The 141,451-nt window shown below is 39.6% G+C and overlaps 3 protein-coding genes across 6 annotated transcripts in view; all 3 read right to left on the reverse strand.

The window, feature by feature from the left end:
• Nucleotides 1–1,000: 1,000 nt before the first annotated feature.
• On the reverse strand, nucleotides 1,001–99,762 carry kcnn3 (potassium intermediate/small conductance calcium-activated channel, subfamily N, member 3). Of its 2 annotated transcripts, XM_017495446.3 has the most exons (11): nucleotides 99,616–99,762; nucleotides 99,165–99,325; nucleotides 97,427–98,485; nucleotides 60,568–60,663; nucleotides 32,833–33,129; nucleotides 29,588–29,709; nucleotides 24,274–24,415; nucleotides 20,682–20,792; nucleotides 10,017–10,144; nucleotides 7,865–7,934; nucleotides 1,001–2,770 (listed from the first exon to the last, which is right to left on the reverse strand). In XM_017495446.3, exons 3-11 carry the CDS (start codon nucleotides 98,435–98,437, stop codon nucleotides 2,477–2,479), a joined length of 2,271 nt encoding a protein of 756 aa, XP_017350935.1. In that variant the 5' UTR covers nucleotides 98,438–98,485; nucleotides 99,165–99,325; nucleotides 99,616–99,762; the 3' UTR covers nucleotides 1,001–2,476. The 2 variants fall into 2 exon arrangements, with proteins under 2 accessions (XP_017350935.1, XP_017350854.1); XM_017495365.3 differs by having other exon boundaries at nucleotides 99,165–99,762.
• Nucleotides 99,763–119,914: 20,152 nt separating this feature from the next.
• Nucleotides 119,915–138,868, reverse strand: adar (adenosine deaminase RNA specific). 3 transcript variants are annotated; one of them, XM_017467991.3, is made up of 15 exons: nucleotides 138,773–138,868; nucleotides 130,322–132,460; nucleotides 129,910–130,111; nucleotides 129,641–129,789; nucleotides 127,087–127,222; nucleotides 125,030–125,268; nucleotides 124,411–124,564; nucleotides 124,129–124,300; nucleotides 123,503–123,596; nucleotides 123,114–123,233; nucleotides 122,858–122,988; nucleotides 122,320–122,502; nucleotides 122,095–122,207; nucleotides 121,826–121,953; nucleotides 119,915–121,614 (listed from the first exon to the last, which is right to left on the reverse strand). In XM_017467991.3, exons 2-15 carry the CDS (start codon nucleotides 132,331–132,333, stop codon nucleotides 121,347–121,349), a joined length of 4,101 nt encoding a protein of 1,366 aa, XP_017323480.1. In that variant the 5' UTR covers nucleotides 132,334–132,460; nucleotides 138,773–138,868; the 3' UTR covers nucleotides 119,915–121,346. The 3 variants fall into 3 exon arrangements, with proteins under 3 accessions (XP_017323480.1, XP_017323471.1, XP_017323463.1); XM_017467982.3 differs by having other exon boundaries at nucleotides 138,769–138,866; XM_017467974.3 differs by lacking the exon at nucleotides 138,773–138,868 and adding an exon at nucleotides 133,964–134,368.
• Nucleotides 138,869–139,960: 1,092 nt separating this feature from the next.
• snx27b (sorting nexin 27b) overlaps nucleotides 139,961–141,451 on the reverse strand; it is a 34,768-nt gene continuing 33,277 nt past the window's right edge. The window contains exon 15 of the transcript XR_008396420.1: nucleotides 139,961–141,451. This exon is cut by the window's right edge and continues 75 nt beyond it. The gene's annotated coding sequence lies outside the window, so the exon portion shown is untranslated.

The following is a 141,451-nucleotide window of genomic DNA, read 5'->3' on the forward strand; positions in this document are numbered from 1 at the left end:
CAATGCACAAGTGTACACTGAAATTTTGGACACACTTCTCATTCCATAAGTAGAAAATAGGTTTGGTGATGAACATCTGGTAGAGTGTACATCTTTTTTCTCTCTTTAGATTTAGATTCTGTCCAAATGGAGAAAGGTTGGAACTGTAGTCAGTCCTCCCAGGCGTGGACACCCTCCCAAAATCTCTCAAGAGCTAGGCGTAAAATCATTCAGGAAATGACAAAGAACCCAAGAACAATATCTAAAGAACTGCAGGCCTCTTTTGCTTCAGTTAAGGTCAGTGTTCATGATTAATCAATCAGAAAAATACACTGGGCAAGAATGGGATCCATTGGAAGAATAGCATGGTGGAAACCATTGCTAGCCAAGAAGAATATAAATGCTTGTCTCAAATTCATCAGTAAACACGTAGATGATCCATGAGTTCTGGAATAATGTATCATGGGCAGATGAATCTAAAGTGGAGCTTTTACGCTGAAATGGGCCCCATTATATCTAGCGAGAACCTCGCAACAACTGTGAAGCTTGATGGTGGTAGTGTGATGGCTTGTGGTCAAACTTTTGAAATGGCCTAGTCAAAGTCCATTCCTAAACCCTATTAAATTGTTGTGGCAGGACCTGAAAAGCGCAGTTCGTTCTCAAAGGCCTACAAATGTCACTGAGCTGAGGCATTTCTGCAAGGAAGAGTGGGTCAAACTTTCTCCAAAGGTGTTGCAAGTCACTATCAACTACAGAAAGCATTTGTTTGCACTTATTGCTGCTAAGGGTGGTACCAGCTATTGAAAGGAAGGGGGCAATCACTTTTTCATACATGTGGATTGGGTGTTATAAATACATAAAATGTCTATCACGTTCCCTTCTATGCATTATTAGGATTTGGTTAAAGATGTAATGTCATTCAGTGTTTGAAATTCAGGAATTCAGACAGGGGGCAAACACTTTCACCGCACTGTAAGAACATACAGCTAGTAACACTCGTAATAATGGCAGAAGAGAAAGTGCAACATAGCCACTGAGACGTTATAAAGATATATACTTTATTAATTCTCTCTGGTAAAATAAAATTACAAAATAATTTCAACCTCAAACCGAAAATCCCTTAGCAATAGTTAATATTATTAAAGTCAGTATTAATACAGTGACCATTAACTGTCATGATGAATGAGAAGGATGCCATAGTATATTAGTAGTAAATATTCGCTATAACTGTGTTAGTAATCGTTAATGGTAAAAAATAAATAAATAAACAATAAATAATTAAATTCATTAATTTAAAAAAAAAAAAAAAAAAAAAAAAAAAAAACAGCTATACAAAGCTAGTTTTAGTTAACAGCATCATTTTCAATAATTCCAAGCAGATGTAATTCAGTATTCCGGCCACAGGATGTCACTATGAGACAGTTTTCAGAAAGAATGGTCTCTGTAGAAATGAGGGTCAGCAGGAAAGAGTCTCTTATTCCCAACATATACCATTAGCACAGGATCAGTTACACTCACAGAAAGACTAATTCTCAACTCTACAGTTTATTCCCTTGTGAGCAGCTGTTAAGTTGCGTGCGTGTGTGTGTGTGTGTGTGTGTGTGTGTATTGACTGGCTTCGGTTTCCCCTCGCTGCAAATGGCTGTCTCATCTTTCAGGTGGATAAAGACGCCGTTTGGATTCTAAAATGATTTCTGCTTTCCCCCATGGTAACATTGAGGTTTTGAGGACTTTTGTATATGTATACCTCTGACCACATCCTTTGTTCCTGTTGCCTTATAGACAGCACTTTGGTAGCAGATATTGAGAGAAAGTATGTTTGTGTGTGCAAGACAGAGATTAAGAGCAAAAGAGTGCATGAGTTTTCAAATGCAGACATTCATGATAACAGTGTGAATAGGCTTTCGTGTTTATTCCACGAAATATGGCAGTTCTCATTCCGTGCAGAAGTGAGCGAATCGTCCTTGAAAAACGGTCCAACTGGCAGTGTTCAGTGGTGAGGATTTAGTGCATTGTTGTGTGTGTGTGTGTGTGTGTGTGTGTGTGTGTGTGTGTGTCTCTGACACAGTGTTTGCGCTGGGTCTGAATTCCATGTCCTGTGAATAGATCGTAAGGGCAGGCCTGGCATGTGTCTCTGTGTTTATGTCTTGCCTTTAGTCTTGGAATTGACTAGAGTTCTTGTTAAAGGGATGCTTGTTAATTTGTGGTTAGCAGTCAGGTAGAAAATGTGTCCTAAGCCATGGTGATTCATTTCCTGATGGAGGGAGAGACACTTTTTTCCTCCAATTAGTGCAGATTCCATTAAAGTATTTTGCTTTTCATTTAATTACTCTCTCTTATCTCGCTCACACTCCCCTCCTCCCTCATCATCAGCTTCATATCTGTGTGCAACTCGTTACTTTATTCCCAAACTGACTTCACACCGTTGAACCTGATTCCTCCCAGTCTTTCAGTCTCCACACCATTCCTTTTCCAGCTTTGGCAAAGCCTCCGGTTCTCAGCAGTTGGATGTACTGGTGTTGGGGCTTTCGTCTGAGGCCTGGTTGTTGGCACTGGGCGTGGGAGTGATGAGGGCGGGCACGCTTGGGCTGGGGGTCTTGGCATCTCGCTCCTGCAGCAAGCGGATGAGTGCAGTGTGCTGCGCGTTTAGTGTGGCTGAGAGGTGAGCAGGCAGAGCGCTGAAACCTGCCGTGAGCTGCTCTACTCGCTGCTCCAAGCTCAACATCTGGCGCTCCAGATCCTCACTGCGGTCATTCAGCTCAGACATGAGCTCATACATCACGCTCTGCATCTACTCTTCCCCCAGAGAGAGACAAATAGAAAGACGTTGGCAAATGGAACGGGAGATGATGGGCGGGGGGACAGGCAAAGAAAGAGAAAGCGGGACAGAGGTAGACGTGGAGAAGATGACAGAAATAGGTAACGATAGAGAAAGACAGACAGAAGAGTAAGAACCTCAAGAAGAGAGGGAGAGATGGTTCAGGGGGGAAAAAACAAGATGAGAGACAGGCAAAAAAATCAACCCAGGAACAGATAAAATGGACAAATATGAAGAAATGAAAAGAGGGAGAAACAGAGAGTTATGAAGAGAGGAGAAGACAGGCCAGAGAGATGGGCAAGAAAAATGAGGCGAGAGAATGGCAACAGAAAAAGAACAACCATTAGAGTATACAAGAGAGGGATTGGGAGAGGACACCAAAGAGAAAGACGGAAAATGAGAAAGAGACAGAGAGTAAGAGATAGTCAGAGACAGGAAGAGAAAGTGTGAAAGAAAAACGGTGGGAGCAGAGAAGCAATGAAGAGAATAAATGATAGTGAACATGCAGAGGGAAACATTTATGTAGGCCACAACGTGTCAAAGATTCAGAAAGGGAATGTGATAGAAAGGGAATGAGGATGAAAAGACGTAACTGTGAGGTCATGAGGATTACTAAAAGAAAGAATAAGACAGATGTTTAGATAATGTTGTTAATAGTAATAATAATAACTTTCTTTCGTATAGCGCCTATAAAAGTTGCTTTCTCAAAGCGCTTTACAAGAACACAAAAAAATGTAGACATTCGAAACTATCAGTTTAAAAAATTTTCTATGAAGACACACAGGCACACACACAAAAAGCAAAACGAAAAAAGAATTACGAATGACTATACATAACAAGAAAACAATTAGAAGTCAGTGTAAGGATTTTAAAATCAACTCGGTACGTGACAGAGCCAGTGCAAGGACTCTAGAATAAGGGTTATGTAATCACACACCCAGGTACCAGTCAGGATGGTATCTGCCGTATTTTGCAAATATTGCAGTTCATTGAGTGCGGATTTAGAAACTCTGATGAGAAGTGCATTACAGTAGTCGAAGTTGGGGGGGGGGGGGGGGGGGGGGACACGACAGCATCGACTGTAAGCACGCAATATTTCTGAGATAGACAAAGGAAGTTGTGACAGTGTTCTACACATGAGGGTCAAATGTCAGACTGGCATTTACTTTGAAACTTTGACATATTTTGTTACCTATATAATTTTTTTTTATCTCAGAAATACAATTCGAAAGGAAGAAAACATCCACATGTTGACCTGGGTAAAAGTGATGGGTAAGGCCGAGTGATCTTAAAAGCTGACCAAGTGGAAAAATATAAATGCTAAAACGTAAGGGGGGAAAGAACCGAGCCCTGAGGGACACCAGTGTGAACAGGCCCAATGTCAGACTTGTGACCACTCATAGATATGAACTGACTGCGATCAATAAAGTACGATATTAATCACTTATTTCTGTGTAATATGCGATAAAATGGTCTGACTGTGTAACCCAGCGGGTTCCTGAGGTGAGCCAGGTAGAAGAGCTACTTAAAGTTCTAGCTAAAGTGTTCTGTTGTAATCATGACTGTTTTGGATAATTACTGTATCTTGAGGCCAGATCTTTTGGGATGGTGGTGTTTCATGCTGTGTTTTGGAATTAGAAGGCTGCTGGTGGCAAGCACGCTTTCTTACATGAATGTGTTATGAATGTTAGATGTTAACCTTTCTTGCATAGTGTTCACACTTCTGAACAGCCAATTTAGACAAAAAAAAAAAAAAAACTTTCCAAAATGAAATTCTCTATAATACAATTATAATATTTCTATAACAGAAAAGAACATTTCTGTAATACTTTCTCTTCTCTAATTTAGTCTTCAACTTTAAATATTTTAGACCTGAATGGTAACTTTTTTTTTCTACAAAGGCATTTAAAGATTTTTTAAAATTATTGTTATGTTGTTGTTTTTTCCCAGGTATAATGTTTAATGGTTAAGGTTTTTTGCTCATAGCATACCTACACATACGACTACGACTTTTTAATATGTGATATTTAGGCAAAATAAAAATTCATATATTATGTGAATTTTTAAGTAATAATAATGAAGTGAATATGCTCATAATCAGTTTTTGCATGAAAGGGTTAAAGAGTTTCATAGCAGGTGAGATTTGTCATATTCTCTATATTTATTGATCAAGTGCATCTGCTATTTTCAATTTAGTAATAAAACTGAATTTTCTCAGTATCTTAATTCCAGACATTGATTTGTAGCACTGACCTTCTTTTGTTAACTTTTGTTTGCCTTTGTTAAAAACCAATATGGACAGTGGTGCTTGAAAGTTTGTGAACCCTTTAGAATTATCTTTATTTCTGCATAAATATGACCTAAAACATCATCCGATTTTCTAGGTCATATTTACAAAGTCCTTAAAGTAGACATTAATTGGTCATTTATTTATTGAGGAAAATGATACAATATTACTCTACATAGCTGCGAGTGGTAAAAGTATGTGAAGCTCTAAGCTTTAAGCAGTTAATTTGAAGGTGAATTTAAAGTCAGGTGTTTTCAATCAATGGGATGACATTCAGGTGTGAGTGAGCGCCCTGTTTTATTTAACACATGTTTGAGGGAGTGTATCATGGCAGGAATAAAGGAGATTTCTGAAAACTTTAGAAAAAGAGTTGTTGAAGCTCATCAGGCTGGAAAAGGTTATAAAACCATCTCTAAAGAGCTTGGACTCCACCAATCCACAATCAGACAGATTGTGTACAAATGAAGAAAATTTAAGACCATTGTTACCCACCCCAGGAGTGCTCGACCAACAAAGATCACTCCAACAGCAAGATGTGGAGTAGTCTGAGAGGTCACAAAGGAAACCAACTTCTAAGCAACTAAAGGCCTGTCTCACATGGGCTAATGTTAATATAGTTAGCATAAGAACACTACCCCATCTGTGAAACATGCTGGTGGTAATCTCATGGTTTGGGCCTGTTTTGCTGCATCTGGGCCAGAACGACTTGCCATCATTGATGGAACAATGAATTCCGAATCATACCAGCAAATTCTAAAGTAAAATGTCAGGACATCTGTCTTTGAACTGAATAACAAAGAGAAAGTGGGTCATGCAGCAAGTCAATGGCCCTAAGCCCACAACCTGACCTTAATCCAATAGAAATATTGTAGAAGAACCTGAAGCAAGCAGTTCATGTGCGGAAACTCACCAACATCCCAACAGAACAGTTGAAGCTGTTCTGTACTAAGGAATGGGATAAATTTCCTCCAAGCCGATGTGCAGGTCTGATCAACAGTTACCGGAAACATTTAGCTGCAGTTATTGAAGAGGGTCACACCAGATACTGAAAGCATAGGTTCACATACTTTTGCCGATCACAGATATCTAATATTGGATCATTTTCCTCAATAAATAAATCACCAAGTATAATATTTTTGTCTTATTTGTTTAATTGTGTTCTCTTTTCCTACTTTTAGGACTTGTGTGAAAATCTGATGATGTTTTAGGTCCTATTTATGCAGAAATAGAGAAAAACTTTCAAGCACCACTGTAAGTTAATTTCAACCTAATTTCTAGTATGATCTTGGACCAGAACCTCAAAACATTTTCCTGTACTCTCAGCAGTGCGGTGCTGAGGTTTTTTTTTTTTTTTTTACATTGCTTGAATACCATTAATAAATTATTAAATAGTCAGTGGAGCTCAAATTAAACAACAGGCATGAGTTACTGGTATAAATGGGCTAGCAGGATTAAGTCTGACTTTTAAAGATACTCCGCTAATGGTACATTTAGTGTTTTTTGGTTTTAATGAACGAGTTATTAATTGTTACCCTGTTTGGTATTAGGAGAAACCACTGCATTAACGTAGCTGCCTATCTGCCTTTACGTGTGTGTGTGTGTGTGTGTGTGTGTGTGTAATAGTTTGCCCCACAACCTCCTTATTATTCCATTGATAAAACATGGATACAGTACATTGCTCAGCCCTAATCAATTCATTGTCACGTGACTGAAAGATATTAGATTGAGACTTCCCGTCTAATATCATGACCAGCCGTCACTGGTAACAGGTCTAGATTTTGATTTGCATTATGTATTTGAAATGATGGAATTCCGTAACTGTTCTTATACCCTCAGGTTTTCCATTCTTTTCTCAGTATTCTCAGGAAAATTCTTGTATGTGCTAATCGCACGTATGTTACAGCTGAATAAAGTGGACTGTTTCTGAACAGCAGTGCCACATTTGTCCTCCGATATTATTTTTAACACTTCTGTTTTCCCTCACTACATGGAAATAACACCTACATCACACAAATGGCTACTTACAGTATAAACAGATTATGTCATTTATTAGATTTTATTTCACGTATAGATGTATGAGTACATGAATGCTTAAAACCCATTCTGGGTATTAGCAAACCAAAATTGTTTACACCATTTTTGCTGTCTTGAAAAAGCCAAATATCTGGGTTCTGTTCCTGAAGTTGACAGCTATAACCTAACAAAGACCTAACAAAGCATAGGAACAGCCCTTAAGATGGCGATGATGGGGATTCCCCGAAGGAAAACAAGTGAGTGGAATTCAACAAAGGCATTTAGAGCACGCTAAGTGATACACAGTCACACAGAACACTTGTTTTCCGTCTCAGACACATGTATACATACAGCCTAAGATTCGCACTCTCTCTGTCTCTCTCCTCTCCTAGTGTCTGAAACTCACACACACTATGAACTTGTTGTATTAAAACTGGTTCGTTCTCTCTCCATGTCTCTCCACAAACTCCCACTGACATCCCTGCTTTAACAGTGGTTCTGGTTGCTAGGAGACGCAAAGCTACAGAAACAAGCAGGTCAACATGGAAACAGAATTACTGAGATATATTTGGGCAGGCAGAGCTGTGTGTGTGTGTGTGTGTGTGTGTGTCACTTTGGAGGTGATAACAGGAGGTAATGATGCTTGTGCGCATGTTGAGTTGTACAGAATCAGAGTACTTGGGTTAACGCCCCAATTTCTCAATAGATGTCGGTTTGTAAAAATGCATGTGTGTGGTGAATGGTAAAGTGGTTAGGTGTGCTCTCACCTTTGAGAGGTCCACTAGTGTATTGGCCTGGTCACTCAGTTTTCTTTGCTCCATTTTTACACTTCGCAGTCTGAAAACACAGACACGGAGACACACAATGCATTATTGCAGTAATTCATGACAGTATCCTGGCCAACATCACCAAATTGTTCTTAGCATTGCTTGCAGTTTAAAACATAAAAAAAAGGTGAATGATATAATTCACAAATTATAACACCATAGCTTCCATCGAACATGACTGAGTAAGCACGCTAACGTCAAAGCAATCATGCCTTTCCCAAATAAAATACAATTTTATCAGATTTACTTCAATTGTTGGGGTCATTACATTCCAGAAAGTTTAGAAAGGTTAGCTGGACACGACATCACAATGTGGTATAAAGCTGAGACTCAATGTATAGTGCTGCTGCAAGTCAAAATGGACGAATCCTTTAAGCAGCAATTTATTATAATGCCCGTATCATATTCTGAGTCAATTTTTTAAAAAATAATAATGGAGAAAATGATTTAGGAATGATGGAAAAATATGTATAATAAGCATACAAACTATTGCTATATTTGTTTTTTTACCATTTTTGTTTTTCAAAGTTTATGTTAGCCATTTTGGCACAAATCTCTAGTGTGGGCGGGGCTTAACAGCAATTTATTCTCACTAGCTAGTAGAGAGACACTTCAGTGGTGTGAATTTTGAATTTTGTCATTTCTGAATGCGGTTCTCTGTATAGTAATAGTGTTTGTACTTTGTGGTGGAAATTACTTCCTGACTTACTTAGTCAGAATATTAGTTCATAATTACTATTCGAAGTTTGGATAGTCTCATACTCTCATACTGGTATTTTTTGGAGATTATGTCTCAGGAGCAGCACGGAGTGTCGTCGTCATTATCATCCTCCTCCTCAGCTGGACACTCCAACCGTCGATCCTAATCTACAGCCGTCAATCCAAATCTCACTAACCAATGAGAGTAAAACGCTGTAAAGTCCCGCCCACACGAGAGGTTTGTGCCAGAATGGCGAATGTAAACTTGTGGAGCATAAATGAAAACTTTTAAAGCATAAACGAAAACTCTGGCAGCGCATTCAGCGAAAACAAAGCTTAGAAAAATGTTAACAAAGAAAAGCTGTTATTTGAAACCATGTTAAATTTTTGCCCCTGAGCTCACTGATTTCAGTTTCAAAGTGTTTTTCTTCTTTCTCATTGTATATTTTTGTCCGTTTCTTGAAAACGGTCAATACTTTTGGCAATTTACTTCTATAAGGGAATAAATGAACATACAGTAATTGTAGACTTTACGAAAAGAACATCTTTTTGACTTTGTTCAACCTGGGTTTTATGTAGCCAACTGCACCATCTTCACTTGAAAGCTCACTTCATTACCTCACTTTGAAAGCTAGTTAACAAGCCGGTTAGTTAACAAGCCAGCTGGTTAAAAAATGTAGGGAGTTATCAAACTGAAATGACTGAAATGAGTAAAATTTATTTGTACTTGGTTTTGAAAGTAATCAACAGTAGTCAAATTAGTGTTGCTTACTTTGAGCTTGCTTGCAGGAGCTACACACTACTTTTCATGTACTGTACTGCAAGAGGCCACTCACGTGACTTAGGTGATATGCACTTCCACAAGCTGATAAAAGCATGATACAGACTACTGAAATGCAGTATCTCATACCTAATGGGACATATCTGATCCAGAAGATCAATTTAGCTCATTAGAGTATTCAGGAGTGTTGGCAGTTGAGTTGGAACTGACCTTTTCAGGTATGTAGATCTCCAGGAATTGGGATCAATCCTACTGTTAGGTCAGGCAGGCTAACTGCTGCTAAAGTACTCCAAACATAACTGTTAGTGAAGCCAAAATGCACTTCACATGCTCTTTGGATCTTCTGCAATCCAGCTGGCTGCAACTAAAGCTCCTGTTATTATACCAGTGTGAAAATGCCAAACTATGCCATAAACAATGAGTAGGCAATGGAGATCATCTGCCTGCTTAGTCTAATTTGAAAGTATATTATGTGCTTATTATTGTTTGGGTACATGTGAACATCATATGGGAATCAATACCAAGTGTGATGCTTGGAAATCGATTCTCAAGGAGTGTCTGAGAATGAATAAAGGAGGCTGGACTGAGTGTGTATGCATTTGTTTTTCTCACTGGTGGATGGCTTGCAGGAATTTCCTCTGGTGCTTGCGCACACGCGAGTGATCGATCTTCTTCATCAACTTGGTGTGTTTGTAGATCAGCCATGTTTCCCGAAGAACGTTGGCTGCTGCATTCTTTATCTGTAAGGACACAATGCCATAACAACTCCTTTAGCAACAGCTCGCACCCAAGAAGCAGATCTCAAGAGAGAAGTCCAAGTAAGCATGCTCCTGAAGCATACGCATGCAAAACCAAAACACTTCTCATCTTGGCAGAAAGAGTGTTTCAAGAAAAGATTTGCTCATATCATGTTAAAGTGCACCTATTATGCCTTTTAAATGTGTCTAATTTTGTTTTAAAAGTCTCATACAATAGGTTTACATGCATCCAAGGTCAAAACACACTTTAATTTTCTCATAATGTACATTGCAGCGTTACCTTTTTTCCCAGTGTCACGAACGATCCGTTCAAGGATCCGTTCATTCTAAACTCCTCCTTTCAGAGAACCTACTCTGCTCTGATTGGTCAGATGTCCCAGTCTGTTGTGATCGGTCTACCGCTTACAGCGCGTGTCGGAAAGGAAACGCCGTTTTTTAAAACCGTGATAATGTCGGTTTCACCGTAGCAATTTGAGCCCGAGTCTGATAGTGATGCATCGGACGATCAACCCGAACCACCATCGCAAGTACGACGAGAACAGGACATTTCTCAGTGGTAAGTTTATATGTAGTTTGACAATCATGTGAGTTAGCCGGTTGTTAGACAGCTGTGCACTGTCTGTACATGTACACAGCACAAAACCATGTATTTAGAACACTCTGTAGAAAATATATACATAAATAATTAATCATACTTACAGGTTGTCCAAATAAAGTGGGTACAGCCGCATCTTTAATGAATAATCGTTTCGCAAATCCCACGTTGACTTCAGCTAGATTTGAGAAGCAGTCGTCAATTAACTGCTGTGGTATCGTTTTAAAATGAATTCTAACCACTGATGCTTTATATCCTCATCCTTTGGGAGTCCATGCAAAGTGGTTTTGTTTTTGCAACACAGAAAACGATGTCTTCTAGACACGAACCTAACTATTTCAGGACGCAACCGGAACTGTAGTGTTTGAGGGCGGGTCAAAGTACACGTTACTTGCGAGCAGCCAATGAAGACCAGAGGTGGGTTTTTTTGTTACAAACCTACATAGGTTCATACAGGAAGTAAGTCTGGGATTACTAACGACTCGTTTCAGCTGTTTAGAATCGGTTCTTTCTTTTGGGAGTCAATAACTCCATTTGTCGTGCACTGTGATTTTTGAAAAGTTGCAGACTTTTTTACATTCACAAACAGCTATATCTCCTCTCAACACTCCTTGCCCAGAAATAAGACAGACGGTGTAGTGCCCCCCACCGGCAGTCTCTCTGGGCTTCCAGATCCAGACTCAAGTGGTACACACAGGTGTAACAGCCTTGACGGATTTGAAAGTTGCCCAGCAGTGACAAAACTAACTAGTCTGGGGGTGCCATTTGTTGACCAGCACTCTGGTTCCTCCGCATGCCAGCAAGGTGGCTGTATCATTGACCTTTTCTGTATCAGAAAAAGGATTCATCTGTTACAAGACCAACATCAGACGCCCTGCTACCGACCTCCTTATTGGATGCAGTTTAACATCATGTCCAGGACCAAAACAGCTATATAATGCAGTTATATAAACAGCTATATAACACACTACATGAAAGGTAATATATGAAAAAGCATAATAGGTGCACTTTAAGTACGAATCTTTATAGGTCTGCTTTTTTTCTTTTCCACCATATAAGATCGAGACAAAATTATCAGAGGGACATGTCTGTTACAGCTGTAATATCCATTATGGTGGTTTCATTTGCCATTTTAAAGATCCACTCATGATTCCAGTTAAATCGGAATCTTGTTTCTGTACAGTAGGTTAGTGCCACTGACATATCATACTGCCAATGATTAATTAACTAAAGAGAAATTGGTTAAGGGAAAATGATTGAGGAGACTTTGCAAGGGTGGTGCAGGGAAGACAGAAGCTTCCCATATTTAATAGCATCCTGATTTGGCGGTGTTCCTCTGGCCACTGGATGGCATGGGGGCATGCTTTTTTAGCTTCAGATTTAGTATGACAGTGCTTTGATTAAATAGCAGAGGTCAGTGTTTTTAATTATACAAGTGTTAACCTTCAGCCATTACCGCACAGGTTTAATCTGATAGAGAGAGAAAGATATGTGGGAGTCATCAGGTCCATACTAATACACAGGAAAGGTACTGATTGTCACAGCCTAATACACACCAATATAGACTCATGAATTAAGGGCATAATGGTATGCCAAATCTGATTGGTCAGAAGTTGTGAATTATTTCTGTATAACGGCACGGCTCGGACCCGAGTTCGATGAACATGAATGCCAGGATTATATTAATGTGCTGGTTCCAAGTCACAATCCAAGTCTAATAATAATAGATAATAACGTGTAAAAAATAAATAAATTTTAAAAAACTATAAGCAAGCAACTTACTATCAGAGAGGGAGTTGTGTAGGACTCAGGAGCGTGCTCCAGTTTGGATAAGGCTGAAAGTTTGTTTTGATTTTTTTTTTTTTAATTTGTGTTTTTTCTATGAATAAAATAATTTAAGGTTAAAATGCCATTTACACTCACCATCCACTTTAACAGGAACACCTGTACACCTGCTAATTTATGCACTTGTCCAATCATTCAACCATGCGGCAGCAGCGCAATGCATAAAATCATGCAGATACAGGTCAGTATCTGCGTGGTTTTATGCGTGAACATTAATGGCCGTTAATGTTCTCATCAAACATCAGAATGGTGAAAAATATGATCTCTGTAACTTTAACCATGGCGTGGATGTTGTACCAGAAAGGCTGTTTTGAGTATTTCAGAAACTGCTGATCTTCTGAAAATTTCACACACAACAGTCTCAAGAATTTATAAAGAATGGTGCTAAAAACAAAAAAACATGGAGTGAGCGATAATTCTGTGGGTGGAAATGCCTTGTTGATAAAAGAGGTCAGAGGGAATTGGACAGATTGGTTCGAGCTGCCAGGAAGGATACAGTAACTCATTAATCACTATTTACAACTGTGGCGAGCAGAAAAGCATCTCAGAAGGAAAAAAAACATCAAAACTTTAGGTGGGTGGGCTACAACAGCAGAAGACCACATTGGGTTCCACTCCTGTCAGTCAAGAACAGGAATCTGAGGCTATCATGGGTATGGGCTCATCGAAACTGAGTAGAGCAAGATCTTGGGGGAGGGAGGGGTGTGGAACCTGATGTGGTCTTCTGCCTTTGAAGCCCGCCCACCTCATTAACAAGGTGTTTCAGCCTGCAGACCCTCAGCTCACAGGATGCTTTTTATTTTTCGCACCATTCTGTATAAACTCTAGAGACTCTTGTGTGTGAAAGTCCCAGGAGATCAGCAGTTTCTGAAATACTCAAAACCAGCCCATCTGGTACCAACAACTATACCATGGGTAAAGTCACAGAGATCACATTTTCGATTGATATGAACATTAACTAAAGCTCTTGACCTGTATCTGCATGATATGCATTTATGCATTGTGCTGCCGCCACATGATTGGTTGACTGGATAACTGCATAAATGAGCAGGTGTACAGGTGTTCCTGTTAAAGTGGATGGTGAGTGTAGACATTAAAAGGAGCCATAACTGTACCAACATTCCTTAATTATAAAGTAAAAAAGTAAAATTATAGCATTTTAACATCTGATTACCCCAAAAGTAAAAAAAAAAGGAAAATTGTATTTAAAGATTTTATTCCCATTTCCTCTGAAAGACAACAATGCACCGATTTTCTAAAATCAACTGCTATTTATTGATTTCATTTGCGTTTAATTTAATATGTAATACATTAAATATATAGGCTAAATAATGAATGTGACAAAAAAAAATAAGTCTAGGTTATCCACAGCCTACAGACTAATAGGCTCATCTTATTTTCTGTAAAAGAGCAAATAGCCTTCATAAATTAGTCAAATTCGTTATATTTACATTTAACATTTTATAATAAATATCGAGCCTCCAGTTACTCCTCATTTGTCATCTCCATGTTATCTCAGATAGAATTATCTTGACCTAATTTAATATTATCCTGAGATTTTAGTCTATAGAAATTGAATGAATTTTTAACAATAGTTTTTTAAATATTCAACTGCTGTTGCCACATTGCTTGGCTGTCAGTTAGGTTTCAATCACAGTAACATTTCATAAAGCCAACAGTCTATCAAACATTTGTTATGCTATATTTAGATAGATGGTAATGATCCTGTCAGTACTGCATAAGACATATAATTTGAAACAAAGTATTGTGAGAAGTGATGTTTTTCATTCTGCTGCTATTTATAAAGGATGCAAGACAAAACAGTTGTTTTATCACAAAGCTCCTCTGCAAGAAAAAAAAAAAAAGGCTCCCAGCAGGGGTTCTTCCATTCTTCTAAGAGAGTCAGACTAACAGGAAATTATTATGACTGTGAAAGGAAAACATGTCATTTGCATAGCACTAGGTGTGAGAGATATGTCGATTTTAGATCATGAATGATTAAAATGTCTCCACAATCTGTTTTTACATTGAGATCACGTGTACCGTGATACTAAACACATTTTGTCCGTTGCGCTGAAAACGCTCAGACATGGCATCCCAAGTTGTCATCAGCATTTAACATCAGTTATGTGGAACTGCTGGATTTTACACAACAGACACAGTGTCAATAATGGTTGTTCACAAAATATGCAAAGGTATAGCTCATCAAGGAAACACGCCAAATGTGTGCCGAAAGCCACACATGGAAAGCACATGAGTGTAACAGCACCGTGGCCAGAAACAGTGCTAGAGTAAGGAAATGCCTCATGGCACTACTTCTAAGTGCTAGAAAGATTTCACTGATGCCATGACATTTTACCTGTCAAAGGATATAATACCAATCAAAATAGTCGAAAATGAGGGGTTGGGGGGAAAAAAATCACCTGGTCTTTTTCCAGTCTGCAACTGTCCAGTTTCAGTGAGTCTGTGCCCATGATAGCCTCAGATTCTTGTTCTTGGCTGACAGGAGTGGAACCTTATGTGGTCTTCTGCCTTTCAAGACGACCCACCTCAAAGTTTGAGTTGAAGTTTAAAATGCCATTTACACTCACCATCCACTTTAATAGGAGCACCTGTACACCTGATAATTTTTGCACTTATCCAATCATTCTACCATGCGGCAGCAGCGCAATGCATAAAATCATGCAGATACAGGTCAGTATCTGCATGGTTTTATGCGTGAACATTAACGGCCATTAATGTTCACATCAAACATCAGAATGGTGAAAAATATGATCTCTGTAACTTTAATCATGGTGTGGATGTTGTACCAGAAAGGCTGGTTTGAGTATTTCAGAAACTGCTGATCTCCTGAAAATTTCACACACAACAGTCTCAAGAATTTATACAGACTGATGTGAAAAACAAAAAACATGGAGTGAGCGATAGTTCTGTGGGTGGAAATGCCTTGTTGATAAAAGAGGTCAGAGGGAATTGGACAGCATGGTTCGAGCTATAGTAACTCATTAATCACTATTTACAACTGTGGCGAGCAGAAAAGCATCTCAGCATGCAAAAAACATCAAAACTTAACGTGGGTGGGCTACAACAGCAGAAGACCGCATTGGGTTCCACTCCTGTCAGTCAAGAACAGGAATCTGAGGCTATCATGGGCATGGGCTCATCGAAACTGAGTAGAGCAAGATCTGGGGGAAAAAAACTGGTCTTTTTCCAGTCTTTAAGTGTCCTGTTTCAGTGAGTCTGAGCCCATGATAGCTTCAGATTCTTCTTCTTGGCTGACAGGAGTGGAACCTGATGTGGTCTTCTGCCTTTGAAGCCCACCCACCTCAACATGGTTGTAAAAAGTGCTTATTTGAGTTACTATAGCTGACTTCCTGTCAGCTCAGACCAGTCTGGTCATTCTCCTCCGATCTCTCTCATCAACAAGGTGTTTCAGCCTGCAGACCCTCCGCTCACAGGATGTTTTTTATTTTTCGCACCATTCTGTATAAACTCTAGAGACTCTTGTGTGTGAAAATCCCAGAAAATCAGCAGTGTCTGAGATCACACACACACCCCCCCCCCCCCCCCCCCATTCTGATGTTTGATGTGAAGATTATTTAAAGCGTTTGACCTGTATCAATCAAAATAGATGAAAATGAGGGTTTGGGGGAAGAAAAAAAAATCACCGCCATTCCTCAGTTGTAAAGAGAATCCTGAGAGAAAACAGAATGCAGAGAGAAGCGCAGTACACATTTTTGTCATTGTTTTCAATAAAACTTTGGGAAAAATTGGAAACCAACTCAGCCAACGTATACAGCATTTACACACTAAATATACTAATATTAAACACCCTATTAAACACAATATTACCTTTCCATTTACTGCACTTTTAAATACTGAAGACTGTAAGTAGATTAGATTACTTAGAGGTGATGTGACTTTATTTTACATCCATGCTTGATTACTTTCTATTTTTTTTTTTTTAAACCTTTGAAATTTGTTTGAAAAGGTACTCTGGCCTTGTGGTGACTGTTATTCTTTTTCTTTGAGGTAATGTTTCCTTGTAGAGCTATATTTTCATCAGTATTAGTTTGGTTTCTCTATTCAGTAACTTTAAAACTTAAAAACCAACATGAAAAATATGTGTAATAAGATTGTGGATCATAGCCCAACCTGAAAATATTGTGATATATCTTTGCCAGATTGTCCATCATGATATGTACATAGCACAGTAAAGCTTCACACCCAGTGTACCTGGGATACACTCCGGATTCAATGTAACCCTGACCAGGATAAAGTGACAGTAAAACTCAGTAAGACAGCATTTAAATTGGACTACTAGTAAAAAAACAAACAAATAGTGATGATTTGGTTTAATGATATGTATTACATTAACAGTTTTGCCAGAGTCTGCAAATGTCCATCTTTCCTGTAGATACTGCAAATTAGTAATGTGCACCACTGTTAACTGGTTCCCCATGCTGAGATAAGAAGAAACGTCTAGCTACCTTTTCTCATGTCCAGACATTTGTGGTTAACTTCAAGTCTTTTGTGTGTGTTTTTTTCTTTTTGAGTATTTTGCCGCAACTTTTCCGAAGAGCTTCTGCAGGAGACTTTCTTTAAAACTGCACATTTACGTAAAAACCTTGTGTTTGCTTGCATTCTCTTGTTTTGTCCTGCTGGATTCTGATACACACGCCTAGTCTGTGTCACCTCAGTGTCAGATTTGGTGCCAAACTCCCATCACTCACCCTCACTCACACGCTATCAGTCACCTGACTTTTAATCATGCATACCCTATTATATACACGCCTATATACACCTAAACACACTGGGCATTAAGCCAGTTGTGGAATAACACTCAGTGTATTTTTGCCTTTGTTGTTTATCTTGCTATTATGGTTTTGACTGTGTTCTGTTACCTTGTTTCATGATTTCTGGATTTTTCCTATTCTATGTGGTTTGCTGATCGCCTGAATCACTGCCTGTTTCTGACACTGACTTTGCTTCGGGTTTTTGATTGATGGCCTGTTTTAAATAAACAAGGCACATTCTCCTGCTGAAAGAGGCCATTGCCATTAGGGAATACCATTGCCACGAAGGGGTGTACTTGGTCTGCAACAATGTTTAGGTAGGTGGTACTGTACATGTCAAAGTAACATCCACATGAATGCCAGGGCCCAAGGTTTCCCAGCAGAACATTGCCCAGAGCATCACACTGCCTCTGCTGGCTTGCCTTCTTCCCATAGTGCATCCTGGTGTCATCTCTTCCCCAGGTAAGCAACGTACATGCAACTGGCTGCTCACATGATGTAAAAAAATGTGATTAATCAGACTAAACCACCTTCTTCCATTGCTCCATGGTCCAGTTCTGATGCTCACATGCCCATTGTAGGTGCTTTCGGTGATGGACAGGGGTCAGAATGGGCACTCTGACTGGTCTGCTGCTACACAGCCCCACTGTGTTCTGACACCATTCTATCATAGCCAGCATTCACTTCTTAGCAATTTGAGCTACAGTATAAGCTCTTCCGTGGTATGGGACCAGACGGGCTAGTTTCCACTCCCCATAGCCTTTGGCACCCATGACCCCATGCTCCCCAATGCGCATCAGTGAGCCTTGAGCACCCATGACCCTGTCACCGGTTGTCCTTCCATGGACCACATTTGGTAGGTACAAATCACTGCATATCAGGAACACCCCACAAGACCTGCCGTTTTGGAGATGGTCTGACCCAGTCGTCTAACCATCATAATTTCGCCCTGGTCAAAGTCACTCAGATCCTTACGCTTGCCAATTTTTCCTGCTTCCAACACATCAACTTAGAAAACCGACTGTTCACTTGCTGCCTAATATATTCAGAGGTGCCACTGTAACGAGATGATCAATGTTATTCACGTCACGTGACAGTGGTTTTAATGTTATGGCTGATTGGTGTATATAACAGTAGAGGTAAAGTACACAAAGTTTTCCAGTGAAGCAATGTTTCAGACAAAACTTCATCAGATCTGTAAGTGCTTTAGAGGTCGTGCTAAGGGTCCAGAAAGAGAAGATTCAGAAGTATTTTTTAGCTATTCCTGTGGGGTTAGAGAAGCTCACTTCCACTCGCATATCTTTGTAGAGGAATCCTGACAGCTTGCTCAAGTTACACGTACAGGGCTGGGTGAGCAGAATGCTACTTAGCTGGAGAACATAGACTTAGAAGCTGAGCTTTTGGATCTTAGTTCATTTATTCTTCCTTCATTACTTCACTGGTCAGAGTTGTGTAGACTCTCAGGAACTAGATGCAAGGTGGAAAAAAAACCCCACCCTAGATGGGATAACAGTCCATTTCAGGACACCATGGACAAACTTCACAAAATTCACACACTCATTTGCACTTAATTATAGTAGAGTAAATAAGAATAGTTAATACACCTACTGGCATATTTTTTGGGGGTGGGCAGAAACCAATAAACCCAGAGGAAACCCACATGGACACAGAAAGTAACCCGCACTCGGGATCAGGAACCCTGGAGCTGTGGGGCAGCAACACTACCCATAGGGCAATCCTAATTTGAGTTGGATTTTATTTAAAGCATTTCCTTATGTTTAATTGAAGCTCTGTTGTTTTTATTTGGACTTGGACTCTGTTGTGTGTTCTTGAGCCCTGCTAGTCAGTGATGTGATCCGTTTTCCTGCCAGATTCACACTGCTGTAAAATGCAATTACTTTATGATAAGGAACTGTGTAGTACCTGTTCCAGTTAGGGCCTTAGATTTGTGGGTTAAAAAAAAAAAGTTGAAACTTTAGAAATTAAAGTTTAGAATGCTATATAAACATGAAAAGAAGCCATTCCTTAATTGGATTCCCTGATTTATCTTATCATAGGATGCGTTGGATCAAAATTCAAAATGTAAAATGCAATGCATACATAACCATTTTCATCAGTGCTTTTTTGTTCAGGAGTGTATGTGTGTTGCTAACAGAAATGAGCCATCTTTGCTTTGATTCGAAATGTACAGTATGTTAATCAAAGAGAGATGAGTGGAAGGAAACACCCACCCATTTTTCTTTTTCCTCTCCAGTTCAAGGTAAACTCCGTCTCCAGGGCAACTGTGCTATGATGTAATCATTACATTTATTCAAAGTTCTGGTCATGTTTCTGACAGTAACTGCGTTCGTAACCATAGTATCGGCCGACTCGATGTATTAATCCACAGAATTGTATGGCGGAGGCATCTGTTTGTGAAATAATAATACGGAAAAAAAACATGGATTCCTTTCACATGCTCCCTCCCTGTCTCACTCTATCTTTTTCTGAAGGCATTTAAGGCATTTAGCGTTCCCCAATTCACAGATGACACGCTTCCAAAGATAACAATATTCCAATAAATATTGTTATCTTTATCTGAGGTGCAATTATTGATCGCTGGATATCCTCTCTAGCTACTGTGCGGGCAATGATAGAACCTACATATTTGATAGTGGGAGCTATTTTTGAAGCGTGGGACTTTCAACTACATGAAAAATTAAAACAGACCTGAAAGGAGGAAGGGAGGAAAGGACGGTGAGAGAAGAAAGTCAGAGAGAGAGTGAGAGAGAGAGAGAGAGAGAGAGAGAGAGAGAGAGAGAGAGATGGAGTGATGTGTAGAGAGAGAAGAAGAGAGAGGGCTGTTATGTTAGTGGATGTTATGCAATACTGTGTTCTAACTGAAACATTGGTTTGGGTTGTCTGCATAACACAGTGCTTTTACAAATCTCAATATAGTGTACATAGTGTTAGGGTTCTATGGCCCAGTAATAATCAAACGCTTGGTAATGAAAGCTGTTGGGATATTTGATGTTTGCTGTTAACTGACTTGTTAAAAGGATGCCTCTTTATCTTCATTATTTTATCAAAATAACTTCACTTTTTCTGTAACTAAGGCAACAACCAGGTTTTCAAAATCTTATAGTGTGTTTAAAGGGAAATCTCCTTACTGTTGTAAACCATAATACTAGTATATAATTGCAGTCCTAGTATATGTAAATGTTCTATTTTTCCCTGTGAGGTGGACAGCATACTATATACTTGTGAGACAGTGATGTGTTTGTGTTTGTTTGTGTGTGTATACCCGTTTTGTGAGCTGTGTGTCCATCATGAAGTTGTGCACATGCTTCTCAGCCTTGGTAAGCTCCAGCTTCCTTGCTACCACGGCAACAACCAGCGCTGTGCAGCCTGCCCCCTGGTAGATACATAGGGAGAGAGAGAGAGAGAGAGAGAGAGAGAGAATGAACAAGAGAATATAACAAAAGGAAGAGTATAGCCATTCTGATTTTCCATGACAGGAGTGAGATAAAGACATAAACGATGAAAGAGAGAGAGAGAGAAAAGTAAGTACAAATGAGAGGAAAGAAGTTTTGAGGAATCTTTTTTCCCCTCGTAGTGATGAAGAAATGGCAGAATAGTCCTGAATTGGAAGCACAGTCCCATTTTAAGATGCTTTCTAAACATCAGTCTTGCTGTATAGATGCATCAGATTTCAATATGTCACATTCACCACATACTTTTACAAACCTCCAATCACTTTATACCAAACAGGACAGAGTGATAAAAGCAAAAATTAGAGCGCTGTAGAGAACCCACTGATCACATTGTAGGGGAAGAGAGAAAGAGATGAATCTGGGGAAGAAGGAGGAAAACATACAGTAGAAAGAAAAGCAAATGGGAAAGGAAAACCATCAGAGGGGGTGGTAATGAGGTTGTCAGCCTGCTAGATGAATTTGGCTTAAAAAGTGGCTAATGAAATGGAAGAGTACTCACACAGTGCCTGGTGGTTAATGTGTAGACTGAAACCACTCAGAAGATGGATATGGACCCAAGCTCATCAACCCAAAATCACTAAAGACATGATAAAAACAAAGGCCACTTCTCTGGACCTATTTGCTCATATCTGGCATCAATTCAATCATAATGCCTCTTTATGGGAAACGTTTTAAGGGTTTTCCAAAGATATGATTTGATTCTTCTGAAATGGACTGCTGTTAAATTATTAATTCTAAGAAATGTATCCAATGTAAAAAAAAAAAAAAAAAAAAAAAAAAAAAAGAACAGTACTCTTTAGTTACAGCCCTATTAACAAGTACTGGTATATACAAATATAATACTCTTTCAACTACAACTGTTTCAGTGTCCTGTATGAATTCTGAGCAGAAACTTTGCGTCATCTTATAATAATGACCAGTCCGCCCATATATTATCTGAAATCTTTAGCTGTTTTCATTGTTCTAAAGCTTTAGGATTCTCCTACATGAAGCATTCTGATGCTGGTTGTTTGGTTTGGATTGAGGCCTGTGCGTTAGCTTTGGTTCACATACTCACTGCATAACACACTCTTGGAATTCATTAAAACTGAACAGGATTAATGTTTCTATCATTGATTGGAAGTGTGCCAGCTCTCTAAACAACTGCACTACATCATGATAATTCACCATTCGGTGTAAAACATTTGATCAAACTGTGTGTTGTCTGCTTAAAGGAATATATATATATATATATATATATATATATATATATATATATATATATATATATATATATATATATATATATATAATTTTTTTCTTTCTTTCTTTTACTGCATTCAGCATAGCTTCTGTTCTTTTAGAATTTGGGGTATTTATACTTATTTTGTTTTGTTTCACTGTCATTTATATTAAAAGCTTTAATCAGGAAACAATCACTACAGCATTTCGAATTTTCAAATGGTCAGTTGATTAAACAGCAGCTGTGCTTGTTCTACTACATCGTTTTTAGAGCAATATCTAATTCACAGCAACTTGTATGATGGATGTGCCACACAATCTAAGCTAATGATGAATAGATTTTAAAAAGTGTTGTTATTTAAGAAACAAAAAATATATAATAATAATAATAATAATAATAATAATAATAATAATAATAAGAAGAAGAATTGTGTTTAATTTTTCTTACTGTTAAATACATTCTGGAAAATTGCCCACTTCTGGGACAAAATTTTATATAAAATGTTTTCCATTCAGACAATAAAGCTCGGCCTGTTCCAGCTGCTCAAGTGGTAATAATGTGGCCCTATCAGTAGTCACTCACATCATACTCTCCTCTGAACTGTGTAGGAATTACAGTGCTTTTTCATGAATACATATCAGTCTATTTTAGAGGACTACAAAATTAAAACAACAGTTCTTCTGCTCGGGTGTAAGAATTGCACAAAATGCCAAAGAAAGTATAACCTAACTGTAGCTAACAGACTGTTTAGCTCTGCCTTATGTGGTTTTGAAATGAAGGAAAGAGAGAGAGAGAGAGAGAGAGAGAGAGAGAGAGAGAGGGAGAGAGAGAGAGAGAGAGAGAGAGAGAGAGAGAGAGAGAGAGAGAGAGAGAGAAAATAAATACAGAGAGGCTGATAGCTCCCAATGAGCAAGCAATAGATCGCCCTGGCATCCAGACCCATGTGCCAGTCTTCTAACACCCTCCCCCCCAATCCCCCACCCCTTTGGGGCAGTGGTATATTCCAACCCAGTTGGCCTTCAGTGTTGTCATAGCAACAAGTCCCATAATTCCACCTATAGAAAGTCATTACAATTACTCAGGACAAGAAAAGAAATCACGTTCTGTTGTCTTTCTCACTGTCATTCTTGCAACACATTTCTTACCTTGTAGCCACAGTATCCTACACCTTCCCAAAACACAAAATGGATGACACACAACTGTCATGAAAAATTATTTGAAAACCCTAGCAATAGTTTCTCTATGATCTATGTTGGTCTATGATGTGTGGGTGTAAGGCAGAGGCTATATTAGGTTGGCTAAACAGAGGCTATATTAGGTTGGGGTTTTGTGTGCGCATGTGTGTTTGTGGTGTTTGTGCACATATGTCCTTGTGTGTGTGTGTGTGTGTGTGGAAGTATACGTGCAAATATACAGTACAATAGGTGTGGGAAGGAGAAAGAGAATGAGCGTGAGTGAGAGATAAAGCGAAGGACTGGAATGTAAGCAAACTATCTGCATGGAGTGACTAAGTGCATGTTTGTGCATATGTGCAGTGTATGCGAGAGAGAAACAGAGAGCGAGGCTGACAGATAGACAGGAGTAGGGGACATGTTCTCACAACACCATGAAGCATCCACAGAGCAAATGTAACCACAAACACTAATTCCTGAAACACACATATACATGCAATATGAAGAAAGACAACCAGGCTCCTCTTCACAGAATTCCTCTGACAGAGAACTCCCTTTAGGCAGAGGGGAAAAATGCAGAGGCACAGACACACACACACAAACACAGACAGACAGCGCGAGAGAGAGCGAGAGTGCCAGACAGAAAGAACCAAGGAGCACAAATTAGCAAATCTATTCTAGCCAGAACACATTAGCAGATCCATTCAAGCTACTGCAATATGATATAGTAAATGGTTATATATTCCAGCTGCCTCTCACCACATTAGAAACTTCCAGTGTGCATTATTTGAGTGCTAGCAAAACCAGGTCGGTCACATAGAAGTACTGCCTTTACTGATTCTGCCATATTCTTCATCACATATTCTGCCAGTCTGCATGTCACGTAATAATATGTAGCCATGTTAATGCAGTGCAATGTCTGAGTAATATTTACAGACCTAGTGCAAAATTGGTGCGTGCGCTTGCGTGTGTGTGTGTGTGTGTGTGTGTGTGTGTGTATGTGTGTACCATAATGCCAGTCAGAAGACACACTCCCTTGCCACAGTAGGTATGAGGCACCATGTCTCCATAGCCAATGGAGAGGAAGGTGATGGAGATGAGCCACATGGCTCCCAGGAAATTGCTGGTCACGTCCTGAGCATCATGGTACCTGAGAGAGAGAGGGAGGGGCAGAGAGAGAGAGAGAGAGAGAGAGAGAGAGAGAGAGAGAGAAAGAGAGAGAGCATTTTACAGTGCCGTAGGTTCTTGATGGGTAACCTTTATCAGGAAGCACTTCTTACAAAGTGTCTAGAATACAAAGACATGGGAAGTAAGGGTGTTGACGAGGCCCACGACTTTCTAGATTCTGCAAGTGCAACTGCTACCATAATAATTATATATAGATAAACAAATGAAGAAGTAAACAAACTTTAAACTGGAGTATTTTGAGTAGTTTTCGGTACTTTGCGTGTTCCTTTTATGCCACAACCATCTATCAAATGATTACAATTTATATTCTATTAATGACTGACACATCATGATTTTTTCACATTCACCAGTCAGGCCTCCCCTATCAAATGACAGCTACCAACCAGGTAGGGTAAAGGCTAACATGTGCTTCGTCTGAGACACGTGAAGCTAACTAACTGCATCTTTTCAAACTGCTGCTCATGCTGGGTCACAGGGTGGTGGAACACACTTGTAGGAAAGTGTTACATGTATCAGCACTGTTCCACATGCATGAGTTCACAGACGCCCATGACTGGCTAGTGTTGCTGTGATTGATAGGGGAGAGTATTCCATCCCTAACACTCGAGAGTACAAGCAATTTTGTATATCTGTGGCTCCAGAGGATAGCGAGAACATTTTTCTGTTGCACCAGGGAGCTTCATCATGCTTTTTAATAGTAAAATGTTATGGAATGTCTGCGAGACTCAAGTCTTGCAAAAGAAGTTTTACACGTTCGGACTTCTCTGCGAAATGACAAGCAGCCATTTTATATAACTACTATAATGTTATCGATAACAGGAATTATGTTCCGTGTCGGAAATCCTACTGACTGTTATAAAGCACGTAGTCTCGAGACCCCTTCCATAAATAAGAAATAAATGTCTCCTAACAAAAAACATCACCATATCAATGATTATACGCTTTTCTTTGTTAAACAACTCATTTTAAATTTGTCTATTATTAAGCATAGATTATGCAGAGCATCTTCCATAACAAATCCCTATGAATGAGCTGTTGCTATAGCAACAATAACGTACTAAATCGAGTACAGTCAAAGGAGAAAGAGAGTACACCCTCATTCAGTTCTAGGTCTTCAGACTAAATAATTGTTTGGTCCTCACCAACTTCTAAAAACAGCAAAAACCCATAATAGATTTCAATATGTAGTCATAAACCAGCTGTGAAAAAAATAAGTCCACTATAATTCAGTGACACGTAGGACCACCTTTAGCTACAGTAACTTGAAGGAAACTTTTTCTGTAGGAGTTTATCAGTCTCACATCATTTTAGAGAAATGTTGGCCCACTTTTCTTTACAACATTGCTTCAGTTCAATGGTGTTTCAGCTCATTTGTTTACGCACAGTTCTCTTACTTTCTTTTTCCCCATGACCATTAATATAACATTAATATAAATCTATCATTCATACATGTTACAGTCGTAACTCCTGTCAGAGCCGTGCTGATATAGAAAATTAACCAACACATTCAGCTTTGAGAGTTTAACCAAACTTATATCATTGTAATCAACACAATGTGGTGTGACGTCTTAGCATATACACCACATGCATGCTGCTTAAAACTCCAGCACCTCCAGTGTAAAATGTCTTCCTGCATCCCTGTAAGAATAAGTAATTACTAAAACTGATTTTCAAAGCGAGCACTCATGAGTGGCACTCAGGGCCAAAACACTGCATACACAGTAGGCTCCAAAAGTCTGAGTCCTTATTATGGTAATACCATTTGACTGCAGAATATTCCAAACACAGTCATAATTGTTCCTGTAATAACTAACCCCTGATATTCATCTTATTATTATCTGATTAGATATATTGCTTTTTGCCTCATTATATTTTTTTTCTTACATTAGTGAAGCATTATATAATCTTGGTTGAGGATATCATTTTTTCCCAATTAAGTTTAATTACTAGTCAAATATAAAGTACCACTGGTCTTGGAGCCACACCTGGAGCCCATAACGAACAGAAATCCATCAGGAAGAGTCACTTCATCTCTCCTAATCTCTAAACAGGGTCATGTTTAGTCAGTTTGATGTCGTCATTAAGATGAATGATTACTGCTCTCCTCTGAGCAGTTTAATTTATTTGAATGTAACCTAATACTTACAACAGTCAACACTTGCACTTTATTAATTCTTGTTTAACTCATTAAAAGTCCAAATAGACAAAAGTGACAACTCTTAAACTCTCATTTGCTGCGATTTCGAAAATGTCGACTCGCAGGGCAGGAAGAAGCTATACGAAGAGTATTGCCAACAGTTCAAAAATTAGAAATGGAAGACACAAAGAAAAACGGGAGGAAAAATAACTGGGAAAATAAAAATCTAAACAAATAGCAGAAGACCTCTGGAATAAATACAATAATACAAATGTCTGCACTCAAGTGGATGTAAATATACTGTATATTGTAGAAAAATTAGAGTTAATTTAGCTGTCTACTACAGTATATTGAGTTGAAATTAAATGATGACCATAAGTGCAGATTTCCACTTTAATTAGGGGGTATTTACATCCAAATCAGGTGAACAGTGTTGGTAGTAAAGGACTATCACCCCCCCCCCCCCCCCCCGCCTTTAAAGGGACCAAAAGTAATTGGACAATCGGCTGCTCAGCTGTCCCATAGTCAGGTGTGTGCTATTCTCCCATTAAGCGGATACAAGTTTTAGAGTTGATTTCTAGTATGAACTTTTGCATTTGGGATCTGTTGCTGTTAACTCTCAATATAAAGTCCAAAGAGCTGTCACTACCAGTGATGCAAGCCATCATTAGGCTGAAAAATCAAAAGTAACAGAGAGATAGCAAAAACATTAGCTGTGGCCAAATAAATTTGGTAAATTCTTAAAAAGTAAAAACACACTGGTGAGCTCAAGAACACCTAATGGCCTGGAAGACCACAAAAAACAACTGTGGTGGATGACAGAAGAATTCTTTCTCTGATGAAGAAAAACCACAACAGTTGGTCAGATCAAGAACACCCTCCAGAAGGTAGGCGTATCTATATCAAAGTCAACACTCAAGAGAAGCCTTCACCAGAGTAAATACAGAGGGTTTACCAAAAGATACAAACAATAGTGATGCTTACAAATGTCTGGTAAACCCAGACAGACCTGATTAGACCAGAGTTTTCTAAAAACATCTAAAAAAAAAACAAAAAAAAAACCCCCAAACAAACCCAAAGTCCTGTACAGTTCTGGAACAGCATCCTATGGACAGATGAGACAAAGATCAACTTGTACCGGAATGATGGGAAGGGAAGAGTATGGAGAAAGGATGGAACTGCTCATGATCTGAAGCATACCACCTCATCTTATGGCATGGACATGTATGGCTGCCAATGGAACTGATTCCCTTGTATTTATTGATGATGTGACTACTGAGAAAAGCATCTGGATGAATTCTGAAGTGGTTAGGGATATAAAATCTGCTGAGATTCAGCCAAATGCTTCATATCTCATTGGACATCACTTGCATGCATTTCACTTGTTGAAGGCAAAACACCCCAAGAACAAGTAGAAAGTGAATACAGCTGCAGTTAAAGCCTGGAAGAGCATTAGCTGGGAAACCCAATGTCTGGTAATGTCAATGGTTCCAGACTTCCAGCAATCATTGACAGCAAAGGATTTGCATCCAATTATTAAATATGACCATTTACGATTATGTTAGTTTGTCAAATTATTTTGAGCTCATAATATTGGGGGCTATGTATGAAAATAGTTGTAATACCTACACTGTTCACCCAATTTGGGTGTACCTACTCTCACATATTAAAAGTCCGCACTTTGAGCACTCCATTCATTACTTAATTCCAACTCCAATATATTGTGGTATACAGCTAAAGTTACAATAAATTGTCAATATCCAAATATTCATTGACCTGACTGTATATACTTGTCACGATTTCCCCTTGAGTCAGCGCTGCAGTATTGGAGTGTGCTCGGAAAACCGAAGCGTATGCTTGTGCACGAGCCAGATGCGCGAACGCATGCTTTTCGGTCTTCAATGACAGTGACTTTGTTTACGTTGGATATGTGCTTTTGTTGTGGTCATGTTCCCTCTCCGACCCTGTTTTGTCATTGGTTGTTTCCAGAATGTGTGTCATCGTTTTCAGCTATCCGTGTTTAACCCATGTTTACGTTTGTCATATAAACCCCTCGTGTCTCTGTGCACATTGTGTAGTATTGAGTTTATCTCTATACCAAGCAGGTGTTCTTTGTTTCTCGTTTCTCATTTTGATTTATGTTATTGACCTTGTTTCTCGTTTTTGGATTTCAGCCTCGCCCAGTTTATGCCCGTTTGTATATCGCCTGACCTTTTGTCTGTTATCAGACCACACTTTGGATTACCATTTTGGATTTGTCTGCCTGCCTCGCTCTGTAATAAAAGTCTTTTACTGCACTTGCATCCGTCCTAACTTCCATTACATTCCGGTACATGACAATACTAAAGGCACAGAAACCATTATTTCTAGGTGCAGAGCGGTGCTTGAAATGTGTGGAAGTATTTTTTGAAAATTATATATTTAAAATAATTCATAAATAGAGACAACTATTTCTACATTATATAGATAAACTATGGAACACTCATAGAACTTCTGTACATGTAATTTAAAACAATAGCTTAGCGATTTCCCTGGCCAAATAATAATGGGTTAGGATTGGTGAATTTTTCCATAATGTTCCACTCCTACTTCACTGACACTCTTTTCCTGTGTTTCAACCTAAATTTTAGCAACACAGTTCAAGCCCTTGGGAATCTCCATGCAAACTTGACCTGCAGAGTTGTCTCTCAAAGTTGAAGTGGATGAATATCACCCATCATTCCATGCATGGAAACACACTGAAAACCACTGCTTCAAACTGGGGAATCCTCCAGCATCTAATAAATGCATAAATACATCCAGAGTGTATCACATGCTCTGTTACCATGGCAACAGCCTAGTCAGAAGCAGGGATGCCCACGCTGTGGCCTCGGGGCTTGGCACAGTCTGCAACCTTTTGAACCGCAAACATAGGTAATATGAAAAAGCTGTGGGACACGATCACAAATGCATATGTCACTGCCATGGGAGGTAATGTCAAAGAGCATTATCTCTCACCTCTCACATACTCGTACAGTCCAGGCTGCAATGATCCACAGGGAGATGCTGAAGACCAGAAGCACTGTGCCCGGGCAGATAGTCATCAGAGTCTTCATCACAAACCGTGTGTTAAAGTGCACCTAATGAGAAACCATAAACAGACACACAAGCTTACCGGGAGTTTTGACACAGCCTACTTTTTTTCACCAAGGAAATTTGTTTGCATTCATTTGCATTATTCAGCCATGTTCACTGAAGTACAGTTGACGGAACACCATCATATTCTTCATCTATGACTAGAGCCAGAGAGACTCAGACAGACCTAGATTCACCCCCTCTACACAACTTTTTATATGTTTATCAGGGTTTGAGCGAGTATACAAGTACACAAGTATGTTAACTGTTGGACATTTAAGGTCCACTGAGCACAACCCTCCAAATCTATAATCATCTCTGGCATCTCTGGCTGAAACAGTCATTTATCAACATATCCTAAAGATGTTCTACTAGCAGGTCTAATGATGAAGAACATCAATCAGTTGTATCAACAAAGAGTCTGACAGAAACTAACCTACACTCCCAGTAATTAATCAGAAAATCAGCTATAGCTGAAAAAAAACAACTTCATAAATCATTTGATGGTCATAACAAATAGAAACAATTATTTAAAGGGTCCATGAAATACTGTGGCATTTTGGAGGTGTGCTATTTCTCTATAATAGGTCACTGAATCTACATAATCTGTCTGACTGCTATCTCTCTGCTCTCTACTGACTGACCAGCTGACTAACCATTATCCACAAGTTTTATGACGGATGCCCTTCCTGATATAACCCTCTCCATATTCCAGGCTTGGAACTGGCATGGAGAGTGCACTGGCTTGTGCAACCCTCCAGTGACCGGGAATTGAACCTAGGCTGTGTTGGTGAGAATGCCGCATGCTAGCTACTAGTCCACCGGGAAACCAATTGGACACAATATATTAATTTGAAATTATTTCATTACCAGGTACAATCTGACTAACCATTATCCATGCTTAAACTTAATTTCTCCCTACAGTATATACAATGAGGCGATTCACATGAAATTTTCACCAGATATCGATATTAACTCAAGAAATCCGGAAAAAATTATGAATTCACAACATTAAAGTCCATAAATAACGTTATGTGTAATAAAGTGGAATGACACAGGAAAAAAGTATTGAACACGCTAAGAAAAAGCAGTTCTCCAGGCAATGTAAGGCAAGGAACCAGCTGAAATACGTAAGTAATTATACCTCCTATCTGTGCAAATTAATTTCAGCTGGGTTAGTAAATTGATGGTCTATAAAAAGGCTTTTCATTACCAAGGTGTCACATAAGAAACATCTCATAACGGTTAAAAGCAAAGAGCTCTCCCAAGACCTTCGCAACATTATTGTTGCAAAACACACTGATGGAATCGGATACAGACGTATTTCAAAAGTTCTGAATCCTCCAGTAAGCACCATTGGGGCCATTATCCACAAGTGGAAGCAACATCACTCCGTTGTCAACCGGCCACGCACAAAAGCTCCTCACAATATTTCTGACCAGGGAGTCAGAAGAATAGTCAGAAGAGTAGCCCAAGAGCCGAGCTCCAGAAACACTTGGAGGCACAGAGAAAACAATAGGTAATGCACTCCACTGATGACCCTCACCCCGCAAAACTCCGTTAATAATGAAAAGGCATGTTTAAAGTTTAAAGTTTGCTACAACTCATTTAGACAAGCCTATGAAATACTGGGAGACGAGAGCAAAATTGAATGTTTTGGCTCTCAAACTACACCCCATGTTTGGAGAAGAAATGGCACTGCACGTCACCCTTAAAACACTATACCAACAGTGAAGTTTGGAGGAGGAAGCATCATGGTGTGGGCTGTTTTTCATCGCATGGTACTGGCAGACTTCATATAATTGAAGGAACGATGAATGGAGCCCTTTACCGGGAGACTCTTGAGAAGAATCTGCTGCCATCCATCAGGATGATGAAGGTGACACGTGGGTGGACCTTCCAGCAGGACAATGATCCAAAGCATACAGCAATGGAAACTCAATTTTTCAGAGGAAAAAATCAAGATGTTAGAATGGCCCAGTCAATCACCTGACTTGAATTCAATTGAACAAGATTTAAAGACAATATGTTTAGAACCACACCTGAATACTGTGGCCCATTAATTTATTCATACAGGAAGCGTCTTGAAACTGTCATTACAAACAAAGGTTTCTCCACTAAGTATTAAATAAATTTTAGTTAGCATGTTCAATACTTTTTTCCTTTGGGATTCCTCATTATTACACATCTACTTCATTTAAGGACTTTAATGTTGGGATTTCTTTATATGTGTGGATTTCTTGAGTTAATAACAAATTCTGGTGAAAATTTCATGTGAATAGCCTCAATGGAAATATATTCACTGAAAAAAAAGTTTGACGCATTTAATACTCATTTCCCCCACTGTATTATAAGGACCTTGTGCAAAATGTTCTGAAGGCTATTTGGAGCAGAAAAAAAAGATAACATCTGTATATTATGAATGTAACATCTAAATTATGTAGCACCTTTCTCACACCAAAGGTGGCTTATCCCTGAGACCACATTATGAAATTATTAGTTTACTTCATCCTCTGCAGTCTGTGCCATTAAATGTGTATCTGCTAGTTTTGCAGGGTCAACATTCCAAAAATTATTCAGGAGAGGATGTTAGACTAGATCTAAGAAAAATAAGTTGCAAAAAATGGACGTCAAGATCGGGCAGCATTAAGAATTAAGCATTAAGAACGCCTGAATTAAGAAATCGGGTGAGAAAGGAGAAGGAAGAACCAGACAGCTGAAACACTGAGAAAGAAGACAATGAGAAAAACAACCAAACAGCCAGCAAAGACAAAAAACAAAATCCACAAGTAAAAGGACATGGAACATGGCTGTCATATTTATGTTGAGATTATTTTACTATGAGGTAAAAAGGTGGAATAAAAACTTTTAAAAAAAACTTTGCAACCAAAAACATGATTTTATATGATTATGAAGACTGGGATGAAGACAATGTTTGTTTCTTATTTTACAATAAGCTTTTTTTTCAATTGTAGATCTATAAAATCAAAAGAGATGGCTCAGGTCAATACCAAGTACATGAAGACATGAGGGTTAACACAAGGCTAATCATCATTCTTTAAATCAAAGCCCACAAGATGTATCTTGTGAAAACACATCCCTGACCTCATTGACCTTTGACCTCTGACCTTGTTGAGAGCCCCTATGCTCCTGGAGGAGGCATCGGTGAACAGCTTGCTATGGAGGAGCATTACACGGGCGATGAGGTAGAGTCGGAGGAACATGGGCACAGAAAGAACCATGTCCAGGTCAGCCTCCGCCTGCGAGGGGATGTAGGTGAATGCAAGTCGAGCGCGCCACACAAATTTGAAGTCTCCAGGCACTGGGTGCACAGCTGAGACCAGCAGCTCCAGCGCGATCAACAATACTCTTTCCATGGTCATGGCGATGCGCCAGTCGTCTGCGCCATTATCGATGACGAACAGCTGGAGGAGAGAAACAAGAATTTGATCTAATATTGAGTTCAAATTTAGCTGAGATTATGTTTGAAAGATATGATGGTGATTATTAATACAATGTTGACAATGAGAATCAGTGTAAGTCCAAGGGCACAATGAAGTGCATACCTGAAATTTGTTTGCTTGGTTATTATTACTATTTTTTTTTCTTTTGCTGATGAAAAAGAACATCAAAATTCAGCACATATAGTAGGGTCTGAACATCTACTCCCAAGAACTATATTCACATTAAAGTAATTTATTTATTGATTCAATTATTCATGGTAGATCCGGAGATTATCCCGGTAACACTGGGCACAATAACAGTGTGATTCAGCTCAGCCTCCTCCTGTTTAAAGGCCAATGAATTGTCTGCACAGCAGAAAAGCTGAGTGAACAGCAGCAGCTCTCAATTCATAAGCTGCATGACATCAGGGCCAAGAAGCAAGCTGAATAAAATCACAGTGGACGCCATAGATCCAGGGATCTATCTGTTTTAGAAGCTCCCCTCAGGTAAACAGTACCTCCATCAGATCCAGTACCACAATGGATGATGCTACTCTCATCAAGCCATATACACTATATGGCCAAATGTATGTGGACACCTGACCATCACACTTACAGGTGCCCATTCCAAAACCATGGTTGATTAACACAGAATTGGTCCCCCTTTTGCTGTTATAATAACCTTCACTCATCTGGAGTTTGGAGTATGGCTGTAGGGATTTGCAAATTGAGCCACAAGAGTATTAGTGAGGTCAGGCAATGATGTTGGGTGAAGAGACCTGAGGTGCAGTCGGCATTCCATTTCATTCCAAAAGTGTTCTTGCAGTAGTAGACGAGCTGACTGCTGTTTTTTAAGGCCATGTTATTAGTGCATTTAAAAACATGTAGACAACAGCAAAGAAAGTGTCAAACCACATTTCAAATAACAACCGCACACAATCTACTAATTAGATTTGCAGCTTCAAAGCTGAATATAAAAATGTGTATACTCCCAACATAACTAAAGTGTGTGCTGGGACTGGCGACTCACAGGAACCTACAAAAAAGTAATTCATTTATCATTATCAGCTGCTTTACTCTGGACAGAACTGATGTGTTTTAAACTACTTATTTGTTTATAAATACTAAGTTCATTTGAAAATATCGCAGGTGAGTATTGTGGTTGGAATTGGTCAGAATTCCTTAGGCACCTATGGGATTAAAAAAAGCAGCACCGTGCAATACCTCTAGAAGTGCTTAAAATAAGAAAAAAAAGACTTTTCCTAATATCATGTGCAGTAGACTGTAGAATTGGCTTCATGTAACTGCATATATTTCCAGAATAACGACGTACACTTAGCTTGCAATTCCTTACCATCGACCTGACTGTTTTTGTTTTTAATCTCCCAGAGTAGTCGTCAGCTGCCCAAATCAGTAACTCTATTGCGAATGTATTAAATATAATGAGTGTCACTAGTCTATTCAACCCATAATAGCAAATAACAAACTTCTAAATGTGACAGTTATAGTTAGCGCAAATCAGGTTTACTGTCAACATTTACAGACTTTCAACTGTTTGTAATGAACAAAATCAAAGAAAAGTAAATGAAATAGTTGAACATGAGGAATGCTTCAATTGGTTTCCCCAAATTCAACTGAAAATGCAACTTATAATGACTTCTCCAGTTTCAAAATTATTCAACCCCTTCATGGCAAGCATCTTTAGTACCCAGTAAAGTATTCTTTTGCTGTTATGACCTGCTGCAAATGAGATGTATAGCTTCTGGTAGCGTTCCTGAGGAATCTTAGCCCATTCCTCATGAGCAATGGCCCCCAGTTCAGTAATATTATTGGGTTTGTGTGCTGCAACCGCCTTCTTCAAATCCCACCAGAGACTTTCTATGGGGTTCAAGTCAGGTGACTGTGATGGCCCTGTAGAATCTTCCAGGACTTCTTCTGCAACCAGGCCTTGGTGAAATTTGAGGTATGCTTGGGATCATTGTCCTGTTGGAAGATCCAATGACGCCCAAGCTTCAGCTTCCTCACAGACGGCATGCCTTTATCTCCTAGGATTTCTGATACTTCAATGAATCCATTTTGCCTTCAACACACTGCAGGTTTCCAGTGCCAGAGGATACAAAGCAGCCCCAGAGCATCACCGAGCCACCACCATGCTTGACTGTAGACAGAGTGTTCTTTCTTCATTCTTTTTCCTCCAGACACCCTGCTGATCCATTGTGCCAAAAAGTTCCAGTTTTGTCTCATCGCTCCACAGAACAGAATCCTAAAAGGTCTGTGGCTTATTTATACAATTTTGAGCAGACATTTCTTGTGATTTTGGGTCAGTAATGGTGTAAATCTTGGAGTTCTTGCATGGAAACCTTCTGCGTTTAAGTAGGCGCCTTACTGTGCTCACTGAAACCTTAGTGTTTGTTGCCACCAAGTCTTGCTGCAGGTCTTTTGCAGTCACTTGAGCGTTTTTCACAACCTGCCTTCTCAGAAATCTGGTTGAAGCTGTTCATAGCTTCCTTTTTCTGCCCTGTCCAGGCATTTCATACATTTCTGCCCCTAGCCAGTTCAGGTATTTCATGTGTTCCAGCTCAAGCACACCTGTTGCAACTGTATTACATATTTGTACTGCTGTGAGGGATTATATTCAGGGGGTTGAATAATTTTTAAACTGGAAAAATCATTATAAGTGGCATTTTCAGTTGAATTTGGTGAAACCACTTGAAGCATTCGTTGTGTTGAACTATTTAAATTGCTTTTGTTTGATTTGTTCATTGCAAACAGCTGAAAGTCTGTAAATTTTGACAATAAACCTGATTTGCAATGTGGGTTGAATAATTTTTATTGCAACTGTAGCTGAATAATGCTGGCATATCAACTGGGATTTGAAAAATCTTGTGGCCATTATCCTAATAGATAGTGTAGAACATTCCGTTATGCTTTGCTTGCCACTGAGCCTTAGGCAGGTTCAGATAACATTGTGCAGATAACATTTGGTCAAACAATCTCAGTGATTTGGTAGTAGTATAAGGGGAGAGTAGATGTACATTATACAGAGTTTAAATTCTGTCCTTCTTTTTATTTTTTTTAATTACTTGCCATCCAATACTTATTATCCTCTAAACACAAAGTGCTGTTTTAAGAAGAGGTTGGACTTTCAATACAGAGAAAGATAGAGCAGGCTGCCAATGGTAGAATTCAAGGGGGCAGTACAGAGAAAAGAAAATGGAGCCTTGCGGGAACAAACAGGTTATGGGAGCAGAGGAGGTATAATGATTAGTGGTATTGATTGAGACGTTTCTGTCTGTAAGATGAAAACCACTCCAATCCCTCAATATAATGCTTTTTATAGTCAGGTACACAGTGGTCTAAGAGAACTAGAATCCACAGACAGCAATAAGTCATTTAACTAACTAATTTAATTAATTAGAAGAGAGAATAAAATGCTACGAAGAGTAGTTCTAAGTTTAAATTTAGTAGTTTCAGATGCAAATTTTTAAGGCACTGCTGAACTGACTGGCAATGGAAGCATAGAGCATGAGCAATGATGACAGATGCAATGTTTAAATAGAGCAAGTTGGCATCAAGACAATTTGATTGTGGTGAGCAACTGTGGACAGGGAAACCAAAGGATAGCAATGAGTGAGTGACCCTTGACAGTGATTAGGACAATTTATTAGGGAAACAAATTAAATGTACCATTTAAAGCACATGATTTCTTTAAGTAAAAGATTAATGAGGCCAGCATACATGACTATTAACACAACCAACAATTACCTAGGTGTGATCTAAGTGTTATTGATGTTAGGAGATCAGAACACTACCAAATAAACTACTTATTGAATTTAAGAGGTTGGTACATTGAAACCAAAACATTTAAGCACTTTTAAGGGACATATGGGACCATCTGATGGGACCTAATTTTAGCTCATTTTTGAAGACAGTAGTTTGTCTAGAAAGTGATCTTACGTTGACCATTTTAACAAAAGTGCAGCTAGTAATCAGGAGTGATGGAAGTAGCTTGATTGGAATAAGGTTATGAATTCTGCAGTGTATATTTTTAAGTCTGTCTGTAAAACAGAATTACAAAACCTAGATGCTGTTTCAAGCTAAGTTTGAAGCATCAGCAGCACCACCCTCTTGGTTTAGGCTACTTTCCACATTGTCCCATGAAGATATTTGGAAGAAAGCTGGCACATCCAATTAATTTTCATTTATGAGAAACTTTATGCAGGACTTAAGGTAGGTAGGGGAGGCTTATATATATGTGTACATATATATATATATATATATATATATATATATATATATATATATATATATATATATATATATATATATATATATATATATATATATATATATATATATATATATATATATATATATCTTACTAAGGTATAGGCACAGATGCTCATCTTACTGATTGTTGACAAAACTCATGTTTCACTCTGACTTGTCCATTTTTGAGCAGGTATAATTAAAAATTATCTGGTCCCAAGTGGTGTGTGCCAGCCTTTGCTTGTAAAGTAATTAGTACAGTTGTGGACATTTTCATTTAACATTGATGTGAATTTGAATTTGAAAAAAAAATGTAACACAGGGGACTCAGAGAGAAGATTAGGATCCTAATCCATTTATTACAACAATCAGCAACCCAAAACTTAATGTCAAATAGCAGGTCAGGGTCAATACCCAGATATATCTCAGGATAGACAATACCACCAGGGAGACACAAAGAGTAGTCAGAAGTCAGGCAGAGATCAAAACACCACAAAAATAGACGAATCACCCAATCCAGTAATCCAAACAGGAGAAGAAACAGCAAAGCAAAGTCATACACATAGGTCAAGGCAAAATTCAACAGCTCAGAACTTACACAACTGAGAACAATTGGCAAAGCTTCACAATGTGTGTAAGTCCATATGCTTTATATACTGAGTTTTAAGACTGATGGTACTCTTAGTCTGTGACCTAGTGAACAAATATCAGGATGTATTCATTGATACAGGCTACAAACACTTCTGTAAGTCACTCTAGCTAAAGGTGTCTGCTAAACGCCATAATGTACTGTATACTGTATATATGACTGACAAGAAACGGGCATAACCATAGAGGAAGAGTTGTAGAATTCGGGGAAGGTTGCCCTCTGGTGGTGTGGCAGTAAAATATCTTGGGCAGGAGTGACGACGTACTTCGAAGGTCAAAAAGAAAATGTAAAGAGTAAAAGATATGTTTTCTTTTCTTGAGTAAGAGTAGAAGTATTCAATTTCAATAATGCTTGAGAAAGGTACAAATCTTCCAAATAACCCGGTCAGGTTCCGTGTCGATTTTAAAATTATGATGCTGACATACAAAGCCTTACATGGTTTGGCTCCTCATTACATATCTGCTTAATTAATTCCTTACACCCCAAACTGCAGCCTGCACTCCTCACAGTGTAATCTGTTAACTGTTCCACAAACCCGCTTAAGGTCTATGGGTGACAGGGCTTTTTCTGTCTCTGCTCCTTCCCTTTGGAACTCTCTTCCTCTCGAACTTAGGGAAGCTCAAACCTTTGGCATTTTTAAAGCTCAACTTAAGACTTACTTTTTTAAACTTGCATTTTACTGCTGATGTCTACTTTTATTATTATCATTATTATTATTATTATTATTATTATTATTATTATTATTATTATTATTATTATTAACTTTCATAATTTTTAATTTTTTCTGTGTACTGCTTATTTTGTGCACAGCGCTTTGAGAAGCTGCTATTAAAGGGGCTCTATAAATTAAAGTTTATTATTATTATTATTATTATTAACAGGATTTACATACAGTAATTGTCACGAAACGGGAATGGAGGTGGAAGCAATTGCAGTTAAGAGCTTTAGTGAAGAGTGACATGCAGATAAATCCAAATCGTAATCCAAAGACGTAGTCAAGACAGGCAAAGGGTCAGGCGATCGGCAAACAGGCATAAACTGGGCTAAGTGGAAATCACAACGAGGAAACGAGAAACAAGGTCATACACATGAAACATGAAACAAGAATCGCGAAAACAAGAAACGAGACGCGAGTATGAACTAACTAATTTATCAAGGTAACGTAACTAACGTATCAAACTATACTAACTAAAATACTCTGTGAGGTGTACAGGGAAGCGAGCAGTATATATCCCGAACATAATCAGTGTTGCGTGCTGACAGCTGAAAACACTGAAGACACACCCTTGAACCACAACCAATGACAGAACAGGGAGGAGACAGAACAGAAACAAAACAAACGCACGTGTCCACAGTAAACAATGTCACAGTTGTCAACATTCGAAGAGCTTGCGCACGCTGAGCACTCGCGCACCTTGCTTGTGCACGCGCACGCCCTCTGGCACTCAAAGCGCGCGGCAGGCATCAGCTTGGTCTAAAGGGGAGATCGTGACAGTAATGACATATAATTACTCATGTATATTCCATCCCCTTGGCTTAGTAGGTAGCATGTTTGCCTCGCACCTGTGCGAGGTGTGTGCAGAGCTTGCATGTTCTCCCTGTGCTTCGGGGTTTCCTCTGGTTACTCTGATTTTCTCCCCAAGTCCAAAGAGATGCGTTGTATGCTGACTGGCATTTCCAAATTGTCTGTAGTGTGTGGGTTGGTGAATGTGTGTGATTGTGCCTGCGATGGGTTGGCACCCCATCCAGGGTTCCCCCTGCCTCATGCTGCAAGTTCCCTGGGATAGTCTCCTGGCTCCCCCCACGACCCTGTGTAGGATAGGTGGTATGGAAAATGGATGGATGTATATTCCACTCCTGATTACAAGTGATTCTTGTCTCTACTAATGAGGTGGCTGATGAATGAAAGTAGTAGTCAGCAGCAGCTAATGCAGCATCTGTGGGGTTTTTTTTTTGCAATCACAGTTATGGTTGAGAAAATTTGCAGAAATTGGGAAGAAAAACTAAAACCAGTCACATCTTGTATGTGGTTTATACTAGCAGCATATATCTGCAGGTCATATTTGTTTAGCACCCTGTCAGGTTTAAATGAGTGTGCTTATTTATGTAGAGTGTCATCTCATATGCTAACAGTTAATTAGGCAATTATCTAGAAGGCTTTTACCTATCTACAAAACCGGCTACATCATAAAGTCATGACATTGTCTTTTCTAGAGACTCTTTATTCTTGAATTCATTATTAGAATTAATTCTGTGGAGAACTCTTCTATCAAACACTAGTGTTATAGATACACTCAAAAATTTAAGCACACAGTTATGTCTGTAATACTAGAACCATTTTCTCTTCAGTGCACACTACTTGATAAATGACACAACAAAAGTTTTCTACTGAAAAAAATGTTGTAAATCTGTTGTAAAGATTTAAAGTGATTCATTATAAGCCAAAAAAAAAACAACAACAAAAAACAAAACTGACCTGTTACACAAACATTCTCTAAGTCCAGTCATCCAATATGCATTTATTGAAAACAGTCAATATGTTAAATGAATGATTTAATACCATTAATCAAAATACTCATTAAACACTGCTTATGATATATGAAGAGCTTATATTGAAGAGCATTTGTTCATCTTTCTAGAGAAGCCAAAGAGAAAAATGCAGACATATATTTTTATTATATTATGCAGACTGTTAAATTATATGCAGTCTTTCTCTCATTTCATTTTTTTTTTTGCACCTTCTGGCTATGTCTATATAAGCTAACCACAGAAGAGAAGCTAATTGTGTTGGTTGCTGTGACAGCTGCGTTTAGCTGTAATTGTGAGGGGTAAAGTGGTTTGTTTAGCTGATATGCACAGAGGGTGAGGGTTTTTCTCTCTGTCTTGTGTGCACACACACAGCAGAAGAAATGCAAATGGATATGCCGGAGTTATGAGACTGATGATATGACCCATTTAGACTGACACGTCCAGTAATGCCATTGTATGTGTGTATTTGCATGTGCATTTGTGCACACACACATGTCTGTAGTTCTATGTGCACATTTAAATCATGCCTGATTTTTTAAAAAAAATCATGTTGACACTGTGCCTGTGGGAATATATACAAATTAATATGTTCCTTGTGTGTGTTTTGTGTGTGTGTGTGTGTGTGTGTGTGTGTGTGTGTGTGTGTGTGTGTGTATGTGTGGGCACTGTACATCCATAGCAGTAAAACACGTGCAGGTTTTTTTTCTGGAAAAGCCAGCCTCGTCATGGTGACTGTTGCCTAGGCGACAACATCAAAGACCAGCCAAGCTTAATTAGGGTCCCCGGTGAGAGAGAATGACTGTGTGTGCCTGAGTGTGTGTTGTGTGAGTGCATGTGTGAGTGTGTGTGTGTCTGTGTGTGCGCGTGAGCGAGAACTGGGAAAATGACAGAAAGAGAGAGAGAGAGAGAGAGAGAGAGAGAGAGAGAGAGAGAGAGAGAGAGAGAGAAAGAGACTGTGTGTGAGAGACCATGAACAAACAGGTAAAAGGAGAGACAGAAAAGAGTGAAAGACTACTAAAGAAAAGAAAGTGCAAGAGAAGAGGAGAGAAACAGAGGGAAAGAGTCTGACGAAGGGCATGAATGTGAGGAAGAAAGAGAGTGTGGAGGTGGGTGGAGAGGAAGAGAACATTCTTTCACTCTGAGTGTGTGGGTGTGTGGGACTTTGGATCAATGAATTGTGAATGTGTGTTTTCAACATCTGCACTACTGGTCTACATGCAATTGAGCGTGTGAATATGAAGCTCTTCTGAGCAAGCACGTGTGTGTGTGTGTGTGTGTATGAATGTCCTCTACTGCTGTACTGAGCTCCATCGTCCATCATCATCCATCTCTCCTTTGTGCAGGGTCAGTCTCATTCATTTCTATTCCTATACTTATCTCTCCCTCTCCCCGTTTCTCTTTCCTGTCTTTCCTTTTTTGGGCCAAATAACCACCATGAGATTAAATAATTAAATTCCATTAGTGAAGGTAATCTGTCAACATGAGTGACTGGATGGTTCCACCATCTTTCATCATCATCAGAGAGAGAGAGAGGGGGAGAGAGAGAGAGAGAGGGGGAGAGAGAGAGAGACTTGGATCCTCCGTTTACATAAGGGCAAGAGACTTGTAGGAATAATTATGAGAGGAAGATACAAAGGAGAAGGAAGGGGAGGTGGGGTGGTTGGAAAAAGTGATAGAGTAATTAGAAGAATCAGGTGGCAGGCAAGAAAGAAGGCAAAAAAAGTATACAAGTGAGTACTGTAGACTGAAAATGGGAGGGTGAGAAAGAAAGAGGGAGGGAGACAGAGAAAGAGGTGCTTGTCATCATGGCCTTGTACTGTCAGATATGGACATCACTGTTGTGAAAAATGAAGAAAGCAATGCAGGTCATAACAGCCCAGTAAGCTCAGTCCCCCTCTCTCTCTCTCTCTCTCTCTCTCTCTCTCTCTCTCTCTCTCTCTCTCTAATTACGACCATGCAAATACAATTAAACAAATGAGACAAAACTACAATAATTGGTCATGAATTGGTCCAATATTACATATCTGTAAGTGTCAAAAGTGCTGCTTTCAATATCTGGTGTGACCCCCTTGTGCATCAATAACTTCAACTAGATTTTTCCACTAACCGTTGATCAGTCCTGCACATCGGCTTGGAGGAATTTTAACCCATTCCTCAGAATTCATTGTTCCATCAATGATGGTACTTCATCCAGGCCCAGATGCAGCAAAACAAGCCCAAACCATGATACTACCACCACCATGTTTCACAGATGGGACTCACAGATGGGATAACGTTCTTATGCTGGAATGCAGTGTTTTCCTTTCTCCAAACATAACGCTTCTCCTTTCAACAAAAATTCTATTTTGGTCTCATCCGCCACAAAACATTTTTCCAATAGCCTTCTGGGTTGTCCATGTGATCTTTCGCAAACTGCAGAAGCGCAGCAATATTCATTTTAGAGAGCAGTGTCTTTTATTCTTGCAACCCTGCTATGCACACCATTGCTGTTCAGTGTTCCTGATGGTGGACTCTTTAACAGTAGTCAATGTGAGAGAGGCCTTTAGTTGCTTAGAAATGACCCTGACCTCATGGACTATTAGCATGACTATTTCCCTTTTCTGCCTAATAAAAAGCTCCAATTACAGCACTGTAAAAAAAAAAAAATAGAAGTTGATTTAACTTAAAATTTCAAGGCGACTTGCTGCACTCAATTTAACTTCACTTAACACGATTTTTAACCTTGAGTTGAGTAAACTCAAAAAAGCTGTGCAGCAAGTTGCCTTGAAGTTTTAAGTTAAGTCAACTTTTCTTTTTTTACAGTGTGCTGACAGCGCTCTGTGATTATCAATCTGTCTTCCTAGTGAATTTGCCCAACAACTTACCACCGGAATCACTAATGTCCAAGCACTCATTAGATCGCAGGCCAGTCAGTATATCTTCTTCTAGTAGGAGTCACTTATAACAAGAGTATATCTTTGTTCATCTTCTGTTTCCCTTTGTTGATCATGATCTTAGGACTTCCATGATCTCAAAACCGTAACTCTAGTTACTTGCCAAGTATCATGACAAATTACACAGGTTGTGTCAGCCACAGAACAACTAGGAAATTCAAGAGATCCATATCAGAGAAGACGACGAAGGAAAGAATGGCTTTTCTCAGCCTTATGGGCTAGATAATGCCTCTTCTGTCCTTCAGGCAATCGTCTGCCCTAGTTTACATGGGGACCTGGAGTAATTCCATCATTTGCAGGTGCTCCTCTGTGATTTTATTTCCATATGGATTGGCCATGTTTTTGTTTGTCTTCTTCCTTCCCAGAGAAAATTGCAGACCAAATTAACCACTGTTCTTTCACCAACTCAGCAGTTGTTGGATAATTTTGGTTCTTTTTTTTTTATCTTGGGCAAGAGGATGCTGTCTCTTTTGTTGGAAAAACTTTTTTTTGACTGGTGCTATGCACTGTATTTAGGACCTAGCTTACATATCTACTTCCTGAATGATGAAATAACTGGTACTGTATATGTTATATAAATGCTTCACCATACTGCATACATTGGGAGCCCAGTAGCAGAAGAATGAATATACAATCATTCAGAACATAATCCTTAAGATTGAATAAAGCTGTGATTATGTCAACTACAGGTAAAATTAGAAATTCTAGAAATAAATAAATGAGCAGTGGTATTGCTATAAATTCATGATATATAATAAATCATCTAAGGTTAGATGCTGCCAAAAAGATATACATGATCATATGGCCATGTGTGACGCAGGCATCTGGGTTTGTAGACAATATAACCTGGCAGACACTCTATAACATAGCGGACTCAGGGACAAGGTTAGAATACATTTGCAAAGGGTTTATTAATACAGTGCACAATCTAAAACTCAATGTGAAATAACAGGCCAGAGTAAAAAGACAGAAATGTCTCAGGGCAGATAATGCCAGTAGGAGGATCAAGAGAGTGTTCACAAAAGCTGAGCACAGGTCAAATACCATAGAGCATAGAGAAATATCCAAATCCAAGGGGAAATTCAAAAGGGAGAAGAAAGTAACAATGCAAGGTCATACTCAGAGATCAAGACTATATAAGACAGCTCAGAACTTAGTTGACTGAGAAGAAATGGCAAGATTTTGAGGTGTATGTGAGTCCATGGCTGCATCTGTGACAGTACCTACTGCATTCGATTCAGTACCTACTGCTTGGCTGTTGGTACAGTACATACTGTTTAGTATAAGTGTTAAGGATGAATACAATCCGGACATACTACACGGCGCTAATTCTGACAGCTCTTCCATGCCAGTCATGGTGCATTATGGGACAGCGCAGAATCCACAGTGTCCAGTGGTAGAGGATTCTGGTTCACCTCTGGTGACGTGATGAAATGAATTGTTCATGGGTCGGCGTGTGAAACTCTTTCCTCTCGTGTTAATTGACATCCAGATGTGAGAGTTTTATCACAGAGGAGATGTGTAAAAAATGAATGAAAGATGCCACCCAGATCAACCTATCGGTCATGATGGACCGATAGGTTGTTTTCTTTGCAAGTTCTTGCCTAAAATAGGCTGATTGGTATTTCTGTGTTTTGCTTATATACTTGCAGACTATATGTATTCTTACTTAGAGTATGTCTTGTTAGTGTCACTTATTATCAAGTCTTACTGTATCTGTGTACTTTCTCAGTATCTTTTCCAATTTTAAATGGATGGGGATTTCTTACAGTAATGGCATAGGTCCCAACTTACAAATGCCTGTTGTAGAAACTATGTTAAGAGTTCCAGAACTGTTTTTATACAAGTAGATTGATCCTTTGACTGTCTTCACATACAGTAGGGTCCAAAAGTCTGTGGGCCAACTGTAATGTATGCCTGATTACATGTTCCTTTCCTTAAAAATCTCTAGGCAATTAGTGGTGGCCAGACTTTTGCTTGATTTTGTCTGCCTTCTAAAATGAGGTGTATAGTGTTTCCTGGAGTAGAATGGACAGAGTTGCCAGGTTTAAGGTTTTCCAAAAGGATATTTTGGGCTGCTAACTTTTTTCACTGATTCCTATGAATTCTATTCATTTATGACAAAATGTGTAATAGTAGAACTGGGCTATGTATCGAATTTTGGAGACATATCGATAAATTTTCAAAAACGATAGAGGATGAGGCAATATCATTAACATCGAGAGATAGATAGATGGATGTTGCATTAAAATATATTTAAGCTTATTCAACTCGCTAGTTTTTGCGTCTCTCCGCTCTCACACTCTGCACGTAACCCCATCCTCACTCATTTGCTCGTGCCTCACTCACTTTCTCGTGCAACATGGAGGACGACACAGCCACAAGGCAAGATAGCAACAATGAGCTGGTTTTTAAGAAGAAAAACAATGGCTCAATCATTTGGAGATGGTTCGGATTTAAAAGGTCGGATGAGCATCAGAGCAAGGTAATATGTACAGAGTGCAATAATCATGTCGAAACACATGTGGGAAGCTTCTACAAACCACTTTCACCATTCACAACAGCAACATAAACTACAGTATGAAGAATGTAGTACGCTTCGTGGAGGTCGTGCTGTTGCAAGCCAGACTGGAACGCCTTCTGCCTCCCAAAAAACCTCTTTACAAGCTTAATTTACTCAGGGTGTGCCCTATGAAAAGAAAAGTGCCAAGTGGCGAGATATAATGGAGGCGGTAGCCTACCACATTGTTAAAGATATGGTCCCTGTTGCAACAGTTGAACAATCTGGCTTTAAAAAGCTGCTGAAATCAATGGATCAAAGATATGATTTGCCCAGCCATCACCAGCCAAGCACTACCAGACATGTACTGTGAAGTCAGACAAAAACTATCCGACCAGCTTGCAAAAGTGACACACTATGCACTGGCAACAGATATATTTTCGAGGAGAACATGGAAACCATATACGAGTTTGACTGTACATTTTATTGAAGATTGGGAATTGAAAAGTGCGTGTCTCCAAACAAGCTACTTTCCCCAAGACCACACCAGAGAACATATGGCTGAAGCCCTGCAGGATGCTCTTACAAGCTGGAAACTTGACGAAAGGGGACTGGTTGCAATAACAACCGACAATGGGACCAACATTGTGGCTGAGGATGAGTTGCTTTGGTCACCGGCTTCATCTTGCAACTGGTGAGTATGCTGAAGGAGTTGACCGCATAACAGTTTTAAATGAATAAAAAAATATAAATGTTATATATGTAATTATACAAATGTAAAATTTGAAGAGAGGGACCGGTTTAAGTGATTTCAGAACATATTAACATATTTTTGTTATCTTTTATATTAATAAAAATTTAATAAAGTTAGATAAATAAAATGAAATAAAAACATATTCAAAAGATTTTTCTACATTTTTAGATTTTCTACATATCACAGGACCATGTATGGCATGTCTGATGACAGCATCTCTCGGGCTATTTCCCTGAGCAAAAAAATAGTGAGCAGCTTATCCTATAGCTGGAAGAAAAGGAGAGAATTGGCACCCAGTTCAGATTCAGCTGGGTCTGCCCACTCATCAGCTCATCACTGAGTCCACTACGAGATGGGGAACAAGGCAGCAAATGATTGAGAGGGTTCTGGAGCAGCAGGGCGCCCTTGCCAAAGTTTTGTCCTCTGAAAAGAAATCCAGGCATCTAGTCCTTACCTGGCAGGATATCGAGGTCCTACATGCAGTCCAGAAGGCTTTCAAACCTCTTCAGGACTTCAGAGATGTTCTGTCTGGTGAGGACTATGTTACTCTCTCATATGTGCTTCATCTTTTCAATACAAGCCTCCTGGAACATGATGAGGCAGATGGTGAGCTGACTAAATCCATCAAGACCAATTATCTCAACACTAAGTATGCTGACCCAGCCACTAGTGACCTATTGGACATGGCCTCACTTGTGGATCCAAAGTTTAAAAACCAGTACGTCTCAAGTGACAAGATCGACATGTTGAAGCACAAAGCTGTCTTGGAGGTGGAGTCTCTGCTGGCTAATCAGAGATTTCAGCCTGTGCCCACTGTGTACATGCCTGCACACCAAGAGGGAGCAACATTTGTGTCACCACCAGTTAATAAGACACTCACAAACTTCTTTAAGAAGAGTACAGACACCACCAGGACCAACCTGACACAGAGACAGGCTATTGAAAATGAACTTCCAAGATACTTAGAGTCAGTCAGTGTAGAGAGTGATACAGATCCTCTCAAGTGGTGGAAGGAATATGACTTTTTTTTTCCAGTACTGAGCCACCTGGCAAAGAAGTATCTTAATATCCCAGCCACCAGCATACCTTCTGAGAGGGTTTTCAGTTGCAGTGCTAACATTGTAACCTGCCACAGGGCATCTCACAAACCTGAGTCTGTTGATAGTTCAGATCAGTAGAAAACAAAAACTACTTTCTCAGAGCAAGTAGTCCAGTTTATATTTTATGTTTATATATTCATATATGATGATAGATGAGATATAGTTTGTTAAACAGGAAAGGAAAACCTGGATTTTGCACTCTTTTTTGTTCTGTCTTCGTTATGTTAAATAATGGAAGAGGTATTCTCGGAGATGTGCATATTTTCATCTAATATATTTTATAAAGATTTTTTATTTACATTTGGTATTTGCAAAGCTGTGTATCTTGTTCAGCAGGAAAGGATGGCCTGTATGTTTACTTTTTCAATCAGTCTGTTATTGTGGTAGCAACTGAAGGAGTATTGTCAGAAATGGGACTTTTTTTGTTTGATATATTTATGTAATATTTTATTTACATTTTGATATTTACACAGCTGTATGTATTCTCAAACAGGAAGAGGAACCCTGTATTTGCACTTCATTTTGATCTTATAAATAAATAAATAAAGGTGTTTGTAACACCTCATATGTAGTTGGCTTACAACTGAGGATTTAACCCACATAAACAATATCGAGATGTATATCGTACATCGCCATTCAGCCCAAAAACACTGAGATATGACTTTTGGTCCATATCGTCAAGCCCTATGAAATAGTATGAGACCATTTTATGAACTTGAGAAAGAACTAATCAGGCAAAATACATGTTTTAATAGCTTCTTCTTTGGAGGCTTTTGTACAGATCCTAGTAGACACATCAAATTCCTCACATTTAATGAAGAAATTCAATATACTAAACAGCACTTTTGTGACATTGCTAAATTTCTGAATGTTACAGGAGCTCCATTTAACCGTAACAAAATGAAATGCAGGTTAATTATATACTTTTATCAAAGCAGATGCTTCTGTTAACAGGATAATAAGATATAAGAGCACATTTAAATCATTCTTACACAACTTACTCAAGCATTTACTTACTGGTTGACCATTTCCACCATTTTACAGTGGCTTTTAAACCCAGAGTTCATTGAGTATGCAGACCCAGGCTCAGTCTGCATGATGAGCTACAGCCTCAGTAAACTGAATGTTAATGTCATTACGAGCACATTGTGCGGCTGCATTGAGTCATGTTTTTTTTTTTTTTTTTTTTTTTTTTTTTACCACGCCTCTTCACGTCCAAAAAATTTACGATTTAATTATATTCCACAACCTTGATCAAACCTTGACTGTTTAAGGAACCATAGTAATTAGTTTAATATCAGCCATTAGTTATTAACATATAATAATATTTCATACTATGCATTATGAACATGCATGTCTCACCATTTCAATGAAGTTTATAGTCACAACAGTGTAACACCAATTTCTTTGTGAGTGAGGGGCATTTATTCACAAGTTGTTTTTTATACATTTTTCAGAAAAGGATTTTCTCATTTATAACAAATGTATTCTTGAATAATAAATAAAATGTTGTATTATGCTTTTGATAAATACTTATTGGTAGTCTTAATTACATATATCTCAAACTGCCACACTGTGTGTGTGAATGAGTGCATGTGTATATGGTGCCCTTTAATGGGGTTCCATTCAAGGTGTATCCCATCCTGGTATAGGGTACAGATACACTGTGACCCTGACTAGGATAACACAGTTAATGAAACTGAATGAAAGAATAAATTAATGAATTCTTGGTAGTGGGCACAAACTTATGAACCCTAAAGTACATATCTAATGGGATTTGACATTATGTTTTTCTTTTCTGTTTTTTTTTTTTAAATAACCTTTAAAAAAGTAAAGATAGAAAGTAAAGCAGGAAACTGTCCTCAAAATGCTGCATTTCCAAAACAAATCATCTAATCATCAAATCTAAATGTATGTAAATACAATTGACAATCTTTATTCTCGACCAAGTCCCTTTGGTATACTTTTGAATTCAATGTCGTCATGTATCACAATATTACAAATTTAAATAATGTCAAATTCTATCACTGCCTCTGTTAGTGACACTCGAATCAACCCATGATAACCTGCATGTTACTCATGATAGCAATCTATCTAGTCCTAATCTATAGTATTCATCAGCACTTTCTCACTCTAATCAATAGCCTTGTCCTAATCCACTGTTTTCTCTTGTTTACTCCTGACTACATGGAACTTACATAGAAACAGTATTCGTAGCTTTATCACTTCTTCTTAAATGAGAGCTCACCGTTTAAAAAGGAAAGTCGTACCAACAATGACAAGAACAACATACGTCAGCAGGACAAAGCATTCATTCAAATGCTTACACATACAGCTCCAATTCTGGTGTACACTTAAATCTTTTAAAGGTCCTCTTTAGAATATGTAGCATCACAACTACTTGTTTAGATTTCACTTCACATCAAATCGACACTGAGTCATTTGCAAGGTGATATAATGTGCTACTCTGCTTCCTAAAACAACTTCCTGGATGTCATTGTAAAAAGTTTCCTGTCGCAAGTCACTTCCAAAAATGCTTTTCAGTCCTAACCATGCACTCAGAGATAATTACAAAATTGGCTTCTTGCTACCATGATGACGCACTGAGCTGTTTATTAGTCTTTAGCTGGAGTTGTGCAGTCGTGAATCTTTTTGTTTGTCACTCTATACCAAGGGTGTCCAAACGTTTTTCAAAGGGGGCCAGATTAAACCTCATCAAAATACCTAAGGCCAGTCACCAAAATATTAATTAAAAGCTCCAGTACAGTGTATTTAATTTACTGGAATAACTGCAGCAGGGTCTCAGTTGACAGCTGCAGTTGTGACATGCAAGATGATATTCATAAATTTGTGCTTCTTATCAGGATAAATAACATTGACCACTTTGGGTAATGACTCTCAAGAATTCATGAAAGGTTTTCCATGCTTAGTGGTTGGAAGCATTGGCACTAATTAGCTCTAGAAAGTTTCTGTGTCCCATTTGCTCTGATGAAAAGTTTGTTCTGCCAAGATAGCTTCCTGCTGCTTCAGTTTCTCTGCCCTTTCATCCTCAGAATATTTTCGATTCAGAATATTTGATTCATAATGTCTCCATCCATCCATTTTCTGTACCGCTTATCCTACACAGGGTCACGGGCGAGCCTGGAGCCTATCCCAGGGGACTCGGGGCATGATTCAGGAGATACCATGGACAGGGTGCCAACCCATCTCAGGGCACAATCACACACACTCACAAACTATGGACAATTTAGAGATGCCAATCAGCCTACGATGCATGTCTTTGGACTGGGGCAGGAAACCGGAGGACCCAGAGGAACACCCCGAAGCACGGGGAGAACATGCAAATTGCTCGCACACAGGGCAAAGGCAGGAATCGAATCCCCAATCCCGGAGGCAAACGTGTTAACCACTAAACCACCGTGCCCATCTTCAAAATGTCTCATGATATTAAATTCCTTAATTCCGGCAACAGTCTCTTGGCATACGAGGCACACACATTTGCTAAATGAATTAGCAGGTGTAGTTAAATAAAAAAGGGCTCTTTCAGTTTAGCAACATCTATAACATCTGTGAGCGAGTCGAATCTGGTGGGCTTTGGATACTCCTGTTCTAGACGCAACGCAGGAGGACAAGAACAGAAATGCTCAAAGGTGTTTAATGTATGAGTTTGTGGTCCCTAGTCTCACAGTGGCCAGTGCCTACCAAGAGCACAATGCATCTCATTGACATTTGGATCTTTAAAGTCATAGAGGATAGATCTATAATCAATAACCAATGGCAGATCTCGCCCCAACCCCCTCTCTCCCACCCCACCACTCCCGTTCTGTCCCGCACACCAGCTGGTGACAAACATTCCTTAGATTTCAAAATGTTTTTTTCTAATCTTTCATGCTTCTTATTATACTCAACCAGGTCTTTCATACAGATACACACACACACACACACACACACACACACACACACACACACACACGTCCTCCCCCCAGGAGTGTGCTGGCAGAGTCTGACTCAAAGCCAGGAAGAGAGACTCATCACCACAGAGACACACGCAGGAGGAACTCCAGCTTCCAACTACGCACACTTATGTACTCCCTCACACACATACACACACGTTTGACAGCTCTCTCAAATATGACACATAATACAACTAGTCTTTGATTAGTGTGTGCATGTTTGTATTCTGATCGAGTTCAGCAAAGAACAGACAGCAGAGTGAGGAGAAAGAGAGAGGGAATAAGTGAAAGAGTCATGCTAGATGTAGAAAGGGAAAAAAAGGTGTTTGTTGGTTGGGTGGTGGCGGTGAGGCTAGATGAATGGCAAAAAAGAGGTCGTCATTTCCTAGAAACATCGAAGAAATTTACTAGCACATTCGTTCATTCAATGTCTGTGACTGTTTTATGCTTGGTAAAGGTTGTGGTTGATCTCTAGCCTATCCTGGGAATACTGGGTGAGAAGCTAAAATACACCCTGGATACGACAGCAGTTCATTGCAGGACACCATGCACACACACATTTACACATGCATTCACACCTAAGGGCAATTCCTGCGGCTGAGGAGCATCCTAACACACACACCCTGACTCCATGGCTGTACATCATTCTCTTGTGTTTGTGTAATTTGTCTTTGAATTTATCGTTTAACATCACTGTTTTAGAAAACCCATATCAAATTGAAATCTATCTAAACAGTTTTACTTCTGTTTTCAAATTGTTGCTACTTTAACTCATATTTTATATCATTCATAGTTTATTCATTCAAACAGTAACACTTGGATGCACAAGGATACACACAGGGAAAGATGCACTAAAAATAAACCTTGCATGTAAACGCAACTGTTGATTAAAGCTAAACAGTTTACACACAGTGTAAAAGGCAACATGCAAAGTGTGTTTCTTTCCTTCATCCATATGCATATGAGGGAGGCTGGTGCAAAAAGTGGGATGTCAGCACAAAAAAGGTGGAAATGTAGCTGATTACATATTCTGTTCAATTGACTGAAGTTTAGTGGTAATCAGGTATAAATCTTTGACAGACAAGTTGCTTGGAGCAGTGTTGCCCAGACTTGAGCTGCTTTTGAGTACATCATATTTATCCATCCATCCATCTTCTATACCGCTTTATCCTTTTCAGGGTCACGGGGAAACCTGGAGCCTATCCCAGGGTGCATCAGGCACAAGGCAGGGTACACCCTGGACAGGGTGCCAATCCATCGCAGCACAATCACACACACATTCACACACCCATTCATACACCACGGACACTTTAGACACGCCAATCAGCCTACCATGCATGCCTTTGGACTGGGGGAGGAAACTGGAGTACCCGAAGGAAACCCCCGTAGCACGGGGAGAACATGCAAACTCCACACACACAGGGCCGTGGTGGGAATTGAACCCCGGACCCTGGAGGTGTGAGGCGAACGTGCTAACCACTAAGCATTCTCACTGTGCGCCCCCATTATATTTATTCTTCTATTAAATTCAGAAAAACAGATAATAAGCCTTGTATTTTGCTGTATGAAGGTGCTTTGTGTCAATGAATGTTTCGATTCTGCATTTCTACAGTACGTATTTATGACAATATATGTAATAAGTGAATATCACAAACACAACATACAACACATACATCATTTGTCACATGCTTGTGTGTAAATTGCAGCACACTAAACAGGACTAGTGTGACACTACCAATATTCTAAATGTTAAAAAAGCCACCGTCATGAAAAATGCATTTCCATTATTAATAATTTATAACAGCACTGTTTATTCTGTAAACAGCAGTCTTTTCATTAGAATAAACCCCACTGGGGTTTTCAATCAGCTGTAATGCCCTCCACACCATGGACTTGTTCTGACACAGCTGTCCTCATGTAAAAAGAACTTATTAACACATTTATTTCTTACTGAATCTGCAGTGCTTAGCTGTTTGACAGCTCTATGGTTGACTACGTCTATCATTCTAGGAATTTGTGCCTCACGCGGAGTACATTTGTTAGGTGGTCGCAGACACAATTTGCATGATTAGTTAGAAATTTAATTATTCATTTCAAGAGGCACTGGAAGAACAGACTGTGGCCGCATCAAGCTGTGTTTTGCACTACATGGACACTGTACGGACATCTAGCTTAGGGGGTAATTGTTGTCTCTTAATGACAAACACCTGATGTAGACTCTGGACTCCACTACTTTGTTTTATTTTCCCATCCATGTTACAAGAAAATCCAAGAATTTTCTTAATTCTTTTTATAATTTTGTCATTTTGTCACATTTCTGAAACTTTGAATCTACACGTGCATCCGCCTCTGTCTCCACATTCGTGACGGAAAGCTAGACCACAAGTGGGTGCAGCAGAATTTTTGTGAGCCAAGAGTATGGAAGTATAATAGTGCCAAATGTCACTATTATATATTATGAACAAGTGTTCATCTAGGTGTCAGCTATAACACACACCTTTTTTTATCAAAAATCTACAAGGTGTGCATCAAACCTGACACCTACATGAACACTTTCCAGTTGGTTTTGTGACTGTAAGTCATTCTCTTCAAAAGCTATTGAGCTTTTATTGATATATATAAAATATAACTATGGTATATTTTGTGTACAAGTCCAGATGGTATAAAAACATCACAATGTTTAGATATGATTTGACAGTTTATTTAATTAAATTTTAAAAATCTAAAAAGATGTGCGTTATAGCTGACACCTAGATGAACACTTTACAGTTGGCTTAATGACCAAGTCATTCCCTTCAAATGCTATTGAAGTTAGAAACATGTATACCAATATGTAACTTTAGAGACGGTCCCTTAAATTCGGGATAGCTGCGAATTATCGGACGTCCAACATCAAGCCAACTTTATGCCAGTCCGCTAGGTTCATCTTCTCTTGTGGCTTGTGAGCACAATCCCACCACTAGGGGGCCGGGCCAGAGTAACGTTACAATAGTATCGGCAATCCATTGCTCTTCCTGTGAGACCCGGTTGTGAAGACTTGAATTTTAAGACCCGAATTTTAAGACCTGAAATTTAGCAGCCTGAATTTGTGAGGTTGAAAAATAATGTGTTGAAATACTACCTGACGAATAACAGTCACCTGACTCTAATTCTATTAGCGAGTGCCTGCATGTATTTAAGTCTCGGTTTATACCTTGATAAAGGTATAAAAAAAAAAAAAAAACATAAAAAATTGGATGAATACAAATTTCCTTCTTTAAATTCTGACAAAACAGAAATGCCGATGTTGGGTACTTGGAGTGTTTTACGTCAATCAGTGCTTCAGCCATTGTCTATGCTCTAAGGGAACCATCTATGATGTGGACCTATTTTAGCATAGACAGATTATCCAGCGACTAGAGATGTCGGACGTCAGTACGACTTGGTGCAAAACACTGTTAATGTGGACATTCAAGTCAGAACGGCAAAAACGTATAGGAGGAGTAAAGGTATTATAGGTATATATAAAGTCTTATAATTTAAGTATTGTGCTGTGTATTTTTAAAAACAATACCACAGTTTTTGAAGCAACATGATGGTACAGTTTCTATATAATTTGGCCTGACTCCAAAGAAAACCACTGGTTCATTTTCTTTCTCAGTATAAGATTCTGCTGAAACTGGTGAAGGAGGTGAAGGAGAAAATCCTCCACACGTGAATCCAACACATCGTTATTGCTCAGTAATATAGTAGTATAGGAGGTAAGCTAAACACTATTGGCTATTTAAAAAGGGGGAGGAGCCACTCTATAAGTCCCACCCTGAATTCCAGTTTCATCGGAAATTACATCGACACATTGAATAATGCTGTGTGTTTCAAGGCACTTCATGTGGGTACTTTAAAAATTAAATGAAAATATAACCATATAATACTAAGTTCACAATATACACTCACCGTCTACTAGGAACACCTGTACACCTGCACATTCATGCAGTTATCTAACCAGCCAATTATGTGGCAGCAGCACCATGCAAAAAATCATGCAGAGACTGGTCAAAAGCACAAGTTATTGTTCACATCAAACATCAGAATGGGAAAAAGTGTGATCGCGGTGACTGTGGCATAGATGTTGGTGCCAGGTCGGCTGGTTTGAATATTTCAGAAACTGCTGATCTCCTGGGAATTTCACACACAACGGTCTCTAGAGTTAATACAGAATAGCAGCCAGCACGTCTGGCCCACATACTCTCATTATGGCTTGTTTCTCTATTAGCGACTGTACTTCTGCGGGTGGCCTGGGTCTAACACAGTCAGATGTGCCCTTTTGTTAGATGTTAGTAAACAGTGAAACTAGAAACGCTGTTGTGGTTTTTGAAAACCAACTTTGCAATGACAGCGGACAATGGGTCTAAAGCAGCCTGCGGCCTCAAATTTCTAGTTCATGTTTAGGACAGAAGAGGAGTGCTCAGTCTTCCACTTCTAGGGGTCAGAGCAGCTGAGCCTTCTACCTATTTCTATTCCTGCTGCAACAATGCAGCAAAGACGCTTACCTTTTTCTTTTTAGAGGGCTCAGCAGCACTGACTGCTGTTAGCTTCACTGCCTGATGTGACAATGCAGCATCAGAAGAAGGTAATGAATTGTCAGCAGTATTCCCATAGCCTGCGAGGTACACTTCATGCATCACTACTGGCAATATTCTGCAGTTAGGGCAAGGCTCTGTAAGTGCTCATCAAAGACGCTCAAGTCCCACAGGGCCTTGAAGACTAACAGCTCACCATCCTGCCCTGAAATAAAACAGGTTTGTGTACAGTCATTTATATGCTAACATGAACAATAGCCCATGTGTCTGTTCTAATAATACATTGAAACTCCTTATACACTTTCTGCAGAACACCTCACACAGTGCTCCAGTTCTATGGATATATTATCATATGGACATATGATAAATGCTCATGCCATATTTTTGGAACTTTAAGCCAAAAAGGGCTATAATCCAAGTTGGCAAATGAATAGAGATATACAAATTTATTGGTACTTAAACTTGCACAATGCAGGGGCATAACTTGTTTTTCTTGGAGGTTTGTTCAGATTATTGAAATTGCCTGCATACACTTTACACTGCTGAGGTTACCGTGTTTTTCTTGAGTAAAGGCAGAAAAATTTAAGCCAAAAAAATCAGGCAATAGAAGTCATGGGTTCATAAAGAAGATCACATTTTGTGGGTATATTATGTTATCACTTGTTTTACCATGTAAAAAAACAAACACCAAACAAACATTTAACTAATATGATAATATCCATGTGATAAAATGCAAGAGAGAAGAAGACAAAAAAGTAATAAAGACCTAAAATATTGAGGATATATTAGGTTGCATCATCATAAAAGGTTGCATTCATGATAATCATGTTAATTTTCCATCTGTGCAAATGTTCATCCGAAAAGCACCCTATAACACCACAGTTGTATACAGTAGATACTAATTATAACAAACAGGAAACTAACATTTTATATATAAAATTAGATATTCATCAAATTGTGTACATGAAGTCGTCAGCACTGAGATCTCCTTTAAGCACACAACATTTGCACATCTGCAGCACACATCTATTTTATGTCTAATGCGCTATTTCTGTTTTTTTCTTTCACTGAGCTGAGCATGTGTGTCCATGAGCTGAGCAAAGCCTGAGCTGAGTAAGAGAAGTGGCAACCAAGCTGAAAAGCTGCACTTTTGTTTTAAATTTTATCTTTCTGCTTGCTGACTGTCTGCTGCTGAGACTGTTACACTGGTGCCAAAATACTGGAGCTGCTTTGAGAATAAGGTAACTGAATATGAAACAGAGTTCTCTTGACCACATAATCTAGTTACTAATCCACCTGCAGGAGAAGCAACATCATGCTCTCTTTGACCTGCATATGCAACAGCATAAGTACGCCAAATTCACGGAAGCCCAGGCCACAGATTGAGCCCTCCTCAGGACCCTCATTACCCCTTGCATGTCCCCTGTGACAGCTGCAAATGAGCTACCTGGCCTTGACTAGGATGATATGGCAGAATGATGTTGAGGTATAAGATCTTTAAGGGTATGGCCTTGGTGTGTGGCCCAAGGGCAAGTGGGGATTTTAGAGCCAAGCTCTGCTGATCAGGGAAGCCCAGCTGTGCTAGAGCAGCTTGGCTTGACCCCCAAAGCTTCCTGGAGCTGACTGTGGAGGAAGGGGACTCCTCCTTTATTCCTGCAGGTGGTGGAGTCTTGAACCTAAGAAGTCTGGGAAGTTGGTTGAACAAGCTGCACTGGAGCATTTTATTACACGATTTATGGCCAGAGACAACCTGCACCCCTGCCGTTTGTGAAGGGAATCACCCGACAGGCACCAATCAGGTGTGTTGCCTGACAGAAATGGAAGAATCTTGGCTTGTCACAGGTCTGCGCATACAGTGTTTCCCTGCCCAGATCTTCCATTACTTTTAGTAACTCTTCTTTTTATTTTCTCACCTTACTGTGCCACAGGATAACTACAGCTGATCTTCCAAGAGCTGAAATGAGGCCCGGGCAAATTCTGTTGCAGTTTTGGAGGGTTGGGGGAACTTCTGGCCTGGTTGTTCTCAAAGGGAGGTGGACCAATTGCACCAGGTCTCTGCAGTCCTATGGTCGTCCAAAGTTTAGAGGTGACAAAGTGAGTACTGGTCAATACTCAAGGGAGTACATATCATGGCATGGTGGATTCAGGATGTGCACAGACCCTGATTCACCAAAGCTTGTTTCAAGGCATGGCTTTGGATAAAAGCTGAGAGGGAAAGTGAGGTGTATGGTGTTCATGAGGATGTTGACATTTATGGCTCCCAAAATGTTGTCCCAAAAAAGAGCCTAACTGATCAAAGCACATAATTTATGAAAGTACACAAGCTTTATGATTTGTAAATTCAAGTGAACAGGCAAACCAATGGGTTAGGGGATACAACCCTAATGTACTTTTAATAAGTAATTAGTTTAATTTAAATGTTTACCCTTGAGTGTGAGTGTTATGTAACATTAGATACGTGAACCCAAAATTACAGAATCAGAACCGGTACAGTTTTGGTATCATTTTATAGGCAGCAAAATTATTATTATTACATTGTTAGTTGCTGCACTGATATGGATGACCAGTGGACTGATGTCTTGCCAAACAAGGCGTATCTAGTTTTACAGTATATTATTTTTCTATAACCAATGAAAAAATTCATTTTCGGTAGTCTGTTTTAACTCCAGAACCCTAGTGTACATTGCTGTGAAAAAGTATTTTTCCCCATCCTGATTTTTTCTGTTTTTGTGTATATCTCATACTAAATTGTTTCAGAAATTAAAACAAAATCAACATAAAACAAAGGCAACCTGAATAAACACAAAATACATATGATAATGTTATTTATTAAAGCAAAAATGTTATCCAATACCAACTGTGCCTGTGAAAATGTGCCCCTTTATTTACTAATTCCCAAAATCTATGAAACTGCAAACCCTGTTCAATCAAATCAACACTTAAATAGAACTTTTTCAACAGCATGAAGTTGGTTAAAAGGTCTTACCCAGTAACACACTATGCCAAAATTTAAAGAAATTCTATAAATTCTATAAATTATGAAGAAGAATGTGATTGAAATACATCAGTCTGGGACGGATTACAAAGGACTCCTAAGAACCACAGCGAGAGCCATTATCTCAAATTGGAAAAACTCGGCACAGTAGTGAATTTTCCCCAGAAGTGCCCGACTTTCAAAAATTCCTCCAAGAGCACAGCAATGATTTATCAAAGAGGTCATAAAAGAGCCAAGGACAACATTAAAGGAACTACCAGCCCTCCTTGAATCAATAAAGCTCACTGTTCATGACTCCACTATCAGAAAGACACTGTGCAAAAATGGCATCCATGGAAGAGTGGTGAGGTGAAAACCACTGCTAACCCTGAAGAACATTAAGGCTCATCTGAATTTTGCCAAAACACACCTTGATTATCCTCAAAACATTTGGGAGAATGTTCTGTGGACTGGTGAGTCAAAAGTGGAACTGATGGTATGGAGATGCGTTGCTGCTTCAGGGCCTGGGTAACTTGCAATAATTGAGGGATACATAAATTCTGCTCTCTACCAGAGAATCCTAAAGGAGAATGTCCAGTTTTCAATCTGTAAATTAAAACTCAAGCACAACTGGATTATGCAGTAAGACAATGATTCAAAGCATAGGAGTATATCCACCTCTGAATGTTTAAAAAAAAGCTAATTTAAAGTTTTGGAGTGGTCTAGTCAAAGTCCTGATTTGAACCAATTGAGATGCTGTGGCCGGACCTTAAACAGGCAGTTCATGCTTGAAAACCCTCCAGTGTGGCTGAACTAGAGCAGTTCTACAAAGAAGAGTGGGCCAAATTCCTCCACGACGCTGTGAAAGACTGATCTCCAGTTATCGGAAGCGTTTAGTTGCAGTTATTGCTGCTAAACGTGGCGCAACCAGATTTTAAGTTTAAGGGGGCAATTAGTTTTTCACATGGGTGATAAGTGTTGGATAACTATTTTTGCTTCAATAAAAATTTTTTTTTAAATAAATAAAAAATTGTGCGTTTACTCAGGATGGCTTTGTTCGATATTGTATTTCGTTGGACGATCTAAAACTATATAGTATGAGATACATAATAAAAGAAGAAATCAGAATGGGGGCAAATACATTTTCACACCACTATATGTACATAGTGCATGAATGAGTGAGAGTGTGTATATTCTTACCTGCACCTCTCGAGCATGGTAAGCAATGATGAGCCCAAGCAGGATGATGGTAGACAGGCTGATAAGACATTTCAATGCCAGGGAGTACATGGAGCTCTGCAAAAACACATCACATAGACACCGTTAACCATGTGTACTTTAAAATACATACACATACTCAAGCACACACACACACACACACACACACACACACACACACACACAAATCAGTGCACACACACACACAGCATCCTGTGGTTACTTTAATAGCCTCTATGATTGCTCCAGGCTCATCGTGATAAACGCAACAGTGATGTCTGCACCACATATCAGCAGGAATCCAAATAAATCTCTCTTTCTCTCTCACACACACAAATACATACACACACACACACACACACACACACACACACACACACACACACACACACACACACACAGAAACACACAGAGGACTATCTAGCATCACTCCCTCTGACAGAAGCCAAGGTGATCTATCACTTCCTGTCCAAGCCCCAAAGCTTTCTAGTTGAACTCCAGATAATATTAGAATGGCCACCTGTGGGTCTGATTTAATGCTCTGTACAAAAGTCATTACTCCACACACCCCATAGCACACGGTCTTCTCAAACTTATCTAGCTAGGGCACTCATGAAAGTAATGGCACCCTTTTGTTTTTCACATTTCTTAAATGAAAAATATATTTCATGTATATACTTGCCAATAAATTACATTAATTCGTTTTTTTTAAATAATATTTTTATACTCATTGGGTGCCCTAAAATTTTTTACTTTTTTAAGTGTTATTATTATTATTATTATTATTATTATTATTATTTTAAACATTACCATTGTCTTTCATATCTCCAAAACTACAATCTGAAGTCACCTACATCACCACAAGTTGTTTGGAAGGGTTTCAAGAAAAAAAAGTATCTACTCTCATCCAAAAACAAATTAAAATGTCTTTAGTTTGCCAGATACTACTGGAACTTCAAATGGGATCGGGTTCTATGGTCAGATGAAACCAAGATAGAGCTTTTTGGCAATAAACACCAGAGGTGGTTTAGGATCACCCAGAGAGGAAGCCATATGGGAAAGTACCTCATGCAGACGGTTAAATATGTTGGTGGCTCTTTAATGTTTTGGGGCTGTTTTTCTGCCAGAGGACCTGAACAATTTGTTAGGATACATGGCATTATGAACTCTATCAAATATCAACAGATATTAAATGAAAACCTGACTGCCTCTGCCAGAAAGCTTAACATGGGCCGTTGTTGGATCTTCCAGCAGGACAATGATCCAAAACATACATCAAAATCAACACAAAAATGTTTTACTGACCACAAAATCAAGGTCCTGCCATGGCCATCCCTGACTTGAAACCCATAGAAAACCTGTGGGGTGAACTGAAGAGGAGAGTCCACCAGCGTGGACCTTGAAATTTTAAGGATCTGGAGAGATTCTGTATGGAGGAATGGTCTCAGATCCCTTGCCATATATTCTCCAACCTCACCAGCATTATAGGAGAAGACTCAGAGCTGTTATCTTGGCAAAGGGAGGTAGCACAAAGTATTGACTAAAAGGGTTCAAATAATTGTGGTACACCTATATTTAACAAAGATTTTTTTTTTATAAGCCTGCGTTGTGTTTTAAATTTTTTGATATCTATGCGAGCAGAGTATTATTTTTTTTTTAACAAAAGATACATTTTTAAAAATAAAAGACAAATTTTCCACAGTCTTCTGTGCCCATATTTGCCAAGGGTGCCAATATTAGTATGATAGTGTTATATGTAATAAATTCAAATAGTAAATAACCTATAAAAATAAATAGCAAAGAAGCAGCATTGAACAAAAAAATTAGAGAAAATATAAATATCTATTCATATGTGAACACAATGCATGTACAGCCAGCTCCTTGATTACTAACTGCAAAATACTGTAGAAGTGCAAAAATCAGTGACCAGTGATTGAAACCACATCTGACACAAACACACAGTAAGAATATATCTATAAAGCAGTTTGAAATAGATTGATTACATGGCTAAAACAAACTGAAACTCAAAAAGTGTGCACTGTGGTGATTTTCATATATTTTACTAAATGTAACTTTCTCTAGAACTGACTGTATTTAAAATAAATTTGTTAAGTACAGATGTGATATAACTGTGAATTCAGTTGAACTGTGTAGCAATGGACTGTGATATAATAAGTAATATAATAAGTAATGTACATTTTATATGTGACCCCCCCTTATAAGGAACAATTACCCAATTACCCAAAAGTAATTGGAGAAACTAACAATCATTAGCTAAATTGTTATCTTTAATACCAGGCCTTTACTGTCGTCAGTTTCTGCTTGTTCTTGGGGCATTTTACTATCAGTTTTACCTTCAGTAAGTGAATTGCATGTTCAATTGGATTCAAATCAGGTAATTGATAGAATATTGCACTTCTTTGCTCTAAAAAGTCTTTGGTTTCTTGCGAATTATGCTTTTGATCATTGTCCACCTGTACTATAAAGCACCATGCAATGAGTTTTAAAGCATTTGGCTGGATCTGAGCAGATAATATTCTTCCTGCTGCATATTGACAATAAATACGAGTTAACCAGTTCTGTATGGCAGACATACATGCCGACACCATAAGACGTAGTGGTATATTTTGGATCATGAGCAGTTCCTTTCCTTCATACTCTTCTCTTCCCATTATTCTGGTAAAATTGACCTTTGTCTTATCTGTCCATAGGATGCTGTTCTAGAGCTGTACTTGCTTTTTTAGATGGCTTTTTTTGTTTGTTTGTTTTGGCAAACTCTAAATTAGGCCCTGTTTTTGAGGTTTAAATCTTGTGGTAAACCCCTGTATTTACTCTGGTGAAGTCTTCTGGTGAACTTCTGTTGTGCTTTTTCTTCACTAGGACAATAATTCTTCTGTCACTGACCAAAGTTGTTTTCAGGTTTCATCCAGGCCTTTTGGTGTTCCTGAGCTCACCATGTAAATTTACATTCACGGCATTTGGCAGATGCCCTCATCCAGAGCGATTTATAAAAGTGCTTTGAAGTCTCTATCATACGTAAATGCATCCTGATACTCGTTCACTATGCCATGGACTAAGAGCACCGTGAATCTAAAAACTCTGTTAGGGAAGTAATATGAAAAGCACATAGACAAAACAATTTTTTTTTTTAAAGTGCTAATTTAAGTACTTCAGAAAAGGTAGGTCTTTAGACCTACCATGAGCAAGTTGCAGTAGTCCAATCTCAAAAGGACTGAACAAGCACCTGAGTAGTTTGTGTGGATAGAAATGGATGGATCCTTCTGATGTTGTAAAGGAGAAATCGACATGAGCATGTCAGATTAGCAATGTGAGAGGAAAAGAACAGTTGATTGTCCAAGGTTACCCAAAGGTTGCGTGCGGTGACCAAAGGTGAGATCAGCGAGTCCAGGGAGACTGCAAGATCCTGACATGGGGATTAATCACCTGGGATGAACAGCAGTTCAGTTTTGTTGGGATTTAGTTTCAGCTGATGAACTGCCATCCATGATGAGATGTCTGCCAGACATGCTGAGATGTGAGCTGAAACATGAGTGTTTGAGTGAGGGAAGGAGATGAGGAGTTGTGTTTCATCCAGACAGCAGTAGTAGGAAAACCCATGTAACCCATGACCTCACCAAGAGATTGAGAATAGAGGGAGAATAGAAGAGGACCAAGTACTGAGTCTTGTCGGACACCAGTGGAGATCTACGTTTAGCAGATGCGGATCCCCTCCATGTCGCTTGATATGACCGACCTTCCAGATAGGAAGCAAACCATTGCCATGCTGTGCCACAAATTCCAAGACTAGTCAGGGTGGTCAAGAGAGTCTTGTGACTATGTCAAACCCTGCTGATAGGTCGAGGAGGATGAGGACTGATGATAGTTTGGCTGATCTAGCAGCAGGTAGCGTCTCAGTGACCAGAAGGGTAGTCTCTGTGGAATGTGCCACTATGAAGCCACACTGGTTAGGATCTTGGAGGTTGTTCTGTGAGAGATAGAGAAACAGTTGATCGTAGACTGCGCATTCAAGGATTTTAGAATGAAAAGAGAGAAGTGATACTGGTCAGTAGTTGCTGATATCAGAGGGATCCAGAGTGAGTTTATTCAGGAACCCTTGCTCTCTTGAATGCAGTTGGTACATGACCAGATATTATGGATGATCACCAGTGCATTCTTTGTTTTTAAGAATGTACCAAGTACCAACATAATGGGTTTTTTTTGGTATCTTTGATTACTTTGTTTTGATTTGTCAACCTAATGATGGCTCATTGTTCATCCTGACTGTCATCCATCTTTTTTTATGCAATATGTGTCAGCCCCCTTCTGGTGGAATGCAATCACCATAAGACTACCGTTGACCAGATATTATTTCAGTGATGAACCATTCTCAACAAATGACAAATGACATTATAGTGTGTGCGCGAGTGTGCGGTGGGGCGTGTCCCTTTTCCATTGATGGAGAAACTAGTGTGGGACTGACAAATTATGCATGGCAACAGTCAGTAATTGTAGACCTACAAAACTGCACCTACAGTTGTGAGAAAGAAAGAACGAAAGAGAAAGTGTTTTGAGATATTTTATATTGCAATAGTTACACATAAAATGTTGTCTGATGTTTATCTAATCTAACAGATTCCTACACCTAACCTAATAACAAACATTTTTTCTTTTATACTGTTTCAATTATAGTTGTCAATCACTGTCAAGGCTCGAAAAAATTAGGTGAACACTTGTTGTCATGATTTCCCCTCAAGCTAGCGCTGTAGCATGCAGCGTGCTCGGAAACCCGATGCGTGAGCTCGATGCATGAGTTCACGCTTTTGGGTTTTCAGTGATACTGACTTTGTTTACTTTTGACATGTACATTTGTTATGGTTTAGGTCCTGTCTCTGCCCCTGTATTGTCATTGGTTGTTTCCCGTATGTCTCATCATTAGTCTCAGCTGTTTTGTGTTCACCTTTTATTACGTTTGTTATTTAAACCCCTTGTGTATCTTGTACATTGCGAAGTATTACGTGAGTTTCCATATACCAACCGTTTGTTTCTCAATTCATGTGTTATTGTTTTGATCTTGTTCTCTCTCTCATTCTTGAATCCTGTTTTGCCTAGTTTGTGCCTGTTTGCCAATCGCCTGACCCATTGCCTGTTTTTTGACCATGCTATTGTCTCATGATTTGGATTTGTTTGCCTGCCTCTCTTTAATGAAAGCTCTTTTCTGCTCTTACCTAACCTCCATTATAGTCATTTACCTGACAGAATACCTCACCTTACCATGGATGTAGCAGGAAGAAAGAGGAGACATCATGCCAGGGAAACCAAGGAACCTGTGGCAGCCTTGGACTCGATCCAGTGTCCTTAATGGACCGCCATTGAGCTCCCAGATCCTTATGATGGATTTTTTGGATATCGTTAGTATTTTCTTGTGGACTGCCAGTTTTATTTTGCTAGCCTAGCAGACCCCAAGGTGGAGGAGAAGCAATGGCTCAGGTTCATGTGGTCCCGGTTCTTTGGACCCACCCGCCAGTGGGTGCAGCTCCTAGTGGCCAAGGGAGCCAGGGAACTTGGGAATGTAACCCAGTTTGTGGGAATATTTGTGACGGCTAGCCTGGCAGATAAATCTGCCCTGCCGTTCACCACCTACTTGCCGTTCACACCTATATGCAAGCAAAGAGGATGGCCCACACACCAGAGCTCCAACCTTAGACCCTATGAGGTGGTCTCACCTGCCAAGCTCCAGCCAGAGGTCAACGTGGTGACCTCCTCCCCAGAGCTCCAACCTTTGACCGACGAGGTGGTCTCACCTGCAGAGCTCCAGCTGTAGGTCAACATGGCAAACTCCTCTCCAGAGTTCCCGCATGAGACCTATGAGGTGGTCTCACCGGCTGAACATTCGTCTGAGGTCAATGTGGCAGCTCCAGAGCCCCAGTTGGAGGTCAATATGGCGACCTTCTCCTCAGAGCTCCAGCACAAGACCCATGAGGTGGTCTCATCTCCAGAGCTCCAGCATAAAGTCAAGTTTCTGTCTGAGGTCGACGAGACAGGCTCCCAAGCCAAGTTCCTGTCCGAGGTCGATGAGACGGCCTCCCAAGCCATGTTCCTGTCCGAGGTCAAAGAGACGGCCTCCCAAACCACGTTCCTGTCTGAGGTCGAAGAGACGGCCTCTCAAGCCATGTTCCTGTCCGAGGTCGAAGTGACGGCGTCCCAAGCCAAGTTCCAGTCTGAGTTCGAAGAGACGGCCTCTCAAGCCAACTTCCTGACTGAGGTCGAACAGATGACCTCCCAAACCAAATTCCTGACAGAAGTCAATGAGGTGGCCTCCCACACCAAGTTCCAGTCCAATGTTGCTGATACGGACAACCAAATTCTGTTCACGGCCGAGTCTGCTGACATGGACAACCAAGTTCTGCTCACTGCCAAGTCTACTGACACGTACAACCAAGTTCTGCTCACTCCCGAGTCTGCTGATGCCTGAGTCTGCTGGCATGGCCAACCAAGTTCTGCTCACACCCGCGTCTGCTGGCACGGCCAACCAAGTTCTGCTCATGCTTGAGACTGACAACACAGCCAACCAAGCTCTATGTACACCGGAGTCTGGTGACACAGCCAACCGAGTTCAGCCTGCAGAGTTCATGGAGAATGACGCTCAGCCTCCCTGCTCCGCTGAGGATGTCGCTCTGCCTCCCTGCTCAGCTGAGGACGTCGCTCTGCCTCCCTGCTCCGCTGAGGACGTCACTCTGCCTCCCTGCTCCGATGAAGATGTCGCTCTGTCTTCCTGCTCCGATGGGGACGTTGCTCTGCCTTCCTGCTCAGCTGAGGACACCGCTCAGCATCCCTGTTCAGCTAAGGATGCCGCTCAGACTCCCTGTTCAGCTGAAGACATGTTGCCCAGAGGGCCAGGACCATCAAGGGAGGGGAGTGTATTCTGGCGCTTTGGGAGGAGCACCTTTTAGGGGGGTTCTCTCACGATTTCCCCTCGAGCTAGCACTGCAGCATGCAGCATGCTCTGAAACCCGATGTGCAAGCTCCATGCGCAAGCTCACGCTTTTGGGTTTTCAGTGACACTGATTTTGTTTACTTTTGACACATGCATTTGTTATGGTTTATGTCCTGTATTGTCATTGGTTGTTTCCCGTATATGTCATCATTAGTCTCAGCTGTTTTGTGTTCACCCTTGATTATGTTTGTTATTTAAACCCCTGGTGTATCTTGTACATTGTGAAGTATTATGTGAGTTTCCGTATACCAAGCATTTGTTTCTCAGGTTTGTGTGTTATTGTTTTGATCTTGTTCTCGCTCTCGATTCCTGTTTTGACTAGTTTGTGCTTGTTTGCCAATCACCTAACCCATTGCCTGTTTTTGACAATGCTATTGTCTCATGATTTGGATTTGTCTGCCTGCCTCTCTTTGATAAAAGCTCTTTTCTGCACTTGCATCCGTCCTAACCTCCATTATAGTCATTTATGTGACACTTGTACATAATAATTGGTTGAACCTCCTTTTATTCAAGTCAAATCAATTAGATCTTTATTGCCATCACAGCCACATACGATGGGCAGTGCACAGTGAGCTGAAATAACGCTTCTCCTGGACCCAAGGAAAATGATACATGGATAACATACACAGTACTGACAGAACGTAAATAAAGTGCAACAGGAACAAGATGCATGCAGGGAGGGGAGTATGGGAAACAGTGGGGATGAGCACACACAGAGACAGCAAAGCATAAATACTCCCATCACAAATAACCCATGACAATAAGACACTACAGTAACCATAAGGTCCATAACTGTGACTAGAATGGAAATTTAGTATAAAGTATCACTACAGTAATGGTTGTAATAGTAACCTGAGAGGAATGGAGTTTAAGGGACAGCAGCAAAGGTTTCCTGTAGCTCTGAGTAGATGCAGATGTACACAAACCGCTAGCCTGAGCACGCAGGACAAGCACAATAGGTATCTGGGCTATCAGGTTTTCATTTACAGATACCTGTCGGACTAGTAGTTTCAGTAAAAAAGCCAGCTTTCATTTCCTGATATTTACATCTAGATGTGTTCAACTTAGAACATGGCACCTTTGGTGGCAGATCACCCCATTTTTTAGTTAAACAAAATTATAGGAACAGAAAGTCTTAAAGTAAATTAAAGTAAATAACACTTAATATTTGGTTGTATATCCCTTGCTTGAAATAATTGCATCAAGTTAGTGACCCACTGACATCACCAAGCTGCTGCATTCTTCTTCTGTGATGCTTTTTCCAGGCTTATAATGCAGCTCTCAGAAGTGAAATGCATGGTCTGGTGATTGACTTGACCAGTCTAAAACAATTTTTCCCCTGATGAAGTCCTTTGTTGAGTTGGAAGTGTGGTCTGGGTCATCGTCTTGATGCATAATGAAATTCCTCCTAATTAGACTGGATACAATTTTCTGTAAATTGGCAGACAGAATGTTTCAGTAGACTTCTGAATTCATTCTGCTGCTAACATCATGAGTTACATAATCAATAAAGATTAGTGAGCCTGTTCCAAAAGCAGCCATACAAGCCCAAACCATGACACTACCACCACCATACTTGACTGATGAGCTTCTATGTTTTGGATCATGAGCAGATCCATTCTTTCTCCACACTTTAGTCTTTCCATCACTTTGGTAGAGGTAATCTTGGTTAAAGAACTTTTGTGGCTCATCTTGTGGAATTTCATTGCGAATTCCAATTTGGCCTTCTGATTCTTACTGCTGATGAGCGATTTGCATCTTGTGGTATGACCTGGCCTCTATGATATTTCTGCTCTCAAAGGCTTCTTAAAAACGATAGATTATAATACCTTCACCCCTACCCTGTGGAGGTTGTTGATGTCAGTAACTGCTGTTTTTTGGGTTTTTCTTCACAGCCCTCACAATGTTTCTGTCATCAACCTCTGTTGTTTTCTTTGGCTGAAATGTTTTAAATATGGTTGCTAGTACACCAGTGGTTTCTTTCTTTTTCAGGACATTTCAAATTGTATTGTCTGATGCTTGTGCAATAGCTTGCATCGATTTTTTTCTCGGCTTCAAAGTGGCTTGCATTTCTCCCATGGACAGCTCTCTGGTCATAAGAATATCCTTTTTAATAACAAATGCAGTCTTCATAGGTGAAACCCATGGTTCCAATCAACAGTGGACATTCAGCGCTATTACCTGTTCAAAGAATCTAACAGGGCACTCCTGGGCAACAAGATACACCTGTCAGTTACATGTTCCAATATTTCTGATCACTTGAAAAATATGTGGGTTCAAATGAAAGGTGCCATGTTCCAAGTTGTTTAAAACATCTAGGTGTAAACATCAGGAAATGAAAGCTGGAATTCTGATCTATCATCTTGCATACATCTTTAGATCTGAAACCCAAATGATTTCATAAAATAATTTTAAGGACATCAGAATACTTTATTTTCTGTATTGGTTCACTTGAAAATGAGCAGAAAAAATCTCATTCTAAAATACTTAAATTTTGCAATACAGCAAAAAGATAATCACTGGGGAGTGAATACTTTCTAGAGGCACTGTTAGAGCATACATTTGTGTAACAACCGTTTCCCAGTCTTTGTATGAGAATTATATTACTAGAGACTTACCCTTCTATTTTGACCAAGCAAAAGTGTTTTTCCTCACAGCACTTTTTGCAGTGGTTTTCCTCGTTGTGTCTACCTATATACCAAAATTAAATATACAAAAATCATATGTCTACCAACAAAGAATGATATTTCTTGCTCCTTTTTCATGTTTATAAAAAAAATGATGGGAGGAAATGCTTGTTTATAAACGGCATCCGTGCAGTTCATCAATGTCCACATATGTCAGAATAAGCCTGAAATAATGCTTGCTCATTCGAAGCACCAGTGCTGTTCTACCCAGAGGAAACCCCCAAAACACTGGAAGAATATGCTAAATTAACACACACAGAGCAGAGGTGGAAATCAAACCCTGGAGGTGCAAAGCCAAGGTGCTAACCACTAAGCCACCATTCTCACCACTCAAATTGTAGATCAGAAATCGGAAATGTCCCATCCGAACAAAGAGGCTCCAGGTGTATGTGGTGGAAATCCAAGGTCTAGGAATATCTCTGTCATCTACACCATACCCCTCCCAAGACACAAATTATTATAGTTGCCCTACCTGTCTTTTTATGTGCAAAGAGCCTGCGGACAGTGCAAACTGACCTGTAAACTGACAGTGTACACTGTAAACTGTCCCTTCAATGTCCAATGGAGGGGGAGGTGGTCATCACTTGTAATCTCCTCAGAAAGGGGGCCTGATTTGATGGATTTTACTTTATTTTTTTTTACAGAGGAACATTTTGTAATACAAGCTGCAGTATATAAGGGGTATTTTTAATTCTACTCAACACTTCATATGGACCAAAGTACTAAGGTCTCTTGTGGAGTCATACAAGGTCACCTGATTGGTACATGGTGTCAGCATGGCCGTGACCTATGTCTCCTTGTCACTCCTTGTCCAGTAACAGACATTTTGCAGATGATGATGATGTGCGTTTTCCCAGACCTGGTCCCTCCATTTTATTCAATAGCCCATGGTGGGCATGTCAGTGGGTGAAGGATCTAAAGGGACTGTTGGTGGTTTATAATCTAGGATATGCTGAAAGGGAGTCATGCCATTGGAAGAAAGGATTATATAGTTTTGTGCAATTTTGGTCCAGGAAAGGAAACAAGACCAATCCTCTTGTTAATCAAGGCAGTAAATCCATACAAATTTTCATAACTCCTCGTAAACCTTATCTCATTGGCCTCTATCTAAAACTATATTTGCAGGCATACTAAAGCAGCAAAATTGTTTTAGGCCCCTGCAACAGTCCCCACCACCCCCACTCCAGTGGTGGCTGCGTGGCATCTTAGCAGTACCTATAAACAAACAAATCAATAAAACATCTGTTGACTAGCGAATTGTTTTTTGATAAACACACAAAAGCCAGCAGTGCATGTAGGATTAAACTCTGAAAAGCTAGCTGTGTGTTGGCCCTGCTGTTGCTCCTACAGATAAGTGATATAGCTAACATATATTCACATTAAAATTTTATAAAATGACAATTTTCATAGTGCCCTGCACATGCCCTGATTGTTGTTAATGCTAGCTAACTACAGTGCTGTGAAAAAAATATTTGCTGTTTTTTCTGTTTTTGTGTATATCTTATACTAAATTGTTTCAGAAATTAAAACAAAATCTAAGATAAAACAAAGGCAACCTGAATAAACACATAATACAGTTTTTAAACTGTGTTATTTATTGAAGCAAAAAAGTTATCGAATACCAACTGGGCCTGTGTGAAAATGTATTCACCCCATAGTTTATAATTCCCCAAATCTATGAAACTGCATTCATAATGGGATTAAACTGGATTAGACACAACCAGCCCTGATTACTGCCAGACCTGTTCAATCAAACACTTAAATAGAACTTTTTCAACTGCATGAATGTGCGTAAAAGGTCTTACCCAGAAACACACTATGCCAAAGTTGAAAGAAATTCCAGAAATTATGAGGAAGAAATTGGAAAAACTCAGCACAGTAGTGAACCTTCCCAGAAGTGACCAACCTTCCAAAATTTCTCCCAGAGCACAGCAACTACTCATCCAGGAATAGCCGTCAACATTAAAGGACCTACAGGCCTCGCTTGCATCAATAAGTCACTGTTCATAACTCCACTATCAGAAAGACACTGTGCAAAAATGGCAAGAGTATGAGAGTGGCGAGGTGAAAACCACTGCTAACCCAGAAGAACATTGAGGTTCATCTGAATTTTGCTAAAACACACCTTGATAATCATCAAACCTTTTGGGAGAATGTTCTGTGGACTGATGAGTTGAAAGTGGAACTGTTTGGAAGACAGGGGTCTCATCACATCTGGTGTAAACAAAACACAGTATTCCACAAAAAGAACATCATACCTACGAACAAGTATGGTGGTGGTAGTGTGATGGTGTGGAGATGCGTTGCTGCTTCAGGGCCTGGGCAACTTGCAATAATTGAGGGAAACATAAATTCTGCTCTCTACCAAATCCTAAAGGAGAATGTCCGGTCTTCAGTCCATAAGTTGAAACTCAAGCGCAACTGTTTTATGCAGCAAGACAATGATCCAAAGCATAGGAATAAGTAAATGGCACACCACTATATACCGCTTTTATCCAAAGCACTTTACACTGTGTCTCATTCACGCATTCATACACACACTCACACACCAATGGTAGCAGAGCTGCCATGCAAGGCGCTAACTTGCCATCGGGAGCAACTTGGGGTTCAGTGTCTTGTCCAAGGACACTTCAGCATGTGGAGTCATGCGGGCCGGGAATCAAACCGCCAACCCTACGATTAGCGGACAACCCGCTCTACCAACTGAGCCACAACTGCCCACCGCTGAATAGCTAAAAAAAAAAAAAAAAATTACAGTTTTGGAGTGGCCTAGTCAAAGCTATGACGAACCAATTGAGATCCTGTGGGAGGACCTTAAACAGGCAGTTCATGCTTGAAAACCCTCCAATGTGGCTGAAATAAACAGTTCTGCAAAGAAGAATGGGCAAAAATTCCACCACAGCTCTGTGAAAGACTGATCTCCAGTTATCATAAGTATTTAGTTCCAGTTATTACTGCTAAAGGTGGAGAAACCAGATTTTAAGTTTAAGGGGGCAAGTAGTTTACATTAGTACATCTGAGCAATTCTTGTGCTGTTTGCAGTTTGTAGACTCAAATTTGACCGCACATCATGTTTCTTGTATTTTACAATGCATGTGATACATCAGCAGAGACACTGTTTTCATGCATCAAAGACATTTTCTCACTTTTCATTGACTACTCGAACATCTGCAAAGGTATTGTTTCGATGCAACTCCTTGGGGCTATATCCTACTCAATGGTGCACGCACACCCATGCCATTTCATGAGTCATCTCCACATACATTGGGGGAAATAAGTATTTAACGCATCAACATTTTTTTCAGTAAATGTATTTCCAATGAGGCTATTCACATGAAATTTTCACCAGACATCAGTATTAACTCAAGAAATCTGGAAATGTAAAGAATTCACAACATTAAAGTCTATAGACTTTAATAAAGTTATGTGTAATAAAGTGGAATGACACAGGAAAAAAAGTATTTAACACGCTATGAAAAAGCAGTTCTCCAAGGCAAGGAACTAGCTGAAATCTGTAAGTAATTATACCTTCTATCTGTGCAAATTAATATCAGCTGGGTTAGTAAATTGATGGTCTATAAAAAGGCTTTTCGTTACCAAGGTGACACACAAGAAAAATCTCAAGATGGGTAAAAGCAAAGAGCTCTCCCAAGACCTTCACAACCTTATTGTTGCAAAATTTATTGATTGAATCGGATACAGACGTATTTCAAAACCTCTGAATCCTCCAGTAAGCACCACTGGGGCCATTATCCACAACTGGAAGCAACATCACTCCATTGTCAACCGGCCACACACAGGAGCTCCTCGTCAGATTTCTGACCAGGGAGTCAGAAGAATAGTCAGAAGAGTAGCCCAAGAGCCAAGGACCACTCGGAAAGAGCTCCAGAAACACTTGGAGGCAGCAGGTACCATCGTCAGAGAGAAAATAATAGGCAATGCACTCCACTGCTCATGTTCATCCCGCAAGACTCCATTACTAAAGAAAAGGCATGTCGAAGCTCATTTAAAATTTGCTACAAATCATTTGGACAAGTCTATGAAATACTGGGAGAGTGTACTCTGGTCAGACGAGAGCAAAATGTAACTTTTTGGCTGTCATACTACACACCATGTTTGGAGAAGAAATGGCACTGCACATCACCCTAAAAACATTATACCAACAGTGAAGTTTGGCAGTGGAAGCATCATGGTATGGGGCTGTTTTTCATCGCATGGTGCATGCAGACTTCATATAATTGAAGGAACAACAGATCCCTGAATGGAGCCCTTTACCGGGAGATTCTTCAGAAGAATCTGCTGCCATCCACCAGGATGAAGAAGATGAGACGTGGGTAGACCTTCCAGCAGGACAACGATTCAAAGCATACAAGAAAGGAAACTCTCAATTGGTTTCAGAAAAAAAAAATCAAGGCATTAGAATGGCCCAGTCAATCACCTGACTTGAATCCAATTGAACAAGATTCAAATACAATGTGTTTAGAAGAACGGGCCAAAATCACACCTGAATACTGCGGCCCATTATTTTATTTATACAGGAAGCGTCTTGAAACTGTCATTACAAACAAAGGCTTCTCCAAAGTATTAAATAAATTTTAGTTAGCGTGTTCAATACTTTTTTCCTGAGTCATTCCTCTTTATTACACATAACTTCATTTATGGACTTTAATTTTTGGATTTCTTTATATGTGTGGATTTTTTGAGTTAATAACAAAGTCTGGTGAAAATCTCATGTGAATAGCCTTATTGGAAATATGTTTAGTGACAAAAATGTTGCCGTGTTCAATACGTATTTCCCCCACTGTACATGACTCAGAAGAGACACAATGGAGACGTCAGTTCTAACTAGGTCAAAGATTTGACCAAGAGGGGATGAGGGTGACTACCCAGAGAGAAATCACTCTCATCAATGCTGCCAGTGATGCTGTTGGGACTCAATGAGGATCAGCTCATTTAACAGATCACGACAGCAAATGCAGCTGACTTGACACTAATGGGTCACCTGGCAAAAGACATTCAGCTGTGCCCAAGAGGTAGGTAAATTTCTGACAGCAGTGCATCTACAAACCTGGGGGCTGTTTAAAGAGGTTGAGACATTCTGAAGTTTGAATGACAGACATATAATTGTTGGGTGTGTCTGGGTGTGTGGGGTAGCATAGTGAATGGTCTGATATTGTCCCTATGATGTGCAAGAAAAACAAAACAAGGAGGTCACACTTGTACTTTCAGCTGACAGGCCTCCATGCTTAAAGCATCTTCCTGTGCACCTGCAAAGGGTAGATAAGGAAGGGGATAAATCTGACAGTTCTGAAAACATTATTTACCATAGTGACTACAGTAGTGTGTTCATATGAGGAAGCAAATCAGTTGCAAAATCTACTGCAATGTAGGACCAAGGATGAGTGGCTAGGGTACACCTTGCCTGCAAGGAGAGTTTTTGAGGTTTTTTTGAGGCCATACTGTCCTGCCAGCATCTGTTGGCCAAGAGCCAGTGGATCTTGTTCGGCCTGGGTAACCAGTTGAGAGAAAAGAGTTGGCCTATGTAATCAGCTTGCCTCTTTGGTCCAGGAGCAGACAAGTCTTGTTAGCCAGGCAGTTATCCGGAAAAGGGTAGTTCTGAGAAGCCTAATGAACAGAAAGGAAAGGGCATCTGCTTTGGTATTCCTAATTCCTGGTCTTATAAGTAAAGGTAAACTCAAAGCAGTTAAAAACAAAAACGAAGCTTGCTAATATTATTACGCTTCAAAGGAGTTCTTCAAAGGCTGTGAAGGATTAGGGTGTTTGTGAATGGTGGCAGAAAAGAAAGGAAGCAAAAAGCCTGTTCTACTTGCTCATTTCACTTTAGAGTACATGGACTTCCCTTAAGTAGAGCAGTTAATGTAGATCCTTAACTACTTCTGTTGAAGTGCCTTTTGTGCTGTAATTGTTGCAGTTCTTTGATACTAGGAGAAATTTCAGAACTCCCAATTCAGAACTGCATTGGATATCCATGGTAAACCCCTCAGAACAGATGTACCTCAAAAACTGTTATAAGGATAACAGTTTTGTACCACGAAACTTGGGACAAGGTGGAGGGCACTAGGCAGGAGCAGATAGGAGTATTTCATGCTGAATGCTGATGAATTGGATCTTTATAATACAAGTCTGGATACAGGAGTCACACCAGGAGCCAGTGAAGTCTTAAAATAATGTGATAGCTTGTAGTCTTGATAGTGCATAGGCACTTGCATAGTTGCTTGGAATATGGACAGGTGAGTATGTAGGGTGCTCAGGGACCAATGACTTAATCACCGTGCATCTCAGTTGGTGTGACTTGGGGAGGTTATGCAGATGTATACAGGGAATAAGGGAATCCAGGTTTGCAGAATACCAATTTGATAACTAAATCCATTCTTAAACCCTTCCTATATGCCAACAAAAGTGTTGCCTCATAGTATCTACCAACAGCCAGAGTTCAGAATTCCAAAGCATACTCATCAGCTAATTGCAAACCTTGATAGTAATAAAAGTAGAGATGTAATTAAAGTGAGATCCATGAAAACATGGTTTGCTAAGGGTGGTGTTGAAGAACTCTAGTGGTCCTGACCTTAACCCCACTAAACACCTTCGGGATGAATTGGGACAACGGTTGTACACCAGGCCTTTTCACCTGGCATCAGTGCCCAACCTGTGGCTGAATAAGCACAAATCTCCACAGCCACATTCCAAAATCTAGTGGAAAGCCTTCCCAGAAGAGTGGAGGCTGTTATAGCAGCACAGGTGGTACAATTCAATATTAATGCCCACGGTTTTGGAATGGGATGTGCAATACTCAGGTGTCCACATATTTTTTGACCATATAGTGTATGTGTAACCCATCTATGAATAAGAGTAACTTTCCATGTGTATAAATTGAAGTACGTTTTGGACTTGAAACCCTGAATATGGCCCATAATGGTTAAGTACATGATGCCAGTCTCCAGTGTAATTAGAAGAATAGACACCTGGTAAAGCTGAAATAACTCAGCATTTTTCGGTTTACAGATTCACTCACAATATCAAACAAATTGCCTCAAGATTAAACTTTTTCAAGAATTTGCATTTGCTTCTAGTCAATTGGTAGAAATTGCTGCACTTTCAGTTTAAGTATTACTGTCAGCTCTTTTACCAATTGGACTGGGTTCCAACACACTTCTAACTCAGTTTGGATCAAAGTGTCTCTCGAAAGAGTAATTGTAATGTCTTTGATATTACAATGGGCTCATTTATCTCAGTGGATGTGTAGAATCAGAAAGCTTATACAGTTGCAATCAAAATTATTCAACCCCCATTGAAAATCAGGTTTATTGTCAAAATTTCAGACAAAAAAACAAAAACAAAACAGACCTTCAGCTGTTTGCAATGAACACATCAAACAAAAGCAATTGAAATAGTTCAACACAAATGCTTCAATTGGTTTCCCCAAATTCATCTGAAAATGCAACTTATAACAATTTCTCCAGTTTCAAAATTATTCAACTCCTTCATGGCAAGCATTTTTAGCACTTAGTAGGGCACCTTTTTGCTGTTATGACCTGCTGCAAACAAGATGTATAGCTTCTGGCAGCGTTCCTTAGGAATCTTAGCCCATTCCTCATGAGCAATGGCCTGCAGTTCAGTAATATTCTCGGGTGTGCGTGCTACAACCGCCTTCTTCAAATCCCGCCAGAGATGTTCTATGGGGTTCAAGTCAGTTGACTGTGATGGCCCTGTAGAATCTTCCAGAATGTCTTCTGCAACCAAGCTTTGGTGGAATTCGAGGTATGCTTGGGATCATTGTCCTGTTGGAAGTTCCAATGATGCCCAAGCTTCATGTTCCTCACAGACAGCAGTTTTCTGAAGTTTTCTCCTAGGATTTCCTGATACTTCAATGAATCCATCTTGCCTTTCACTTGCTGCAGGTTTCCAGTGCCAGATGATGCAAAGCAGCCCCAGAGCATCACTGAGCCACCACTATGCTTGACTGTGGACAGAGTGTTCTTTCTTCATTCTTCTTCCTCCAATACCACTGATCCATCATGCCAAAAATGTCCAGTTATGTTTCATCGCTCCACAGAACAAAATCCCAAAACTTCTGTGGCTTATTTATATGCCTTTGAGCTGACTTTTCTTGTGCTTTTGGGTAAGTAATGGTGTACGTCTTGGAGTTCTAGCATGGAAACATTCTGTGTTTAGTACGTGCCTTATTGTGCTCACTGAAACCTCAGTGCCTATTGCCACCAAGTCTTGTTGCAGGTCTTTTGGAGTCACTCGAGCATTTTTCACAACCTGCCTTCTCAGAAATCTGGTTGGTGTCATTGATAGCTTCCTTCTTCTGCTCTGTCCAGGTATTTGATGCATTTTCTGCCCCTAGACAGTTCAGGTTTTTCATGTGTTCCAGCTCAAGCACACCTGGTGCAACTAATGAAGCCCTTGATTAGTTGCATCTGGTGTGCTTGAGACAACACCTGTTTTGTATATTTGTGCTGTTCTCAGGGATTCTATTCAGGGGGTTGAATACATTTGAAACCGAAGAAATCATTATAAATTGCATTTTCAGTTGAATTTGGGGAAACCACTTGAATCATTTGTGTTGAACTATTTCAACTGCTTTTGTTTGATTTGTTCTTTGCAAACAGCTGAAAGTCTGTAAAATTTGACAATAAATATGATTTGCAATAGGGGTTGAATAATTTTGATTGCAACTGTACATATTGTATGTTTTATAATGATTATAATGTCACATTGTAACTTCTAACTCCTATTTTATCTTCAGTAATTGAATAAAGTTGAATGTAAGAGATTCTGTATAATTCTCCAGTAGATTGCTTTTGGAAAGACTGCACGCCTTCGGTACCATTGCTGCTATACAGTCTAACCCTGGTTCAAGTTAGGGAACTGCTGGGGCTGTTTGAGATCACCAGTAATATTTCTGTCTGCCTATGAAGATTGCAACATGAGCATGAAGAACTTTCCTCAACAACCAATGTGAACATGGTGGTGACCCACTGGTGTGGCAGTTCTGAACCACGTGTTCAAATACTTAGTCTGTTAACTGGTTATTTTGTTTTGAAACATTGTAGAGGTACAGCTATCAGTCCCTTATATAAGACCTGTCTCATCTCTATGGACATTGCCTCTGGACCTTTCACCAAATATTGTGCCATCAACAGGCTTTCCAGCAGGCATCACCACAACATCAGGGCCTATAGGTACCTACATCTGGCTAACTAGATCTATGAATACACAAACAATTTCTGAAACAAATGCAAATAATCAATCAGAACATTATACTAACAAATTAGTTGCAATATTTATCAATTACAAAAATTAATATAGCGGCAAGCAGCGATTAAAGGGGCCAAGCACCAAAGACACAGCAAGCACAATGAGGAGCCCAAAGAACACGAAGAGGAGAAATAGAATGTACATGAATGAATAAAAGATAGGTTCAAAAGCACAGCTGAGAATAAGATTGAAATAAGAAATGAACATAACATAACAGAGGCATTTATTTGCATGCCAAGAAAGTTTGCATGAAAGTTTCTGCTGAGCCACAAAAGAAAGGAACCAAATGACACAAGATTACAAACATTTTTAAGAGCTTGCACCACATGGGAATCAAACCCAGGCCCTTTAGAATTGAATAATTTCATTTATCACAGTGTGCCACACAGAGAACGCACATTTGGTTTGATGCTGAGGAGAACTTCCAAGGTGAGAATGAGCACACAAACTGCATTAGTTAGAATGTTAAAAGATACAGGATCATAACTTTTGACCAAATATGATTATCAAAATTCCATTCTGTCCATTGATCATCTGAGCCAATTTTGGTAAGAATTGGACAAAATTTGAACGAGGAGTAGCTAAAAAACTGAATTCTGCACATTTCAAAATGGTGACTACTGCAATGGGTGGTTTCTTAATCTGAGATTTGGATTGTGATCATCATAAAGAGAGTAATCTAATTAATTAAATTTCTTTCTCTAGGACAAAGTGTTCAACAATTATAACCATTTGAAAAGTGAATATTTGAATTAGTGGTGGTGCTATAGAGTTGGACCTAGAGACCTCATAATTGGTCCAGATACTCTTCATGGTCATATCTAGGAGTGTGCCAAATTTCATCATTTTCCTACTTACAGTTCATAGGGCTGACAGTGGGGAGGAAGCAGAATAATAAGAAAACTAACAGATACAATAGGTTATACAATATAATACACACCTTCTGTGCTTGGCCCCTAATAATAACAACTTATACTAGTTGAGTAAAACTGTTTTTTGGTGGATTTGGTTACTGACCACTACTGCAGGTCTGAGTGCTCACGGAGTCTGACTGGTGCTGATACATTTAAGATTCAGATGTCAGTCATGTTCATTACTGTTTCAGTGACTGGCAGTTGGTTAAAAGGTTTGGCCCCCTTTGGGAGAGATCTCCCAATCATTATATGGAGAACTGTGCATCCAGGCAGGACAAGTGAAGGGGACAGTTTTTTTTTTCCTATGCAAAAACCAACACAAACTGCTATACCCCCATTCACCCCCAGTGAAGGCATGCACACGAGTGGGGCACAAAAATGACATATTAAAAGCCTGTTATCCAATAAGCATTAATTTTTTCTCCCATTAAAAAACAATGTACTTGAATCGGCCATAGGAGCCCATAGAAGCTGTGCATCACAACTCCAATAGAACGCCAGTGTCAGCAGCTTCAAAGGAGATTTTTACCAGGCTGCACTGTCCACCAAAAACAGTTTATGTTAAATGAACAAACAGCGTGATACTGTAGTGAGATATTTGATTCACTAAAATATTGCATTTCACAACGGGTGATGAGTAATACAGACACATTTCTATATTTGATATAGAAACATTTCACTGCTGCATTTTAATGACATTTTAGGGGAGGTCAGGCTTCACATGTAGTCTTAAAGTAATTTAAAGTCTTAAATCAGTTGAGCTACACAAACTTGGCCAAGATACCAATAGTCCTGGATCCAGATTTGTTGCCAAGCTATGGTGAGGTTAAACCAGGTATCTATAATAAATACATCTAGAGACAGGTGTGGGTGGGAACAGGAAATTGGGACGGTTTTTAGAGAGAACCCATGCAGGAGTAGCATTGTTTGTGTTAATTTTCCACAGTAATTCACTGCCAGGTTTTTGAAACACTTTTTCCAGATTCTCACCCTAAGTCTGACCCCTCTGTGTTGACTGATCACCCTGTATACTAATTGTATCATTTTTTTCACAAGTTTTATTATGCTATCATTGTTTCTTGTTTTTATTACACAGTTGCTATAGTTTTAGTTACTGTTGCCTGTTGCTTCACATTTCTTTGCTTTATACTGTATACTGGATTTTATCACAAACAGGACCAAACCAAACTGATTCACATTTCCACAAAAACTGCAAGAGCAATAAGCTTGGAATTCATGCAAATAAAGCCTGAGGAAAATGAACAACTTCTAACCCTACTGCTTTTAAGAAATGTAGTGATCCAGTGGGGTTAAGGCTCTGGATTACCACTTAGAAGGCACTAGGTTCATGCCCTAGCACTGCCACTGTTGGGCCCTGTATCATGACTGACCTAATTTCCTAACCAGCTGGGATATGCAATGAAAAGAATTTCACTGTACTATAAAGTAGATGTGACAAACAAAGGCATCTTATTAAATGCGCTGAGCCATTTAATAGCACAACACAATTATTGGTAGAAGTGTTTATCAACAATCACAAAACAAAATATTTTAGGGTAGTCTGCCGTATATGTCTCAACTAAAAACATTTTGTATTATTAGGTATTTATTAAATATTTATATATATATATATATATATATATATATATATATATATATATATATATATATATATATATATATATATATATATATGCCCAAGAGGGTTAAGGCAGTGCTGGAAAATAATGGTGGCCACACAAAATATTGACACTTTGGGCCCAATTTGAACATTTTCACTTAGGGGTGTACTCACTTTTGTTGCCAGTGGTTTAGACATTAATGGCTGTGTGTTGAGTTATTTTGAGGGGACAGCAAATTTACACAGTTACACAACCTGTACACTCACTAATTTACATTGTAGCAAAGTGTCATTTCTTCAGTGCTGTCACATTAAAAGATATAATCAAATATTTACAAAAATGTGATGGGTGTACTCACTTTTGTGAGATACTGTGTATATATATATATATATATATATATATATATATATATATATATATATATATATATATATGAACACAATACTATTCTTATTATTTTATAATTTGACAAAGTAGTCAAACATACACAAATTATATACATATACATATATGCCTTTATACATACTGCCTTTACCTTTTTATGTCCAATTTATTTTCTGTTTAACAGAAAAGTCAGTACCATTAATTAATTGTCGCATACTTGGCATTCTGCCTGCTTTATTTTCATGACCCTTACATTAAGGGGACTTCCATTAACAAATCGCACCAAGCCTCTGCATTTTGGGCCATATTCAGTGTGCAGATTTAATACAGAAATTTCACACATCAGTAGACCTCAGACCTCAGACTTAAAGTTTGCCGAAAATAGAGGCTTGTCTCAGTTGTGTGCGATTCTTACCTTTGGCTTAAGAGCATTATTCTTGTGTAATATTCATATGTGCTTATATTGAACAAGAAGCAATGTTAATTCCAGCGCTACTGTCTAACTGTTTGTATATAACCATAACGTGCTGTGCTATAATTCAGGTTTTTGACATTGTAAATACACTCCAAAAAAGCACTGAATGACATTTGAAGTTAATTTGACAACTCAAAACAGCGTATTAAAACATGATAAAATAACTTACATTCTGCGCATACATTATGATTTTATGATCATAATCCACATTCACTTGTGCGTACAATTAACTATTGGGGCACAATACAAAAAATAAAATAAAATAAAATAAATAATAGGACGTGCTGATCAAGTTTCTGAGTAGTAGTGGAAGTCATTTTGTTAAAATAAACCAAATTTGCAGTGCTTAAATTTGAATGTGATTAATTTCATGCTGCAATATATTGCTGATATACAGGTGCATTTCAAAAAAATTTGAATATCGCAGAAAAGTTATTAAATTCGAAATTAAATTCGAAAAGTGGAACTTTCATATATTCTAGATTCATTACACAAAGTGAAATATTTCAAGCCTTTTTATGTTTTAATCTTGATGATTACAACTTATGGAAATGGAAAATATATATATATATCGCTTTCCCTGTGCAAATACTGACTTAATTTGCTGACTCTGAATGCAGCCCTTTATTAGTGAACACTGCACACAATATAGGAAGTTTCTGGATATGAACTGGATATGTAATCTCAGGTTTTAAATTCTATACATGTAGGTTGTTTAAAATGACAGTGTATTTATGCAGAGCAATTGAAACTGTAACCTGTGATAAATACATAATGTTAAATAACAAAGTGAACATTTTGAAGCAGGATTTTACTAATTGATTTTGATCAGGCTGCAGTAGAAAGTGATTGCAAGTCTACATGTCCTGCCAATTAGTCTGGTACTCAGAACTTCAGCCTCGTCACATCTCCTTCTTTCAGCCCCTATTTTATTGCTTTCAACTAACATTTCCTGCTCACGTTCTGCTAGACGAAATCCTAAATCAAACCCTCCTCCTGCTCTTATTGGAAATAAAATTTGGACATACTTGTATATAATACTCTTCACATCTTTAAATATTTTGATAGGAACACAACTGGTACAGAACAGAATATGCCTGAATGAGCACAGCGTGTGACAGAGTTACTGATACAGATTTAGACACCATGCGGCACTAATCGGCATTTTGAGCTCTATCTGTCCATCCCAAGCGAAGACACTTGCACGCTCTCTACTCTTTTCCTGTTGTCTCTCTTCTCTGCGCCTCATTTACTAAATCCTAGTCATTTTATTCTTACACTTGTGTTGTGTGCTGTGACATCTGAATACACACAGTGTATAACTGTGCACAAGTTTAATCATTCCTGCAGGTCCAGCATTACAGCTATAAGCTATAGCCATATTTAGATATAACATTAACGAATATATCGAAACAAATGAATAAATCAGTATTCAATATGCCATTTGTCCACAGCCTATAGTTACACAGCCAATAAGTCTCTCTCTCCAGGATGCAGCATCATTATCTCATTCACAAGGGGAAAAAAATCATCAGCAACAAGGATTTCTGCATTGTTCCTGCCTTGTATACATGTTAGACTTCATGTGCGCCTTCATAGCTTTTTGCATAAGGTAACCTGTCCTACAAAACAAGTCCTTTCATTTCTTCACAGTGTATTTTCTTTTTACTTTTTGGAACCATTTGGAGCTCCGTGGCTACTAGCCGGAGTTAGTCTAGCCTTGTTATCTAACATTCCTGTTCTGTCTGCGAGTTCTCACTCTAGAACTCACTCTGTGAACAGTACACCACTCACCTGTCAGTCCCTCGCTGAGTGTGTCTTCCCTTGATACTGAGTTTTTCACATTGCACGCTGTGTGCAACCTGCGAGTCTGTAAATATGTGCAGGTTGAGGGATTCTGCCTCACGCGCTGTCGTGAACACCTTAACTAACACGAGGCTTACAATCAGGTTGGCATAGAGCACATAGTGAATGCCTGCCATTGACAATTGCATTGCATCACTGTTGGTTTCACCGGATAAAGCACTAAAAAAAAATAATAAAGCACTACTTTTAGACATGCACTGTTCAAGTGCCTAATGCAGACACACTGATGACATTCTGGTGAGGTCTTACACCTCATGTATAGTGAATACAGAGAATTCATTAGCTTGTTTGTAGCTTGCATTGGAACGATAAAAGACTTGCAAAACCTCGCTCTTAACAGTGGGACACCTAATAAAGAATAACGATGGGTTCCATATGCTTCTAGATTTGAGCTGAAATGGTTAATTAAATACCCTTATGTTCCATATGGTAAGGCTATAAGATGTTGCTTTGCGTCTACAGACTGGTTCACGTCACTGGATCTGTGCAATGTATGTGTTCATGTTCCCATTGCTTCAGAGCGCAGATGCTTTTTCATGTTTGCCTTCCAAGGATAGACATTCCAATTCAAAGTCCTACCATTTGGCCTCTCTCTAGCACCATGGGTGTTTTTAAGATGCATGCAGGAGGCCCGGTCACTTCTGCTGGCCAGAGTTATAGGGTAATACTTCCATAAGATAATACTGCCATATTTGAATTACTGACACTTATGTTCCCCCCACCATGAAGCAGGCCATCTGGGGCCGGTCCACACATAGTACCAGTCAAAGCAGTCTACAAAATTCATTGACATAAGGCTAGATTAATTGAGAATTAATAGACACCCTGTCAAAAGTATGTAGGATATGATCAGACTTACCAGTCTAATTTGAGCAGTGTGTGGAACCAGCCCCTGTTGACTTCTCACAAAAGTGATCTGCCTAGGAGTGGTGCCCTATCAAAGAGAGATGCCACCACAGATTTCTCCATCACAAGCTGAGCAGGCAATGTGGTGCCACAGAGGCACATGAAGCTTGTGAAGCAAATTCTTACTAACTACCAGGTGCTGCTCCATTTGCACAGCATCATGATAAACATTTGTCGATCACCAGGGCAGCACAAAGTAAGATGGCACTCTCCACCTTGCACAAAAACTCAAGTGGGCCCACCAATGTTTAGCAAATAAAAGCAACTCCCTTGCCGGGATGGCCCAATGGCGCAATGGTCAGGGTAGTTTATACAGCTGGGACAGTAAGGTGTGCACCCAGAAGTGATGTCCCAGTTTGGGCAAAAGTTTGGTAGGACAAAGGTAGACCTCGCTGTTAATTTCCAAATCCACCACTAAGTCAAGAGGCACTGGCCCAAGACTTGTCCTACTGTCTACTGTATGCATTTCCACCTCTACCACTGATCCATCAGCAATCACACCACAGACCATGAATTAACAACATTTCAAAGTTAATTCAGCACTCAAATGGCAGTAGTAGTTAAAACAAATCAAAAAGCAGAAACAACAACAAAAAATGTTAGGGTTAATGTTATTACGCAGGGTGAGGAGGAAATGTGAAGGCTACTTAAATCAGCCGCCTTTCTTGCAGAAAACAAAACGACTAAGTTTGGAATCTAAATGGAGTTTAGCCATCACTAGTAGTGGGTACTGACCAAAAGACAAGTTCATCAAAACTGGAAGATAGGAAGGTTAAAGACCGGATAAAGTCCAGCCGATGTTTTTCCAATCTTCAACTGTCCAGTTTTGGTGAACCTGTGCACACACTGCAGCCTCAGATTCCTGTTCTTGGCTGACACAGTAGAACCTGATGTGTGGGACATCTCTTCTGACTTCACCCATCAACAAGGTATTTCTACCCACAGAGCTGCCACTCACAGGCCGTTTTTAAGTTTTTTGTCCCAGGATTTCTGAAACACTCAGATTCCATCTTACTGTACTGTACTGATACAACCTGTACAGCAATAGACACACACCCACACAGACATTATACACACATACCGTCTTTACATATCGATTACACACATTCACTCACTCTTGTTCCCCCTCGAACTCACACTACTTCTATGGGGTCCTGAGCCTTTCATCATGCAGCTCCTTATTTATGGAACTTGTTACCACAGTATGTGCGAAACAGTGAAAGTCTTATTGTTTTTAAATCTCGCCTGAAGACCCATCTTTTTAGGCAGGCTTTCATGTGATTACTTTTATGTTTGTAACCAGTCTGTCCCGGCTGTAATAATGATTATTGTTGTTAATGTTGATTATTGTGTTTGTAAGGTGTCCTTGAGTGTCATGTAAGGTGCCTATAAATAAAATGTATAATAATAATAATAACAATAATAATAATAATAATAATTCCACATACACACACTGTACACTCTCCCAGAGTCATCCGTCATTCTAATTTAATTACTGGCTCTTTTGAAGCTTTCATTTTCTGCTGGGTTCCATGTTCAGTGGCTCACGTAGGCAACCATGACACACAGAGCAGATAAGTTATAAACACCACGCACGCACACACACACACAGACACACACAAAAACCCGAAGTAAAATCTACAGGTTGTTATTGCATGATTTGATATCTATTAGGATAGTTCATCATGCACAGTTAGGCTGAATTCTGCAGAGCAACGATACACACCAAACTAATCACACGCCTCATGCACTCTCTTATCTGTTGCCAACAGGAACTGTTCCTGTATACACACACACATACATGCATGCTTGTGCGCGCGCACACACACACACACTGTTACTTGTATACGCAGCAGAATCTGAACCTGAATGTGTAATGTTTTTAGGGGGGGGGAAACATAACATTTTCGGGTTTTGAACATTTTAGGTGAAAAAAATTAAAGCAGTCGAAAATACAAGTTGTGAAAAATTTATCTCAAGCATTTCAGAGAAAACATCCCACATAAATCAGAAAGAGCAAATGAGCCAGGCTCTAACTGAACTCAATCTTGGCTAATTACATTACACCTGTGAGCTCATGGAGGGGGGCTTCATGTATTAGTCAGAGTTTGTGGTGATGCATGATGCCAGGCAACCGAGTGAGGTTTTCCCACTTTTAAATTGCCTATGCAACCTTTTCTTGATATGAAATCAAATTATATGCCAGTGATACTTGGTTTACTACTTGTCATTTAGGATATAAACAACTGCTTGACATCTAGTAGGTTTTTTCTGTCATAAAAATCCAGCTTTAGAATAAGATATGGTCAAAATAGACATGGTAGAAACCTGTAAAACTAGATTTTTTCCCCAAAAATATTTTGATTCAGTTATTAGACCAGATTAGGGCATTCATCAGGTCAATTCTGGGGCTCTGGATGTTACAGTACAGCAAATATATTATTTACATTATATTATTTTGATATTCCATCATTCACGAATAGAAGAAGACGGATTCTTGAGTGCAGAAAACTCAAAACATTTTTCAATCTCGGTCAGATTTTGCAAACTGCTAAAACTTTTCAAACAATTCTACTCTTATGGGGTTAAAGGTGTCGTTTTATGTGAAACGTTTTTAGAACACAGGCGATATGTAATGGCACGTATGTATGTAGTAATGCGCAGGTAATATGAATGAACCAGTGAACATGTGGGCTCTATACCATATCTAGACAATAATAAATAAAAATACAGTAAAACAAAAAAAGAAAAAAAAAACAGCTTTTGCTGTGATTTATGCATAGCACATCAAACACTGTATTAATACTAATACTTTAGTAATCATCAGGTTTGGGCCATTAAGAGACAGTGATAATCACTGTGTGTTATGGGTATGTGCTGGCATGTGAATTAAATTACACTATTGGAAAAAAATAAAAATAAAAATGGTATGCAAACAGGATTTATTTCAAATGTATACAAGGATTTTTGTGTTTTAAATAATGTATTCATGAATAAAGTTGTACAACATAAAAATGTGATGGTATGACTGGAAATGTTTTTTAACTGCTACAGCCAGAACATCATTCAATACCCAAAATGAATTATACCCTGATTAATTAGAAAACTGAATCACTGTGTGCTTTCATGAATCACTCTGTACAGTATTTTGCAGAGTTTTTTTTTTTTTTGTGGTTATTGCGGCCAAAAATGCCTGATTATGCTGTGGCTTTTTTTCAAAATTTGGCTGAAAGCGCACTGTGATGATGTCACATGATGCTTCTGGGCCAAAATCTGCAGTAATTTTGAAAAATCGCAAGCTCCTCCGAATATTGCGGAGTTCGCTTGATTTTGCATTTATTTCTGTGATCGCAAAATCCTGGAGGGATTGATAAACTACTGTTACAGAAATATATTGAACAACAAGACAACATGATGGAAAGAGAACTAGCCGAACACACGTGATCATAGAGAGACTGGAACACAAACCCTTGACTGCGCCTTCTCTTAACACCAACTCTTCCACCCACGCTGAACATGTTTTTAGTACTGAGATATATTTTTTTTTCCATTTCTATTCAGGGTTTCTTATACGCACATCTAAAATTTGCATGAAAACTTATGGATACCTCTGTAACAGGCTGGTGGAGGTTTAATTTAGGAGGCTACTAGTTATCCTTATTCCCTTACTGCTTGTTTATTTCATGCATTTTTCCCCCACATTTAGTTTTGAAGGAAATCACAGATCAAGGCAGTGTTTGACTTCACACAGTAAGGCACAACAGTGCTGATAAGCCCTGCACTATGGATTTAGCAATTTCCCTGGTCTCTTCCTTTTATACCTCAAATAAAATGTTTATAAAAGTATAAATAAAAACCTTCCCCTTGACCTACTTCATGCCATCATAGCTTTTCAACTCCACTGTATCTGCATGCGAAATTAAACAAGCACACATCCAAACACACACATACACACCCTCTGCACTGTTAAGCTCAATTAAACTTTGACTGACATGTACACGCGCAGTTGATTAGACTCCGACATACGCCATTACGCTGCTGAAAAACCAATTATGGGGCACACTTAGAGGCAGGCAAAGAAAAGAGCAGGGGAAAGACATACAATAAAAAGACATGTGCAGGCACAGACATGCATATAGATACACTCAAGGGGCTCTTATACACTGCCCTCCACTAATTTGGGCACCCTTGATAAATATGAGCAAAGAACACTGTGAAAATTTGTCTTTATTGTTTAACCTTTTGATATTTTGTTTAAAAAATTCACAAAAATACTCATGGATCTCAAACAATTGCAAACAAATCATAGATTTAGCCAAAAAAATATATCTTTGTTAAATATAGGTGTGCAACAATTATTGGCACCCTTTTAGTCAATACTTTGTGCTACCTCCCTTTGCCAAGATAACAGCTCTGAGACTTCTCCTATAATGCCTGATGAGGTTGGAGAATACATGGCAAGGGATCTGAGACCATTCCTCCATACAGAATCTCTCCAGATCCTTCACATTTCGAGGTCCATGCTGGTGGACTCTCCTCTTCAGTTCACCCCACAGGTTTTCTATGGGTTTCAAGTCAGATGACTGGGACGGCCATGGCAGGACCTGGATCACTTAATCTTGTAGAGAGTCTGTTAAAATCAATACACAATTGCGAACAACCCCCATTGCTTGGAGTGGTGGGAGAAGACAGATACAAACACACATACTTGAACCCAAGCCTACTGCACAGCTGATCAGTAGGAGCAGCTGCACCTTCTTACACATACATATACAACATACACACAAATCCCCAGGCCTGCCATGCCTGAGGAAAAAAAAAGTATTGATTTCTCAGAGAGAGGTGACACATGGCTCTGTCAGGCGTTTAGGCTGTTATTGGGTGTGGATCACGCGAAGTGAGCTTTTATATGTACCTGAATTACATTTTAAATTGCTTTCATTTAACATGTTGTGGCAGTAATGTTTAGTTGATACTTATATTAGACTACATTTTCATATCTCGATTATTGCAATCTTCGCATTAAAAAAAAAAATTACAATATGTTTTAACCCTATCATGCAATGTCTACATTTATATTTCATTAATGAAAGGCACTTTTTGAATAAATATCTCTCTCTCTCTCTCTCTCTCTCTCTCTCTCTCTATATATATATATATATATATATATATATATATATATATATATATATATATACACATACATACATACATACATATATATATATATATATATATATATATATATATATATATATATATATATATATATATATATAATGTATGTATGTATATAATAAATATAAAAAAATCCCAGATTAATATTTCAGGCTCCAACCTTAGCTTTTTTTTTTTAACTACTTAACTAAACTTACCTCAAAAATCAGCTGCATCATGCAACAGTGCTAAACTATGTAAATTTTGTACATGTTAAAGAACATTGCTACAGGTTGTTAAGAAAAAAATAGATAATTTTGATCATCTTTAGACCTGAATGTTAACAAGTTTGGAAGGTTTGTTTTGAAAAAAAACAAAACAAAAAAAATTGTGATATTCCTACACATATTACACATTTACTTTTTTTTTTTTTAATATACAGTAAGTAATATTTAAATATCCAACCATCCATTCATTTTCTGTACCGCTTATCCTGCACAGGGTCGCAGGGAGCCTGGAGGACTCAGGGCAGCCCAGGGGACTCAGGGCGCCAACCCATCGTACGGCACGATCGCATACACACTCCCATTCACACACACTACAACGCATGTCTTTGGACTGGGTGAGGAAACTGGAGTACCTGAAGGAAATCCGAAGCACAAGAAAAACATGCAAGCTCTGAACACCCTGGAGGTGCGAGGCAAACGAGCAAACCACTAAGCCACCATGCCCCCACAATGAGATATCGAAAAGTCCACATTCAATGTCCCATCTACAGAATCTGGGTAGATTTTTTAAAAACTTTTTTTGCATGAAAGTGTTAAACACACAATGCTGCGTGTAGTTAACTTATTTCTGTTTGCTTACTATCAATTAAGGGATGAATAAATGCTACATTTGAATTAACATAAAATATAATATAATACATTGGAGACCAAATCACAGCGTAGCAAAGGTTTCAAGATTCAAACTAGTGAATCAGAACATAATTCAATACAAATAGAAAAAGCTACATAACCGCTGCCGATATTTTAAAGTGTCCACAATAACAATGGTGTGTATATTAACTACTGTAATTTTTTTACCGCAACACAGTTCCGCAACACAGTTCTGTAACATAAACAATAGGTCTACATTAACGTGTTATTTTTAATATGTTATCGTTCATACAGTAACAGCTCATACACATTGACTTGTATGGTTATTAAATTAAAAGTGGTGTTGTTTAAAAAAGAAAAACATATAATCATCGATATGGTGAAGCTTTCTGTTAGTAGACGTTATCAGAAGACAGTAGGATTATGTAATATTTATGGAAGGAGTCTCGGTTGTATGTGCTTTTTAAGTTTCCCAACACAGGAGAGTCTTTAGGACAGAGGAGTTTGTGCTTTCTAGTTTGTCTGTCACATGACAAGCTGCGTATTAAAAAGAAAAAAGGTGTTCAACTTCAAGAGAGAAAAACTAGAGGCCAGTGAGCGAACATCTGTTTATTACTGCTATATCGTAAGCAATAATGGTAAAGCTTCACATCGGGTTGTATTACAGCACCCCAGTGTCTGTAATTTTCCCCACCGTGTGTTATTCCGTACATATCGCATAACCAATTATTGTCACCTGAGCATGATAAAGAACTGCTTTTTTTTCGCCACAATACCCATCACATGTACAATATAGTCAAGCTAAATGTATTAAAGGTCAGCAAAGAGGCATTGCTGCATGGTCTTCATTTCAAGCCTGAGCTTAGGTTACTCTCTGTGTGCAGTTTCTCAGCATGTTGCAGTGGGGCAGTGGTGGCTTGGCGGTTAAGGCTTTGGGTTACTGATCAGATGGTCGGCCACTGTTGGGCCCTTGAGCAAGGCCCTTAACCCTCTCTGCTCCAGGGGCACTGTATCATGGCTGACCCTGTGCTCTGACCCCAAAGAATTTCACTGTGCACATGAATATGTGATTAATAAAGACTCATTATCATTATTATGTTGTTCTCCATGCATCAGCATGAGTTACCTCTAGGCTCTGCAGTTTCCCAAAAACAGGTGGACTGGTGATTCTAACCTGCCCTTAGGCACCCTTAGGGGTGTGTGTGTCTGTATATGATGCCCTGTGATGGATGCTGTCCCATTCAGGATGGATTCCTGCCTCACAACCATTGAGTCCTAGGCTCTGGATCCACTGCGACCATGACATGGATAAAGCGGTTACAAAATACGAATGAATGAAAAAATTATTTTTTTTTCAAATAGGCTTTCATTGTATTCAGATAACAACATTTGAACCCAATTACTTATGGAGATTTTCACACACAAACACATTACGGTATCACAGTGTTGTCTCTCATTCCTTCACTTCTGTAGAGTTTTACCTGCATATTTTAAAAAACGCAGGTGTGCCGTGGGTGTTAATGAAGTCGGATTTCCTTGCAGAAAGAAAAAACATGTTACCACTGTCAGATCTAATTGAGGAGAAGGTGTGTATGTGTGTGTGTGAGAGAGAGGATTACTTACATATATTAGGCTATCTTAGCATTCATTTCCTGTTTCATTCCCTTCAAAAGTAGCTGACCCACAGCTGAACACATACACACATTTATTACCGCAGCTGTGTAATAAAAGTGCCTGTCAGGAGTGGAGTGCAGCATGTGTGGGTGGATGATTATCAATAATCAATAGAAGAGATTGAGGTCCTTTCCACTGGGCATGACAAGTATTAACGCAGCCCATTGCCATATCCATCTATCAGTAGTCACCTTGTTTCCCTCCCTCTTCCACTGTCGCATCCCCTGCATCTTTCAGGGAAGACCAACATTTTATCACTAGTGATGCACGGAGTATTTTGTGTGTAAGACACACACTGGGATGCTCATCTGGAGATGAACTGCGAGAAAGCCCTTTAATTGCTGCGAAGGGAGACATGGCACTAACAGCATCCTTTGGTGTTGGTTTATAATGGCTATAATGGTATACAATCATCACGACTGTTATTTAGCTGGCGAGGTTGACTCACTCGGCCATTTTTGATCCCAAATAAAGAGATTTTATTATGGCCTGTCATTTAATCTCTCCTCACACTCTCTATTCTGCTTTTCTCCCCCTCTCCAACACTCCCCTGTTCACCACCTGCCAGAATAACTGATAGAGAAAAAGAGAAGGGCGTTGGGAAGAGGATTACAAGAGAAAAGACAGCTAACCTAAGGCTTACATGTACAGTTGCAATCAAAATTATTCAACCCCCAATGCAAATCAAGTTTATTGTAAAAATGTACAGACTTTCAGCTGTTTGCAATGAACGAATCAAACAAAAGCAATTGAAATAGTTAAACACAACGAATGCTTCAAGTGGTTTCCCCAAATTCAACTGAAAATGCAACTTATAATGATTTCTCCTGTTTAAAAATTATTCAACCCCCTGAATAGAATCCCTCACAACAGCACAAATATGTAAAACAGGTGTTGTCTCAAGCACACCTGATGCAACTATTCAAGGGCTTCATTAGTTGGTGTGCTTGAGCTGGAACACATGAAACACCTGAACTGGCTAGGGGCAGAAAATATATACAATACCTGGATGGGGCAGAAAAAGGAAGCTGAAACCATATTTCAGAGAAGGCATGTTGTGAAAAACCCTCGAGTGACTGTAAAAGACCTGCTGCAAGACTTGGTGGCAATGGGCACTGAGGTTTCAGTGAGCACAGTAAGGCGAGTACTAAACGCAGAAGGTTTCTATGCTAGAACTCCAAGAGGTACACCATTACTGATCCAAAAGCACAAGAAAAGTCGGCTCAAAATCATATAAATAAGCCACAGAAGTTTGGGGATTCTGTTCTGTGAAGCAATGAAACAAAACTGGAACTTTTCAGCACGACAGATCAGCAGGATGTCTGGAGGAAGAAGAATGAAGAAAGAACACTCTGTCCACAGTCAAGTATGGTGGAGGCTCGGTGATGCTCTGTGACTGCTTTGCATGCTCTGGCACTGGAAACCTGCAGCGTCTGGAAGGCAAGATGGATTCATTGAAGTATCAGAAATCCTAGGAGATAAATTCATGCCGTCTGTGATGAAGCTGAAGCTTGAGCGTCATTGGATCTTCCAACAGGACAATGATTCCAAGCATACCTCAAATTCCACCAAGGCTTGGTTACAGAAGAAGTCCTGGAAGATTCTACAGGGCCATCACAGTAACCTGACTTGAACCCCATAGAACATCTCTGGTAGGATTTGAAGAAGGCGGTTGCAGCACGCAAACCCAAGAATATTACTGAACTGCAGGCCATTGCTCATGAGAAATGATAAGATTATGGTGAGATTCCTCAGGAACGCTGCCAGAAGCTTTGCATCTCGTTTGCAGCAGGTCATAACAGCAAAAGGGTGCTCTACTAAGTACTAAAGATTCTTGCAATAAAGGGATTGAATAATTTTGAAACTGGAGAAATCATTATAAGTTGCATTTTCAGTTGAATTTGGGGAAACCACTTGAAGCATTCGTTGTGTTGAACTATTTAATTTGCTTTTGTCTGATTTGTTCATTGCTAACAGCTGAAAGTCTGTAAATGTTGACCATAAACCTGATTTGCAATGGGGGTTGAATAATTTTGATTGCAGCTGTATGAACAAGAAAGAGAGAGACTGAGACCAAGAATAATTATCAAGAGAGCTAAAAAAAAAAAAAGGAATCCTCCCAGAGAAAGACAGTATAAGAGAAAATGAGTGGGTGAGAAAATAGAAAGAAGCATCAGAGGAAAAGGAGCGAGAGGGAAATGCATCCCAAAAGATAGTCAGACGTGAGAAAGAGAGAAAGTCAATATATAACTGAATGAGTTATGTGAGACCCTTCATTTTTCAATGTCCTCTCACATTTTATGTTAAATTTAGGTAGCAGACAATATAACTAACAGATCACTCGATATAACTTTAATACAAATCACAAGGTAGCAGGTGCTAAATGTTATTGAAATTTAAAATGGAGCAGCTGATGGCATCCATCAGCAACCTGGGTTAGGAAATGTACCTTTCCTGAATTTGGAAAACAGATAGTGACATGAATTTCAAGTATGAGCGCATACTCCGCAGCTCAGGTTGTTCCAATGAGTGCTCTTACAGAAAGTGAAGGAGAAGCCAGGAGAAGTGGAACTATCCAGGTTGCTTCCACCCACAATAGGAGCTCCCAGAGACTCCAGTGAGTCATTTACACATGCACAACCCAAAGCTCTTTTGTACCTGTAACATATCTATACTGGGAAGATGTTCCTTCACTGCAACACTGTCATTTGCGATAGCATTTCAGATGAATCAGTTGAAGATTGTAGCTTAGTTTAAACAAGCTTTTAAAAGATTAATAATTTTACGTAAACTTTCGTTGCAAAACTATTGCACCTCCATTCCCCAGCTGGATCTTTCTGTGGTTGGTGTCATAACAATTCAGATATATTTCATAGAAGCAAATATAGCAGAAACTATACCAGTATAGCAGTAGTATATCCCGAGAACAGGAGTATATCCTAGATTTAATGCCAGTTCATCACTGGGAACCATGCATGTATACGTACACATTCACACACCTGTTCACATCTAGGGCAATTTAGGCTAGCCAAACCACCTCCTGGCATGTTTTAGGAGGTGGAGCAAACTGGAGAACCCAAAAAAGGCCACATGGAGATAGGGAGAACATCAGAAACTCAAGCTCAGGATCAATATGGAGTCTGGCACCAGAGTGTGAGATGGCAACACTATCCAAGTTTCCACTGTGCCACTCCAGTACAGAAAGAAATACTTTCCTGTAGAAGAATATTCATATTATGTCATGCAATGTTTGTTACAGATCACACAGTAATAATAATAATAATAATACCTACATACAAAATAGATTCTGAAAGTCACATAAATCCAGTGCACACACACACACACACACACACACACACACACACACACACACACACACACACACACACACGCATAAAGCTAGACTTCATGTCGCCATGTTGATGCCAAACTAAGGACTGTGCAACTGACACTCAAAAGCAATTTATAGCGAGTACTGATATATGTTTATCTCTTATACATTAGAGTGTAAAAACACACACACACACACACACACACACACACAAAACAAGATGTTTGCGCAGAATTTCCACTGTACCCAGAGACCACTATCATTTTCTTGACTCACTCATTAGTGGATCAATGCCACTCTCTTTAGTATACCATGAAAAACCACAAGACTGATGTACATATATTCAGCCATAAATCCTTACACACACACACACACACACACACACAAAACATGAAGTCCAGTCCGCTGTACCAAGAGACCAATAACACTTTCTTGATTCACTCAAACAGTGGATCAATGGCACTCTTTTTAATATGTGATTAAAACCGCACTATACACTTGCACAAAAACACACACACACACGAGGGTCAATCAATCATACCCACACTACAGACACACTATCAAAGCAAGCCATATCATCAAAATCCAGTAATCATCTTGCCTAGTCAACAACTCATCCTATTAACACATCCTGACCTGCCCATGTCCGGATCAGATTAGATACTCACCTTGCTATAGACACCCCAGGAAAGCTCTGTCTCAATCACCATGACAACGATGCCAAACATGCCAAAGATGAGCGCATAGTCACTGAGTCTCTTCCTCTTTTCGAACAGCGCCCTTCGGTGGCCAAGCTTGTAGCCAATATTCTGGTTCTTGCGCTTAGTAGCTTTGGCGGCTGTCCTCCCAGTCTCTCCACCTGCCCCACCTCGCCGTCCATTGCCCCCACTTCCTGACAACCCAAGAGTGCCCCTGCTCTCAGAGAGGGTGTGGTTCTGGTGATAGATAGACATCTGATTAGCCGATGACTCAAGCTCATAGACATGTCCATATGGTGGATCCTCTTTGGAGGAGATGACAATTTCAGGTGGGATCTGGGGTGCCGTAGTAGAGGAAGAGGAGGAGGGCGCTGTCCCATGTCCAGTGGCAGCCCCACCATCTTTGCTGTCACTTCCACTGTCAGACTCAATGAGGTTCCTGCGTGAGGCGCTGAGACGGCTGAGAGGTTTCATCACACCACCAGTGTACTTGCATGAGCTCATGGCAATCTCGGTGAACGGGTTACTGTCCCTGCGGTGCACCAGTGGACTGGCCTGCCTGTGCTTGCAACCTCGATCCCGTTCCCGTTCCCGCTCGCCTGTCGGTGAGTGAGAGGAATAAAAGAGGGCGTTATAGATGGGTGATGTTTCACCGCTCAAGCTATGCTGGCTGCCCAGGCAGGACGAGAGTGGCGTGCTGGTGGGGTGCAGCGCATTGGGGATTGGTGCCGGCAGCTGTGGTGTTGTCACCAGTGGAAGCTTCGGCAAGGAGACTGGCGGAAGGTTTGGGCCAGTTGGTGACGGTGTGCCATTGAGCCGCTCCAGGCTGCTGGTTCCACCTGTATGGTTAGAGTGATTGCTGCCCGGGTAGTTGCTGGAAATGGACGTGTGGGAGATACCACTCAAAGGGTGGGGAGCGTGCTGATCATCATCTTCGCTCCCGGCAAGGAGGGCCAAGCTCAAAGAGGGAGGGGGATCCATGGCAACCAGGGAACTCTGGCAGGTTTGGGTGTGTGCTTCTCCTTGACTCTGTTCAGACAGACAGTGTGGTGAAAGAGAGACAGACAGGTTTAATGTTCCTCGAAGGAAATTGATGAAAGGAGCTGAAACTCCTAATTGTGTGGTAAAGGTTGTCACCCTGAGAGATGCCTGAGAGAGAAATGGGAAAAGGAGTTGGTTCAGACTTGGGTAGCCTTTGTATGCTTTCCTTAAAGGAAGTCAAATATGAATTTTAATGTTGTGAATCATGTTGTTGCATAAGCTTGACGTTGTGTTTGCTTAAATTAGGGGTAAGGATTTAATGGTTTAATTTAAAAAAAAAAAAATTGGGGGGGGGGGACGGAGGGCTTGCATTTACGGTTGTAGTACTGTGTGTAGACGTAAGGATTAAACAAATTTAGTTTGTTTAAACTGTCTGAACATATTTGTCAGCATCAAGCTTGGAAAAAATGATGAACCTCTGAATCTCTAAAGGACCCACTTGTCACTCTCCCTCCCTCTCTCCCTCTCTCTCTCTCTTTCTAGCAATCTCTGTCACCCAATCGTTACTGAATCTATAGGTATTATTGATCAACCTAAACAAGTGCTCTGACTTGTGACAAATGTCAAGTGGGTGCAGTGAAGCTAGATTCGCTTCAAACACTGAAGATGCTGTATGTACTAATCAGATTTGTCATCATGTTTCTCACTCCTCGGCGGAATCACTCACCTCTCCTTCCGTCGGTCTCGAGCTCCCCCGGTTCAGAATAATCTCTCGCACTTTTTCTTTTTCATGTTGTCACGAACATGCCGTCGTTGAGCGCCCGTTTCCTTGCCGACAGACTTTGGGGCTCTGTCTTCCTCTCTTCTATTCTCCTTCTTGAAATATATCTATTCACATAAAGGTGATGTAATCCCTTTGCGAAAGCGGTGGATCCGTTTAGTACGCTACCTGCATCTTTCTTTTCTTAATTCCAAACAGGTTGGTGGGAAATAATAATAATAATAATAATAATAGTAATAATAATAATAATAATAATAAAAATAATAATAAAACATCAAGCAGGTGTGATCCTGAAGACTACATAACAGAAATGTACTACGGGGCGAGTCATTGCTTAATTGGGCTACTAGGTTTCAGTATACATAACAGAAAATAAAGTAATATTGTTTTTTCTAACCCGATGCGTTTCTTCAGGCTGTCAGAAATCCCTCCTGCTCTCTCTGCTCAATCAGTCTCACTCTCTCTCGCGCGCGCTCTCTCTCCCTCTCTCTCTCTAGCTGTTTGTCTTAACTTCTGGCCCCGCCCCGGTTACGCCTCCCTCAGCCTCTCATTGGACAAATATTACACGGTATAAACTAGCGATTAAAAAAAAAACTCGAGTTAGTAAACAAACGTTTTCTTTGTAGTCCTGCGAGAGCGTTTATCACCTGTAAAATGTTTAATGCGTATCTACGAATATCAAACAACCTGTAGGATACTTTCATACCTGTAGGAAGTCTTCATTCCAGGACCTTCGCTTGTCTTTCCCCGTACTCTCATACATGCACGCACGCACGCACGCGCGCGACTTCATTGCGCATGCGTACAATCTATGATACCTGCATGAGTGGTAGGAATCCAATTATACTTTCGCTTTAGTAATCCGGACTTTTCCGTTATTCACGACTCCATACATTTTAATTTCCGTTGAAATAGTAATAAACTCTTTTGACAGACATAAGTCGATGTTCCATTGATTGTTATTATTCAGTTCATTCAATTTTATTTTGTATAGCGCTTTTAACAATGGACATTGTTTCAAAACAGCTTTACAGAAACATAGAAACAAAGGAAATAGATTTTAAGTGTGTTAATTTTTATTCCGTAATGAGCAAGCCGGTGGAGACGGTGGCAAGGATAAACTCCCTATTATCGTTATTATACCTTGGAATATTTTGTTATATACTAGTTATTGTACAGTTATTGTTATTGTAGTTATTGTTATTTGACCCTAGTGGTAAAAACATGGAACTGCAACAAGTGCTAATATATAACTCACATTTGTAATAAAGTTCCACAAACGAAGGAAAAGTGTAAATGTAGACCGTGTCTATGATGAACAGTAATATTTAATTGGAAGATATAGGCAAGCTTAGTAGAGGGAAGGGGGAATTATGGAGCAGATAATTTCTACTCATTAGAAAAGTGTGTGCAACACAGTGACGTTGATTCCCATGCAAAGGCTGAGGAAAAAATCAGCAAAATGTCAGTGTCTCCCTTTTCCACTACTAGATTCAGGGCGCTTAAAAAAATGGTTTTAGAGATGGAGATGTACTGGAAATTTTGTTGAAACCTAGCAACCCTGGTTGACAATATTAGCTATTCTACTGCTGCATTTCCATACATCCATCCATCTTCTATACCGCTTATCCTTCAGGGTCGTGAGGAACCTGGAGTCTGTCCCAGGGAGCATCGGGTACACAGGGTACACACTAGAATAGGGTGCCAATCCATCGCAGGGCACAATCACATACACATTCACACACCCATTCATACATTATGGACACTTTAGACTATTGATGCATTTGTGGCTTTGTAAGTGGTAATTTGCAAGTTGTAATGACATCGTTTACCACCTCAGCATGTTCGAGGTGCAAAGAAGGAAAAAAAACATGGATGCCCCCATGAAAGTGTGTCTTTTGGTTGGTCTGCCAGAGCATGTGAAGCTCATAAAAAGCTACTTTAACTGCACTTTTACAGCTACATGCCTGAGTGGCTTTTGGTACTGTTTTACTATAATGAACTTCAAACATTCTTGCAACATTTTGGACTGAAATTGCTGTACAGTAATAACAGCGGACAATGGCATGTAGCATCAGCACCAAACTAAACCAGCTAACATTAGTTATAGGAGTGATAACGCTAACATTGTTAATTACCTTGTCAAAACAGCAACTGTTATAGATTTAACCAAGTACTGTGTCTGTATGTTAATTGCGAATTTTAAAGCCAATGTTGCCATAAAGTCATTTAAAAATAGATAAGTTCACAGTGTGCACAGCCATGTTGATTTGGGGAAGGAGCTGGTAGTTGAGAAGACTACCTCATGCTGTCAAGTTGAAATTTCAAGTTGAGGGTGCATTTTGGAGGCAGGGGACTACAAGGTGCAACCTTGAATCAAACGCAGCTTATATGCTGATTGCACACTGCAATGGGAGGCACACCTGTTGTATCAAACACAGCTGAACATCTAAAACTGCTCAACATGAGCGGCCAGACTGTGCTGGATGATTATATGTTGTCAACTTTCGACTGCCTGTTATGGGGTAACCCAAAAATTAACTAGACAGTAGCCTATAGCATTAGTCAAGTGTGATAACCTTGATTTGAGTCTGTATTATTAATCTTGTCCTGTCCCACCAAAATCTATACCTCCAAGCCACTGTTGGCTAATTTGATTGTTGGTGCTGTTTAATTGTTTTTGTTTTTCCCTTTGAGAAGTCAGCGGTTGTCTGATGCATTGACATCACAACTAGCACAGTTACAATGGAATTTAGTAGGCAATATCAAACTTAAGTGATAATGGTTAGATTTTGCTGTTAGCTCCTAAAAACAGAAGAGCAAGATCTTCTTTTCCCAATCAACAAATTTCAGCAATGTTCAATGTCATATTAATGAGAAATCCATAGAAGTAAAAGTGGTGACAGTAAATATTGGACTCGATTTACCAGAAAGCAATGCGGCTATATGACACAGTTGCAGCAGAGACTCCTACTAGCATCACTATCAACAGGCCATCAAACTGCATTATGGGTAATGCAAGAAACTGGTAGCAAAAGTGAAAATAGACCAACTTGTCAGTGAAAGAAAAAAATATTTAATGTACTAACTTAGTTGGATTTAAGTAACACATATAAAAAATACTTGTATTGTATATTTTGTTTTTTATGAGTTGAATCTCCCAGGGTACATTGCTCTGTTCTTAGAATTTAATCATAAAGTAATCTTTTGCACAATTGATCACTTTCTTTTTCTTTACAAATATTGATATGCAAATATGATATTGATAACAAAAGGCTGGAAAAGCAAGTGTTACTAAAAAGAAACAGCTGGAGGTCAACTGGCAACAGGTCAGTAACATAATTTAGTATAAAAAGAGTATCTTAGAGTGGCAGCATCTTTCATAAGTAAAGAGGGGCAGAAGTTTACCAATCTGTGAAAAACTGTGTCTACAATTTGTGGAACAATTTCAGAATAATGTTCCTCAACATACAGTACATAATATCATCCGAGAAGCTCTGTGCGCAAGGGACAAGGGCGAAAATCAGTATTGCTTGCCCGTGATCTTCGGGCCCTCAGGCAGCACTGCATTAAAAACGGAAATGATTCTGTAATGGTAATCACTGCATATGCTCAGAAATACCTCCAGAACTCATTGTCTCTGAACACAGTTCACCGTGCCATCCATAAATGCTGGTTAAAGGTCTGCAAAGGAGAATGCAAAGGAGAAACCATATGTGAACATGATCGAGAAATAACCGCTGTCTTCCCTGTGCCAAAGCTCATTTAAAATGGACTGAGGCAAAGTGGAAAACTGTTCTGTGGTCAGATGAATCAAAATTTGAAATTCTTTTTGGAAATCATAAACATCTAAACTAAAGAGGACTAAAGAGGAGAGGGACCATCCAGCTTTTTATCAGCGCTCAGTTCAAAAACCTGCATCTCTGATGTTATAGGGGTGCATTAGTGTCTATGGAATGGGCAGCTGGCACATCTGGAAAGGCACCATCAATGCTGAAAGGTATATACAGGTTTTAGAGCAACATATGCGTCCATCCAGTTTCCATCCCATCTTGACTTCTGAGAGACTCTGCCTCTCTGAGATCCTCTTTTTATACCCAATCATGTTACTGTCCTGTTGCCAGTTAACTTAATTAGTTACAAAATGTTCCTCCTTAATATCAGCCTATATTAATATCAGCCTAACTTAATATCAGCCTATGGTTTCCTGAAACCAAACAAAAGCTTAGAGAGGCTAAAAGAGTAAAAAATAGAAACTTGGTAATATAACCTAGTTGGCCAGCTGTTGTGTCTCCAGCTGTTTGTTGTGGTCACTAATTGCTTTCACACCAGTGAAAAAAATAACAGCAAATCTAGAGTTAAAAGCCCCACAGATGTCTGGCCAATACAGTCAATACATTGTATATGGCAGCAGGTCTGTATCAGTAAAACATGCACAATACAGCACAGCAAACTATTATAATGCAGGAGTGCCAAGCTGGATTGTCTTTGTCCCAACCAGTTCAGTATAAACCGGGCTAACCAGAGACAAAATTACATATAAATCCCATTAACCCCAAGACCATTTTTCAAGTCTAATGTGGATAAAACAAGCCAGTTGCCTGGGAAATTGTCCAGAGTAGCAACACTGCATTAATTTACATGAATGAATTTAGACTGGAAACAAGGTTATACTAGTATCTGTGTGATGATGTTTCCCTGTGAAATTAAATTCAGATTTAGATTAAATTAATTAATGAATTTATTTATCTACATGTTCCTTTCCACTATTCCCGATGGGGGTCGTGTGCTTGATACAACTCTAGAAAGAGCCGATCAGGGAGAATCTTTGTAAGGTGTCCAATCCACCTCAACTGGTTCCTCTAAATTTGAAGGAACAGCGGCTCTGTTCTGTGACTCTCCCAGATTGTCAAGCTCCTCAGCCTATCATGTATGGAGAACCTTTTCTTATAATAGCTGACAAATATCAGCTGTGTATTTGAAGTGAACAGGGATTAGGCCTGAAACCCATTCACCATGAAAACTAAACATCATTTTCACAAAAATGTTACAAACTATATTAGTTTTGTCTCCCTATTTTAGTTAGATTTTATAGCCTTGTTATTATAGATGTTTTATTTTAGTGTAGGGTGCAATGTGTGTAGTTTTCCAATGAGTCATGGTGTCGATTTGTGTTATCTGAAATCACGATGTTGTCTGAAAATGATTTTCTGGCATTTAAGGAACAGTAGTCCTGGTGATGAGGATTCAGCCACAGTTTCTGGACAAAGAACAGAGACACAGATTGAGAACAGTGCTGGTAAGAGAAACATCTATAAATCCATCCATCCATTGTCTGTATCAGTTATCCTACATAGGGTTGCGGGGGAACCTGAAGCCTATCCCAGGGAACTCAGAGCACAAGGTGGGGCCCCTCTGGAAACGGTGCAAACCCATCGCAGGGCACAATTGCACACACATTCACACACTATGGACAATTTAGGAGTGCCAATCAGCCCATGTCTTTGGACTGGGAAGGAAACCGGATTAACTGGAGAAAGCATAGGGAGAACATGCAAATTCCATGCACCCAATGCCGAGGCGTGATTCGAATCCCCAACCCCAGAGGCGCTATGAAATAGTGCTAACCACTAAGCCACCGTGCCCCCCAGCAAGAGAAACAGAAACATAATATTAAAGTTGAGAGCCACAGGCCAGCAGTGACGAAATGCCTGAATGAAAAAGGTCAAAGTTTCAAATTACCTGGAGAATACCAATGCAGAGAGAGACAGAGAGAGAGCGTGAGAGAGAGAGAACAGGAGAGAAAGACCCTTGGTGAAATTGGAAGGATGAGACAGCAGGGAGGTGGAGAAGCTCTCTCTTTCTCTCTCATGGTACAGAGAAAGCATCTGGAAGCATAGCGATGCATGAATGAATGAATGAATGTTTCTGTTCCTTTTGTGATGGGAAAAGGTTAGCATCATCCCTAAAAGACAGAGCATATACATATGGACAAATGATAAGAAGCAGAGGCACAGCAGTTACCATGCCAACCACAGGGTATACAGACAGTGCCTGTCCTCTTTTTCCCCACCTCTCTCTCTCTCTCTCTCATTCATAGACCAAGTGTTTGTGATTCATAGAGGTGTGGAATGAGTGTTTGAGTTGCATATCCTATAGGCCATCACTGCAAGCTACACATAGCAATGCCTCACTCTTCCCCTAATTCATTTAGACTGATTAACTTCTGCCTCTGCAAATGACTGTTCTGTTCTGGCTTTTCATTTTCTCCTTTTCCTTATGGAAACATCACACACATTTCACATGGTATTATCAGTTTTTCACATGTGATTGTGGGCATAGCATGTGATCACGTGGATAAACATGTGTAAGTGCGTTTCTGTCACATCTGTCACAGACAGTTCTCCACCACACCACCAGAGTTCTTCGTATGTTCATTCTATTTCCTGTTGTGAGATCGTTTTTACTTTAATTATCTAGTCTAGGATAATATTGTATAGAAAAGTGTCAAATTGCCCCGGATTAACCTCAGGATTAAATCCTTTTAATGACAAAAGCTTTGGGTCCAAAGTCCATTCAATACAGAGTATGAAGTGACAAGAGCGCATTTCCTCATCTCAGTCAGTCTAATATAGTCGCAAAACCATCCTTATCATACAAAGAGCTGGTCTGGAAAATAGGAGTTGTCTGTTCAGTCAGCAAAAGTCTGAAAAACAACCACTCTCATAACAGTTGCTCTCCCAAATGAGGAAATTGCTAAAAGGACAAAATGTTACAGACAGTTACAGACAGAAAATTTTCACTGTTTCTAGAGTATTTATAACCCCAATTCCGAAAACGTTGGGACAGTGTGGAAAATGCAAAAAAACAAACAAACAGAAAGAGTCATTTGAACATTCAATTCATGCTGTACTATATTGAAAACACATTATTAACACATTATTTGATGTTTTACTTTGTGAATTTTATTTATTTTTGAAAATATACATTTCAAATCTGATGACTGCAACACACTCCAAAAAAGTTGGGACAGTCGACTGCTTACCACTGTGTAACATCACCTTTTCTTTTAATAACACTTATTAAGCATTTGGGTGCTGAAGGCACCAGATGATTACGTTTAGCAAGCAGACTTTGCCCCCATTCATCCATATGCATTTCTTCAGGTGCGCAACTGTGCGGGGTATTCGTTGCCTTATTTTGCGCTTCATAACGCGCCACACATTCTCAATCAGAGACAGGTCAGGACTGCAGGCAGGCCATGCTAGCACCCGCACTCTCTGCTTACGCAATCATGCGCTTGTAATCCAGAATGTGGCAGAATGTGGTTTGGCGTTGTCTTGCTCTGGATGGCAGTATATGTTGCTCCAAAATGTATACATATTTTTCTGCATTAATGGTGCCCTCACAGATGTGCAATTATAATTTTTTTGTTTGAACACAAGTCAAAGTACATTTCCAAACCATGCCTCTTTTTTAAATAAGCATTTTCCATACTGTCCCAACTTTTTCAGAGTTGGGATTGTAAACCACATGGACACCTAACACCCAATAACAAACATTGCTGACAGTTTACTCTAGTGTAAGTTCTGAGCCTTTTGTAATTGACATCATTCCCCACATTAACTTGCTTTGCACTTGGATTGTTTGGATGTTGATATTGTGTGTAGAAGTCTGTGCCTTTGACCTTGACCTTGCAAAAATATGATCACCAAGAAAATGCAGTGGTTTTCTCATGCAATGTGCCAATACATTCACAAGATTCTTCAGGTTCTCGCATTACTCACCAGAAGAGCATATGACCTGGAACAGTTTCACAAATAAATAACTTGTAATCTGGATTTGGTCTGTAAAAACAACTACAACAACAACAACAACAAAAACCAGCACATAGATCTTCACTACATTACAATTTCATCATGTTATGCCGTGACATTGCACACGTGTCCTCAAGTAAACGTGTGAACGATCATGTGTGCAAAAGTAATATTCCCCTGAGAAAACTGCATTTGCAAAATGAAATCACATGACCTACATTTGTAAAAATAAATAAATAAATAAATAAATAAATAAATAAATAAATAAATAATTAACAGGGGAAAATGTATTAATTGTGTGAGAAATCACATATAAATAAATTAATCATAAAAATATATAGGTAATAGACTACATGTGAAAAATTCATGAACTATGAAAATAAATTATTTGTGTAAAAATCAAAAACACATGCACTCCATGTGAAAAGTCCACGTATTTTCCAATATTTAAAACATAACATGTGAAGTATCTAAAAAAAAACCACAAGTGTAAATTTCACATTTGAATGAGGAGATTATTCTCGTGTGAATCTCATGTGACTGTTCGGTAAGGGATTGCCTAACTGCCACTGTAACCTCATCTGAGTAAGCTAACACTGTACACGCTGAATTACTTGACCACTCCTGAGCTCTGACTCACTTTGCTTACTTATGCAGCACTTAAAATAAAGCTTCTTTAAGATTCGATATAATGACATTCCAGACAATCTGGTTCATGTGCAATATTAATGTATCAAATGCATAGATTTGAAAACCTTATGATCCATTTTAGATCAAATCCATCAGCGTGAACACACGCTTCAATAGAAGAGATTAGACATGAGGAAAATATGGCCTTCTGTACAAAGCAGCTAACATGGCCAATATCGCAGATTTGCTTACATTTAAATATAGACCTAGAAATAGTGCAGAATCTTGAATAGTAAATATTTAAGATATTGATCATTTACTTTCTTTGTTTTAAATATTTCAAAATTCCAAAACCTTCTTTTTATTTAGAATTTAAACTGAAAACAACAACAACAAAAAATCCCATATTTTCAATGTGGTCTCAGACTTTTTGGACCCCACTGTATACACCGATAAACTGTCATTTATACAGCTGCTGTAGTTACTTTATTACTGTTGCTGAAATTGTACTTTCCCTAGTGCTGTCTGCTTTCCATTCTAAATCAAAAACACATTCTTTCCACAATGTGGATTTTGAGTATGAACTGTTGAGAGAGTGAAAGAGAGACAGAGTATAGTGAAATAGTAAAATAAGGTAAAAATAGTCAAATAATAATAGTATGTGATAGAAAACTCGTATGTGTGAAAATAAAACAGGATGTTTAATCATTTTTCAAGGAGAGGAGTGATGTCAGGATGTTTTAGAATCTCTAACTAGACATGTTTCCCTGTAATGATTCATTATAACAGGGGACACCTCCAAGGTTGGGGGTTTGAGCCCTACTTCCACCTTGGTTGCACAGAGCATGCATGTTCTCCCTGCACTTTGGGAGTTTCTTCTAGGTTCTCCAGTTTCCTCCCCCAGTCCAAAGACATGAGTTGTGGGCTGATTGGGATTTCGAATTGTCAGTCGAGTGCGATTGTGCCCTGCGATGGGTTGGCACCCCGTCCAGAGTACCTTGTTCCCTGTGACCCTGTGCAGGATAAGCGGCATGGAAAGTAGATGGAAGCCTTCATTGTGGCCTAATAAGCTAGATGATCATGGATATTAAGGAATGTGAACTCTGCTAAAGCAAAACAAAAATTCTTTACATTACCACTCAAATGTTTGGACAGACTCGATTACAAATATGTATTTCATGGTCTTCAAAGACATTTCCAGACAATTGATAAACATTTAAAGTTTCTAAGACTAATTTAAATAGTCAAGTTAACACCCATGTATAAATGTAAGTATTAAGTATATTTAGTTTCTTAATAAATAGTTTTCATTTAGAAGTAACAAGAAGCAGCCAACAAATGCTCAGCTTGTTTTGGAATGTTAAGAAAAGCCTCCTAACTTAAACTTCATGAAGCTGCTTGGAAATATGCCAAGAGTGGGCATCTGGATATGCCCAAAGCTTCATCAGGAATATTGGCAAGTATTTACAATATCATTTGTTTTAAGGCATTTCTGTGTGGGATGCACAGTGGTTCAGCAGGTAGTGTTACTGCCTTACAGCTCCAGCGTGCCCGGTTTTATCGTGATCTCAGGTTACTGTCTGAGTTTTGCATGTTCTCTCGGTGTCTGTGTGGGTTTCCTTCAGGTTTTCCAGTTTCCTCCCACCTCCCAAAAACATGCCAGTAGGTGAAGTGGCATAGTGTTTTTTTTTATGTGTTTTTGTGAAACAATGCATAGTATTATGATGTCTTAATTAGTATTAATAGTAAATATTAAGAAAACACTCCTTGAGTTTCCAAAACCTTTGACTGGTATTGTGTCTTGTCGCTCTGGGTTTTTAAAATGTATTTATTTATGTATTTATTTATTTATTTATTGACAGCCCAAGGCAGTTTTGTAGTTTTTAATTTTCCCAAAAGGCACTAATTTGTGTCTACTCTTTCTAGACTGTATTCTATGGGTTCGGGAGGTTTTCAATCATTTTTAGAGCTACTATAAATGTATGGATTTTATGTAAATGTAGATTATAAGGATGAGGAGACGATGTCCTACGTGTGCTTTGCTTGCAGGTAAGGTTTATGCTGGCGAGGTTGCATTTGTGAACTTAACAATAATAAATTTGACTGACGATAGTCATCAGAAATTAGCATTTAAATGTTGTTTCCCCCCATGTGCACCTAATTAATATATGCCGCTGCCACCACCACCACGAATGGCTATACATGCACGCACCATTAAATACTAATTTTACCTGATCTAATCTTAAAACACATTAGAAAGAGGTATAACATGGGCTGCTATTTGAAAAGCAACAGTATTATGTACTTCCGAAATTAGAAGGTCTTCTACAGACAACTTTACAAATCTGGTCAGCCTGGAGGATGTATGTACATCATTTCATAGGGATACCAACATCTCAAAAGTGCAACAATGATCAAACCTGATTCTCTAGTGAGTTAGGAAAAATATTCCACACCATGACAGATGCCTGCAGCAGTGATAAAAGGACCACGTATTCACGCAACATGCTGGTCAGGGCCACCATATTCCAATAAAGAAACAGATTGGAAAAAAAAAAAATTCTTCTCAGATCACTGTTCCGCCAGCTGGGTTTCAGTTTGGTCTCTTTTTCTTATTCACATTTTATTCACATTTTACATGTTTCCCTCTAGTACATGCAATTCTGCATGAGACACCTGACCCAGGTTGATGCACCAGTCTGATGCACCAGTCTGACCACGCCCTGCTATATTTGAAAGTGACGAAATTCCATCCATCCATCCATCCATTTCCGGTAGCGCTTATTCTACACAGGGTCGCAGGGAGCCTGGAGCCTATCCCAGGGGAGGTGGGGCACAAGGCAGGAGCCCCCCTGGACGGCTTACCAACCCATTGAATGGGACAATCGCACACACACTCACACACTACGGACAATTGAAATACCAATCAGCCTACAATGCAAGACTTTAGACGGAGGGAGGAAACCAGCGTACCCAAAGCATGGAGACAACATGCAAACTCCATGCACACAGGGCGGAGGCAGGAATCAAACCCCCATCATGCAATTCAGACTGCATTGACTTATTTACACAGTATTGCTAGGCCCACTTAGATCAAATGCACATGCATCCACATCTGTAGTATATGAGTTTCCCTAAGAGTTACAAACCCAGCTGGAGAAGAAAATTATGAACACTATTTGCCTTTGAAGCTTGGCACTAATACATGGATGCTGGTCAGGGTTCAGAAACAGCCCACACCAGCTTACACTCTCCACCAGAAACTCATCAACTTATCGGAGTATGCACACACCATTGCTCCATTCCAGGTAAATAAAACTTGCTTAGAGATACACACCAATTGCAATTTTTACATGGTGTACATCATACTTAGAATCTGTTTCTGAATGACCAGCGTCAGTAGTCATATTCTTCTGCCTAATTGGTCCCTGCCGAGAGGGACCTGAGGGAGGGTGGAAAAGAGAGACTAGCGTTATTCACAAAGACTCTCCAGCAGATCCCATTAAATTGAAAAGGCAGTGGCGCAGAACAAAATCTCTCTCTTGCAAACAGATTCAACCACTGATGAAAAGATGCTAATAAAACACACACAGTTTCTGAGCTATACTAACACAACTGTCACAGCTGTATTCCAACCATATAAACAGTTCCCAGCTACATCCGTATTCACACGTCTACAATCACAGTGCCACAATCACTCCTTTGCAGTAAGAAACAACCCCCCCCCCTACAAACTCATTCACTTCCTCTCCCATAAGAACAATCTGCACTTTCCACATTCGCTAATGGACTCCCCTGCTGCCCACGCACTCACACACTTTCTCTGCTTCATCAGCACCCCACTCCACCTTGCCCATCTTTACAATGCTCTGACAGCACATTAAAATTCACAAGCTGATCCAATTTTGAAAAAAACAAGATGCTGCTTCACAGTAATCCAAACAGTATTCTCTAGATGCCAGAGAATTTTAGAATGATATAATATAGTGAGTTATAAAAGGGTAATAAAGCAGGGGGTGAATCCTGCGAGTAGCTTGGAGCACTAAGATGGGACCAAATGTGGTTTTCCTGGCCTCTTAGGTTACAAAAGTGTTAGAAATTAAGGGGCATTAATAGTTGGTGCGGCTAAGTGCTTGAGCTAGGGAAGACTGGGGATTGTTTATTTATTTATTTTTTTGTTTCAGAAAGGGTTTGTTTCTTGGTCTACCATCAAAGTATTGCACAGTGTGCAGATTTCATATTTTGTGGTTTCTCAGTTCTACACTCTCTGTTAACTGATGTATATACTTTGTAAACTGGACTTTTTTTTCACTTTGGCTATATTTGGCAATTTGTATTTGATTTTTTCTTTTATAATCAACCGTAATAGGTTAACATAAAACAAAATGCTCACTGACCAACCATTAAATCATTAATCCCTTAAACTCCTGACTACTTGTTCTGTTAATCATCCTGAAGCCTACTATTTAGTAACTATAATGGAGGGCAGCAGGTAACTTCTGCATCCCTGGCTTGATCCTGAGCTCTGTCTATGTGTAGTTTCTCATTTTCTCCCTGGGTCTGCAAAGGTTTCTCACTGGCATCCCATACAAGGTGTATCCAAGCCTCATGCCAAATGTTCCAGGGAAAGGCTCTGCATCACTGAAAATGAATGAATGAATGAATCAATTGGTGAATTAATGAATGAATGAGCAATAATGACTTGGTCTGTAATTCAGTGAAATTCATATGAAAACATACATTGATCAGCCAAAACATCAAAACCACCTGCCTAATATTATCTAGGTCCCCCTTGTGCCACCAAAACATTTCTGACCTTTCAAGCCATGGACTTCTGAAGGTGTGCTGTGGTATCTGACACCAAGACTTTAGCAGCAGATCCTATAAGTCCTGTAAGAAGCAATGTGGAGCCTCCAGTTTGTCCAGAAAGTCCCAAAGATGCTTGATCAGATAAAGATCTGAGGAATATGGAGGCCAAGTCAACACATTGAACTCTTTCTCATGTTCCTCAAACCACTCCTGAACATTAATGTGACAGGGCACATTATCTTACTGAAAGAGACCACTGGTATTAGAAAATATTATTGACATGAATAGGGTGTACTTGGCCTGCAACAATGTTTATGTAGGTGGTACTGTACATGTCAAAGTAGTGTCCACATGAATGCCAGGACCCAAGGTTTCCCAGCAGAACATTGCAGAACATTACAGCATCACACTTCCTCCACCAACTTGCCTTCTTCCCATAGTGTATCCTGGTGCCATCTGTTCCCCAGGAAAGCAATGCACACACCCAGCCGTCCACATGATGTAAAAGAAAATGTGATTCATCAGACCATGCGACACCCATGACTTTGTCGCTGGGTCACCAATTTTCCTTCCTTGAACCACTTTTGGTAGGTACTAACCACTGCATCTTGGGAACACCCCACAAGACCTGCTATTTTGGAGATGCTCTGACTCACTTGCCTAGCCATCACAATGTTGCCCTTATCAAAGTCACTCAGATCCTTATGCTTGCCCATTTTTCCTGCTTCCAACACATCAACCTTGAGAACCCAAAGCTTGTGGACAACAGAACATCACACCCATCTATGGCAAAGCAGATGCTAGCACAATGATGAGGGACAGAGGAAATCATCCACATACCACAACTAAATGACTGAATGCCAGGATTTATCTCTGCAATTGTGGACACCAGAGCATCACACCCATATGTGCTTTTTGAACATCCCATTCCAGGGTTAGTCCCTCTTTGCTCTACTATAATAACCTCCACTCTTTTGGAAAGGCTTTCTAATAGATTTTGGAGTGTGGCTGTGGGAATTGCCCATTCAGCCACAAGAGCATTTATGAGGTTAAGCACTCATGTTGGGTGAGCAGGACTGACACATAGTCTTCATTCCAATTCATCCCAAAGGTGTTCAGTGGGGTTGAGTTCAGGGGTCTGCGCAGGACACTCGAGTTATTCCACATCAACCTTGGCAAACCATGTGTTCATGGACCACACATTGTGCACATGGGCATTTTCTATGCTGGAACAGGTTTGGGCCCATAGTTCCAGTGAATGGAAATTGTAATGCTACAGCATACCAAGATATACTATGTAATTGTGTGCTTCCAACTTTGTGGCAACAGTTTGGAAAAGATCATATGGATGTGATGGTCAGGTGTCCACATACTGTACATTTGGCCATATTGTGTATGACTAATGAGTAACTTTGGAGGCGTGAATATTTTCCATAGTACTCCTTTTACTAATTGTTCAAGTTTTGCATTAAGTGAAAGCTTTGTTTTCTTTTTTTTTAATGATCTTACCACCTTAAAACCTGTAGTATTATACAGCCATCCATCTTAAAGCATATTATCAGTAACTAATATAACTTATTCAGTGTTACAATAAAACAACGAGGGAAAGTGTTTAGATTCATGAATGCATTGTACGTCTGGACGTGCAGATAGATTCTGGGAGTTGAAGGGGTTAAAACACTTGGTCACTCTCCATTTCTAATATCTCTTCTTCTCTTCTCCAGCCCTATTTGGAGACTCATCTCTCCTCTCTGTCCCCATAGTTGCTTCCTCTCTCCAAAACACCATACCCACAAATCATTTACCAGCCCATTTGTTTTATTTCTTCAGACACACTAGTGGCATTTCTGACTTCATTTAGTTAATGTTCTCTGTCCTTCTTGCCTTCTTCCCATTTTATTCATATCCAGTGTATGTATGGCTATCCTAATAATCCAGTCAATTCCTGCTCTAATGTGTACTACTATACTATACTATACTATACTATACTATACTATACTATACTATACTATACTATAGTTCAAGCCAGACATTACATCATGCTTTTCATAGAAATTTTTAAAGTTAGGTAATATGTAGGTAGAGTATAGTGTTTAACAATGACATTAACCACATTGTGGCTCTCAACATCTCTGGATAAGAAATAAGATGAATCTAAATTACTACATGCTGCTTGAGATTCTGGGGAAACCTCAGTCTCACGTGAGTGCTTTTATCACACATGGATGCCCATCATGGCAGAGCCTGCCATCTGCCTAAACTACCAGCCATACCACAGTGCCGCAACATGCTCTGAAGAGTACACAAAGCTCATGCCATGTGGCATGCAGCAACTGCCAAGTCAAATTCCTCGCAAGTAAAATCTTGCTTGGATAACGCTGATGCTTATTTGGATAGTAATGTGGCAAAACAGATGCTAGCATACTGATGTGGGACAGAGGAAATCATCAATATTCCACAACTAAAATGACTGAATGCCAGGATGTATCTTTGCAATGAGAATAGTGCTTTTTCTTTCATTTCAGAAAGTCAGAAAATAATGTAGCCTTATAATTTTTATAATTCTTTGCACCACAATGCTGTTGTGTTCTTTAATCTGAAATCTGATTGGACAGAAGCCAGGCTTTAAGGCAAATTACAGGTTTATATTAACACCCTCATTCTGATGTGGTGTCTTTTCTATAGTAACAGCTCATTCACAGGGATTTGTATGGCATTTGCTCCACATAAACACTAAAAATAAAATAATAATAATTTAAAAAATCTTTATAATTGCTGATATGGTGAAATTTTCTGTGAGGAGACTTTTTTTTTTTACATGTATGAAAGGAGTCTCCAGTGTCAGCACAGTCAGATATAATATGAAATGAACTAAACATGGTGGACAATTCTGTTATAGGGAAATTATCTACTTCATGGTACATCACAACACCCTATTGTTTAAATTATGATTTATTATTCTATAAAAGCAAGTCCCATTTTTTTTATTCCTTACTCATCTGTGATGCTTTGCAACATTCTAAGAATTTCCACTTGAGTCTAAAACTCCTTTCATTTATTTTCTTGTAGGCTTGAAGGCAATATTGTTTTTAGTAGCTAAGAGTATTGTTCTCAATCTTTTGAGTTTCCTCCCATCTTTGAACCTTATTTCCGCTTATTAGTGATAATGCATTTCTTGGGAAATCAGGAAGTCTGTCCAGCTATACTATAGACAGTGAAAAGACAAATAGTACATTCAGTTTTTAGCGTGTTAGAGCACTTTGGAATAACTGAAGTGGTTGCCAAGTGGGCAGGGGATTTACCCGTCATACTTAACAATGAAAGTCCTTGTTCAGTGAAATGAAATCATGGCTGCTTATTCTTGTGGGGTTTTTTTTCTTTTCATCTTTGATAAATTTTATGAAAACCTTGATTTGAGAAATTCTCTTATTCACATTGCAGGTTCAGAAACCCTGATTTTAAGCACCTTTCTGTCCCAATCATATGAGACAAATATTTGTTTTTAAACTTTTAGACAAACAAACATCAGGAAAAATAAAAAATTAACGAGTGATACAGATGTATTAACTTTATATAGAAATGAGTCCAGCTATTAAGGCTGCATACCTCCAACTCCAAACCTCCATTTACAACGAAACATTTGAGAGCCTAAAATGGAGTCTAACAGTTGCATTGCAACTATCTCAGCCAGTATGAATCAGTCTTTTAAACTGACAAGCTTGACAAATGCAGAGATGAACAGAATCAAAATGGCCACTCTATAAGAAAAATCATTTTTGATCCTCGCACAAGGATAAACTTCACATCACAATAATGATTGATTTTATGGCCATCAGGTGTAAGAATAGTGACAAATCATGTTGGCCTTGAATCAGTAATTGAATGTTAATAAATAAATAAATAAAATGCACCTAGCAGTGTTTCCTCATACATTCACTCCTCTTCAGTAAGCACTTTATCCTTGGCAGGGTTGTAGTGGATCAGGAGTCTATCCCAGGAACGCTAGGTGTGAGGCAGGATTACATCTTGGATAGGATGCAAGTCCATTGCTTGGCACCATGTACAGACATTCACACACGCTTTCACACCTATGGGCAATTTATCTTAGCCAATCCAATCCAGTCTAATCCAAGCCAATCTTGTAAACACGTTTCTGGGAGGGAGGATGAAACTGGAGCACCTGGAGGAAACTCACCCGGACACAGAGACAGCATGCAAGCTGTGAGGCAGCAATGCTACACACTGTACCACTGTGCTGCCCAGCAGTCTTTCATCAAGTGTAATTAGTGCAATTATTACATTAAACAGTCGCTAATTTTTAATCAGTTGAATTAGAAAGTGAGTTGATGCATATTTATGAAATGGCAGTAAATACAATACACAGTGTGGCTGATAATTAAAATATCACACAAATGAACAGCACAACCTTAAAAGACTTGAGTCCAGCCATCGCGGTCCACAGCAAATGTATTTTACCACCTTTGGTTAAATAGTATAAGAGAAAAAATCCATTAGGAATTTGCTACTTATAAACTTCTTTAGTTCATTTATACACTTTTAGATCTTTTATACACGTTTAGAAAGCTGTATAAGTTTTCTTTAGTAATGACTTTTTGCAAGTAATAATATACAATATGTCAGCGTGTAAAACTGTACTACCTCTATGTAGAATGCCTTATAAATATATATATATATATATATATATATATATATATATATATATATATATATATATATATATATATGTTAAATATAGGTGTGTAACAATCATTGGCACCCTTTTAGTCGATATTTTGTGCTACCTCCCTTTGCCAAGATAACAGCTCTGAGTCTTCTCCTATAATGCCTGATGAGGTTGGAGAATACATGGCAAGGGATCTGAGACCATTCCTCCACACAGAATCTCTCCAGATCCTTCACATTTTGAGGTCCACGTTGGTGGACTCTCCTCTTCAGTTCACCCCACAGGTTTTCTATGGGTTTCAAGTCTGGGATGGCCATGACAGGACCTTGATTTTGTGGTCAGTAAATCATTTTTGTGTTGATTTTGATATATGTTTTGGATCATTGTCCTGCTGGAAGATCCAACCACGGCCCATTTTAAGCTTTCTGGCAGAGGCAGTCAGGTTTTCATTTAATATCTGTTGACATTTGATAGTTCATGATACCATGCATCCTAACAAAATGTCCAGGTCCTCTTATTCATAGTTCATAGTTCATGTCATGTTTAGTTTCGTTTGTTAAGTTCACGCTGGTTTCTACGCTACCAGTCCCTCACTGCTGTTTATGTTTCATGTTTGGTATATCGACCCTGTATCCCGAGACCACGACGTTGATTCCTGCCTTGCCTCGTTTATACCTGTTTGCCGATCGCCTGAACCTTGCATGTTACTGGATTATGTTTTTGGATCACGTTTTGGATTTGTCTGCCTGTCTCTCTTTAAATAAAACTGTTGTTCAACCTGCACTTGCATCCTACCTTATCTCTGTTGCGTCACGAAACGTGACAGGCCTGTGTGTTACCTCATATTTATACCCCTGTGAAACAATTAGTCATGGTTGAACAATTTCCTGTTCCCAGTCACCCAGGTGTACTAAAAAAGATTCAAAATATCAATGGGAATATACTTCAAATATCCATCCCTCCATCCATCCATCTTCTACCGCTTTATCCTTTTCAGGGTCACGGGGAACCTGGAGCCTATCCCAGGGCGCATCGGGCACAAGGCAGTGTACATCCTGGACAGGGTGCCAGTCCATCGCAGGGCACAATCACATACACACTCACATTCATACATTACAGACACTTTAGACACGCCAATTAGCCTACCATGCATGTCTTTGGACTGGGGGAGGAAACCGGAGTACCCGGAGGAAACCCCGCAGCACGGGGAGAACATGCAAACTCCGCGCACACACAGGGCCATGGTGGGAATCGAACCCCCGTGATATCCATGAGAGCAGAGTATTTTTGAATTGAATTTTTTGAACAAAAGATCAAAAGGTTAAAAAATAAAAACACTTTTTCACAGCCTCCTTTGCTCATATTTACCAAGGGTGCCAATATTAGTGGAGGGCACTGTAGATGCTCCTTTTAAACTTATATAAAGCACTGCATATTTACAGAGTTCTAAATAGAGCATAACACACATAGCACTGTGACAGTTGGTGAGTAGGTGTAGATCTTCATGGGAAAACCCATAGAGGTCAGTATGTGTGCATGTCTCTCACATAAGCACACACTTCGTATCATATCAATGCACTTGTCAGGCTGCGGCTAAATTGGAAATGCTTGCTGAACCAATCTTAGAATAAAATGAAAGAACACCGTAAACTGAGTATTTGTGTGAAACTAATTGTTTTTGCTTCAGTGCTGTGTCCAGCGTCGTCTTCAGTCAGTCAAGGAAATTGCTAGCCAGCTCCAACCAATGAACAGAGTACAGCTTGTAGCAGAATTCACCCACATCCATCTTTCCTTTTCCTCCCATCCTTCTTTGATTTCTCATCTGCCCACAGCAAACAAATAGGCAAAGGGAACGAGAGACTACACAAACAAGCCCATTTATTCTCATTTTGAGGCATTGATTGACCCTTTTACACAGCCGCAGGACCAGACCAATATTTCATATTTCACTCTCTCCATCGGTATTTCTGCCTCCGCTCTTCCGTATAAGAGCTTTGAGCGAGATAAAGTGGAAATGATAATGCATTTGCAGTGGAACTGCTAAGTGTATGTAGGTTATAAGTGAGTTTGAACTTCAGCCATCTTGCACTAACTCAGACCGCACGTTCATATCAGCAGGATGTCTCTGCATCATCTGCAAACCAGAGCTACTGATGGAGATTAAAAAAGTCGATATTTACGGAAATGTTGGAAACCTCATCCACTCACTGTTTTTACATAGGCATAAATTCAGATTAGCAAGGTCTTAACTGGCCTGTATGTATGGAAGCTTTATTGATCCAGAAAGGGAAAGTGCTTTTTTTTTGTAATTATTTTTAAAAATTTAGCAGTGAAACAGTGAAAATGGTGCATAAATGAAGGGCAGTACATAAATTAGTAGCAACCAAATGGTACATGAGAAGCAGAATATACAACGAATAAGGTTTTAAACCTGTTGGGGTGATTTATTATAGACCCTTTTTCAGCAGAGAATTAAACTGTGAACGTGTGGTGTAATTTGAATCTTCATATTGACTGCCAAGGCTTTGCCTCCACACCCAATTCAGCTGTTAGCCATAGTTTAGATGCAGCTGCTGCAAACTACAGATGATATCTAATAATTGAAATGTGCAGAAAAAAAAAAAAATAAAAATACACCACGGGCACAGAAAGGACACAGGAATGTAGGGCATGGAGCAGTCTGTAATTCTGAACAATGATGCATTAAAATCCAGCTTTTTTTTTTTTTAACACAGAGAAAAAAAAAAACTTTCAAATACTGAGACAGTTCAATTTATTTTAGAACAAAAGACAGGACTTATCACATGCCGGACAACTTAAAAAAAGAGTCAAAAGTAAAACTTTTGAAATTCTGGATTTAATATTTTAAAAGTATTTCCACTCAAGAATGTCACAGCGAGAGCACAGGCATCTCTTCTTACTGAGACTGAATTTAAAAAAAAAACCAAACAAACAAAAAAAAACAAACAAGGACAACAGACATAAAACACGTCAAATAGACTAACTCATAGAGGTTGTGAATGTACATCTGAACTGCATTTCTCACAAAACAGAATGTGTCCATGTATGGAGGGATGACGCCATTAAACTATCCCAGAAATATCACATCCATCGACATTGGTCAAATGCAACACAAATTTATGAAACTCTATAAAATATATACATACAATATATACATATACATAAACACACACATGTATATAAACTCGCACACAGTGTGAAGAGACCTTATATACATTTGAGAGTGTATGTATCTGTATATACATTATGCATACATTTTGTCAAATCTATGTGTACAAGCTATGCACACTAGACAGAGCTAGAGACCATGCTCATCTTTATATTATATATATATATATATATATATATATATATATATATATATATATATATATATATAAGCATTAAAGGGTGGGGGTGGGGTGGGTGTGTCGGGTGTAGAGCGAACTGACTAGCCACCTAGACCTGCTGTAATCACGTCATTCAAAATTGTTTAATAATTCGGGCAAGAGCTCAAGGAATGTGAATAAAATGCGCAGAAGACTGTGATGCATGTGGTTATCAAAAGAAAACTAATGAAACTCCTTGGTCCACAGTTTCAACCTCGGCAAGAAACAAATATTCTGAAGGTAGGCTGGGAAAGAGAGAGAGAGAGAGAGAGAGAGAGAGATGCGAGAAAGCCCATTAATTGCTGCGAGGGGACACGTGGCACTAACAGCATCCTTTTGTGTTTGTATGTGATATAATAACTACAATGGTATACGATTACTGTAACTGTTATTAGCAGGTGAGGTTGATCTTAAATAAAGAGATTTTATTACAGCCTCTCATTTAATCTCTTCTCCAAACCACCATCCCCCCCGCAACCCACAAGAATGAGAGATTGAAAGACAGAGAGATGCTTCAAATACATCTTGATGCATAACAGAGTTTAGCAGGGATTCCAAAGAAAGCTACATATATTATTCTCATACATGAGCTGGCTTTTTACGGCTCAGTTTTCATTCTTTTTCCATCCCAGGCTGAAGTGCAACGATCCCAAATCAGATCTTCAGCCCTTTCTCTTTCCCATCCTCTTTCTCCGTACCAAATTGTCTCTCACTTTCTCCAACCACCAGAAAGATTCGAATCGCTGCTTGCGCTTTTCCTCCACTCTCCTTTCCCCTCCCTCCCACCCTCCTTTTGTCCTTATGGAGCTGAAAGGAAGTTCTGAGTTTCGGTTTCCTCCACCTCAAAGCTCTTCTCCTCCTGCGGTCTGCCGATCCATGCTCCGTAACCCAGCTGACCCAGAGCTTTGAAGAACTGCTCCTTGGCCAGCTGGAAGGAAGAGGCGGACATCTTGGCATTGGCGTAGGAGGTCAGCGCCAGGAGGTCAGTCCGGCCGGCCCGCCTGCACACGTCCCGGAAAATACGGAACAGGTTGGACTTGGAGACGCGGGACACCTCTAGCTTTGGACTGTGCAGAGACACAAACAGACGAAAAGAATAAAAAATATATTTGAGAGAAAGATGAGAGAGAGTGAGACGTTATGATTGTTCTTGTGGCTATTAAGAATACAAGGAAAGTTTTTATGGCTTTGTTATATCTGTGCTTCTGCCTTATTGGCAGTTTGCCTGACACACTTCATTTCTAACAGAGCAGTTTGTGTGACTGGCTGGTCTCTTACCTGTCCACTTTGCCCTTGGTGCCATCCAGTACCTCCACTTTGAGACTGTCTGGCAGGCTCCAGTTCACACTGGACTCTTTGGTCTTTCCTGTGTGACGTGTCGAGTCGTACACACTCACTCTGCCGACCTACGTGCGCAGACAACGAGAGCATTTGTTTAACTATCAAAATGTTTTGCTTTGCGGGAACATCTAAATTAAATCCACCTGTTGAACATTAGTCACAAATAGAAGATTTCAGAATTTTTGTACACAAATTTCCTCAAATACCTCAGGGTGGCTAAGTGTGAAGTGAGGAGGCAAGCTTTTAATTAACTCGCTGCCCTCTCTGGCCAATCGGCAGCAAACGGCTCGAGTCAAATGACCGTGGTTGTACAGGTACCCTGGAGAAAAAAAAACAAACAAAAAAACAAAACAAAAAAACATACGAACACGGTCAGATCGTTTCAGCGTTTGTTTGAGGAGGTTTTGAGTCTGTGCGCATCTCTACTATACCCAAGGTGATCGATTGAAGGTACACAGGGTGCATAAAGTGGCTGAGGAGAGCCCCCTGCAGGCCCAGCACGTTCCAGCGCAGAATCTTGTCACTGCAGCTCATGGTTCTGAGGCGCTCGCCGTGCTGGATGCCGTCCCAAGTGGGCACGATGGCACTCGACTCCACAGGGATGGTACCCTCACCTGGGACAGAGAAGAGAGAACATAACATCATTATGGTAGAGTTTTAAAAAAACAAAAACAAAACATGAAGGTAGCAAAGAGAGAGAACATGAATCATAATAAAACTCAGATTAAGCCTGCAGTTCCCATATCATGACCAATTCATTTGCCTGCTTACACTAAAAAACCCAGACCAGATTTATGAGCTCAGCATAAACTACTTAACCCTTTAAATAAGACTGAGACGAGCGTTCAGCTTTCTGCAAATAAATTACGGGCCCATGTGTAGCTGCATTATTGTCTATGCCACGCCGCGCGCATCCAAATAGTTATGAGATGCAACCTAATAGTCCGTACGAATCAGAGAAGGGCTCACCGTTTTCCACTTTGGTCCTGAGCTTGCCCTGTTTAACATTCTCAAACAGGGGCATGTGAGCTGAGCCGGTGACCTCTGCTAACTCGGTGCTCGATTTATCAAAGAGTGCGCCATCCCCGCACGGAGCAGTGCTGAAAGAGATACAGACAAGACACCGTGTAATAAGTAGCAATACAGGCAATTTTGGACTATTATATGTAACTGAGATGCAGGCTATGCTTGTTAGCAGTGGTTCCTGTGTTAATACATGTCATACCTGATGTACAGATGGAACGTGATATCATCTTTGACTTTGAGCAAACCGTCCTCTGCGGCTACAAATATGTTGTCCTCTCCAGGACTGTCCCAATGCTTCATCAACTCGCTGTACAAAAAGCTATGCAAGGGACAGAGGGAGCGAGAGAGAGAGAGAGAGTGGGATAGTGGAGAGAAAGTGAGATACAAAAGGGAAGAGAGACAGGTGCCTACCAGAGCTAAGGGCAGACAGGCTATAGCGTCTCAGACGACTCAAGCACTAAAGCTGCAGCGCACATTAAATTTACTTCACTTCTTAATATATTTATGAGGAATGAAATAAGACTCCATCAAGGCTAATACTGAAATGGACAAAATGCATCTTGGAAGAGTGCCGATGTAAAGTGATACCGGATGAAGCCTCTTCTGGAAATGATTTCAGCATGGCAGTCGTTAACGGTATCACCTTTAAGACTCAGCTCCTCTCCTTTAACGCAGCGGTTTCCTGGAGTGGTAGAGCAGTAATAATCATTAAAAAAAATTAAAAATCAGCACAATGTGTTTTGAAGTCTGTTAACTATGCATAAGCATGCCATTGTCTTTAGCTTAAACCGAGATCAGTCAGCTGTTGTGCCGATCTGAATAATGATAATCTAAGCCCTAAATGAACAGTTAATGGTTTGTGAATAGATCAACACAAGAGGGCAGCATGTATTCAGTTCGGAGAAAGAGAGGTGGCAAGGGAAGACGCAATAAACACAATTCCAAACTCAACCAGTGACGCTCGAGGACTGCATGAATTTTTGATGTCAAGACGGACAGGCACTGGGAAACTGGATAACTCTATGCTGTCCTTTCAGGCGTGTCAGATGAAGCTCAAGTTTGGATTGTTGCATGAACTGTAACTGCTGTGCTACTGGACTAGATTTCAGACTTTTTAATTTTTATCTACAGCCATGAGTTTCATGCGTTACATCATGAGCATCAGCATAGAGCTCATCTTCTAAAAGTGACACGTGTGTGTATGTGACACAAACCTGTCCCAAGGCTAACGACTGTGCCCAGGCTGTCAGCACCTCTCTTCATGATGATCGTGGCAAGGATTTTCCTACCCAAAAGGCTGTGTTGTATGCGAGCAGTGAGCGCGTTGAAACGCTGGTGACTCAGCATGGCGAACTGGTCGTGAAGCGTGCTACCCGACACCGGCAACTGCATCACACGTGCATTCAATTGTGATAAAACGTACAGTGAATTACATTTCAAAAGGACTCGTTATCGTTATTGTAACCAGTTATGGAAAGGGTGAGCGAGACGGATACCTCTGCCGTGAGCTCCCCGGTGCGTGCCGCCTTTTCCGCCTCGCCTATCAACACTCGGAGAGCTGCATCCGCTGCCTCCTGCTTGCCCTGCTTTTTATTGCTGGCACACACCGCAGGAAACCAGCGACCTCCCAGCTTAGCCTGATATGTAAAGCTAGGAGACGAGACAGAGATAAGGACAACACGTATAAAATCAAACAAGATAGATCCAGGGAAGTTCATGGGATATATAAATGGGAACATGCGCCCACACACACACACACAATATGGAATCAGTGCTCAATAATAACAGTCTTTTGCTTTTGCTTGCAGATATACAAGTATTCGATACAATGCTGAGCCGTGTAGCATTAATAATAAAATGAATATCTGGAATGTCAAGTGTTCGAAAAGAATGTATATATTTGTGGCACATAGCCTAAGGGGGAAATATTACACACCATATTTCTATTATTGGTCATTTAATAACATTAAACAAATTTGCAGAAAGATGAGTCAGAAAGTGAATACCTATAAAGTGCACTTGCGGTATAGTAGGTTTGTTGATAAATTAGCAAAGGAAGGTCAGTACAAGCCAGAGGTACATAATGAACTAGCAGCTGAGTGTGTGTGTGTGTACCGTGGCTCGTGTGGAGGCCCCGACTGACCCACCAGTCGGATCTCGGCAGCAAAGCCTCGTGAGCGCGAGTACTCTAGCAGGCCTGACACGGCATTGTTGTTTAGGTGGTTGATCAGGTCGCCGACTCCAGCCTCGTGTGCTGCCTGGAGCTCAGCTGCTGTCAGCGGGGGCAGTGATGGGCACGGGGGCATCGCTGGGGGCAGATCGCCCTCACCAATTGGACAAAACGCGTGCTGCGGCTGGCAAAAACAGAGCTGAGTGAGACGCTCAGCAGGTGTAAATGAATATCTTTCTATACACTCTACAGATAAAACATCTCAGGTTTATTATTCTATTTGTCCATGCTCTTTCTTGCATTCTATTCCTTGATTTTGTTTGTCCTACTCTTACGACCGTTTCTCATACATTTTTTTTTTTACTGTTTCTTCAGTTTAAATTTGAACCACCAATCCTTACAGAAACCTTCCTCACATGCTGACTTCAACTTAAACTGCTAGATAATCTAGATAATGATTACTAATGCAAACATGTATTTGTTCTAGGGTTCGTACAGATGCTTCATAATGAAATTCCAGGACTTTCAAGGACTTTTCAAGCACTTGTTTTTCCCAAGGACTATATAAGAGATGTCTTTAAAACATTTATTTCTTCTTTTTAAAAGACTATAATAATAATAATTATTATTATTAATAATAATAATAATAATAATAATAATAATATTACAATTAATAATAATAAGATAACAACTTTTTATATGGTGCCGTTTGAAGCCAGGCTGGACTAAATTTGCATTCCCCAGGCATTTCTTTGTCTTCAGCATAACATCAATATACTCCAGGTGACTGACAGAGCACTGCTTCCAAAAGCTTTCAATGGAAAGTCACTAAATTTTGAAAGATGATGTCATGTGCTAATTAGCATATTCATTACATCATCGCGTCGTATTTGCATTCTGCCTAGTGTCATTTGCTTTTGTTTGTTTCTATCCTACTCTGTGTTCACATACTGTATTTTAGTACAGCCAAAGTCCCAATAAAGCTGTTCTCATTGACATATTTTTCTGTTTCTGTTGTCAGATAACGGAACGAGTATGAAATGACTGAAAAGCGGCTCGTTAAGACTACATGTTAACCAACAGTTACTTCCAAGCTGCTGCTCTGCACTGCTAAAATCCTGATTTTATAACCGCGATGTCATCTGACAAAATTGATCGTACACACAAGTTAAACACAATGGCTGCGCCGTGATTTCAGTTATATTTACATGTAAAAAGTGACAGAATGTCTTTTCTCTCACACTGAATGTGCTGCTCCTCTCTTTCTGCCACTCACTGAGCAGAGCAGCTGCAGAGAGAGGTGTGTCTCAGGGGAGACAGCAGGACCTCGTGCTCTCGGGCAGTTCTGGCCACTCTCTTCTATGGGAAGCAGCTACAATTTGTCTAAAAAGTCATTACATTTGTTGATAGGTGCTTTTTTGGGGGGAAAAACCAAACCAAACCAAAAGTCACTAAAGGAGTCTGAGAAATGGAACGGGGCCTTTCCCTTAAAATGAGTAAGTGATTTTTTTTTTTTTTTTTACTTGCGAATGTCTGAATGTGTGTATTTGCGAATGTAGTTGCGAATGTGTGAAATTTTTTTTTTACGTCTGTAATTTGCGTCGATAATGCTACCATGTTACCAATGCTTTGGCAATGTAAAGCCTTTTACCATGCCAATAAAGCTACTTGAATCTTGAATAGCGGGAGGAGGGGGAGGGGCTACTGCAGTGGGGAGTCATATTTGGAGTGAAAGCACTGTATTCGTGTTCTTTCGAAAATAAAGATTTTAAAGATATTTAGCAATTTCATATTTATTTACTTTTTTTTATATTTCAAGCACTTTTTAAGCACCACTAGATTGGATACAAATGGCCATTTTCAAGGTTTTCCAGTACTTACATTTCAAAAAGCCAAATTCAAGCACTTCAAGCACCTTCCACAAATCTACTATCACTCTCATCTCATCACCTCCAGCTCATACATTTCCATATAAAGAACTGTCAGACATTGCTCTTTATACCTTATTGAGCTGCAGTTGTCCTTCTGCCAGAAGAGCCTTCACAGCTTCCTCTGCTGCCAGTTGCCGTGCTGCCTTCTTACTGGGTGCTGACGCCTCCGGGTAAAGACTGTCCCCAATCTTTACTTGGAACATGAAGCTAAGGCAAAAAGTAGGGACGTAAAAGAGAGATAGAGGACAGTTCTTCAGTAAACAAGTCAAATAATCTATTTAATATCAGTCAACCTTATCTACAGTAATGATTTGGTCTACTCGTTAATAGGCCGGTCACGATAAATTTTTGTTTGGCGATATACTGTCAGAGAAATAATTGTGATAAGTGATATTGTTGTCATTTTAAGTCCATTTTATGCCCCTGATAATAATGATAATCTAATAGCATAATAATGCAAGAGCAATGAACTTTTAATTCTTGAGTGTATTCAGACAATGTAATACAATACCGCAAATCTTTATGCAGTAGTTATTCGTTGCCCTTGTTTTAGTGTGTTGTTACAGAAAGAGCGTATTCACCACGTGACTTACCATTCTACCTAGCGCCTTACTTAAGTTCAAGTTCACGTGCGCGCTCACGTCATTTTGTGCAGAAACAAGTTGTAATATGTTTATGTTGTGTAAATGTCTCATTAATCTCTTGTGTACCTCTGTACATTCACTGTTCAGCTTCAGCTCACTCAGCTTAAGCGGGTTTAAGCTGCGACATTAATTACTATGACTTTGAAACTTTGAAAGACTATTCTTTCTAGATTTTTCTTCTTCAAAAAACATTGTTGATATCTTGCCTGTCATTGTTTAAATTAAAATATAGTGCTAGCTACACTGCTTAAATTCGAATGCACATTTTTTTTTTGCATTCAAATGTGCATTTTTATCTTAAATTCGAGGAATATTTTAGTTTTAATTTTACAGCCCTAGAACAGACGAGAAGACAGAAGCAGCGGCTTCTAAAATGTTGGTGACATTCATTCTTATGTAAAGAAACATGCACGTAAACACAGCATGCAGTATCGAGGTCAGTAAAAATGGTTGCGGTCACGTCTACATACAATGCTCGCCACTAAGACCCTTGGTAAATATGAGCAAAGAAGGCAGTGGAAAAGTGACTATGTTTTAACCTTTTGTTAAAAAAATTCACAAAAATACTCTCATGGATATTAAACAACTGCATTCAAAACAGGTTTGTCCAAAAAAAGATAAATTGTTAAATACAGGTGTGCAACAATTATTGGCACCCTTTTAGTCAATACTTTGAGCTACCTCCCTTTGCCAAGATTACAGCTCTGAGTTTTCTCCTATAATACCTGATGAGGTTGGAGAATACATGGCAAGGGATCTGAGACCGTTCCTCCACATAGAATCTCTCCAGATCCTTCAAATTTCGAGGTCCACTCTGGTGGACTCTCCTCTTCAGTTCACCCCACTTTTTTTCTATGGGTTTCAAGTCAGGGGACAGGGATGGCCATGGCAGGAGCCTTGATTTTGTGTTCAGTAAACAATTTTTGTGTTGATTTTGGTGTATGTTTTGGATCATTGTCCAAATACATTAAAACAGACCAAACATTTTAAAGAGCCACCACCATATTTAACCGTGGGCACGAGGTACTATTCCATATGGCTACCTCTCTGTGTGCACCAAAATCACCTCTGGTGTTTATTGCCAAAAAGCTCTATTTTGGTTTCATCAGACCATAGAACCCGATCCCATTTAAAGTTCCAGTAGTGTCTGGCAAACTGAAGACACTTGAGTTTGTTTTTTGGATGAAAGTAAAGACTTTTTTTTCTTGAAACCTTCCAAACAACTTGTGGTGATGCAGGTGACTTCTGACCTCAAGACTCAACTAACATCTGCAATTCTCTGGCTGTGATCCTTGGAGATTTTTTGGCCACTCGAACCATCCTCTTCACGGTGCTTTGAGACAATATAAACACACGTCCAATTCCAGGTTGATTCATAACATTTCCAACTTCTTAATCATTGCCCCGATGGCAGAAATGAGCATTTTCAATGCTTGTGCTATTTTCCTATAGCCACTTCCCATTTTGTGAAGCTCAATAACCTTCCTTGGTCTTACCCATTGTTATGAATGACTAAGGGAGCTTCAAATATGAACCACACAAATGTTTAGCACACTCATCAGAACAGGAACAAGGAAATGTCATCACGGAAACAAGCATAAGTTTGATGACAGTCATGCCACTTTTTTATTGAAAATGATCTCATCCCCTACCTGGTTACGGTCAGCTTTAACTTTATGACAGCGAGGCAAAAGTTTGCTGTGTTACTTAATAATTATTGGCCTCTCCATATTTTTTAACCAACCAAAGAGAGCACAGTCCTGCCTTCTTGTTTTCTATTGGCTCACAAGACCCAGGCCTATGATTTCAAGGGTCAAAGTTCACTTAAATAAGGTCTGCACAAAGTGAAACTAGCTGCTACCAGAAGCACACATACTTCTTCCACGTCCTGCCTACAAAAATCGTAAATGCTATGGCTAAACCACAGATGTCAGCTCTGCACTTGAGGAAATATAAAGGTGAAATATTTCAATACTCTTACCGTGGGTCATGCGCTGGACCCTCCTGCCCAGAATGGATGAACTCAATGGCGTGGCCACTACGTTGGCTGTGCTCCATTAGAACAGAAACGGGGTTCTTGCCGCCTGGAAGGGAGCGAGCCAAGGCCTTTGGCGGCTCCTCTAAACTCTCCTTAAGAATACAGTAAGCAAAGATGCACAAACAAACAGACAAAGCAGTCAATAATGACACACACAAAAAAAAACCTTAATTCTAGCATATCATTAAGTTAAAATCACAGAGAAAACTCACAAAAGAATCCTCAGCAAGCTCAATCAGCTCTGCTAATGACATTGCAGGCTGCTCTCCTTCACCCTCCCCACTAGCAGCTCCCTCCAGTTCTTTGTAGAGCGCCTGGAGGGTCTCTGCAGCTGCAACCTTCTTTGCCACTTTCTTGTTTGAGGCTTCAGCTGGTGGGAACCTACGTCCATCGAGCATCACTTGCATTCGAAACCTGAGTTAAATGGAATCCATTGGAGGGGTAAAAAAAAAAAAAAAGGCTTTTTTCTCTTGCCCTAATCACTACCCTGGATCAATTAATGTTACTAAATTTGTATATACCCAGAGGCAAGCACAGATTGCAGATTGGATGGTTATAAACAGAAAACACATGAGCACTCAATGGAATAGATGACAACAACAAAAAAGTCTCCTGCTAACTAACCTTGGGTTATGTGAGGGTCCTGACTGTTCAAGTAGGAGGAATTCACAATTGTAGCCAAGGTACTGTGCATACTCCATCAGGCCACTGACAGGGTTCTTGCTGAGCGCCAGTTTTAGCTTCTGCAACTTGGTGGTCTCTGTATTCTGGGCAGGAGGAAGAGGTGCCGCCAAGGACACAGCAACCTCTGATCGGATTGTGTTCAGGAATTCTGGAATATCATCTGACGCCCACTCCGAGTGTCCCCCATTCTTGTTATCTGCCTGATAGTATGAGGCATCATGGGAGGAGTAGGGAACAGATGTAAGGTCATTGTCTACTGAGGGAATTTTGTCATGAGCAGGAACAGAGTCCATATCAGAATCTGACTGCTTCTCAAGCATTCCGTTCCCAAACGTGCCGTCCTTGCCATGACGTGTCTGACTTGTTGGGAGGTTCTCCCAGGTCATCGCTTCTTCCGACAACCCAGATCCACACACCATCTTTGGGGCTGCTTGTGCAGCTATAACTGGGCCTTGTGTTCCACAATGCTCTAACTTGTTTCGTGTTATAGAGGCAGCAACAGCTGCTTTCCGCTGTCGGTCCATCTTCTCACGCTGGTGAGCAGACAGCTCCCAAATAGGTGGCATACTGCCTGACCTGCGACTAAGATCACCGTGCTTTTCCATGGCATACAGAGTAGGATTAACATGCTTGGCAGCTGCATTTTTCAAGCCCAGGTTTTTGGCAATCATCAATGCATTGGCTTGGCCTGTCTCATGGAGGTACTTTAGGATCTGCTCCTTGCTGTCTTTTGCTTCCATCGTTTTTGAAAGATCTGATTCCTTTTCAGTGGATGAAAATGTATCTACAGCTTTGTCAGAGTCCAGAACTTCAGAGGAACTTTCTTTTTCAGAGTCTTCAGATTCCTCACTGTAATCACTACTGGCCTCTGTAGCAGTTGATGATGATGCACTGGTCAAGTTGCTGTCTGGATTTACTTCCTTAATCAAACACTGGTCTTGCTCTACAAATGTATCCTGAGCAAACCTTTGATCAGTTTTTGCTCTAAACTGGGTTCTCCCGTGTGAGGCTTCAGCGTCACCTTCTTTCCGCAGTCTCCAGAGAGGAGGAGTCCCTTCTATAATTACTGCTTGATTTAATCTGAATAAAGAGTACAGCGCCTGGTTAACAATCTTCTTAGGTAATCGAAATCTTTTAGCCAAGTCCTTGGCCTGGATGGTTTCACTTGGCTGCAATGAGGCCAAAGAACTGAGGACCTGCTTTTGGATTTCAGGTGTCAGATGCAAGGAACATTTACCTGAGGGAAGTGAACGAGAAGCCTTAATCCCAGAACCACCAGAGGATGAGGCACTACCAAAGTTCTCTAGTGACAGCGCATGAAAGGCTGAAGACAGTCCGGCAGCGTCACAGTCCACCTGGCTGTCACACTGATACCGAATATTCTGGCTTCTTAAGTGTTGTTGTTCCCAGCCAGACTTAGGTCCAGCATGGTACCTGGTTTTAAACCCTTTCTCCCAGCTTGGCTTGCCTCGAATATAACCCCCTCTTCTCACGTAGCTGCCGGGCTTTGGGGAATTATAATATCCTGCCTGATGCTGGGGAGGACTGTCAAAGTGTTCGGACGGGTGCGGCACAAACTTGGGCGCCTCAGCACACTGCCCCCTAAGGAAGAGGATTTGTTGCTGGCGAAAATCTGCTGCTTCGTCACCACAAACTCCTCTATTTGATGATGACCGCTGAGCTTGTACTTGGGAAGGCCCAGGGTACTGAGACGTAAAAGGATTTGGAGGCTGAAAAGGACCACTTAGAGAAGCTCCAGGAGGGCCAGGAGATAAGTAAGGGGGAGGATGCTGGAACCTGCCCAAGCTAGCGTTGGGGCTTGGGACGTAAGGGGTTCCGGGGTGAGCTGGGAAAGTTTGGGGGAATAATTCTTGATTAGCTGATTTGCTGTGGTGGGATGGGGGGGAGAATCGATGGTACTCTTTGGCGTGCCCTCCTCTACCTCTGCTCATAGCGCAGGGGTGGAGGACAAAGGAGCTCACTGCCTGCTGGCTTTTTGGTGGAGGTCAACACAGGGAGCAAGACAGCAACAAAAATACTGATGTGTATTCTCTGGATACGTTTGCAGCACAGCTTCACCTGGTAAGAAAGAAAACAGGTAGACGTGAGCACCAAAAAAAAAAGCGCCAAGGATGGGGAAAAATCTTTAAACAGTTATACCACATTGAATTTTCAAATCTGTCACGAGGTCTGCATTAAATTTGAACAACTGCATGGCTCGGCCAGTAGTCCCAGCTGTAACATGAACGACAGGTTTAATATTAATGTGCTTGTCCTAATACGTTATTGTTTCTATAGCATCAGCTCATACATCATACATCAGCTCATACACAGGAACTTGTATAGTGGACACATAATCTAATCTAATAAGCAATTGGATACACAGGGTCATTTATTAATAATCATCAATTAATTAAACATTGTAATTATTGGCAAATTGCTGTTGTATAAGCAGAATAACACGTGTACGGTTATAAGAAAATAAAAAAACACCGTATGAAATTATCACACTACCCCGGCGTGGAGGATTTGGTATAACCGCATGGTTTGTCGTGCGTTATTTCTTACTTGTTGCACGTAAACATGAGAGCAACTTCACTTTGCATTTCTATTTAATTCTCTGACTTCTGTAATTCAGTAACACGGTAAAAGGTCCTTGGATTAATTATTCTTATTTATTTATTTATTTTCTCTCTTAGCCGGTATTACAGATTCTCACGGGGACGGAAAAGTGAGACAGTCGGCCAAAGAGAAGCAGAGAACGGGGAAGGACATGAACACACACAAGGACATCCTGTAAACAATATGAGACGAGCTACGATAAGGTTTTCTTGATGGACTCCCATAAAGCACTGTACTGTGAACAAGAAGCATCATCTGTTCTCCTCTTGCACAGCTTTAAAATATTTCCAGAGGTGTTTTATCAGTCCACCAACTGTTTTCTTTTAATTCATTTGTTGTTGTTTTTTACGTAAGGATAGGGCTTTGTGATATGATAATATAATATCCTGATAAATGATCTCACAATACAGTTTTTGCAGATATGTTTTTAAATAAAACTTTTTAAAAAAAATCATTATAAAACTGACTAAATGCAAGTGATGTGATGTTAAAACTTCTAAAACGTAATAGATCTCTTTAAATCGTCAGCGTGGGATACTTTTTACATATTAAAACGTACAAATACATTTTATAGCACATTTCTTTTATTAATAATAAGAATATTATATTATTATTTTTTATATTTATATATATATATTTTTAATGCAACACTACTTCATTGCAGCCGGTCTGTGAACAAACCTACATCATGATACATATCGTGTATGGCAGAAATGCCTTAGAGCATCGCGATATGATATTTCTGTCATATCGCCCACCCACAGGGTAGAGAATGAGACAAAGCTACTGTATAAAATACATTAAGTGAGGAACCAGCTCTTTACCTGTTGACAAAGACATATTTTAACAGTAACCCTGTGCTAAGAAATCACACAAGCAAGTCTAAATGAACCTGTCTTGACAGAGTTGGAACATCAGAGCTAAAGTTATACACAGAAATGAACGCAAGCACATACGCACCGGAAATGAAGGACTTAAGAAAAATGGAGGAAAAGTCACACAAACGTTGCCGCCTCCTTCACCGTGCTGGAAACCAGCTATAAAAACAAACAATACTAGGTCTATAAACGAAAACAAAACTAAAACGCTAGCTAATTTAATCCGAATGACGGGTGAAGGTGAACAACAACAAAAAACCCCACAAACAAAACACGCATTTGTTGTTGAAGAAATGCCAGCAGACTAACGGTCTAAACCAACTACAGCACAAAATGTCTATGTAGATCTTATCAAGGTTTAAAGCAGGCGGTGTTTGGAGGGGGGAAAAACCCAACAAAACTACTAAGTTGCTATTTTTGATGAACGAAACCATGCAGCTGCTGCAATGTGGAAAAACGCGGCACGTCTGAGTTTCACTTTCCATTCTTCTCAAACTCGCTCGACATTTATATCACAGCCGCCACCAGGTGGCGCCACAACGTGGGGGTTTGTCAACAACTTAACAAAAAATGTCTCGGTTTGTTAATTATGTGTCCCACATACGATGCAGAAACAAATTCTACGGCATTACAGACTTTTACCTACAAGTGTAGACTGTCAGAAGGACAGACAAAAGATGATAGAGTTACAAATGGCTTGTGTTGAGTGTTGCTGTTAATAAATATTTTATTAAAGGGTTAGTTACAGTGCTATTACTACACAAATGGATACATAGAAGGTGTGACAAAGATGGCTGAAGAGCAGAGGAGAGCTGGAACAACTGGAATATTATTTTGGCATGAATTAAATTGCTTAACAAGGATTTCCATTACCGACTTCCGACATAACATCATGCACGTGTTCTTCTTTTATCAAGTGCAAGTTTACCCATATCATCAGCGAGTACGGTAAATTTGGCACTCAGATCTATAAGTCACACTTGCACCAGCAAAGCGGCAGAACTGTAACGTCGCATTTAAAAAGCATTAAACAGAAATCATGTTAAACCGCCATAATGCTCTGTGTGATGTAGCTCTGAGGATAGCTTGGAAAATATTAAGCAATTACAATAAATCGTCGGATGTCCATGATTGGATGTTCGTCCATAATTTCTATGGAAATAATGAAGAGAAGAAAAAAAAAAAAAGAGACAAGCATGCAAGTTAGTGTCTGCGTCTCTTTGGTCTCAGTGCTCCACCTTTTGCTTAACAGTCAGACACCTGTAAAGCAAGATGCTGTACATTCATAACAGGTGTTACAACTGTACCGCAGGTCGCATCTATGCTTTCTCACTATTGTACAAACAGAAGTAGCATGCAAGCATGCACTCTGACATCTACAATCACACTTAGTGTAGAGATAAGGGTACATTACGGGACAGATTTCAGCTTTTGGAAACGTAAAAGGGGAAAAAAAAATGCAGTAAAATAACCTTCCTGTTTAACTTACCTGAAACGAAATGCGTTTTTTCATAAATATCTTCAGCAAGAGTGAACAAATCCCGCTATTTTTTCCCCAGACAGGCATGGAGAAGTGATGCACTTGGATATGGATGTAGTGACAACACGGTTGCTTGCATGCATGCTTTTGGAGAAAACAAGTGTGTTACAATTGTGCCGGCTCTCCTCTTGTGCATAAGAAGAAAACACGAAGTGATGCTACAGTTTATAAATACTGCAGGCTGCAATCTATTTAATTTCATGCTGGATTTTTTGTGCCGTCTGGTCGGACTCATATTTCACGTCTCTACAAGTGTCACCAAAATCCGTCTAATAAAGCATCTTTGGTATCGCGAGCCGCCTGCCTGAAACAAAACTCCGCCACCTGCGACTCTCTCGAATGCATAAAAGATGAAGACACGGCCACTATGAGGGACATGGCGGGGGGAAGTGATGCTTTTCTGATGCCAGAAACGGTGTTAAACTCACTGACTTATGGCTCCTTAACAGTCTGGACAGCACAGGGTTTACTGAAGCTAGTGTTTCTCAGTCCTGCTCCGGCATATTCTGGTGTTTTCATTGCCCCTAGCTCATCAGCTAATTAACAACCCAGAACTAGGTGGAAGTGGAGGAGTTAGAAGAGGGGGGAAAAAAACTCCCACCAAAATGTGCAGGGCAGTTCTACTCCATGACCAGGATCGAGAAAAACTTCTCTACAGCACTACATAGTATAAACAGCATGGAATTTACTGAAGCATACTACTGTACTACATAGCATAAACAGCACAGAGTTTACTGAAGCACACTAGTATACTACATAATATAAACAGCACAGAGTTTACTGAAGCATACTACTGCACTATGTAGTATAAACGCCACAGTGTACTGACGCCTACAACAACACTACATAGTATAAACAGCACAGAGTTTACTGAAGCACACTACTGTACTACATAGTATAAACAGCATGGAGTTTACTGAAGCACACTACTGTACTACATAGTATAAACAGCACAGAGTTTACTGAAGCACACTACTGTACTACATAGTATAAACAGCATGGAGTTTACTGAAGCACACTACTGTACTACATAGTATAAACAGCACAGAGTTTACTGAAGCACACTACTGTACTACATAGTATAAACAGCATGGAGTTTACTGAAGCATACCACCATACTACATAGTATAAACAGCATTGAGTTTACTGAAGCACACTACTGTACTACATAGTATAAACAGCATTGAGTTTACTGAAGCACACTACTGTACTACATAGTATAAACAGCATTGAGTTTACTGAAGCACACTACTGTAGTACACCACACAAACAGAGCAGTGTTAACTACAGTGTTCAACCCACACAGCATAATTCCATCCTACCAAGTATGATTATAATATAAACTTTTATTTCTTATGTGCTTTAGAAGATGGGTTGCAGGAAGCAGAGCAAAAACGTCCCTTTCGTACACAGCGAGAGCTTCATTTACATTAGACCACTACACCTCACGTGCTTCACTCCATGATGGCGCTCATTCACCATTTATTCTTACATTCATAACATTGTGATACGCTTGTGAAAAGGTACTTGTTTGCTAAGCACGGTCACACTGTTTATACAAAAATTGTCTGCTAAGAGCTGCTAAGTTAGGAAATCAGGCTTGTCATGTGTTTGTATAGTACACTGTATCAGGACAGTACAGGAAGTTTCTTCAACAGAGAGCTACAAGATGGCTCAGAGAGACGCTTCTCGTAAATGACACCAAAACAAGCTACTGTCTTATTTCATTCTTATTCACTGGACACAGAAAAGAAGACAAAAAGCACTTGAGCTCGATCTGTGAATGGGAAAGAGCTGGGTTGGGACACCAGGGATCTTCAGCACTTCCCTTCGTTGTGTGTAATACAGAGCGGTTCACTGTCCATTACGTCGTTTCTGGACACAAAGCAATCCACGCTTAGGTAGCCGAGACATATATACACTTCGCCACCACACATTAAGGTCTTAATAAAGCGAATTATTTGTTTCCATACGTCTGGATTGGTGGCTCTGTATTTTTTTTTCTCCTTAGTAAGTAATTATATATAACATGCATATTACACACGTTTAAGGCGATGACACTACGACACTGTTCACACAATAACAGCGAGCTCTTTAACTGTTCCGATGATCAGCTTCACAGTTGTCCAGACACGGGGTCAACAGCACTATAACTTGCATGCAAATCAAAATCACTGCAATCAACACAAAACAATTAAATGGCGTAATATGCATAATCCTATACACGCTGAACTGATCTGTGTTGGTTTGATCGTCTCCAAATTTGAAATGACCAATTTGACACTGGATTCAACTTGACCCCTGGTATACCTGGATTACCTGATCTTGTGACTTTGAATATCATTTACTTGAAAATTTTTCAGAAAAATGAATTCATTAAAAAAAATGTAAATAATTATATATATATATATATATATATATATATATATATATATATATATATATATATATATATATATTCTTTCTGAGCATAGTACAACAAACACCAAAACAATATTGATTGCTTAATATTTATGTTAAGTGTTTATTTCAGAGTGCCTTAAATTTGACTTTAGGGTCAATTCGGCTGAATGACTTTTGCAGTGAGCACAGATTTAAAGAGTTTTGAACTAATACTTGGGTCTTACAGACTCCCCTTGTTTACGGTTTGATTTGAACAGACAATTCCTTCAAAGCTCCTTTTGAAGCAAATGATTGTATTTGCGGATAGGCCTTAATAGCAGCTCGTGATTAAAGTTGACAAGTGTTACCGTAAAACCACTTAATTTCCTACCCCATATATACACAGAGATACTGTCAATTGTATACTAGTTGGCTGTTTATTCATTTTAACTGATATATTTCTCATTTTGTTTTCAATTGTAATATCTCTCCCTATCTATCCATCTCTCTCTTACACACACATACACATTATATAATAAGGTTGTGTTGGAGGCTTGCGTTCTTTGTTTTTACCGTTCAGCACTACTACCGGTAAGTGTCTAATAGTCTCGCCCGTGGATTTTACACGCGTCTAGATTTACCGTGATTTATAAAAAGCACGTCTACCTTAACCACAATTTCCAACCTACAAACAGTAATATGTGTGATTTAAAGCAATAAAACAAATGCCTGCAACTAATGTCATCCTGCTAGACGATGTGCAGCTGCAAACCGCGTCCGTCACCCCCCCTCCCCTTGCTCCTGCGTCCTGTTTAGCCTCCAGCGCGCCACTGCAGCATCCTTCTGTTTTTCCTTCCTGAAGTCCTCGTCTCACTCCCTTTCATTCTCCGAGCACGATAACTAGCGCGACACGACATCAATCCGACAACCAAGCAATAGCACTGAACAGCCTTTCGTGTACTTACCGACCTTAAACAGCGGACAAGATCATAAGCCACCCGCGAGAACACAACGCGGACAGGACAGGACAGGACAGCAGAAGTACGTCATGTTTGTGCGACAGCTCCTCCGACGCTTTCTAATGACGCCAGCGAGCTCGAGAGAATGCCTTTGTAGTATTTGTATAGAATAGATTATTTTCTAGGTATAAGGGTTTAAGAAGGTATGTAATGCAAATCTTGTAGATCTCCCAAGACTATGATTTAATAAATATGAGAAATATTATAGAGTAGAATCTAGAATATGTGTGTGTGTGTGTGTATATATATATATATATATATATATATATATATATATATATATATATATATATATATATATATATATATATATATATATATGAGAGAGATTAATTCAAAAGCTTGCATTCCTGGGTAAAAAAAAAATATGTGTCTTCATTTTACATTGCATAGGAGGAGAAAGTAAGAGGGAGTTTCAACATATTGACAATGAAATGAGAGAATAATCTTCCAATTTTATAATACTTACAGTATATCAATGAAAAAGATGCAAACCTTTAACTTGAAATGTTCACAAACCCAGCACTATAAATGTCTTGCTGCCTCAAACCCCATTCTTCTCAGTAAATAAATCTGAATAATCAAAATTTATTATTTACACTTATTATTCAGATTAACTACTCTTGGGTTTCAAGTCCTATTTGTTCGTTAATTGTTAACAGCCTGATACAATTCTCGAGGTTAGGGTCAGTGACATGTGACCTGAAGAAAGCAATACTACTGTAACTAATCCCCTTCACTATTTATAAGGCTGGTCGCTACAACATTGCTTTTTTTTTTTCCTGAGTTGACGCCTTCCCTCTTTCATTTAATCCCTGGTGTGATACACGATAGAGCTGTTTCTGCCTATACTTAGTCTTTTCATACATGCACACACCCAATCCCTAAAACATGGCTTATGATACAATGTATGATGTTCCTTTTATATTTGCACCTGTGCATGTTATGTCGTTATATGAGTAGAGCTTAAGAGTTTGATGCTAATGACTTAATACCAAGCAAATCAAGTTCTATGTAATACAGGCAGAGATCATGGTCTATATTAGCTATATGACAGTTTTTAGAATTCCTCTGATTTTATTGCTTATATCACAACTCACTCTTTCAATCTGGACATAAATAAAAGTGAACACCAAGATTTTCTCATTAAATTTCTTTATTTAAAAGAATATGTTACAATTTATTTATAATGCTATATGACCAAGTTTCAACAAACATTTTCAGGTTATTTCGTGTCATCGGCTCATTTTAAAACATGGTCCATTTTGATTCATTTGCCAAAATGGCTCCACATGACTTCCTTCAATACCTCTCTGACATTTCAAGTGGCTCTGAGACTATTATCTATGCAGCTTATTCGAAAACATATGCTACTGAAAATACTGTATGCAGAGAAATCCTGTTTGATACCTTATTACAATAAATTAATGAGGTGATCCATCCAGGACAAACAGAGCAAATGCAAGAAACATGTGCATACTGATGGTTAAAGAGAAGAACCAGAAGAAAAGGTGGAGACAAATATATTAAGATTTGTTTGGGGACCTTGGCATTTTCCTTAGTACATTTAAGACAACTCTGGCATATGAAGGGGCGTCTGTAATAACGCAGTCAGACAAAGGGATTATGTCAGTGGTTCTCGACCCTAGTCCCAGAGACCCACTGCCCGCTTTTATCTAATGTTTTCCCTACTCCTAGATGATGTATTTGTCTACCAATGAAATCCAAACTTCTGGCAGACCTCCTATTCAGAGCAAAGCAGAGCTTATGATGTTGAACAGTTTACAGATGGGTGACATATGAAAAGAGAAACCGTGGTTCTGTTATGCTGAGGGCCATTTATAGATTTTGCTGGTATGGTTTGTATCCAGTTGCTCCCTTACAGAGAAAGTTTACTGCAAGTAAATGCAAAAGTGTTCTGACTGAACGTCTTGATCCTACAATGAAACATTTCCATCCTGATGGGAGTCTTAGGATGACTTCTCCCACATCCACAGGAGCTCACTGAACAGTTTGAGGAGTATGAAAATGATGTAATGGCCTCTGCATTCAACAGACCAATTCAATATGGGAGATATCGAAGCAACATGGAACGTATTTTGGAAAATGGTGTTCATCGGTATGTAGAATCTGTGCCGAGGCGCATTAAGCTGGTCTGGAAGCTCGTGGTGGCACAACACCTAACCACGACATATGTCGATGCTTCATTTGTCACGCACCTGTAAGTATTAATGAATATGAATAAAAACCAGAAGGGTTAAGCTGGAATTAGAACTAAACTCTGGATAATGATAGATCTCTAGGAGCCAAGATGAATACCTTAAAACAGTCCGTACAGGATTTCTGAGTTTTTTTTTGTGATTGTTGTGACCAAAAATGCTTGATTTTGCTGTGACTTTTTTCAAAATTCGAGATGCAACTTGTGGAGTTTTCTGTGCTTTTGTTGCGGAAAACTACTTGAATTGGTGAAACTGCAGTAGCATGAAATTGTTTTGCACGGTCTTTCGCAGTGACGTTTGTTGGTAAATGAGACCTTTCAGCCATACTCTTGTTCGATGCACGTGAATCGAAGAGGGCTTTGACTGAATGCGCGTTGTGATGATGTCACATGACGCGTCTTGGCCCAAAT

Source organism: Ictalurus punctatus, chromosome 1, assembly GCF_001660625.3.
Source record: "Ictalurus punctatus breed USDA103 chromosome 1, Coco_2.0, whole genome shotgun sequence".
Classification (NCBI taxonomy): Eukaryota; Metazoa; Chordata; class Actinopteri; order Siluriformes; family Ictaluridae; genus Ictalurus; species Ictalurus punctatus.

Excerpts from the sequence above, each read along its gene's own strand:
- kcnn3 (XM_017495446.3), bottom strand. The coding sequence starts at position 98,437 with ATGGATCCCCCTCCCTCTTTGAGCTTGGCCCTCCTTGCCGGGAGCGAA. Across the intron at positions 29,710-32,832 it reads GCATAGGGGCTCTCAACAAG|GTGCACTTTAACACACGGTT; the intron begins GTCAGAGGTCAA and ends GTTTCTCATTAG. Across the intron at positions 2,771-7,864 it reads CACTAGTGGACCTCTCAAAG|ATGCAGAGCGTGATGTATGA; the intron begins GTGAGAGCACAC and ends GGGGAAGAGTAG.
- adar (XM_017467991.3), bottom strand. The coding sequence starts at position 132,333 with ATGAGCAGAGGTAGAGGAGGGCACGCCAAAGAGTACCATCGATTCTCC. Across the intron at positions 130,112-130,321 it reads GGACCCTCACATAACCCAAG|GTTTCGAATGCAAGTGATGC; the intron begins GTTAGTTAGCAG and ends CATTTAACTCAG. Across the intron at positions 123,234-123,502 it reads TCCAGAAGAGGCTTCATCCG|CTTTTTGTACAGCGAGTTGA; the intron begins GTATCACTTTAC and ends TCCCTTGCATAG.